The sequence below is a fragment of the Lepeophtheirus salmonis genome, chromosome 4 (assembly GCF_016086655.4).
Source record: "Lepeophtheirus salmonis chromosome 4, UVic_Lsal_1.4, whole genome shotgun sequence".
Taxonomy (NCBI): domain Eukaryota; kingdom Metazoa; phylum Arthropoda; class Copepoda; order Siphonostomatoida; family Caligidae; genus Lepeophtheirus; species Lepeophtheirus salmonis.
The window spans coordinates 7,296,456-7,408,719 of NC_052134.2; the positions used below are offsets into that span (position 1 = coordinate 7,296,456).

Below are 112,264 nucleotides of genomic sequence, written 5' to 3' on the forward strand. Positions count from 1 at the left end.
ACGACTCCGACTCCTAGCATAGCCAGGCAACTCCAAAGACTCCTGCTACTCAACCCTCGTTGCAACTGTTTGCTTTATACTGAGCGTTAAAGTATCTAAAATTTATCTTCACTGAAGGAGTTTTGAATGTTAACAGAATGAAGTCAACTGATTTAAAATATCGAAATATGAATTGATTTCAATCCCTCAACCTTCATTAATTATTGAATTAGTGCGTGTTCAGATTACCTGGTGGAAGGGGCTGTTAAAATTTATCTAAGAATGGGCCATTTTATAGTTGTAGCTATTTTTATACTTGAGTACAACTGCCACCAGCCTTCCCTACCAAATAAATAACTATCAACATGGGCTGATCCGGAAGACCAAAATCTTTTAAAATAAGAGGGAAGGTGATACTACGCAAGTTCAAACTCAAACGACAACCATTCCTCTACAAAATCACAGAATAATTTCCACATGATATGTAGAACTTATGTCAAGGATATCCCTGTGAAAACGCCCTTGAAAAAGCATTACATGTTATATATGTAATTATTATCATCATCAAAATATGTTAGTATTACAGCATATTTGATCCTCATTTCCATGAATGTAAGGGACTATGTACTGTACATACCCATTACCTATGTGTGTAGTTGTATCCCTGTGTCACAACAATAAAGTCTTTTAACCTTTGACAAACTATATTTTAATATATTTTTTTAAATATAATTTAAGAACAAATGACTTAAATTGTACTCATACAGTTCAAGATCGTGTTGAGTTCTAATAATATATGAAAGTTGTCAGTTCACTATACAAATAAATTATTGGGATGACGTATCTCTTTGATGGTAAATTTCCTTACATTTTATGCATATCCATTCGTATTAAAATCCATTTGGTACACCTATCTATACAAACATGTTGACAACGTGAAATGTATGAAGAAGCCATCAATTCAATTTCATTATTCTACCATATGGCTTTAGTTTGTTTGACTTGGATGTTTGATTTTATTTCCCAAGACATAATTTTGACACGCTATGTCCCCCCACTAAAAAATGCTTTGATAAAATGAATCAAAGCCTCATGTAAGTTATTTAAAAATATGTATGTAGGTTGAGGTTGGTTTAATTATACTTTTAAAATATTATTTCCAATAGTCATAATACCTATGCTAATATCAAATGGTTGTTCAAAGGACATGGAATTAGAATGTATATCCAATAATCCAATAAAAATTTCATTGACCAAGGCTAGCGTATAGCAAGCTAAAATATTCTGAGATTTTGAGAAGTAGCTGATTGATATCTAGTAGCTAGTGTTAAAACTCTGAGCAAAAGCATCTAAACTGTATGCAATTACATATTCCAATTCTGAACAAAAGTATTTGAATGTAGAAAAATCTGGCACAGGGTTACTTCAATAGCATAAAGCATGCTGTTACCTTTATTACGTCTGTAAGGATGTTGATGTATGTTTCTGCTTCTGTTTACTTTTGAATTTTTTTGTTAGTCACAGGGATAACAGCAAAAGTTACACATAGATTTGAATCAAACTTGCTAGAAAGATAATATATAGGGTCGCCCACAGGGAGTAAGCTGTAGCCCCTCCCCAAAATGTGCAAATTTCCAAAATATTATATTCTGTAAAAAAAATTAATTTTCTTTGAATAATTATGGATTTGCGAATTTTTTTTACGAAAATTTTAATGTTTAAAAATTAAATTTCTGAATTTTTTTCCAATAAGTTAATTTTTCTGTAAACAACTCTGAGTTTTTGAAATTATTTGTGAATAGTGATTTTTGAATAATTTTTTTGCTAAAAAATATAATTTTTGAAAAAATTTTATGCTAAAAAATATAATTTTTGAAAAAATTTTATGCCAAAAAATTTAGTTTAGGAACTTTTTTTTCACAAAAATTTAATTTTTTGTAAGGAACTGTGGAATTTTGTTTTTTTATTTTTTTAAATTTTTTTTTGGAATTTTTTTGTGAATAGCTATGGATTTTCACAAAAAAATTTCAAAAATGTTTACTTTTCAAAAAAAAAAACCCAAAAACTTCCTCCAAAATATAATCCTGCAGACGTACTTGTTTATAAATTATTACGTATTGTTATAAAATAATATCACCACTCTCTGTGGCTTCGTTTACAAACTAATTGAACTATAATCATGCCCATTGCAAATGTAGATCATTTCTGAATAAATAAACATGTCAAATCCCACCAACTCCCTTTGTTAATGAAGTAAATAATTTATAATACAATGTTTATCAGGTCGCGTTACCTCAAAAACAAAAATTTACACTATCTTTTGTTGAGATAAATCGATCTTTCTGTTTCTTTTACAACTATCAGTGTTCTGAACGTTGATTGGTTCAATTAGACTTCGCTCTTGTGAAGAATTGTTAATAATTATCCAATTGATTTAGGTCTCTTTTCTATTTCTTGAGGAAGAAAGGTTGCGAAATTCAATAAAAATAATGTCGTGCCTGATAGCGTTTTTTAAAGTAAAAGAAAGGACCCGATGCATATTTTTAAATAAATAACTCTATGTAAACATGCTAAAAATGACCAACTTAAATCTGCTCTCTATTTGAATATACATACTAGAAGGTCAGACTTGTACATAGCTTACTATATGCTAACTAAATGTTTGCTTGGCTGGTTAAAATCCTTTCAATATTTGCAAATGGTTGTTGAAAAATTATGCAACTATGTCAGACAGAAAGGGATTTCAACCCAGGTAATTCAATATAGACTCTTGCATATATATATATATTGACATCAGCTTTACCTTTCTAATGAAGCACTCTTTACACGGAAATTATAACAACTCTCTGTTACTTGCATAGGGTCATTCAAAAGCCCAATTTAAATGTTCTGTTTTTCCTTTCTTGTTTCACTCCTTCAACTTAAACTCTTCACGGCCCTACATATATCTAGTGTATTTTTAAAATATTCAAGGAATTATTCATAATTATTCAATGTTTTTACTCTTTCTAAAATAGGTTTGTGTGAATGGTGGGGAATTTACCTTGGATTTTGAAGTATCAAAAGAATGTTTACAATAGAAGTAATACGCATAATATACAGGACAAAGGATGAAGGTAATGACCACAAAACCTCTTCATAAATCAATGGTTTATTTATTAATACAGGTGTTCAATCTTTCTTATCTTTTCTAAAAAAAAATAAAGCTATACAGTGTTTTGATATGACATTAGCATTGATTCTGTCGAACGTTATAGGGCCCATAACAACTAAGTTTCATACAAATGAAGACCCTTTTGTCATTAATATTAAGGGAAATATATAACTATTTGAGGTCAAAGTGGGATTTTGAGAATTTCATCATTGAATTGCATTATTTTATTATATATTTGACTTTATTATGTGATTACATGGTTACATAATCGAATTTCTGTATTGTAGATACAAATTAACTATTTCATTGAAAGGAATAAGACATTTTTCTCGAATTATCCTACATTTTCGTTCCTAATTGATCAAAAAAGTGTAAACAAAATTCAATTTTTAATTAATATCAAGTAGTATTCAATGGAGTTATTATGTCTTTTTTATCATTAAGGCATTTGATGCCTTCATTGTCTTTGTTATACATCTAGGACGAACTAACAAATTTTGATTTGGGACTAAACCTAAATGTTTATTAATGTTATTGAAGTTATGAGATACCTCTGACCGAGGGGATGGTCCTAGATTGTTTTATGGTCCCAAGTAAAGATACAACTTTTGGTCAAATACGATTGTTAGAGAGAGATGTGGTTTTAACTTTACCAATTAAAAGAATACTACAACTGATGGTTTCACCAAAAGACGTGCTGCATGCTTGAGCTATGCCTAGACTTGGGGTGAAATGGATGTAGTTTCTGGATGAAATAATACTTTGTCTATATATCATATAAAGTAGTAAAAGTATCAACTAGGAGCCCTCATAATGGCGTTGCCTTCAATTATGATGGAACGTCAGTGAAAAATACAATATAGGCTTTAACTCAAATAATAACAATTTCATTCAAGGACATTTTAGAAATTATGCCCATATTTTTTTACTATTTTGTTTAAAAGTGTAAGAGATACAATGTTGAAAAATGATCAAATTGTTGATATAATTATTTGTTCAGATGACAAAAAAAAATAACAGAAAAAAATAATTAGATGGGAGGTTTAAATTGAAGGTTCATATCGTTTTAGTACCTAATTCCCTTTATGTATTGTAAAGGTATACTTCCTACAAAATAGAAATCAACTCCTCACCTTTCAAATTTATGTAAATAAACAAATGGAGAGAAAAGTGTGTTGCCTTATCTGTGCTGGGTTGGCATGTTAGATAATTATCAGTAGATCACGTTCTCTCTTCCTTTCTATTCTGAAGGTCATATATCAAATACTAATATATAAATTGATTATGCCAAAAAAATAATAATAAGTAACGGTGTTGGTCCTACGTGACCAATAAATGACCAACATATAAAATCATACTTATAGTAAGGCTCGTACATCATTTTTCAAATATGACTTAGATATTTGAATCGTGAGGACTGCAAATTAAAGTGACCTTTCTGATCAATTATAGAAGGGGTATCCATAGGATTATACTTTTTTGGAAAAGGGCCTTGATTTTTTTTTATATCAAAAATTTAAAAAAATTACATTTAAAAAAAAAAAACTATAAAAATTATATTTTTAGAATAAAAAATAAAAAATTAAATTTTAAATATTAATTTTTTTTCGATTCCGTTTTGATGAATTTGAAAATCAATAATTGTTCGAGTTTACATCACACTAGTTGTTATATGTATATATATAACTGTTTCTGCTAAAATGACCTTTAGTTTATAAGAGAATCTAATGTATTATTTTGAAGACTAGAATTAACATGATTGATGTATTGATTGATTCAATCAGTTGTCTCGTGAATAAGTCATTATAATTAGACAAAAACAAATGTGTTCGAATATCTATTTTGAATTTACCTACTTTTATTTTGAGAGTAATTAATGATGAAATGATATTTCTATTGAGAAAGGAGTTTAATCACGTCCTTCGACCGAATATTAACTATAATTAGAGTTGAGTAGTTTGTGATGAAAAAACGACCTTTAAAAACAAGAAAAAGAAAAACGGTTGTTACGTATGCTCATCTTCTTTTATTTAATTGGTCGTCCTGGTGTTTATTTCTTATTCTGAAGTAGGCATTATTGCATATTTTTGCTATAAATTTTTAAAAAAATGAAAAATTATCACTGCTATTTTAAATTTATAAGGTTCTCTTAATAGAAGAAATTCTTTCCCCCCCCCCAATCATATTCCAAGCAGCTGGTATTAATACGGGTCTTAAACTCCAGTGTACCATATGTGTCGATCTCACCTAGTATTTAAAAATAAAATAAACCGAAAATGAACGTGGTAACCTTGACAATTTAAAGAATTATTGGAAGGTGCACCACATGACGTTGTTTTATTAGATCAAAGGCGAGGAATAAACACAAATCCCACTCCAAATATAGCCAGGACAAATTGGCTGGAATAACGACTATGTTGATCCTCAATTTTACTCTACAAATCCGAGTCCAAGAAGGAATTACAATTGTAGCTCCTGAGTAAATCCTCATTGTTACACGTCGTATTTCATGAGCAAACGCACTAGTTATTACTTTAAACTTAGATGATCCTCTTCAATAATTAAATAATAATGAGAACAGCTTCGGAAAATAAAAACCCTGATCAGATTGCCAACTAAAATAAACTTGCTATATATCTCATTGCTGCAAAAAAGGGATCATTGCTTGAAGAAAAATACGTTGGAAAATTAGAAAAGGAAAAACAGTTTTGCAAGTGATTTTTATTCTTCTTTTTCCATTATTGAATAGATTGTCGTCATGCTATGCTTGTGAGATTTGTTGAGGAACTAGTGACAACTCCGGAATTGATATTTAGCTGCTTCAGGGGGACAATAATAAGCAATACTTAGTAACTGATAGAACAGACTTACGCATCTTTAGTTAACTTCTCCCTCTGAAGTAAGAATTATCGTCTATCTTTGGTGTAACTTGTATTAAAAATGCATACTAGAATAAAAATATCATGTAATAACTGTTTTGAAGTAATTAAATCTTTTTTTTTTTTCTTAAATTAACATAATGGATCAACAAAAAAAAACATTTTTATTTCATTAAGGCATTCATTGTATAAGCTTAATTCCTTCCTTCATTTTTATGAATTAACTATGTAGGTATTCTACTCTAAAAAAATTGCTCGGAGTTGGTCAAAATAAGGAAGAAAAATAAAGATTGTTTGTTCCATGTATCATTTTAAATTCGTACATTCATTGGTTCCTTCTAATTGAGGTGGTTCATACATGCAGAGTTAAACTACTAATAGGATAATATATAGGTGTTCCTTGTAGGTGGATGATCAATATCTGGAAAGTCAATCCCTTTTTCTTGTTAATAACATCCTTGTTCAAAGGCTTGCTTAGAACCATTAAAATATATCATGTTTTTTAAAAGTATGTTTTTATAAAACAAGTCGATTGTGCAATATAATTATTTCATTCGAAGTAGTGTTGTCACGATCCCAATATTATTTTACCGTTTCAGTTCCAAAAGCTCTATATTTTTTGGTAATTATTCGACTCAAGTTATAAAACAACTAAAATTGAGACTAAATAGAGCGCAAAACATCCTTCTAAAAACAAATTGAGGGATGTACATATCTCAATTTGTTCCTAAATTATGGTCGATTGTATATTTTTTTGTTTTGTGCTAACTAAACCTTGACTTCTCAAAATTTAAAGGCATCTTACTGAGACTATATATAAACTTTTTTTCAAGTTTGATCAAAACTGATCAGCAACTTTTGCCATAATTTTTGTTACTAATAAATAAACAAAACAAAAAAAAGCGGGAAAAAACTTCGTTGCGGAAGTGAAATGTAGGACTATGAGCAGACATTTGGCGAACAACATTTTTGCCGATGGACAATTTTCCAAATGCACATTTTTCTGAAGGATAATTTGCCAAACAGACATTTTGACGTAGGTCTAGCTGTGACATTTTGATGAGAAAATGATACTTAATTTATTCATGTATAGGATTGTATATCTTAATTCAATTTAAAACAATAGTATGATGAATATATATTGTATTGTATGTACTGTATATATATCAAATAGGTAAGTTAATTAGTGTTCGCAGAAAAATATTTTTATATTAATTATATTTCATAATGATCATTATGTCAGCATTGCAAAGTAGTATGTGGTTCGATTGTAGTTCGAATCTTTACCGTTGTAATATTTAAAGTAAATTAATTAATTAACAAACAGGACACCCATTCGGAAGGAAGAAGTGTAAATCACTTCTCTGTTACTAATTAATTATCATTCAACATGATGGAATATTCATATTGGAAAATATTCATGGATTGACGAACAAGGATAACATCTTGCAAGAGCAGAGGCATTCTCATAATGTTGGCCTCAACCATATTTACCGAGAATTAGCCAAATTAGATGATTACATGAAGTGTCGAATAATTTTTTTGGAAGCTGTTTATTTATTCATTAAATAGGTATATACATTTATTCAATAAATTAATTAATTGATGGATTAAACCCTGACGAAGGAATTTACATGATGATTAGTTTTACCAAATTAATGAACTTGAAGCTGGATTCTCATTCTAAATATATTAAGTTAGATTTAATGGATATAAAGAGTTGTAATATTTATAGTCTTTGATAAATACCACTTAGGACAATTATTCTAAGCAAAGTTACATATTCAAATGTCATTATATCATATTAGAAAAATAAACTTAACAATTCGTTGAAGAAGCTTATAAGTCACTTGTATGAATTCACAATCCTAGATATATAACTCCGAAGATTCAAATCCTTTAAGTGATTCCTCGAATTCTACTTAGCTTGACAGTTTTCCTCGCTTACGTCTCCCATTACTTTGTGCTCTCCTACGATTCGTTCTTTGAATGTCTTCCCGAATCTTCTCAGACGTTTGCCACAATACAAAAAACCGCCTCTGACACATTATGAATCCTAACAAAGTAGAAATAACTCATCTTGACTGTAATTGTACTTGTTTGTCAATCCATGCGTATTTTCCATAATTCATCATGTCGAATGATAATTAATTGATAATAAAAAAGTGATTAACACTTCTTGTAATAGAATCGCTGTCGTGTTTGTATATTATTTAATTTATTTAAAGTAATATAAAAGTAAAGATTCGAACCGCATAATACTACTGAGTTGTGTTTAAATAATGATCATTTATGAATATAATCAATATATTAAAAAAATATGCAAAATCACTTTAATTAATTTACCTACATATATGAAAAATTTAGTATAAGTACAATAAATACATATTTATCATACTATCAATTTAAATTGATTTGAAATATACAATCGTATATATCAATAAATTAAATATTATTTTTAGGCGGCAAAATGTCACAAATGGTCCTACGAGATTTTTTTGTTTTTTGGTTCAAATGTCCTAGAACCGTTAAGGGCAATGCACATTGACTTAAGGGGGGGGGATTCACAGGTAATTTGTTTAGGGTAGCTCATAAATTTAAAGTAGTGACGATTGTCAATACAGCTTTGTGTTGTAAAGTATAATTTTTCAGCTCAGAAATGTTAGAGGGTTACGTCAATACTCTACAATTTGTTCAGGATGTAATTGTGTTGCAAGAAACGGTTCCTTGACTTAGGAACTTTCTTTGGAGGGGGGGGGGGCTGTTGTAAGAGTTGAAAAAACTTTTACAATTACGTCATTTGGTTATTAAAGCAATTTTTCTAAAAAGTAAAATTTAACAACATTGAATGTTTTTAATTTCAAAAGGTGACATCATACATTCATTTTTTGACGAAAAAAATGTGTTTTTTTTTCGGCAAATTTGACGGCAAAATTTTAGTCATAGGGGGTGTGGCATATTTGGAGTTGTATAAATTATGTACTCGAATGCATGAGCAACTTTTTCTAGCAATTTGAACTTGATTTTTTATTTTCCAAAGCTGTTATCATTAGTATTAAACTCTCGAAGATAGAACATCTAAGCAAAAAGTAATAACTAGCTTTTGCGCTAATGAAAGATAGAGAGTACCACTGTGTGTTTGTTGGGGGAGTTATAAGTGAAAGTCCTTGTTGGACTCCTCGGAAGGGAAGTAAGAATTAAAATTGAAGTAATTTCTCCTTGTTACTAGATACAGGGTGGGATTTGTGTTTATTTCCTTCTTTCACTTCTTCTTCCAGCTGGTCTAATAAATGTCATGGCAGATGAGCTCCTCTCATCCCAAACATTTTTCAAACTGTCAGGATGACCACGTGAATTATCAGTTTTTTAATTATGAATACCGTCAATATTATTATTTTATTCTTGAAGAGAGAGAACAATATGTATAAAGTAATCACTTGTGCGTGAAAAACGAAGAGGAACTTTATAGTTAGGATTTAGCTATAAGCATTTGCTGTGGATTTATAAGTGATAGTCCTTGTTGGGCATGGAGTAGAATTAGGATACCCATCGAAATACTTACAGCCTATATGTCCTTGCAGTAGGAACGCCATGACAGCTGCTCTCCTTCCAAACATTTTATCCGTCAGGATCACCATGTTCATTTTCAATTTATTTTATTTTAACACACTGGCGTTTCATATTCTTTGAATCTCTGCCAAAAATTATCATTTTTTGAAGCCTTTTTGACTTAATAACACACCCTTGCCTTATATTACAAATGTGAACATACAAATAAGATGTTTTCCAAGAATCATTACATAACTTGAATGTTGTATATCATCAAAAAGTTTCCTCTTTTGATTTATTTATACTCTTATATGTATTATGTGCTAGCATTCATGGATGAATGCACAAGTTATGTGCATTTTCATCCCGTTGAAGCTGATGCTTTATGATCTACTCGAGAGGAATATTTATTTGTGCATAATGTGTATGAAATGAGCAATAACCTTTCATCCATCAAAAGAAGCAAAGGCGTCAGGATAATTACTTGATTTGCTTATAACTATTATTCATAAACTTATTTCATCTCATTATCTTCTTCTATATAAATACAGCAAAATTTGTCTGTCTGCGTGTTGTTTGTTTATTTGCGTGTCTGGCCTTTTATATTTTATCTGGGCAAAAAGATAGTATAGATATATTAAATGCGAAGGTCTGTGCGTATGTGTGTCCAGGAATCAGGGTCAAACCAATCAATATATTAGGCTGTAATCAAGAAATGGTTCTGGTAAAAAAAAAGACCTTCAATGTCATGTTGGGTTTAAAATTGCATTTTCTAAAAAAAAATAATATTTTGGCTGACAAACGACTACTTCATATAAGAAAAAAAAATATCTTGATATTTTAAGAATGTTTTTTGCTGCTGTATATTAGCACACTTTAAAAAAAAAAAAGGAGATTATAAGTTTTAGAGAGAATAAGACAAAGGATTTTCGCGAATAATATGAAAGTTGAGCAAACGACAGTTGAACTTGAATATTTTTTTTCTGTCTAAATCTTATAATCTCCTTTAAATATGCAGTAAAATAATTCTGAAAGTTTTACAATCTTTATTTTTTATTTTATATGAAGCAAAAGGGGTCAGAATTAATTTTTTAATGCCCCGGACAAACCTACTCTAGAAAATATGAACTATAAAGATTATCTTTTGAAAAAGTCTGGATATAACAATTACCCCTAAATGTTTCAATTTTAAGGGCTGTTAATGACGTTTTTATTTCCATTATTCACTCTCTATGGTCAGTTTTCCAGCGGTATTACCCGACATTGAGCGGGGTTATTATGTGTAACGAACAGAAAAGCCTTGCTTGAATAATAAATTTATCTAATGAATCTAGAAGATAAAACTCCAACAAATCCTTAGTGTTACTTTCCAGTTTTCATGAGCACACCCATGTGTGATTACTTAATACTTTGATCTTCTTTCCTCAAGAATGAACTAATAATTATAAAAGCTTGAGGTTGGTCACAACAAAAAACTTACACACCAAAAAAATACTTAGGATTTACAACTAAATTCATATGTACTCTCTTTTTATTTTTTGATATTAAGTAGTGTTGGATCGGTCTTAAAAAACTAAAAAGTCCTATCAGTTCGGTCTTAATAAAATTTTTCGTTCCCCATACGGTTGCTTATCAGTCTTAAATTGGTAAATGCAACAGCTGAAATGACGTAGTTACTAACAACATCATTTTTGTTGGGGACGTTTCATCATAACCTCTTATGATACAAGATATATTCAGTTTAAAGTAGACCGTAGATCTGAAGGACTGAGGTATCGGTCCTTCAGATAGTTGAATGGGAAAAATGATCGAACCGTTAAAAAAAGGACTGAAAGGGGGGGGGGAGAAAAAGACTGACCAGGTAATCAGTCCTAGGACCGATCCAACACTAATATTAAGTAACCAGCGTACACACGTTCCTTACTAAACCTCATTTAAAGTCATATTCATTATGATTATATAAAAATACTTCCTTTTTCATTAATTTTTTTATATAAGCTTCAGCTACGCACGCTCGTTCCTCAAAATGAATCCTCAACTAATATTCCAGAGAGTATAGAATTTTATCAAATATGAGTTGACCAAAACCCCTACAAAATTTCATTTATTTTTATACAACTCTATACATTTATACTCCCTTTTCTTTTTTAATATAACGCGCACGCTCGATACTATTCTTAGATAAAGTATCTACGTAGTTCTAAGTTTTTTTAATACAATCAAACCGAAGGAGAGACATACAAAGATATAGACAAGCCGACAAACTTTCCTAGTTAATAAAATCATCATCAAGTCTTCTCTCATTAATTCTCAGCAGAATCCATTTCTTACTTAACATAATGAATAACGACAAGAGGGGTACGCGGCCCATGCTACCGTAATTTAAGTAGAGTCCAGCCATGTATTACTTTATGTTTGAGCAAGAAAAAAGTTATTTGTTAACGAAGGATTTTTTTTTCCAGGGTGATGACGATATTAGAACGGACAAAACGAAATGAGACGGCATTTAAATTGATCTGATATTATGCATATATATTTAAAAGTATTTGGTCCAATTATAGTCCTTGCTCCTATCTCAGCTCTTGTCATTGTAGGATGATGGATTAATGATATCTTGACATTTATATTTAGTGGGGGGCTTCATCAATTAAATATTTGCAATTATCGATTCTGTAAAATGTCTAATGTGTTTTGATGGATTGTCCCTTTCATATTAATGCTAATAATGAATAAAAAGAACAGTTACGCATCTTTGTAAAATATATTTTAGTATCTGTTTGAATTGCTTCATTACACAGGCTTGGACGAGTGCGTAGTTTTTCCTATCAAATACCGTTTTTGAGATATCAAATCGTTAATTGATCAAATTTTTCCCACCCAAGTCCCCCCCCCCAAAAAAAAGGGGGCTAGTGACGCCACTTGAATCAAGAAAAGACAACATTAAATATTATATTTAGCTCTATTTTTTATTCAATATGTTCTCTTTCACTAGAAATAAAAGCCTCGACACGCCAAGAAAATACTTTTTTATAATCCAAAATAGGCATACAAAAAGTCGTGACCGGAAGTGACGCCCTGTCCAGTTTCCCCTGGGAAGTTCTGCCTTGGGAAGTTTCGCCCTGCGGAAGTTTCCACATATAGTTTAAGGTCTTCCTTTACTTCGACTTGAAGTCTTTTGTAATTAATTATGGCATTTGAGTAATTAATATGAAATAATTGTTCGTTTTTATTATAATGAATTCGAACCGTTTGATATGTTTTATTTTAAAATATATTAAAATTGAATGCAATGCACTCATTTTAAACTACTGAATGCAAAAATGCATTACAAATGACTTTCCATTGGGGGAGACTAACTTTAAATCTTAAATTATATGTGAAAGATACCTTTATGCTATAATAGATGTATGAACTTCCGCAGGGCCAAACCTCCCAGGGAGAAACTGCCTGGGGCGTAACATCCTAGAATCAAAAAAAATATGTAAATTCCTCATTACTTAAGTTTTGCTGCCACAATTTAAAATATATTCTTATTTTTTTGAAAATCTCATCTTGCAACCCCTCTTTGGGAACCACTTTTCTGATATCAAGTATCAAGTAGTCTCGTAGTTCTAATATACAGGGTGCCTAAATTCGTTATTCAAATATATCATCAGATTACCCTAAGTAAAAGATTTTTATATATAAAATGCGGGAAATTGACTAAAATACCCATGATAACTGCTATTTCTAACAAAAAAGAAAATAATCACAATTATGTATGTAAGAGTTTGCAAATAATTGGCAGTATAAATAATATGTAGGAATGTACCAACCTATATATAAGGATTCTATTTTCTGATTTATAGGTTAATTTAATATCTACACATATAGTATTTCTTTTTTCTTATTAGATGAAGGAATTGAAGGGCAAGTGAGTAAAAGATTTACGAAACGAGGCCCAATATATTACATCTAGACACATAAAGAGATAGATAATGTAAGATATTTTTTACAATCAATTTATTCATTTGATTAAAATGAGTTTTATAATGAGATTTAATTTAAATCAATGGAATAAGATATACCTTTGTAATATGTATGAACCAATCTATTTTTAGATGTATAATCAGGAATACCTCGGATTGTGAGACGATTTGTTAGTATGTTCAATAGAGTTTTAGACAGTGTTGTGACGGTCCATATTTGTTCGGTCCAGTACAGTAGTAGGAACCCATCCTGTCTGTTCTGAGGACTGTTTTTGTCTCTGAGACTGGTCTTTAACTGTTGGTCCTTGGATCCAACAGTTTGAACCATTTTTTATAAATAATCACTGAATATTAAACTTTAAAAAAATGACAATGAATAAGTACCACCCCGTAGATACTGTGAATAATGTAAATTTAAAAGTGAAGAAAGTTATTTAAAATAAAGATTCACTGTTTGAATAATAATTATAATGAGGAACGATTTACCTTCTTCACAATGAGATTTTTTGAATCGATGGGTCTCATTGGAAGGGATTATGTAATTAGAGATTTAAATAATAAAAGAGGGAGAAATGAAGAACTAAATAAACTCTACAAAATATTGTAAAAGGAGGGATAACATGTAATTGGAAAGGAAGAAGAAGGGGAAAGGAGAAGACAAATCAACTCACCCAACTTCTCTCAACAGATCAATAAAAATAAATTGGGAAAAATTGTTTTTTTTAAATTTAATTTAAACCATAAAATAGCAGGTAAATTATGGTAAACTGTACATTAGAGCGGTTTAATTTTCAACTTTTTTTTCGAATTTCAATAACGGCCCAGTGCGGAAAAATTGTCATATAGTATGATTATTACATATGCAAAATGGCATCATCCCAAGAAATCACCTTTAGGTGACTCATCTTGATAAAATCATGACAAAAGGCAAAAATTATCTACTAAGAAGACATTTTTACTTATTTTCTATAAAATAGTTTTGCTAGACATTTTTTCAACCTGTAAAAAGTGTATAATTTTTTTTCTTTTTCTAAAATTGGAACAAAAAACAGAAAAAAAGTTAAATGATCTGCATAAAGCGTGTATGCATTGATTTACATTTTCGAAAAGACTGGATAGATAACTTTTGTCTCCTTTCAAACTTTGTATAAGATATGCTACCTAAAGATGACGCTTTGTGTAGTTCATTTTCTTGGCACATGACAAAATTTCCGAACTCGCCGTTTTCAAAATTAAAAAAACCCATCCTAATGTATAAAAGCATTGCACATATCTTGCAATAAATATTACTGTTTTTTTTATTAAAATGCAATCTAATATGAACATTTAGTTATATAACTATAATTTTTTTTAAAGAGGGGAACCTTTATGACATCAAGACGGATTTTTTTTAATTGGCCTAGGCTGGACGGCCCTGGGTCTAATGCACAAAACATCAAGACGGATTGATTTTAACTTATACAAAAATAAACAATCTATTTTGGGGTCAGCTCGGCCTGAATGGGCTGGACTTGACCACAGCCCTGGGTCTTAAATAATTGACTAACCATCAACTGATTTTGGCCTTTTTTTTTTTTTTCGTGTGAAAAGTTCTCTGATACAATAAATTAAAATACTTGTTAGGATTTCAATATTATAAAATATGCTTCACTGTATAATGATTAGTTGCAGACAAAATTGTTGGAGAATTATCTTTGCGTGGTAAAGTCGTGGTGTACAATAGCATTATGAGACAAAATTGTTGTAGGGGATATCTTGAAGCAATTTTATAGAAAGTGATTAGAGTTTGAGAAATTTTATTGCAAGACAATAGCATCGTTCGCAATTTCATTCATTACAGCCAATCTAACTATTTAATGATATATAAAAAATCAACCACAGCCGCTTCCCTGAGCATCATCTTCTAATATTCAAAAGTATAACCAAACCCTCAGATTGCGTAGGTCCCAAGGCAGTCTAAGCTCCATCACCGCAGCGTTTCAAAGCATCAATGATCATTTCATATATGCTATAATACACCCAACCCAGGGGTTGAGCATGCAAACTGCTGGTCCTAAGGAAGGTTAAATTTATCCACCACCCTCGAAATCTGGGTGAAGAAATATAAAACTGGAGCTGGGGGCCACATATCCTGGTTCCAATAGCGGGGAGGTTTTGGAATACCACTATTGGGTCTTTTTAAAGATGTGGGCTGGGGCACAGTCTCGTTGAATCCCGTGATCTCTTGCATGTGATCACGTTCACGTATTATTTTCCAGACTCGTATGCAAGGTAGATAGCGCAGGTATGTTTTGTAACTCATCGTTTTATGCTTTAATAAATCGAAATTTGAATTAATTATAATCACTCAGCCTTCATCAATTATTGAATTAATAAGTGATTAGATTTCAATGGACCATCCGGTATGTATAAATAATGATTGAGCAAACTATTGAGTTCATAGTTTTTGTGATGTCAACCTTTGTCTTAAAAAAATAAAGCCATATATTCATGGAAATACAATCATACAAATTTTCAATTTTATCATGATTCAAAAAGTAGAAAGGGACAAAAGCTTCTTGTCCCGGATATATCCACCTCAGAGTATTAAAATAACCGGTTCTAACCGAGTTAAAATTCAGTTGATCATGTCTACTCTTTTCCAAAAATAAAATATATCCGAAATCCATCCCTAGTTCCTCCATATTAAAACTGTAATTCATCTTAAGCACCACTTCAAGGAGACTCTCAGTGAACTTGATTCTATCCTTTTTTATTTATTATTTGACTACACATGTAAGTTTAGATATGAAAAAGAAAAGAAATATTGAGTTTTTTCAAAAAATAGAAATAGCTTCAAGCCACACGATTCTTGATCTGAAATATTGTAAGAAGTGAATAAATAATAAAATAATAGATTATTGCTTCAAAAAAAAAAAAAAAAATTTTTTATCTATGATTGATCATGGTGTATATGGGTTCCAAGTGACTTTACTTCCATTTTTATCGTAGTATATTTAAATATACATCATATTGTGTAGGCCCAAGTTAGTTATAGTAGTAAATAATATTATTTATGTAGGTACTGCCTTTGTAAAAGCTCAAAACAATTTTATAAATAGTGAGGTTAAATATAACCTCTAATCGCTTTGAAAAGAGCCAAATTAAAGAAATGGCTTACATAACATTTTCAAAGTGATTGGACGCTATATATCTGAATCGGGATTTATTTCTGAAATCAGCATGAGAAAAATAATGTGTAATTTCCGGTTCTTCTATTCGGATTCTTATGATGAGCATGTGACCGTTGTTTAACAACGAAATTTAAGTGCTTGTTTGCTGTTTTGGTGGCTAGTCAGAAGTGTAACGAAGTATTTATTCCACAATCGTGGAAAGTGTCCCTGTTCCGATCTGCACGAGACGAGACAATGTTGAGATTGGAAAATTCTTCAACCTTAGCCTTCTTAAGCCCGGAATGAGGAAGTTGGAGCTGAGAGGTCATTCGTCTGGCAAAAAGAAAATCCATGCAACATTGCAAAGGGAACGTTGACCTGGTTGTCATATTTTCTTTACTTTGTTGGACCTAGGGTTTTGGCTTCTAAGCTCACTGCAACTCAGCAAATGGACTTATTTGTGTGGGCACAGTTGAGGGACACACCAACAGATCATCGTGCAGTACAAAATCTGCCAAAGGAGACTATCATCAAATCTACTCCTGTTTCTAAGGTCGAGTCGAGGCCGTTATAGACACCAAATACGACTAATACGAATAATGATATATTTTTTTATGCAGCTTTTATTTGGAATTGGTTTTTATTAGATTGGATGATTAATTGAGGAAGAAATCATTTATTATAAAAAAAACGAGTTGGTGGTTAAATAAAGATCGCACACTGTATTATTATTTATTAATTGTACGTAAATGCAAGTAATCGGTGCAGTATCAATGTTCTTTTTGTACATGTTGTCTCCTATTTGTGGGTGTACCGAATATTTCTGAAGGTGTATGATTATTTTACCGTACCGGCTTACCCGTTAGACTCACTAGTTGTGTTGTAACATCAGTAAGGGTGATAATTTCGGTAAGAATAGAAAAGCGTGCGAGGAAAAAAGAATAAATACGCATGGCATCATTGATTAAATAATATGATAACGTTCTTGTATCAAGAACGTTATCATATAATATTAAATGATAGTCGATAGAGAACTGAATAAAATGCCTAAAATAACGTCGCCTTCTGTCTGGATTGATGAAAATGGAGGCCCAGGAATTTGGAAAATAATTACCGGATGAGAAACAGATGGCTTGTCGGATTTGTGGATATAAATGTGCCTTTAGTCCCCTGTCTAGAATTCCACACCACTCATTATCCTCATCTCATATCAAGAGCATGGATATTCATCTAAAAAATCAAGTTAATGATGAATGCATCAAGTCAGACTTTAACTCTGATCTCACAAAGATGCTTATTACATGTAATATACCCTTATCCATTGCTAATCATCCTACGTTCAAAAAATTTATGGAGAAATACACGGGTAAACACGTCCATTCCCGAGGAACCATCATTAAATTAATGGAGGATGTTGGTAATGATGAAATTTATAGAAATACCCCCATTGTAAATTGTGAAGTTGAGATAATTTTAGCATGTCTTGAGTCATCTACACCAAATTACGATCAAGTTATGAGTAAAAAGTATAAAATATTTACTAATTTCGAAATGGAACTCTGAATTTTGTACTATCTAACAGTAAGTATTCAATTTTTTTAAATCTAACCATAAAATATGATTCTATTTTAGCTAAACATATCAAAAATTATGATACACAACTCATTAAATGGTAAAAACAACTGCTTAAATGGTCACAACAACGGGGGTAGTAGCTTTGGATGGTTCGCAACTAGTTTGTCTGAGACTAGTTTCTTCACTTAAAGACTTGGGTATGATCATTAGGTTTTCCAATATTACATAGTCAATAAATATTACTTTTTTATCACTTAAGGATTAGCTATGGTTCATAAGCTCCAAGAAATGGTGTTCAGAAAACTCATAAAAGGCAAAAACAACTGCTTAAATGGTCACAACAACGGGGGTAGTCACATTGGGTGTAGTATTATAATTAGCAATTGTGTATATCCTTCATTATAATAGTATGTTGTTATAAAAGCATAAATAACCGGAGGGAAATCTTTTTTTTATGCTCTTAATAAGGAGTAATATCGCCGGACATTACTACATAATTAGCTTTTACTCTAAATCTTTACGATGTCATATTAAAAAACTACATTAAGTCAAGAATGGTTGCCTGAATTGTCTTATCAGTTATAAAGGAGTCTTATTTTTATATCCAAGATAAGTAATTAAGGTTTAAAATTTGACTGTATGGATTCACTTTTCTTTTTTTAGATAAACATGAAATAAATGAAAGTAGGATTCTAAAAGCTGTTCGTACTAAAATTGGAAGAAAAGATGGATTTAATTCGAACATTATTTTATTATTTTGACGTTTACTTTATTAATAATAATTATTAAGATCTCATCGGTAGAGATATATCTATCCTGTGCACAATTGTATATGCAACTTGCACATGAGGAAAAAAGGGTGATTATATTTTTGATTAAACTTCACGTCTGGCTTGTGTTTTGCAACCTAAAGTTATGACATATTGAACTGAATTCCGATGTTAAAACAAGAAAATATTATTTGGATCAATCTATTATTTCAATATTATGTATTTATTGTTATTATTAGTTATATGATTCTAATTGTTTAATTTTGTATATTTAACTTAAATGTATGATGGTTTATTTTTTAGTATGTAGATTATATTTAATTTAAGCCTTCTATTTTAAACTTGGAACTTCAAATATATTTCGAAATACTCTTACTTTGTCGTTTTATTAGTTATTATTCTAAGAATATGGTTGATAATGAATTACAATTTCATGGAGTGTGACGTTTTCAAATCTACTGTAACGGATAGAAACCGTCTAAGTCAATTATACGTAGTATATCTTTATTAAACATTTTGCTATTAATTCGTTATACCCTCAAAAATCATAATAAAGCAGAGAACTGATAAATACTGATGTGATTATCAGTGAGAATCACATCAGTATTTTAAACAATGATACCATATGTCTTTCTCCCCCACCCCCCTTCTCCTCGCACGCGTTTTTCTCTACAATATTATCAACTATAAACATCAGTCTACATACAATTATGTATCTGCACTTATTACTAATCAATGATTGTTATGGGTAACCATTAGGGTTGGGTTTCGGTCTGAAAATCCTAGACCGGTCTGACACCGTTATATTTTTTGTTGGACCGAATTAGTTCGGTCCAATAAAAAAGCTCGGTCTGGACAAATTTATAGATAAATTGTTTATAACAGTACACCATATGTTTTTTCAAGTAGAATGACGTTATACAATGTTTAAACAGAGATAGATCTAGAAAAAACATGGTTTCTCATAATATATGAGACTCGGAAAAAATGGTCCATAAATTGAGACCGAAAAAATGGGTCCACCGTCAGAGACCGCGGTCTGGGCACAAAAATCGGTCCAAATCGTTCTAGAAAACCAAAAACCAAACAGGAAAGAACAAATCGGTACTAGACCGAGTCTCATCACGTGTAACAATAAAAATTTAACAAGATCTATAATAGTCCAAAGACCATTCGAAGTATTATAAATAATGTACGAAGGGGATCTAGAATCGGAATTGGATTAGAAATTTTTTTATTGGAATAGGCAAAAATATTTTTTTTAAATCGTCCAATCAATATACAAAACCACTTTGACTTTTGAGTAAGGTGGTGGGACAACTGGACCTGGATTATATTTGTGTCCTTCATTTAATTATCTTACATTTTTATTCAATACTTATTTAGATAAAGGTGCAATGACTTAAACAAAAAGGTCATAAAAATTAGAAAAGGCCATATCGGAACTCAAAAAAGTATTACATATCAAAGTAATTGAGTAGGTTTGACCAACGTTGTCCATCACATCAATAAATTAAAATTAATTAAGAATTATTCTGCTTAATATATAACAAAAATTGAAAACAGTAAAATTATCTCTGCATCTTGATGTTGGTATGTATCTTTGCACCCTTTTTTATAAGGAGAGAGAGAATAGTTTACCTGGCATTGCCCAGGACATTAGGAAATTAAAATTAATTTTGAACTCTTCTGTTTTTAAGGCTTAGAGAAGAAAAAATATTCAAGTTTAACTATCGTTGGCGCATTCTTTATACTATTATGAGAAATACTTAAGCCTTATTCTTTCTTCATTTTTTTTTCATCTCTAAATCTTATAATCTCCTGTAAAAAAATTGTCCAAAAATAAATACCAAAATGCAGCAAGAATCAATCTTAAAATTTTACGTCCTTTATTTTTTGTTTTATATGGACTAGTCGGTTGTTTGTTAAAAAAATTGTTTTTTCAAATGCTATTTAAAGGCCGCCATGGCCTTTAAGATACACAAAAAAAGTTAACAGAAATGTTCTGGAGCTTTAAGAAGATATATGAGAAATTTTTACCAAAATCCATTCATTGTTTTGGGGGTGATTCCCGAACAAACATAGACATTGGATTATAATATATAGAATAGGCCAATACTTCTAGATAGTGATGAGACGATTAATCGGAATCGTGTGTTTTTTCTGGAATCGGAATTGGGATTAACCTCGGAAAAATAATGTTTAATTACCGATCCGATTATTATGTACTAATATTGATTCCTTGGGATTCTCTGTTTTTCTTTTTCGAGCCCATTATAACATGTAAATCTTTCAAGATGGACTTCTTTTCTCTGTGAAATTTAGAATTGATGTTTTCCCATAGGCAACACTATCTAGGTAGAAACTTATTGACTTTTGTGCAATGTGATGTGTACTCTTAATCCCAGTTTGTTTGAAAAGTAATCTTTTTTTGATTTTTTTTTCTTTTATACTAGCGGGAGTAATCGTCATGGCATGGAATTACAGACACACTCAAAAGTCCTTCTCAGACCAATAGACAAGACAAACTTATATGCATTAATATCAATTAATGATAATTAATAAATAAATATTAGTAAATGCATGAGGGAGGGGCTGCTATTAAACATAAATATGAATGCTCAAATTTAATTTTACATCTACTAGCTACAAATTTATTTGGTATATATCCCAAAGACATCTTTTACTTCGGGACTTGAATGACTCACGCAACCTTTTGAAAGTGCACGTTGTTATCATTAGTTGCATTCAAATTTCAATGGCTAGAAGTGAAGTGAATAAAATATTAGTCGGTCATCAAATCATCATAATAATAACTCGCTATTCAGAATTGGAACCTGGGACATGAGTTGTACCTAATTCTTATTTCGTCGGGACTTCATACTCCACGAGGACTCGGTCTGGACCAGAAAAAAGAATTTTCAAATTTGATTAGGGCTCAATGTGAAAGACTCGTAGATCGACTAAAATTATCTCACCATCATTTCAAATTTATATATAAAGTACTCTTTAAAGTATATTTATCATTTGAATAACTCAATTCAAGTCCAATTCTTGTACATTTCTTTTGATATCTATATTAATAAATCCAAATGTACCTTCATAATAATTATGAATGTCTGAATGTATGAAAAACAGTCGCAGAGGGCACTGTATATAGTGCTCCCTTATTTATATCCAAGATAGTGATGAAAATCAGGTGCATTTTTTAGATGGCCCCTTTTTTTGAAAGATCATCTGAAGAATGATTTTTTTTTTCCTCAACTGCTATCATTTTTATTTAACTCTTGAGGAGTGAACTACTGTTTGTACTAAAAACAAGCTATTACTGATAAATAGAGTCCTGATTGGACTCGGAGTAGAATTGAGGATCAACATCAGAGTAATTCTTCCCTATATTCTTGTGCATAAACTTATCTCCCTCCTCCCTCGTCACAGCTGACTGTAGCTGATCCAACGATACAGCATGACGGTTAAGATACTCTCATCCAAAACATTCTTCAAATTGTGGTATTTATGGGTTTTTAACATGCCCAAAATACACATGACTTTCATAACTAATATCATATTTTGATTCAAGAAGGCGCAATGAAGTCATATTAATGAAACTATTGTAGGTATGTGCATATATCATCAAGCGTGTATACTGAGTGCATTTTATATGTATAGTGTTCCCTGGTGTATACCATATGCTTTATGCTTCGCTCCCGCCTTCTCCTCCTTTTTCTTTTTTTCAATACAAAAAGGTAAACTCTACAAATGAGTTATGATTAGCCTCCTCCTCTCAAAAGTCAATTCAAACTAAAATACTCCCCCTTCCCCAATAATCATTTTCAAAAATTATTACAATATAAAAGCCCCCATTCCCAAATATGAAATTGGATTACCTCACACGCTTATGATTTATTATAACTAATTTATACTTAACGCAAGAAAAGCCTTAATACTACAGTTACAATATAATAATTTATAGACTTGAAATAAGGTCAAATGAAATCTGAGAACTTATGTGCAAAAACTTTATACCAGAGCTTTCCGTAAGGACTTTTCCTTACTTCTGATTGGAACAAATACTTGCATCGCACTGTCTTCATAAATATTATTTACAATCAGGTACAAAACCTGAGTATCTAATGGAGTGAAAATAATTCCTTCGGGTAGTCTTGATTCATTCACCTTCAGTGTTTGAAAATCAATATTTCAATGTTTTATAAGGGGGAAAACATAATTATTACTGAGATACCTGGTATACAAAAAGTAATGAGACCTTCTAAAAATACAGTTTTGAATAGGTATAGGTTGATTAAGTCTTAAAGTTCCGATTGAATAGCTTAGATTCTAAGCCTTTGATTGATAAACATGTTGTAAACAAAAATTATATATATATGTCGTGATGGAAGCAAGAAAATAGTTATTTTAATCTGCACCGGGAAGACCACCTCGGACATCATGAAGGCATAAACATCTGCAAGGTCACAGTCTGTAGGGTCATAAATCGTTTGACTGAATTGGACAACCCTAAGGACAAACCCAAGAGGGGAAGACCCACCAAAGTGAAGCCTGAAGACATCATGGGGGCCTTTCAGGTCAACCCAATGTTGAAGATGTCAGAGTACGTCAAGAAGAAGAAGGTACATCGGTCTACTGTGGGAAAGGTCATTCAAAAGGCTGGAGTAAGGTCCCTTAGAAGAATTGAGAGGCCACTCCTGTTCCAACGTCTAAAAGAACTCCGCTTTCAACTCTTGAATAATCTGAAGTACAACGGCAAATGGGTAATTTTTTTCTCTGATGAAAAGACCTTTACCGTTGATCCCGTCTACAAAAGTAAAATGATCGAGTGGTATACTTTGGCAAGGCTGACAACAGCATCAAGACAGTCACCAGGACCTAACATCCTACCTCTGTGATGATGTTGGGGGTTGTGGCATCAACAGGAGAAAAAATGCCTCAAATTTGGTTCCCTGTTGGATAACGGTTACCCACGAATGATAATTGATGGTGTTGAAGGAAAATGTGGTCCCATAGACACACAAGACCATGGATAAGTCCAACAAGGCCACGGACGTATTTCAGCAAGACAGGGTTCCGGCCCATACTACCAATAGAAGGTGGTTAGCAACATGAACTTCTGGTCCAAGAGCCTTTGGCCCCCTCAGAGCCCAGATGTGAATCCAATGGATTACTCCATTTTGTAGCAAATTGAGAAGAAGGCCTGCAAAATCTACCACCCGAATATTGATACCCTGAAGACCTCCATTAACCAGCAGTGGAGGATCATGAAAAAGGACTACGTTACCAATGTGTGCAAGGGGTTCCAGAAGTGATTGGAAGCTGTCATAGAGACTGATGGTAGCCAGATTCATAATTAATGTGGATTGTTATAGAAAAAATATTATAAAATGAAATTTTGAATGTACAACATCATCTTGATCAATTATGAGTATTTTAATGACTACTTAGAGGCAGGTATCAGCACTTTTTCTACACCCGGTAGTAATTAAATTATGATCAAATAATTTAATTTAACTATAATCTATATTTTGCCAAGATACTAAGGTATTTCTAAAGTTCATTGGTAAGAGTGTGGGAAAATACTACATTGAGTTAATACAATGAAAGAAATTATTAAATATAATTCTTGAGCTACATTAATCAACAATAGGAATGTTGGGGTAACAAAATTTTGACGTCCAGTCCGGGTCCACCATAAATCCTAATAACTCTTGGGAGTTGGGTATAAAAGGCGTCTCACACAACAATATTTGATTGGAGTTACATCTACATAAAAAGTAGCATCTCACGCTTTATACTATCATGCAAACTTTCCTCCAAAAAGAAATACTTAAAAGATGCAAAATCAGCTCTTCCCAACTATGGAATTTTTATTGTATAGTTGCAAAGAATTGTGAACAGCCTAAATGGAGATAGTTCTAATTCGACCTATTAATGCCCAGAACATTGATAAGGGGGGAAAAGCAGACAATTCAATAGCTGTAAACAAAATACACTGTATAATTTTGTGTTAGCGGGAATTACAGTGCCCGCGGTTATTCCACAGAGCGTTACTTCGCTAAGGCAAAAAATTACAATGTATTTGGTTGTCAACTGTGTATCTTTCTTCTTCTTTTCCTCTAATCAGTGTTCTTAATATTGGTTGGTTCAATTCGAATTCTTAAATACTATATGAATAATAATTTTATAGTTGGAAGAATTCGCCAACTTCCAACCGAATTGTGGGTCTTTTTTTTCTCTTTCTTTTAGGAGGAGAGGTTGCGAGATACAGTATAGGTAACGACAGGTCCAATGTTATTATAAGAATTATTCTAATGCTATAATCCAGGTCCTATTTTATTACTTCCGAACTTTTCGTAAAATGTAGATAAAATTCGAGACAAGTATCCGTCTAATTTTGGTTTTGGATCTGGATCTGAAAATTTGGGTACACAAAGTTGACTCGAATAAAATCCAAACTGAGAAAATGTAAATCAGTCCTACCTCCAATCATAGATATCTGCTTGTGAATGCATAATTATCAATCAATCTGACTATTGAAGGATCTAAATTTTATAAAAATCATAAATACTTCAATTATGCCTAATTAAAGAATCATGACAAATTTTCCTCCTGCATGAAAGATATATAAAGGTATGCTAAACTACGTTTTGGCCTGTTGAACTTTTTTGGGTGGACGCATTAATTTTTTAATACATTCTTATATTATCATTGTTTAAAAAAACAACGGCCACAAAATCAGTTTTTGACAAAATTCAGTTGGCTACAAAAAACTTTTTCCCTCCAGAAATTTCCATTTTGATATAACAAAATGTCCTTAATTAATCATTTTTCCTCCTAACTTATGCAATTTTCTCGGCTCTTTGCATAACTTATAAAAATTTCATGGAGGTTGCGTAATTAGTTATAGAGTAATTCATAAACGTCCTTAGCAGTAACAAAAACTGATTTAGTTGCGAATTTATTGGATTTAAATTGATCGTGTAGTAACTGTTTCACCGCTTGGTTTTTTGTTATTATTTGGTTATAGAGGAAATATATTTTGATAAAGGCAACGGCTAAATGAGACCCATTACATGGGAACAAAATTAGTTGTTCTACTCCCCAAAAAAAAGTCAAGGGACTCCGAAGGGATAAAAAGGTTAGAATAACGGGGAGGGGGGTCTGCAAAATTATTTATATTTTTTTTTTTTTTGGGGGGCGTGGATTTTAAATTTTTTGTGAAAAAATTTCACCTATATTTTCTCCGGAAAAATTATTCTTCTGTATTTATAATTTTCATAATTCCTTGACTTGGGGGAATGGAATAAAGGCCTTCTAGCCCCACGTCATAATTGTCACGTTGATAATGTTGGATCGGCCTAAACATGCTTAAAAGTGTTCCTATAAATTTATTATGATTTTCTACCTTTTTATTTTCTTCAATCCTAGCTAGGAATCAAGAAAATAAAAAGATAGTCATGACGTAGGATTGGAAGATCGATGCGTCGGTTCTTAGGACCGTTGAATGGTAAAACATATGAGACCGATAAAAAAAGAATGAAAAGGTGGTGAGGGGGAGGGGAAGCCGATTAGGAAGAAAGTGCAAGGCCAAGGACCGATCCAACATAATTAAAGGATATCTTATAGTTTAAAAAAATCCATCCTCTTTTGAGATTTGAGGTTGAGAGTAGATAAAAAAGATAGCCGTGACAATCACACTTTATACAGTATTTTCACTGACGTCATATTTGAAGGAGACACCATCTTGGGGGCTCAAACTTGATATTTTTTCTACATAAAATAATCAATTTTAATAAAACTTCATGAATTGGCTTTATGAATAAAAAAGTTGGAGGTGCGTGGCTATAAGATATTTTTAAACGTTCAAGCTCGTTTTCATTTTCTTTAATCCTAGCTAGGAGTGAAGAAAATAAAAAGATATCTATGACCGTTAATTGCCAAAAAAGATCTGGATAAAAAAAAGGCTGAACAGAGGAGGGGGGGGAGACTGATTAGTAAATCAGTAATACGACCGATCCAACACTAAAGTTGGATAGTTATTAGAAGTGGAAGCATATTGAAATATTATGTAGGTTCAATTGGACTTTGATATTTGTGTTACAAGACAAATAAACCAGACCTTTAACCAAAGTTTCCCAAAGTGGGCGATATCGACCACTGTATGCTTCTCGCTTCAGTTTGTTTTTGTCAAAGAGGAAAAGTAAGCTCAAGAAATGATATTTGTAAGAAATCTTATAATAAATATTAAAGGAGAGTCGGTATTTGATATCATTTAAAAAAAAATTCAAGACAAGAACAAACCAATTGCTAACATTCTTGCGGTGGAAAATATGGTACACCATCCATGATAGGTTGTCATCGTTGCTTCATAAATTTCTTGAAACACTGTACCTGGTGTACTTGCAGTGCTTTGTGCAATCCAGAGGCAGTATCTTGTAGCATAAAAATCTTAGTGGTCGACTTCACAAATCAATTAATACTCTTATCATTGCAGTAAATAAGATTCATTCACATTCTCTCAATTCCAGAGTGTTTCCACAGCTTGGCATTGATAACGATGAAGAGTTTTAACATTTATTCCTACACACAAAAGTTACATGGCTACCTACCACATGGAAACTTTCTGATACTTTTTACTATTTTTTCGAGTCTAAAACTGGGCTTTGCGATGATCTAAGAAACATCAAGGTGACGTTGGTGATTGTCAGATATATTCACAAAATTCAATTATAATTATATCCAATGAAATTAGACCAATCCTTTCAAAGTTATTGATGTTATCTCCACCTTTCTATCGAAGTGTAAGTTATTCAAACGAAATGTAGCCCGCTATAAACTTTATCAGTTTCCATGCTGCTGTTAATTTTAAAATTTCAAGATTTTATTGTGTAATTGCCTTATTTTTTTCAATCAAATTGGCAGGCTTAGAATTACCAAAGGTGGGGATCTACGTTTTCTTTTTAGTAAGTTTAAACCTGATATGGAGGAACTAATATTAATATCCGACACCATCCAATTAGTTTCCTTTTGGAAGAAAAACTTAAATATGTTTATGGCGGGGGAGTGCTATAAGTTTATTTTGAAGCCAAGGGGCAACCACCCTGAAAAAGTTTGGGAAGCCCTGCCTTAAACAATGGGGATTGAAGTTGATGACCTTCTTTACATATAATGCCTTACCAAATCAAAAACAAAATGCCCATACTCCATATTATATACAACAATACCTATACAAGTTATTTTTTTATATAAAAATCTTCATCCATCATTTCAATTTCCTTTGTAAGTTCCAATAATTAAAATCTCTAAATGCACTTATGAAGGGTACACCATTCTAAATGTGTAGCATATATTTGAAAATAATAAAATGCATAGTGCATACCACACGGCGTTACATCACCACCAACACAAAAAGTTACACTGGTTTTGGTTCACAGCTCTCGATATCTATGATTATTTTCTCCTAATCAGTGTTCTGATTGGTTGAGTTTGAATTAGTTCTTGGTTAAAAAGTAGTTAACAATTCCAAACAATTGTTGAATAATAATTAAATAGCCGGGAAGAATTGGCTGACTACCAAATGATTTTGGGCCTCTTCCTGGTTTCTTTTCAGATGAGATGTTGCAAGATACATTAAATGTAACGACGGAATCCCAATATCTAATTTGAATAAAGGAAAAATAACAAATACTACTCCTAAATTGTTGTAGACTACATTACTTAACTAACTCAAAACGTTACACCGTACTTTGATGTTATTTGTCTATGTCTCTGCTTCTTTTCAAATAATAAGTGTTATGAACATGGATTGATTAAATTTGAATGAGCTCTTAGTTAAACTCTGAACAATTCTAACACTTATTGAAAGATAATTCCATATAATTCCGTAATTGATGATAATTAATTAACTACCAGGACTGTTTTTAGCTTGAGTTGGTCAGGGGCAAATATAAATGTGTGTAACCTTTTTTTTATTAATATCTTTAATATGAGCGTTCTATCTTATTTTCATAATGTCCTTTTTAAAAAAGAACCAAGCTTTCTTGATATTTTTTAATTAAATAATATTTATTTATATGTTTAACAATCTTCTTTTGCCATAATTTTGATGTTTCTTTTTGAAGGAAAGGTTCCAGTTAGTGGCTGGTACATTGAGATCGGAGCATTTACTAATTCAATAACTAATGAAGGTTAAGTGATTGAAGTTAATTCAAATTTTGATATATTAAATTACTTACAAACCAAAACAAACCTCAGCTACAAGTTGAGAAAATCACACTTGAACGTAATCGACAAATTTCCATTATCATACTCCAAGCAGTTGGGCGTCTCCAAAACCACCGTCAACACCGTCAGCAAGTCCAAAAGAAGGGCTCTGTCAAAAAGGCCAAATTGAATCCGTAGGATTAAAAGAATTATCCCTTGAAGTCCAGGAAGGCCCATACAAGAGATCTTGGGGTTTCACACCAAACTGTCCAAAGCTATCATAAAGTGGGTGCAAAGAGCCTTTGGAGGGTAAAGAGACGCCACTTTTGACGGCACCAATAAAGGAAATCCATCTCCTCCGTTGTAAGACTCTTTTGAATGATTCTTTTGAAGGCTTCTTTGACACTTATGGCCCCTCCAGCTCTGATGTCAACAGCCTCAACTACACCTTTCGGGTGTATGTCGAGGGGAAGGACTGCAGTACCTCCATCTGAGCACTGATCCCCTCAAAACCCCAGTGTGCCTGCACTGGAACGCTAACACAAAGGACTACATCTGTTGTGGGTACTAGGACTTCCAAAGCCGCCTGGAAGCCATAATTGTCATTAAGGGCAGTTACATTAATGATTAAGAGAGCTCAGAAATACATTTATTCATAGTATTAATTTTATAGAAATAATATTGTTAATTCATAAATTATATCTAGTTGAAGTTTAAAATTGAAAGTGTTCAGATTTTATTGTGCCACACCGATTTACATAAATGGTGATAACCATCATAGCTACACCCACTAAATCAATTAGAGATTACTTTTCAAAATCAGAAAATTAATAAAATGAGATTAATAATTAAAAAGGTCTATTATGATTTGTAACAAATAAAAATATATAAATAACAGAAAAAACATGGAAAATAGACAAGATTCCATTAAATGATATTAGATATACTTATGTATTTTTAATATAGAAAAAAAAATATATTTAATGTATCATTCAATTTTGAAATATTTGATAAATAGTACAAAGTTTTTCCGCTTATTACTTACCTAAACAGGATTCCTCTTTTCTCTAACAAAATACAGAGAACATTTTCCTGCAATGATGTTTACTTTGTTACAAGAACAATGACAAAATCCGTCTTTTTCTTTGATATTATATTGATTAAGTCTTCTACCTCCATTTTCTGAGTAGTGGCAGCCAAAAATAAATATTAATTGTTGTACAAATTTATTATTAATTTTCTGACTTCTAAATTAATTTGTGGAAATTTCTTATAAAATAAGTATTATATGGTACATTTATGATGGTTCAGTATGGGCGTCCGCAGAATTATATATATATATTTTTTTTTTTTTGGCGGGAGCTAGGTTTTTGGAATTTTTTTGGAAAAAATCGTAACATTAAATTTTATGAAAGACCTTTTTACAAAAAAAAAAATCAAAAATTAAATCTCAAATATGAAATTTTTTGATAAAAAGCTTCAAAAATCCACAGTTGTTCACAAAAAAAATTAAATTTTTTTCAAATATTAAAGTTATATGATAAAAATTCAAAGTTATTAACAAAAAATTATTTATTTTTTGGAAAAATTTTCAAATATTTAATCTTTTGCTTTGCTGCATAATTTCTCCAAATGATTTTTTTTTAAAGAAAAGAAATCTTTATAAAAAAAATTACACCTATTTTCTAGTAAACTTTTTTCATCCACAACAAAATAAATTCTACTAAAAAGCAAAAATTCTTTAAATACCGGGGGGGGAACTACAGCCCCTCCAGCCCACCACCCTGTGGACCCTTCTGGTCACAGCCTGTACCATCTTACCTCTATTTCAAATTTAGGGAATTCAGCATTAAAAGTTTCTAGCTTTATCAGTCCTAACTTTCTCAGTGACCTTCAAATCCACAGTAAGAAGAAACAAATCCGTAGTTATATTCAAATTCTCTCTTACAATGTTATCCTCTTATCTTCCATATAAAAATATATACTATGTATTAAAAACCATTCTTAATGAAAGGAGATGAAGAAGAAAACGAAGGAATTATTTTGTTCCTTGGGTATTTGCAGTTACGAAAATGCTTGAGGCATAGGACCAGGAATATTTTACATTCAAATAGGCACATAATTCCATTCCTATACAAAATTGGATTTTTTTTTTTTTTTTTTTTGCCCTATATCTTTTGATAAATTATTGTAAGAGATTTTACTTAAACATTTCGAGAAGGTAGTATGGACAATGAAGCATTTTATTTTTACGTAAGGAGCCCACCAATTTAGCGGTTTTTAGACTCCATGAGAATATTTGTACACTTTAATAAATGAGTTATTTACAAATAGCTCTAAATCCGACATTAATAAATAGTTTTCTATTCATAAACAAATGTATAAAGGATTTTTTGTTAGACCGAGAAAAAGTGTTGTGTCGGACTTTATTTATGACTGAAGACAACAGTCCCGTCGGGTATATGTCAATCCGGTCCAGTTTGGCTCTTCCCTAAGACTACGTGATTTACTAAAGTCATTAGAATCTGGGCAGTTGTACAAGGAGTTTCGGAAAGGCATGCCCTTTTTCTCCCTTGAAAATTAAATGAATCCTATTTGATTTTTATCCTTTTTATCTTTCTCACTTAGTAACTTTTGAAGGAGAAGTTTTATAGTCTTCATATACTTGCATGAAAAGTAAAAGAATTTAATATTACTTAATAATTATTTAATTTATTATTATTAAAAATTTGTGAAAATAAAATGATTAAAATCACAGACATTGGGTTTTAAAAATGAGGTGTTTTTCCCCGAATTTTATGAACATATCCTCGCATAAGACACCATTTTTGAATCTACCAATTACACCCAAATGATATGGTATCGAGATGAGCTTTTTAGTCTGATTGGACCTTGAGTTATTAAGCTCTAAATATATTTTGAAAAGGGCTCTACATCCTACAGCTTCAATAATCATGTCTTCTTTACTGCATCACAATTTAAATTTGACAGGCAAATGATATATCTAATGACAAAAAACCTAATTCAGAAATCCGATTCCCAAAATTATATCCCGTTTGACACCTTATGATGAGTAAGTTGATGGTGGCATTATTGATTATTTGTAACTGTTACAATAATTACATATGTATATTAATGATGATATTCATTACCATCCTCTAGAAATGACAAAGATTTATCAAGACATGGTAAGCGGATTTTTCATTTTTAAATTACAGTACAATGGATCTCGAGGACTTTTATTACCTCTTGGACCACACAAACTATCCAAAAAATTATCTCCTAGTAAAATTGTGGAAAATTTGTATAGAAATGCCTGGAGATCAAAATATGAACGAACCCTCATCATCATCAAAACGTCTCTTTTCCTCTTTATATAATTTTTTCAATGAAACAGTGAAATGTAATTTATGCTCAATGAATATTATGTCAAAAGGGGAATAGGTCCACACTATAGTTGCATGCCAAGTATGATCAGAAGAACGATCTGGAGAGATATAAGAAAAATCAAGTCAACCTACTCGGAGAATACCTTTTATACAGTAGATTCTCATATTTCTGACCGAAAGCCCGCTCGCTGGCCCAAAACCCGACACCTCGTAGCCTGATCCACCAATGGAAGTTTTTAAGCATCCTTTTGAGTGATACAAGCACTTTCATTTATAATTACTCGAATGTTTCGAGTTTTGAATATACTTCGAGTTTAATTAAGGTCGAATTTTTCTTCAAATCCCCTCGATTTTTCTTTCTGGCTCCACATCGAGAGGAGGGCCTTTAGCATCTGTCACCCGAATATTAATGCCATGAAGGCCTCTGTCAACGAGAAGTAGACTGTCATGGACCTGAAGGTCATTTGTAATACTTTTAACTCATTTCACCACGAATTAAATAAACCAATTTGACATTGGTTATGTATCAAAAAAAGATTAATACAGATTTTTTTTAAATGTATAATTATAGAATTGCAGGCTCTTTTTCTTCATATAAGTTCATGGAGTCTCTTAAAAATGGGGTGTTTACATTTACAAATACATGGGGACGATGAACTTATTTCGACCACCAAAAGTTATAATGAAGATATTCCTAGATTGGATCGAAATGAGGTTTATAATTTATTTTAATTAATAAGGATATTCTTAAATAAAAATTAAGAAGTTAAATAATCGTTTTATAATTCTTGGTGGTATGATTGACTAGGATATACTCCTTGTAGTGATTTTCCAACAGTAGGTGGTGTAGAAGAAGGTTGTTGAAGTGACAAATTAACACAACGTCCATTGAAATCAGTTTTCCATGTTAACTTTCTCATCTTTTAGTACAAGGCAGGACTACAGTTCTCAGTCCTGAATTAAGGTCAACACAGCCCCAATACAAATGCTCCATTTACATAAATATAATGAATATATGTTCAAATTACCAGGAATAGTAAGAAACACAATGAGAAAGGTATTATTCATGAATATTATCAGCTAATGATTGTATATTATCCCGAAATAAGGACATTTATTTTGCCCCATTGTAATAATATCGAATTACTCTTTAAGGCAATTTCGTATAATAATTAAATTTTTTTTTAAAACCATTGATAGATCTTTTGACCAGTTAGAACAATAGACCAATTATAAGTAATTAATCGGTCAATCCTTAATAAATATTTTAAAAAAATGCCCCTTTTAGAGTTTTATTTGTGTATGAATAACATTTCTATTTTCATTTGTTAACGAGCAAATGTGGCTATTTTTTAAGCAGAGATTAATGGTTCCTTTCTTTATCGAATATTTTTTTATGTACAACAAGACCAAGAGAACTCAAATGAAGTACAAGATGCATTTTTAAAAAAAGGGGATAGACAGTCACACAAATAAGCCGCAATTGAGAGAGGAGGGAATGCGGCTCACCATAAATAGGAGACGTGACTCTCGTGCGGCGCACACAACCATCCTATCTTGGTATGGATGACAGGCAGACATTATGAGAGCTGGTGTACAAAGGCTCACATGAAGTATGCATAGGGTTAATTTCATAATTAATCCTGTCCAGTTCTTGTAGGCTTTGCTTGTTAGAAAACCTTCCACGAAAAAAACGTATTTTCCCGGTTAAATGATAAAACAATATGCTGGACATTGTAGCCAAGCTAAGCCTTTACGATTGACATGACAAATTGTTGACAATGGACATTAGATTTGTTTACAAGTATTCATTTGTAAACAAAGAAACAGAGAATGGGGACATCTTGTGGCAACATAATACAACTCTCTGAATGATAATATTATGTAATAAAAAATAACATGTACGTTTGTTTCTCACCTAGAGGGTGCTGATAAAAAAATTTCTGGCCATATTTTTATATACCTACCATAGACGACAATACATAGGTATGTTACAGAGTCTGAAAAAAGTCAAAATATGAATTTGAAAATGGGCTCTGACGTTGTGTCTTCCCATAAATACCTCAATTATTAAAATCCATTGTCTATTCGCTGAGAAATCCGGAGATTCGTGGATGAAAATTTAAGTCGTCTTCTCCTTGAATTGCACGTACTAAGAACTGGTTTCTTAAGACTGGCGTATTAAATATGACACAAGGAGTTTGTTATTATTATCTCACTCAAATTATGTCCTTTTACGTTTAGGACTGTCGTAGTTTGAATCACGAAGCCTACGCTTTCTTAGATATAAATTGTACGAGGTTCAGTGACTGGAAAAGAATGAGCATAATACAAACCTATCGCTCCTCTCATAATTTATAAGCGCCTACAAATTTCAAATTCTCATTTTTTTATATTTTTTTCACTAATTAATAGAAATATGTTCATACTTTCTGACATAAAAAAAAAATTATATTAATTAGATGTGTCATTTTTGGCCCAGAACGTCGAAGCCAATTTAAAGATAAAGAAATTGTATTTTTATTTATTAGCGATAATAAACTTCTTAATCTCATAAAAATGGATTCCGTCAATCAATTTATATATTTTTTTCACAACGGAAATGTTAAATATTCAATCTTTGTTAAGTGTTTTTAAAAATTTTCTCGGTCAACTGCAAGGGGTGATTTTTTCACCCAAATTGCCATGCAAGTTCATTACATCCTCTATTCATTAGCGACTACAAACTATTTCATCACATAAAAACTGATACTCTCAATCAATTTTTACATTTTTTTCACTAATGAATAGAAAAATGTTCAAGCTTCATTACATTTAAAAAAAAGTATATATTAATTAGAAGGGTCATTATTGCTCCATAACGTCAAAGCCAATTCGAAGGTCATTTTAAGTTATTATATGAGGCTGTATGTTGAGACTTTTTCTTGAATTTTTGCAATGCCAATATAGTTTAAACCCTCCAAGTCTAAAACATTATTAGGGTAATTTTTTTGTAATGCCTTGAAGAAAAAATCATCAAATTTATGATTCAAAGGATGTGCATATTTATGGCGTTTTATGCGTCACAAAATTTCTTATCGATCACTTGTTCGAGCTACTTAATACGCAGGGGAGAAAAAAGATTAGAGCACTCTTCTCTATTTTGTACCATACCAACTATATTTGTAGTTCACTTAAACAAGTTAAAAGGAAAACTATTGAAAGGTTTAGTTAAATGTACAATAAATGTTCCGTGTGTTTGTCTAAAGTTCTCTTATTTATCAAAGAAGACCTAAAACTCCTTTAAAAAAAACGGAAAATTGATATAACGATTCTACCAAAGAAAATAGGTTTTACATTGAAATTTTATATAAATGAATTTATTTTGTGTCAAAAAACAGTGATAAGGATTTCTAAGAAATATGTTAAAAAATATTTGATTTCCTGGGTTCACTCAACATAAAAAAAGTTATTGGTCCTTGTCGAAATTAAATATAATCATAATTATGATTGAATCTTTTTCATAATGTTCTTTGAGTAGTACTCTCAATCAAAAACTTGTCAATCGACGAATATTTTGGCACAATGCTATAATAATTTACTTTATTTTTGAGTGAAAAACATGTTATAGCCCGTTTGTTGCTTTATCAGATAATATTATTCCTACTTTGCTCATTCAAAAGAGCGAATTTCACATCAATTAAACATGCATTTACTTAGGTCTTAACGAATTATTAATCTATGAATACTTCATAAAAGTTCTTATATATATGTACGCAACGTTTTATCCGATTCAGATTCAACAATTGCGGTCTTCATTCAGCAATCACCTCAAACGAGAGGTTTGGAGTCAGTGCTACCCCATACCCTTTCATTTACTTCCATATGTCAATAATCAATATAAAACGCTTCTTTAAGTGTTTCAAGTAGTTACGTCTCAGTTTTATGTCGAGAAGATTCAATTCCTTTAATATATTTGACAAAATGTTTGAAAAATTTATCGGTAAAATTCAATTAATTTATTCCTTACTATAATGTTTAGTTCCATCATAGTAATTCAAATGGATATCCACTTAGTTTCAAGTTTTTGTAACTGGTTCTTTATTTGAATCGATAAATCGATTTCGTTTTTGATAAAATTAGTTTTAGTTATTAAAATGATATTCAAGTGTCCAACACAAAATGAAACTTGCACACTAAAAAATATTAAGGATTTACTATCACATAACTTTAAAATTTAAACATCTGAATCCCTTTACAAATAGAGAAAATGCTTTAAAATAGTGATTTTGAAATAGTTATACAGGGTGTCCACGATAAATTGGAACTACTCTAAACTTCTTCCAGATCCATAATGTGGATATTCGGGGTTAAATCATACTAATATAAAAGGTTGCGTGAACAATATTCATCATGGAACAAGCAAGGAGAGACGCCATCCTCGAATTGGCTCGCGCGGGACACAAGCCCTCTGCTATCTACAAGCTTTTTAACTACCCCAAGACCACGGTGTACCGGATCTTCAATGCCTGGGAGGTTGAGGGGAAGGTCTGCCGCAAGACCTGCAACATGAGAAGTGACCAAATCCGCACTCCCCGCTTCCTTGAAGGCCTCCAGAAGTCCATCAAGGCTTCGCCGGGGACTTCCTTGTCCAGGTTGGCCAAGAACCGTGGAGTAAGCAAGCAGGTGGTCTCCAAAGCTGTGAATGAGGACCTCGGGTACAGGGCATACCGAATTGCCAAACAACATATCCTCACGGCATCCATGAAGGCCACCAGGCTCACCAACGGTAAGCGTCTCCTCAATGACCTGAAGAGCCATGGAGGAAGAATCATCTTCTTCTCCGACGAGAAGAACTGGACTGTCGACAGAAGCTACAACGTCCAGAATGACAGGTGGCTTGCCAAGGAGAGAGAAGAGGTCCCTGCGGTCTTCACCACAAAGTTCCCGGCCTCCGTGATGACCCTGGGTGTCATCTGCAGCACGGGTGAGGTGATGGCTCCTTTCTTCTTCAATCCCAAGGAAAGGGTTAACACGATAAGGCACTGCGAAGTCATAGAGGAGTTCGTCATCCCCTGGATGAAGGATACGGCCGCTGGGAGGGAGTTCCTATTCCAACAAGACTCAGCGCCCGCACACATCGCCATGAGGACCACTAACCTATTCAACTCCCATGACATCACTTTCTGAGATCGCAACACCTGGCCCTCCAACTCACCCGACCTCAATCAGTGTGATTACTACTGGTAGGGGAAGTTGGAGAGGGAGGTGTACAAGATCAGCCACAAGAGCATCGTGGCCCTGAAGGGATCCATTACGAGGGAGTGGAATGCTGTCGATTCCGCGGAAGTCATCAGGGCATGCAGGCAGGATGGAGAAGATGGTGGCTGCTGAGGGAGGACATGTTGAATAAATTTATTGTTTAATATCACGTCTAACTTTTTCATATTAACAAATACACTCCAAATTCCATTTTTATCAAGCAGGTTGAATTTGAAGATAATTCCAATTTATTTTGTATATAGGTAAAAAACGTCTTTTGAAGACAGAAACTTTAGAAACACAATTTTTTATTAAAATACAACAGAAGATCGAATTAACAGGTCATCCTTGCACACACGCTAAAATATAAATTAAGAAGAAGTAGACGTCTTTTGTGACCTTTGACCTTTTATATGACTTAAAACTGTACTTTATAAGCTTAAAACGTTATATAACTATTACTTTAAGTATAAAAAGATTTTAATGATCACGATATTCGCGAGTTCTTATTTTTACTTTAAAATAGATTAAAAAATACGCATTTAGGGGTGAAAAAGTAATTTTCGGGGTAGTAGCCAGATTTTTTTTTTTTTTTTTTTTTTGAGACTGAATAAAAGATCATTTTGCATACGAATAGTTGGGCTGAAATTGAATTTGATTTTAACACCTTCCCTTCTATTATAGGTATAATGTAAGCACGTGTAATACATATCTGATTCTTTTGTTTCAAGGATTTGGAAAAAATAGTTTCATTTTTTGACAAAATATGTTATGAATGTTAAAAAAAATGAACAATTTGTTTTCTGTTGCTGACTTTATTTACCAGTGATAATTTCTAATAGTTAGATGATTTGCATCAATTTTCAATGCAAGGATGGATATTTATGAGAGCGTGAGAAGAAGACGGAGATATATACATACGGTATTACGGAATAAAGACCCATCTTAAAATCCGATTCCTTTTATATGATTTTGGTGGGAGATAATGGAGAAAACATTTTATAGAGAGGATAAGCATCAACATTTATGGTAGTGCAAAATATTGTAAAGTTAAATTTAAACATTATTATTTTATTATGCATTTAAAAAAAAAAAACCCGAATGTAGGCCGAAATTCATCCTTCAGAGCAAGATGTTAACACCAGGACAATCTATAAAAGGATACAAAAAAAAAAAAAAGATATCACCAACCGTTTTTCCTTCTCTAATCTCAAAACTCTTATTTTTTCTATGTTTTACCTGGCCCTAGTTAACATAACTTATAAGCAGTGATGCATAAAATGTATTGTAAGTGTTGCCTTTATGTATTAATAGAAGAAACCGTAAATGAATATGGTAATTTAAACAATTTGAAGAAAGTTTGGCTGAGAGTAGCATTGCTTTAATGGTGTTTTATCCGATCAGCTCCAATAAGCCGTAAGAAGAAGGAATTTATCACAATCCTACTCTGACTTGGTGAAATTTATCCAATATAGATCCTCAATTATACTATGAGTCCAACGAGGACTTGTACTTACAACTCCTGAGCAAACCCTCATTGTTACTCTCCATCATTCATGAGCAAACCCACGAGTAATTATTTATTATAAATTGTTCTGTCCTCAAGAATTAAAGTATAAAGATAACAGCATTGGAAAATAAAATAAAAACTTTTCAGATTGCCAACTAGAAAAAGCTTTTTAGGATATATTTTATACAACTTATACAGGGGCGTCTGCAAGACTATATTTGGAGGGCGGGGCGCTTGGTTATTGGATATTTTTTTTAAACAAAATCCAAAAATTATTATTTTTTTCAAAAAATTCACAGTATTCACAAATTTTCAATAGCTATTTACAGAAAACTAAATTTTTTGGAAAATGATTTTGATAATTACATTTTTTGAAAAAAAATTTCAAAATTAAATTTTAAATATTAAACTTTTTTTTGAAAAAAAAATTAAAAATCCAGAGCTACTCAAGAAGAATTAATTTTTTATAAAAAAATTCAAAAATTAAATTTTTCGGAAAAAAATTATAAAATCTATAGCAGTTTACACAAAATTATTTTTTTACAAAAAACATTGGAAAATTAAATTTTCAAATATTAAAATTTTTCAAAAAAATTTAAAAATTCACAACTATTCACAAAAAATTAAATTTTTCGGGGAAAAAATCAAAAATGCACAATTGTTCCCAAAAAATCATACGGACCAAAAAATATATTATAATAAAAACCAATAATTCCTTCATTTGGGGGAGGGGGCTACAGCCCCTCCATCCCACCCCTGCAAATCCCCTTGTCATATATGATGTATGTATACCTTTAAATAATTTGACCTGCCGGTATACTTAAATAAGGACTTATATTTATTCCCTTCACCTCACTGCTCCTAGCAGCTAATTTGATGTAACGTCATTACATACTAGCTGCTCTATCTCAAACATTATTCAAATTGTCAGGATACCATTTTAATTTTTGTTTTTTTTTTTCTACAGACTCAAAATGCTTACGATTTACAACCTTACTTCATAATAACTATAAAACCTTTTAATCCTTAATTATAATCCTCACCATTTTTTAAAATGAAATAACTTAAGTAGAAACCTTAATCTAGTTTAACAATTGGATTTAATTGTCCATAGGCCTTGAAGTCTATATGGTTGATGATGGTATTGTCATTGAGAAAGAATGAAGATTGGGAAATATATATGAGAGTAAATACTGAATGGCATAAATATATGAATCATGAAAGGGTACATAGGAAAAAAAAGGTATTAAATAATATGACGTATGTTTGTAATTTTTTGAGACTTCAATTCTATTATTTAATGTCGTAAATTAATTCTCAAATAAATGAAATAGCCTTGATATTACTTCAAAAACAACATACATAGTTTAAAAATTTATTTAAATGCGTATTTTAAGTGTTAGAGCATTGATTATTATATACACGACTCTGTGTATGTACTTGTATAAATATATTATTCCAACAATATTTAGATTAATATATATATCTTAAAATAGATAAAAAATTCATCTCTTTCAATTATTTGCATATTTTAATTATGAAAAAACTCGATTTATTTGGATCATATTCTTAACAAATGCAACATTTGTATTGAGTTAATTTGTTTATGGGAATGTAATCGTTTTATCTAATTATTCTAAGAATTAGAATCATTCTGAAATATGATATGATATATTATTATGTATAAATTCCTGTAATTTTTAAGTAGAAACAAGGATGAACAAGATTGAATAAGGGAGTACTTTATAAAGTACTCTCTTATTTTAGGATTGTATGATGATTGTGTACTTACATGCAAAAGGATAATGCAATTTAAACATGTAAAACTATGCTACCAATGCATTTATAGTCCTAGTCCGGCCAAAGGTTATTTATCTATTACATATTTAAAACCGCATTCCAATATAAACGAAACATTTTTGTTGACCAATATCACGAAACCTACCATATAATGCGTGTTGGCAATAATGATGAATACACTGCAATACAGTCCCCCCCTTATTTGCCTAAAGAACAGCCGGGAGGCAACGGCAACGTTGTATGCAACTGGGAAGACGACGACGACAAAAATAAAAAGAAGAGGAGGGAGGAAAAAAAGAAGAAGAGGCGCAGCTTGGGATCTCTATGAAATAACTTAAATAGAGACACACACAGATAGACGAAAAGTGCGCAGCAGCAGTTGTCGTAGTAGTAGTAGTAGCAGTCGTCATCTACATCTACTGTTGTTATTATTATTATTATTACTTCTATCAAAAAAGAGAAAATTGACGAATTATTCAATGAGTTATCAGGAGTGACGTTACTCAAAGTTCGAGAATATTTTAGATATTTCCAATCGCAAGTTTGGAGTAGGAGAAGAGAACCTACAACGCATGTTCTCTGTCGAATGGACGGGTAAGAACACAACTTTAATCATAAGAGTGTTTTTATTTAATTATTATCTTCATTTCTATGTTTACAGGTGTCCAGGAGTCGATATCCGTGGATAATGGCGGTGAATGAGGTAAGAAATATTATTCCAAATCCCTTCTACTAACGTTTAAAACAAATATCAGAAGGGGCCCTCATTTGTTATGTAACAAGTCAACACTAAACATGTTTATAGAAGGACCATTAGGAAATATTATTAATATATCCCTTTCAACTGACCAACCCCTAGAATCGATCACACCATTAATCAAGCTGAAATGCCGAGGTTTCACTGAAAATATAGAATTCCAAGTGCAGCATTTATTTGTCGCATTATGCTTCTGATTGAAGTCTTTATGAAGCACTTATTGACGTATGTAGAGGCATTATGATGAATGAATGACGTCAACATCCTATATCAAATATAATATGCAAAGGAAATAAGGTTCTTTACATTGATTCAATGTCATTCTTGTCTAAGCAATTCCTGAATTAATTCTGTAAAGTATGATCTTTCAAGTATTGCGTTAAATATATAAATCTGAATGGCTTTCAATCAATTTATATTTTATCCTGAAATAATTAGTTTCTAATTATATTCCATTGGATTTAGTCGTTGTTGTCATATTTATAGTAGGTTTGATAGTTTGATTCTTCTGTTCGATTCACAATATTGTAGAGACTGTTATGGAAAGAGTAATACTACATGTATTTATTAAGGATAAACACTTATGAATCCTACAAAAAAGATTTTTTGTTAGGCTTCATTCATTTATAAATCTGTACCTTGAAATCGAAAAAGTTATGTTATTTCTTCCTTTCTCACTATTTGCGCAAATACTTATGATATGTATATATCATGTTATAAGTTGAAGAATGATAGAAAGACGCACACACTTGTAATCAATAATTATATTTATCATAGCACGGGGCCCTTAGAGTTGGATGAATTCAAGCTGAGCGTTTGATAGGAAGAGCACCTTAACACAACAGGCCTTATCTTTTATGTTTAATTTCTATATGTTTATAATATAGTGTACACAACGGAAGATAATTTTTGTTCATGATGAATATGTAGCTTTTCAGGTCTTTGTTTGTTTTAGATTGGAACATCCAAAAGAACGACAACTCCTTTGTTTACCAATCTCCAATCCGACACTATGCTTTATTTTAAACTTTTTAAAAAGATGACTAGATCCTAGTTTTAAATTAATGAAGGCCATTAATTCCTTTCCGCACTAATATAAATAACCTAAAATGGTTAATTTTGTATACGAAATAATGATAGAGAACATATTATGATTTCTATTGTGAATGGTGGAGGGTAATTACATTTTGTTGGCAGCAGCCCTTTATATGACCCAATATAAAAGTACCTACGTCTCACTGGTGAATTGTCCTATAATAATATATATTTTCTGTCTATTCCAATTTGTATATTACATATGTATATTTAGACATTCATTGACTTTCTCGAATTATGTGTAGTATATATATTCCTTATTTGAGCTACGTAGTTGTTTTACTAATAAGTTGTTATTAATTAATTAATGAAAAACTTTGTTCTCATTGGATGTGAGAATGATATATAGTATACTTACTCTATATAGTATCTAATAATATTAGAGAGATAGAGTGAAAAAGGATGGAAATACGACTAACAAGGATAGGTATTTAAGGCAATGGATGTATAAATAATATATACATTGTTCATGCATATATATTAACCTCTAAATAGGTCATGATTTTTATTTTCCTGATTATTTTTTAGCATACAAAAATAGGCATAGATAAATTATTTGTATCTAATAATGATTTATTTGTGTGTGTACTAGGTTCTTACTCATTTAAGAATAATTTTGTTCATGCCTTAGTTATGACTTATGATGTCCAACTCTCTGTTGTTGTTACTGCTCCTGGTGTGATGCGTTCTTGTTCATTTATCTCCCAACATTTTATACATTAAAGAATGAGGTCATTATATCATCAGACAATTTACATAGATATACATTATTAGAATGCTCCGTTATTGGGTTAATATTATTTTTTCCTCAATATACAATGAACGCCGAGGAAGATCAAAAAACTCTATTTGGTAAAGTGTGACGTGGTATAGGGAGTGTTGTATTGTTCTAAAAAGACTGCAGTTCGATCAGTATAAACTAGCCTAATAGAATGTGTCAGTCCTAGGATCGGTCCTTATAGGTCTGTTATGGTAAATACAACAGTTGAAATGACGTACTTACCAACTAATTAATTTCAACTCTTGAAGTTTTATCATAACCTCTTTCAAGGAGACAAGATACCTGAAGTTTCAAGTAGGAAGTATTTGGCTAGAACGTATATATTCTTCAATCCTAGTTAGGAATGAAGAATATGATATCGAAGAAAGCAAAAAGATAGCTAGGACAGTAGAAACGACTAATTTGTCTTTAGAACTGTTGAATCTTAAAAAAGATCGGACTGATGAAGGAAGGGAACTATTAAATGTTAATGTGGGATCAACAAATAGAAGGACTTAAACCTAACTGTCCATAAAATTTGTATTGCCTTGTTTAATTATGCATTTATGACCCGAAAGTGTATTCAAAATAAGTTATTTCATCGTTATACAATGCTATTTCCGTGTTGTAGGTAAAAATGTCCTATTATATCGGAATGAATAAGATATTTTTCTCTTATCATTCTACTTTTCTCGTACCTAACCGATAAAAAAAAAGTCTGAAAATCTAACCATGTTTAGGGATTTTCAGTACAAATTACTTTCATTAAATAAAAGTACTAAGTCTTTTTTTATTCATTAAGCCAATTTCATGGAGTTTTATCATAATTTATTGGAAATTTTGTGTGGTAAACATATCAACTTACACCCCCCCAAATTAGCGTCTCCTTTAATAATGATTCAATTTATGACGCCCATGAAAATTCTCAATAAGAGTCATGTTTATTTCCCTTCGTGTAAGAGACTTGATACACTGATGGTTTTCCCAAATGTGATGCTATAAGTCCGGGGTAACCAAACTTTTTTAACTCCGGGCCGTCAAACTGAAAAATAATGTGTGCAGGCGCATAATCATTATGTTCCATACTTAATAGCCAAAACGAAAGCTCTTGGAGAAAGGACGAAAAACTAAGTTTAGCATTCCATATTAACCATGGATGACATGTTTATTTACTAAAAAAGTTATCAAAGAAGTGACTTTATTTAAAAGATAGTCACAACAGACATAGTGTGCACAGATCCAAATCTTACAAACTAAGGAGCAGAAAAGGTTAGTGAGATTTGTGAAACTGACGTTTGCCTTTCAATTAAATTCAAGTACCGTCGGCGGGGCGGATGAACTGACGTCGTGGGCCGTAGTTTGTTGACCTCTGCTATAATTCAAGAGGGGTCATTTTTAGTTGAATCCAAAAACGTTAGAGTCTAATATGTACAATATACTCACTACTTATAAGTAAAGAATTTAACTTTTTGAATCATCAATGCACTCAAAACGAATTTGTTATATGATTCTGATAATAAATTTCCCCACCATATACTTTGTGATGATGTGTTTTTCTGCAATATGCTATGTGTAATATGTACTAATTCAATCTTATTCAAGCTCAAGTAATATACGAATTTCATTCAATGCCTACGTGCGCCTTATGTAACTTTTCCTTATTTTTAAGGCTTATTATATAATTCATTTTATTATGTTCATACACTAATATATTATCATGTTTTTTTTATTTACGTCTTGTTATGATATTATATGATTGAGTTTGAGGACACATTTTGACGATTTATGTTACTTATTATATATAACAGAGGAAGATGTTCTGAGTTACTAATGAATGAAGCATTTTTTTTTCTTTATTTATGGTCGTTGTTAGTGTTGTGCCTGTCCTTGTTTAGGACTTAAGACTCCAGTCTCTTCTAGTTCAGTGTCGGTCCAGTCCTGCATATCAATTCTAAAACTCATTTATGACGTAATTCAAGTGTATTTCTTATCTGTTTAATCAGTTCTAGTTTATACAGTTCGAAGGACTACTGATGTAAGTTGAGTGCATTGCTTAGTTGCTCCGTTTTTTGTTTGTTTATGGAATTGGTGATCTGAAGGACTAATTTTATAATTTTTAAGTTGCTGTCATTATCATTTAATTTCTCAGTATTGAACTTCCCTTTCTTCTACATTTAATTATATTCGAAATTTGATGCTGATGTCCTTGTTGGACTCAGTGCAGAATTGAGGATCGACATCGTAGTATTTTTTTCCATGAACTTGTTTATTTCCTTCTCCCCCTCCTCCCTTGTCACAGGTGATTCCAGCTCCTCTCCCCCAAAACATTCTTCAAATTGTCAGGGTTACCGTGTTGATTTTCGGGTTATTTGTTTAACATGCCCAAAATACACACGATTTTCATGAATATTAAGAGGACCCGAAGTCTTAAGGACTGCTCCTAAGACTGCTCTGAATTGGACCGAATAAATACGGACGGATACAACACTAATCATTCTTTCTTTTATATGTTTATGTAATACAGCAAACTAACGATGGTACCTAATAATATAAAAGATAACTTCCCAGCAAATTACTCTCTGTTTTTTCATGAGTACCCTTACACGTATCTACTCAATACTTATATATTATTTTCTCAATAATGAACGAATATTAATAACTAGTGACGGGCCGGTCCATCTTTAGAACAATGTAAAGTATAAATACCAAGTATATATCGTACTTTGCTTAATAAACACTCGATATTTTTAAGAAAAATTCCAAGGACTGATCCTAAGACTGGACTGGACCAAATAAATAAGGACTCACACAACTTGATATTAATTGTTTAATATGACGTGATGAGCCAGGGAGTACTTCAGCAAGGACTTGCATAGCCAGTGGACTAAAAAAAATGCACTTCAAAGTATGGCTGATGGAGTAGTCTACAATGTCAATACATATTTGATATTGCTGTCATAGAATCAATTTCTTCTTTTTGCCCATATACAATGTGCATGAAGTTATAGACATTAGAAATCAGGCATAGAGTTCATAAGTACTTCACTTTAGTCTCTAGAGCACTTATTAGTTGTAGCTTTATTTATATAGTTTACAAAGTACGTTTAACCATTTATTCTCTATTGTTAATCTTTCCTTCACAAACACTAAATCTTAATTAGTAAGAAAAAGAATATCACAACTATTTACGTGAAAAAAATATTCACCAAATATTTTTTAAGGATTCTTTTAAGTCTTCAAATGATTTATGAATGTTCATATATACATATTTTCTCTCTTCTTCCTCTTCTCCCTGATAAGAAGACCAATAAAGAGGGGGAAGTACAATATATTAATATATATATATTATGTTCAATGCACCGTGGGGACCTTTTGGTCGATCCTCAATCGTTCTATTTCTATATATTTAAGCTTAATAAAAAAAATATTTATTTATATTCAATGCAAAAAAATGTGTCTTATTGTAGCAATGTGCATTAATTTGTTCATGTCTAGACCTAAAATGTCCTAGTCTTCAAGTCGTCAACTTAGATTATTGTGTATTTATAAATGATTTCACTCTTGGATAATTAATAGGGCATGAGTATTGTTTACTTTTATTAGTTTGTAATCAAGACTCAAGAGAGTGGTGCCGTGTTACTGGGAAATACTACTATGTATAACTCCAAGAAGGATAGTAGCCAATAAGGCATGAGATTTGTTTACTTAATTGTAGCCTGACAACCATCTCTTGAATATTCATCAATCACGGGTCCTCTCCTATTCAAGTTTCTTTTGGTATCCAGCCTTTTGCAAATGGTTACAAACGGTTTTATGATCAATATTCAGCTCCTGAGCGAAGCTACAACTAGTAACATGACAATCTATCTCGATATATTCCATGTTTTTATCAACATTTTCGACGACAAGACTTCTAGTGTGTGGAGCATCATTCACCTCATCTACACCAGAACGAAATCACTCGTACCACTGTTGTGCAACATGGACCGAAAGATTATCAACCCTCAATACATAACAAACTTTCTTGGTCTCTTTTGACGCGTTTTCCCTTCAAGGTAGTAAAAATGTAAAATACGTTGAATTTCTTACTCTGAGGCCTCTATACATGACGCACGATAATTCACGACTGAAGCTGTGAAGCGTAATACTGTCCAACCCCGTTTGTAGTATACACTCACACTTATTCCTCGCCTTATCATATGATTTGATTTAAACAATAATGAACAAGATATATTTATTTAAAAAAGTATAGATATTACGAAATTTCATTTCTCCTAGACCTATTATAAATATGATAAAAAAGTTAGAAACTTTAAGTTTGTGACACCCCTTTCTTAGAATTATACTTTGGTCCAACTTCGGTCTGGATCAGTTTACTATTGAAATCCCTTATAAAAATCGCTCTTGAGTCTGTTCCTCACTAATGAAAGACGTTAGTTCAGTCCACAGTTTCAATTTTGTTCCACGATTTCAATTCGCGGTCTGGAATGAAAAGACCGAACAGTGATGAAATCGGTCTCAAAACTAGTAATGATTTTGTTTGGTTATTTTACGTGGGTATTTGTTTGAATGAAACTATTCTTGTGAGTAACCAAAAATAGATTCAATGTCCCATATTTATGTATCACAGGTTAATAATGCTTAATACCTCAATATACTATAAAAGAAGTAATAAACTTCTTTTATAATCTTAAAATGCTAGTCTTATCAGTGTTCCTTATACTCTGTGCTCCAGTGCAATTTTTTTGTTTTTATTAGTGTTGGATTTTAGTGTTGACATCCTAGACCGGTCTGAGACTATTATATTTTTTGTTGTACCAAATGTATTTGCTTAGTTTGGTCCGGATCGATCACACAAAAAAGTATAATCTAAAAATAACTAGCGGTAGTACCCAGCATTGCCGGAGTTATTGGGCGTAGACGAACAGTCAAACTTTGTTTTGTGCCTGAACAGGGGTATTCTCCAATTATTTATAAAAAAACAACAATGAAAAGTTGTGTGATTATGGGATCATCAATAAGTGACGTCATTATTGTAAAAAAACTATCTCCCCCCACGCACACACTCACTTATGAATGGATTCTACGCTCCTGATCGATAAATCAATCCCCCCCCAAATGTGAGATATTACTTTACTGTAGATGAGGGGGGAGATTAATAATATTTTGCTGAATAGTTAATGTTTTATAGTTCCAAAACTTTTATTTTGAAGTATAAATGTAATTATAACTTATGAATAATTAATAACAAAAAATATTGCTTAGTAATATGGAAGTGCTTAATATTTATTTTCTACGTGAGTAGTTTTAGAAATGTCATATCTCTCTAACGATTTATATGAAATTTTTATTCTTTTACTACAAAAATTCTAAATATACAAGTATCGGGACTATTAAACGTCCGGTGCCGATTTTATTTGCAGATACACGGCGTCCTAGATATCGGCAAAGCTCAATAGGATTATTGATTAAAAACATTATGAAATGTAAAAAATCACAGCTCAAAGAAAAACTTATATCACAGGCAAATGAGGGTAGGGAGTCATTTGAATTTTTCGACATAAATATGGTTTCCTCTGAGTGTTTAAAAATTGAGATTATGTCAGGTTTTCGCTGGATAGAGGGCGCCCTAGTGGCTATTATTGTAAATCAAAACAGTCTCTATTACGGTATATTAGATTGAAGATTAACATTAGTTTCGCTCAAAAGTAAATGTCTTATGGTCCAAAAACAGTTTTTAATACAATCGTCGATGCTTAACAACAAATTGTTACAGGAATTGAAGGGCGCCTACTATTCCTTAGTCGTATACATAAGAAGAATACATCTTTGCCTTTGAAATAATAATAATAAAATTAGAAAAAATTCATATAATCTCTGCATATTATGTTGAACCTCGGCTTGAAACCGTGTTTTGTCAGATTATCCTGGATGTTTAGCTTATCTTTCAGCAAAAGCGGTTTTTAGTAGGGGCACTGTATTTTTCTTGTTGCCAACTGTTCATTTTTATTTAGAGAAAGGTTATTAGTTACTATGAGAGAAAGAAATTAACAAGTACATTCGCAAGAATTACTTCGATATCAATCCTCAATCATACTTTGAGTAGAATAAGGACTTACAACTAATGTCTCTGCTACAAATTTCCTCAATTTACTGTCCGTCTTTTACGAGCACGAATGTTCACTCAGGTTTGGAATATAATTGAACGTTGTAGATAAGGAATTTCACTACTTATGAGTTAAATAATAATGACGACAGCTTAGGAAATGAAAATCCATTCTTCCGATTACCAATTAAAAAAAAGGGACAAATTACTTACATCCCTCTAAAAATATCACTTTATTTAATTTTTTGAGTCGGAACACTTATATGAAGTAGTGTCCATGGAATGTAGTCGAGGTTTTTTGGAGATTCAAAGCATTTACCTAGATACATTCTTTAAATAGTTAAAGGGAGGAAGATTGTTGTGCGCATAGTTCTTAAATGGAAGTTCCATAGCTTACTTACTTAGTTACTTGGATACTCGCTGAGAAGAAACAAGTATGGAGAAAGAGAGATAATTCATGATAAGTAGGATTGTTATATGGAGGCGTTTTGTGTGGGTGTTTGAGGCTTTATATGTGGTATACATAGGTATATAAAAATACAAACTACTCAAAAATGTGTGGAATCATAGATTTGGTTTATTTTTTATAGTTAATTTTAAGAGGGAAGCTTCTTTTGTTGATGATGAGTCTATAGAAAACAGTTGTTTGTAAACCCTTCTATGAAATGGAACAGTTGTTTTACTCATTAAGCATAACTCAGAGGCTGAAAAGTCTCGAGCTTCACACATAGTTGGCTCTATTTTTTTTTTTTTTTAAATTCACTTTATTTTTAGTTAATAACAACCTTCAAAAGAGAGCTCTTAAAATGGCATGACAATCTGTTCTTTAGTTTGTGAGTTATTGTACACTAAGTGTGACCATGATACTTTAGTCATTTCTTGATCAATGCATCAAAAAACATTGTTTTTTTTTAAATTTTACAGTGATTATTGATGGGAAAAAATATCGTTCAAACTAAGCAATGACTTGAAAACCCCTTATGGAGACTCTACCCTATATACAAATTATGGTTTAAAAAAAAGGCAATTTTGAACAGGGAGAAAAAAACCATGTTAATTATATTAAGGCCGGGGCCTTACAGTGCATATCTCCGAAAACGAAGATGAGCGGATGTAATGCTTTTTTTTCTGTTTATCTGTTGGTCCCCAGGATTATGGTGAAGGTTGCATATTGATTTTGATCTAACTTTTACAGAGATTATATATTGTCACAGTACGTGGTAAAGGTTTGTCCATTTGCATAAAAAATACTGTAACGACTGTTATATTACAACTTTGCATCCGAAATGGCTGAAACTTTGGTGAGTAACTTTCAACAGATGCTAGATAGATGTGACTATATTTATTTACGAGTTCTACCATCGGAAACTTTTCAGACCATCCTTGCACATAAATATATAACATGTATTAAAGTATGAAGGTCAATAGATATTAAATTTAATAAAATTCATTATTGCACATTTTTGGCTTTAACATTGAGAAGAAATTATGTTTCATTTCCATGGGCCTTTGGCGGAGTTTTGTGTTCTTCCGAGTGCCAATTGTAGTTATTATTGCAAAACTAATTTTACAAAAAAATATAGTGGATTATTCCACGTAGCCACCCATGTTGGCCAACATAGTCTTGATCCTCCGGTGTACCGATTTGCTAATTGCACGCATCTCTTCTTCGTTAATCCCATGCTGTTTGAGCCTGGGGGTCCGGACTATCCTTGGGCTTGTTCCCTTTGTTGTTGTCCTTAAGTATACATGTCTCCCTATAACGCTTAAAGCCCCTCGTAACCGTTTATTTCTGCTCCCTGAGCCTCCTCCCGATCTTGCAAATTGAGACATTTAACGGATGTAACGTCTTCACTTTTGTTCGAATTTTGTCGTGACATTTCGCAATTAATTGTCTTAGAGACTCGAAATTTTCGCTCTACCTATATGAATGTGTATAAAATCAGCTGATATAAACAAAAAACCAGCTTTCCTATTTTAAAGGAATCACAATGTATATATACAAATGGTAGAGAGTATGATCATTAATATAATTGTAGTACCATGCTACGGGTGGTGTTGAAAAAGGTATTTTTAAAAGTTCAAAATTATTATTATTAATGTGGTGATTATAATCGTTAGTTTGTTGGCTTTTTTTTAAACTTTCACTCGATGTAATGATTTAAGTTAATATTATAGCTTTAAAGGTACACGTTATGAAGGGGAGGGGGGAGGGAACAATAGCTTAAAAAAATTGAGAAATACCTCTTTAAGTAACTAACTCCCCCCTCCCATGTGTGTGAACAGGGCATTGATTTTAATGAGCCTTATATGTACCTCTCTCGTGGTCTCGTTTCCCCGGCATTTCTTGGGATTTTACAGATACAGGAAATTCCTGTGAAATCCTGCATTCAATTATTTCGTAACTATCGTTGACCGTAGTATTTGTAGTAAAGGGTGATTCAAAACGAGTGGTTTTTGGATTGTAGAAATAAAACACATAAAATATTATATTATGGTCAAAACTTTATTATGAACCGAAAAACAATCCTTTACAATTATTTCTAGAAAATAATCCCCTACATATGATGGCCGCAACTGGCCTTTAAATGGTCCATTCTTTCGCACCAATTGTCGATGACGCGTTCGAGCATTGTGACCGGAATCTCAGGAATAACTCGCTCAATATTTGCTTCCAATACTTTAATCGTATCTGGTTTATCCACATAGACTTTTGCTTTTACGTAGCCCCAAAGAAAAAAGTCCAAAGGTGTGATATCACACGATCTTGGTGGCCAATTCACCGAGCCAAAACGTGAAATTAATTACTCACCAAAATGGTGTCCCAATAAGTCCATTGTTAAGCGCACTGTGTGGCAAGTGGCACCTTGCTGGAACCAAATATCGTGGAGACCATGTGCTTCAATTTGAGGTACCAAAAAGTCTGTTAAAGGTGGCGAATCGATTCTTCACGATCTTCGGCTACGGCCGCAATATTTTCTACGCTGCGAGTTGTAGATTGTGGATTCTGAAGGTCGATTATGTGGACCATAAGTTGGGCGTAATTTGCGAAAAACTTCTTTCACAGAACGCTGATTTTCATAGTATAATTGAACAATTTGTACACGTTGTTATGGAGTATATCTTTCCATGAAGAATTGTAAAACAATACTGAGTAAAAATGACGTATGAATTTGACAAAACTCGCGTGCGCCTGTCAAAAAATCCCTACTGGAATAAGCCGCTTGTTTTGAATCACCCTTTACCTTCAAATAACAGACAAATTTTTGATTTAAAAATTTTAAGATCACTCCTCAAGAAATCATCAGTGCTACTCTTCATTAGGCATAAGCAGACTCACACGTAGCTACTCAATACTAAGATGTTCTCGCCAAGAATGAGAGAATAATTATAAGAGATTGGCACATTTTTTTAAATATGATGTAATGAGCCAGTGTGTACTTTAGTCTCTAGAACACTACCTAATTGGGATTTACCTTTAACATTAAATACTAGACTTCTAGGAATATACATATAAGTAATAACAATAATAATAGTGATTTTTGAGTTACGACAATTTGGCTCTCAATCCTCGATATGTACTTCCCTCTAATTTTCTGTTTTAATGAGCAAAAATGACTATAAAGATGACATACAGAGATACATCATTTTTTACTCGCTGGATGACTCCATTTGACTCAATGTTTATTATTAAAGACTTTTACAGCAAAAATAGAAATATTTTTTTTTTTTTAAAGAACAGATGTTGGACTCAATTCAGTCAAATTGACTCAACTTACTGTATATCATGGTCACATAATGAAATGCCCTAGTTTCCTTAATGGAACATCCTTTTAGATTAAAGGAAGTTGATGTTATTATAAATACCCAAGGGTGTACGTTCATACAGATACACTTTGGTTTATTAATATCGATACAAGCTTCATTTAATTATTATAGTTATATATGTGAATACGGACTTGACTTATTCTCCATTTTGGCTTGTGTATTTGCAAACTCTCCGCTCCTCCAAAAAGGATCTTTTTCATTACTTACAAATAGGTGGTGTTAAGATAGAATCGGCCCTTGCGTGTATCTTCGATTTTCTTATGATGCAGTTTTCTGATGGTGTTTCTTTTTATGCCGGCAAGAACGTTGTTATTTCGACAAACTTTAGTGAAGTTTTGGCCATCATAGCGACAGCTGCTCTACATATAAAAAGATTGAATGTACAGAAAGAGGAACGGTGTTGCACCGTGACTATGAAATTTGTCCCAATTGTGACTGGTGTCCCAATCCTTGGGTCTGAAAACAAGACTCAGCACCTTGTCAAGTCTCAAAGAGGTCTCATAAGTAACTTAGTGAGCACTGCCATGTCTTTATTGCCTCCCCCTCCCAGCACTCTGCATCTTAATCCGAAGGATTATTTTGTATGGCGCTACGTTGAATCTGAAACAAATCAAACATCTTATGCCAAGGAGCTACCTCGTCAATCCTTGCTCATCCTTCCGGTCCCAGATAGCGGCACTGATTGATGCTGGTTGTAGACACATCAAATTAGCTATTTTTCAACATTTATATGTACAATTCAAACAAATTTTCGAGATAATCCGGTGAAAAATGGGGCCTCAGTGATTATTTAAAGATTTTTGAAAAATGCGCGGATTTGATCTTAACACCCTGTGTATAAGTTTTGTGGGTTATGGAATTCGAGAAAGTGGGGGCTGCGGGCTCTATTCATAAAGAAACAACACATGCACATGAGCATAATTGTTCTTCTTATCGTGTAAAGATATACTAATTTTAAAAAAAATGTTTCCCGGGAAATGATAACCCTTTAGATAAATGATAAATATGTATATATTGTACGTGTATTTTCTTTTTTAAATTATTTTGAAAGGTGATATGATTACTATCCTTCTATTTTCACCAATGTGCCAGAAGAAAAGAACTCTGATTTTATTATATATACACATACAATACTTCTTCTCAATAGAAATGAGTGTGTGCACCGTATATATTTGTCCTCTTTAATGATAATATATATTAGTGTTGTCATACTTGAACTTTAAAAAAACTCGACTTTACTCAAGTCGACAATTTTCTTTAAAAAAAAAAAAACCTTGCTTAAACATACAATCAATGGTGTCATTTTTTAATCTTTCATGAAAATTACTCATTGATAAGAATTATGTGGCATATATAGGCAAGAATTACTTCTATGTCAATCCTCAAATCTGCTCCGTGACCAATCAGGACTTGTACTTGAGCCAATCCCCAATGTTACTCTCCGTCTTTATGAGCAAACGTACTTGTTATTACGTTATACTTTGATCTGATGTCTTCAATAATTAAATAATATTTTAAAAAAAAAGAATAACAGTGTTGCAATATTTTAAAAAATCCTGTTCAGATTGCAAATTTGAAAAATCCACTCCCGCTTTCTAGGACATATTTTATGCACCTCTACTCACCAAATCGATTTTTTTTTAACTCATGAAAAATGCATCTGAGGATTTCTTGGCGGGTTACCTTTAGTGATGTAAATCCAGTGTATTTACTAGCTGGGACCTTTTTTTTTTTTTAAATTGGTAATCAGAAAAATGAATTTTCTTTTCCTTAACTGTTGTCTTTATAATTTAATTCTTGAGTGAGTGTTCATAAAAGACATGAGGATTTGTTGGGGAGTTACAATTGATAGTCCTTGTTGGACTCAGAGTTGAATTTAGGATCGAAATCGGAATAATTATTGCCAATGTACTTTTTTATTTCCTTATTTAGCTGTAGAATAACATTTATATTAAATAGCATTCCTTAAAATGTGAAAACGATTTTTTAAATAATGGAAGGCGATTTTCCCAGGCAAATAATCCCCCCGACGAAAACATTCCAAATTAATGCGAGCTTTCCTAGATCCATTTTCCTAACAGAAAACTGACAAGTGTTGTGTCAGTCCATCTTTAGGATTTATCCCAGTCCAGTACAGTTCCCATCCGGTCCAGGTACACTAGTCGGTCCTTAAAGAAGGTTAAATCGATCCTTTGTGACGTCTATTAGGATGTATTTTCTTTTTTTTTTTAATTATTCCGTTATACGAATAGAATAGAATAAATTATATACCTAAGTAATAATATAATCAGTTTTTATTATATTGGATTATAACAAACAAAAAAATTGCAAATGATGTGCAATAATCTTAATACATACTTCATATATCTGATTTGGCTTAATAAACCATCGATATTTTTATGAAAAATTCCAAGGACCGACAGCAGTTAAGGACCTGCCCCTTTGATCGACAGTCCTAAGGAATCATAGGAACGGTCCCAAGACTGGAGTGGACGGACCCGACCTGACGCAGAACTAAAATAAACTCGAACTCGAAAATTATGACTCAAAGCCAACACTAATAAAAATATTTGTCTTCTTACTTATGAAGGCGAAGAAGTGAGTTTGAATATTTTCAACTATTCCTTCTTTGTCTTTGATGTTGATTGCCGATTGGTTGGTTCTACATATTATGATATAGTCCTGTTTTCGTTTGTTATTGCCTTTTATTTGTGTATTATTTATCTTTTTTTTTTTTGTATTCCTACCTTCTTTTGAGTGTGAGAAAACACAGTGAAAAGGGAATGGGGTAGGAGAAATGATTTATAAAGAAAATAAATTAAAAAGCAAACAACATCTCCTCTACCTATATATGGCGCGTCAACATAAAAACAATCTTGAGCAAAAATCAAGAGAAAGAGAAAAATCCTTATTAATGGTCGTACTTTATTTTAGTGATGAGACGACTCCAAAAAAATTCAAATATAAATTTTAATAATTAAATTATTTTTCATAAATTCATAACTATTTGCAAAATATTTGAAAACCCCAAAAATAAAATTGAATTTTTTATAGAAACCACAGTTGCTCACATTTTTTTTTTAAATCCACAGCTATTCACTAACAATGCATTTTTTATTTATTTACTATTTCAAAATTGCTCATAAAACTTGCTATTTTTAGTTTTTTTATTGTCCTCAGAGGAAAAGATCTTTGTACATAGAGCAAACAAATATTAATACGAAATTGGAGGCACAGTCCAATGGATACCCATAAAGAAACGAAATCTTATCAAAATTATTATTTAGGATTTCACAGTTAGATGGATGCATGCATAAATACTCAAATGGTCAATCCCTTATATAAAAAGTATACACTACATATATATTTAAAGTATGCAATGACTTTTATTTATTGGTTTATAACTACATATCATCTCTTACTTTGGAATGTAGACGTTAAATGTAAAATAGTTGTCCATTTGACAGGATCGCAAAGGGGTTCTTTGACCACATACATGCAAATATTATAATGTATTTGTAGAATTTAAATATATTAATGGTATAAATTATAGAATAGTTACAGAATAGTTGAATACAAAAAAAGTATTGGAGGGATTTAGCTTAATGGACAACGCGGCTTAAACTCAATGAGCCATACTCGAATACAATACTGTATGTTGTATATGGACTTCAAAGACAATTTCTAGGCCAGGTGGAGTAATCGTAATACTCTAGGGACTAATTGATGAACAAGAATAGCCACTAGGCGACCTCTATCATATCAAAAACTGACGTAATTTTAAATTTTAAACATTAAGAGAAAGTTAAATTTCTGTTTAAAAATTCAAATTACTCCAGTGTGTATCATTTTCTTGTAATATAAACTTCGCTTTGAGTTTGGATTTTTCACCTTTTATAATTTTTTTATAGTCATGGTTATCAATACAATCCTATTGAGTTTTGCCGTGATACTAGCGTCCTGCATCTGCAGAAAAGTAGTGCCAGACGTTTATCAGTTCCTTTAATTGGGGAGATATGATATTGTTGTAAGAGACTTTCAAGATTCACGCCAAAAAAAAGAAAAGAAAAAGAATCAAAAATATAGAGTGTTTAATGATTAGATAACTTCGCGTAGTACTCATCCAGTACGTTTATGGAGTGTCGTAATCACGGTTAGTTATTGATGGGTAGATTGGAGGATGGACTAAGGATAACTCACTATTAATAGAGCTGATGAATACTGCAATTTGTTGTTAGCTGTGTATTCAGCTACTTATTTTCCCCTTATCAGTGTTTTGAACGCTGATTGGGCAAATTCTGTTTTGTACTTGTTAAGATGTGAACAATTATTGACTGATGATTCCATAGTTGTGAAGACGTGGCCCAGAATTGGCCTTTTTTCTCTTTCTTTTCGGAGGAAAGATTACCACATACACTAAAGTTAACGACGCGTGGTATAGCAGAAATTTGAAACAAAAATGCTTTACTCATAAGATGCTCTGGCACTTGGGGCTATCTATGTTCTTTGAGAGGGATTATCTTAACTTCTTTTACTGGAGAGAAGAGGGTATTGGTCCTTGTATTGCCCACAAACCCTGCTGACACCTTTGTATTACTTAAAAATATTTGATGTTCAATTGATCCACATATGTATAATCCATGGAAAATTCTCTTTTCATGAGAGCATATCTCATTTTTTTTTCCACCTATGTATATGCCTAATACATAGGTACATATTTCAAGTGGCATCTGTCAAATGGAGTACAGATGTGTTTTGATCCCATTTGTTCTTCATTTTCGACTTTTGTGTAGGTACTACATACGTAGTAAGTAAAGGAAATTAGTTTAGTCTCTTTATGAGTAAGTCGTGCTTAAATGTCATTTTGTACAAGTTGCAAAATAAATATATGTAGAATGAAGAATTGACAGTCCATGTGAAAAGTATTTAGATTGCAAATATTGAAATTCCATTAAATGTTCGATGTGTAAGGGATGCATTTTTTGGGATTACTACTCAATTGTGGGAAGTACTATTTGTCACACTAAATAATTATACTCCAAGGGACCACGGTTCCATCATTCGTTTCGATACTGGTGTTGGGGTTCGGTATAAGACCGAATTAATTCGGTTCGAACTGGTCTCGTATTAAAATTCCGTTTAAAAGTGATGTATGACTTTTTTTAGAAAAGGGAATTTTGTTCACCGTTTCAAACTCCGGTCTGAATCAAAATATTGGTCCAATTCCTTTTTAAAATATATCTTAAGACCTAATCAAAAAATAATTTGGTCTCGTGTTGAGTCTCAACACTACCAGATAAATCATACATTTCAGAATGGTGAAGTAAAATTATTTATTCATGTAACCAGTCTAGTCCCCATTAAATTTTTGGGATACTGAAAACTCGGCAAGTGTACATATTTCGAGCTTTACACTAGTGTGGTTGGGGTTCGTCAATTTCCTCCCTTGGTTGAAGTAGTCCGGAAATATGAAATGATAGTATACGTATTATGCCCTTGTCTGCCAACAGAGTGTATCTTACTAAAATCACATTTAAAAAAATAGTATTTATTCTTATAATAGAAGGGTTTTGGAAGGTTGGCTCAGACCTGAAACTCAAGATACCTGGAGTAAAGACGACGTTTTTTCTTTTCCCAAATGAGTCATTTTTTTTATATTACAGAGTGACACATAAGTCTAAAGACAGAAAATTCAACTTAATATTTCTTCTAGACGGGTGTATATTTATTTAAGTTTGTTGGTTACATGTGATTCAATCAACCTCTATCGTTGCTTGTTGTTAAGCAAACTTTTTTCTAAAACGTGTTCTTGAGCCTCTAACGACGACATCATGAATCCGAAGCGCGCCTTCATTTGGAAGGAAGAGAAGTGGGGCCATTACTTTAGTCCCTGAAAGACCTCAATGTGTCCAAACCATCGGTCTACTGCACGATCAAGCGGTACAAGGAGACCGGGAGTGTTGATGACAGGCATGAGGACACCCAGGTTGATTGAGACGACGAGGTCGAAGATCAACCGCATGAAGCCGTGTCGGCTACAAAAGCGGGAACTTCTCAGCGAGGCCACAATGGCCAAGAAGCTAATGAAATTCCTCAATTCTTGTACGCACGTTTCAATCATTTGAACTTACGAGAAGATTTTCAGAATGGAGCTTACTTACAACAGCTATAACAATCGGTTGCTGGGTTGAAGTATCGGGGACAATCGCCAGCCTTGTTGATGTTCCGGTTTGGCGTCATCTCTGGTGGATGAAGACATCCTTGATCTTCATTTCCGAGGGTGTAATGGTCAATCTGGACATGTTACAGTCCAAATTATTTCCCTGGATCCAGGATCAGCACTGGGAAGGCTCTTACTTGTTCCAGCAGGACGGAAAGTGTGTGAAAAGGTGGTGCCAAACCACCTTTTGGATCATTTTGCAGAAATATTGTTTTCCCAGACATGTACTGTAAAACCTGCTCTAACGACCACTTGCTTTAAGCTTGTCACCGTACTAAGCAGTAACATGTAGTTTTTAAATATTAGAACTGTTAGTCATCTTCACTAAGGGGTCCCTTTTTATGTTTTCTTTATCTCGCCCCTTAATGCAGGTTTGACTGATATGACTGTTGTCATTATTAAATTAAGCTCTTTGAGACGTACAAATTGCATCGTTGACAGTGTGTATGTATCTCAATATGTCTATGTGGAAATTAAAGCGTATTATAATTGGGACTTATAAAATATCATGCATGCAGAGTAGTATTTAAATATAAATATGTATTTGATGTTTCATTCGATAACTTATAAATTGCATCATACTGAATCTCTTTTTATCATTTCTTAAATAAATCATTATAATCCCTCTTAGTAATTCCTAGAAGCTTGCTTTCTAAACATAAATTGACTATCAGTCGATGACAATTATTATTGTTATCTCAATATACTTTGTCAGTAGAAGCTCCTGAATTGTTCTTAGTTTAGTCGCGTGCTCCATAAAACTTTTTTAATAAAGAAAAATCCTACATAAGATAACTTGTGGTGGATGTTTGAGGTCATTATGTGTGGCGTTGCTAGAAAAATGTTGGGAATTAGTCATTTATTCAAAATATTTACAATCCAAGAAACATTATTATGCTAATATGTGTTTATGAGTTATCCCGAAAACAGTCTTGAACAAATATCAGGAAAATAAGAAATGTACAATTAAGTTTTTTACATCTTACAACACATTCTTTCGATACTTTAAGTACCATTAGTTAATAATTTATTTTTATAAATTGACAAAAGTTTGGACGAAGAATACAAAAATCATTCTAGCCTGATTTTGTTTTGACGTACCACAGAGTTGGGACGAAATCAAGGAAACCAATTTTTCATTTTTTTCACATGAGCTTATTTAGCTATATTTTGTATTGAACATGTCTTCCTTCACAATCAATATCACCCTCGACGCCGAGAAACAGATTTGCAGTACCACGCTGTTATGATGGCCGCTCGGAGCGAATCAAAATTAGAATGAAAGGTACGCCAGACTTTTTTCTCTGAGATGCCTCGAACTAAGAAGTATAGGGGCTGAGGTCAAGGCTGGAGGAGGGCACCGCGGTGGCAGGCCAGAAGTCACCCATATTGTTACTACAGAATTTCAGGTTCTTCTTATCTGTATGGAACTCTATTGAAGTGTTGTCTCAGTCCTTATTTAGGACTGTAGACTACAGTTCAGTCCTGCATACCATTCCTAGAGACTTTTAAAGTTCGGCCTTTCATGACGTCACTCAACTTTATTTCTCCTTTTAATCCATTATAAGACTGATGGTCTTAAGGACCGGTCATATGACTGGACTGGACCGAATAAACAAGGACTTACATAATACTACTGATGTTGTAGGCAGATGGAGATGTCTAGGGTCTCAGATATCTTTTTGGCACAAACACTGGCGCGGAGGAGATTAATCAAGCGTTGCGTTTTTTTTTTGTTTTTGTTTTTTCTTGTTGCTCTGACTTTTTACACTTTCAGAGACATGGGATACAAACAAAAATTGTTTATTTTGGTTTCAGCTGACGTGTAGTTGTGGAATTAATCTTAGATATTAAAATAAAATGGGTATAAAATCGTAATTCAATGTTACTGCAAGTTTTGAGTCCTCACATTGTATATGAATTTCCTCTTAGACTCCTTCTCAGTACAGCTTTGTAGGATTTGTGTCGGTCCTAATTTATTTGGTCTAGCTCAGTCCAGTCTTAGGAAAGGCCCTATCAGTCCTTCGGATAGTCAGTACTAAAACTGATTAAAAAAGATGGAATAAAGTTGAGTGAAGGGCCGAACTTAATCAGTTTTCGGACTGATATGCAGGACTGGACCGATACTACTGAACTGGAAAGACCCGCAGCAGTTCTCAGTCCTAAATAAGAAACCACACAACACTACTGTAGTGGGATTTATTCACCTATCCCATGGATAGCCTTCATGTCGCTGTTGTTTCCAATATACATACAATTGCCCATTGACCTATGATTAATTTGAAAGGAATGTGTAATGGAAGAGGGGAATGCAGGTGAATGACGTCAATTGTGACATATAAGGGGGAGGGGGGGTTATGAAGTTTTTCCTTTTATCATCCTGATTTTCCTTTGAATTTAATATACTTTATAAATGATATATGTACTAGAAGTAGTTCGTTTAGCATTCTCATATCTTTACAAACATAACATTGATTGACTGTTTATTGGTATGTCTTAATTAATTTATCTCCTAATTTGTGTTTTTTCTGGAGTGACATATAAGTATATTATTGTATTTATTAATGCACGATGTGTGTGGGATAATAACTATGGGTAACCGGTCTATTCATAATTATTATAGACTTATCTCATTTTGGGAAGAGATGTGTGATTTTAAATAATATGTAGGTAGTAGGATTTTTATCTCGGGATCCCGTTTTCCCCGGGGTTTATCGAGGTTTTACACCTACAAGAAATGCTGGGGAATTCCTGTATTTGAATATTTCATGATACGAGGAGGGGTACCAGAAATACTCGAGCAAACAAAGAAAAAAATGATTTTTTTAACGTAACCTCCTTTCAGCTCTATACATTTTTCCAGCTTTGTTCAAAAATTTCGATACCCGGTTTTATAATAAAAACCGTCTTACTCCTCAAAATAACCATTATCTGCCGGAATCCCTTCTTCAATGTTTAAGTTTAGGGAACAGAAAATAATTCGAGAGGGCTACATCTGGAGAATAGGGTTATGACTTAGCAATTCAAACTTGAGTTAATTAACTTTGGTCATTGTGACAACGAACTGGTCTTGATGAAACAGCAGATTATTTCTGGTCAAATGAGGTCGCTTTTTCTTGATTTCTTCACTCAAACGTGCAATATATTCCTATAATATTCGCCGTTGATAGTTTTTCCTTTTTCAAGATAGTCAATGTAAATTATCCCAGGTAGATACCAAAAAAACTGACGCCATGACCTTGCCTGCAGATGAAACGGTTTTCGACTTTTTAGTCCATTGTTTTGATTGTTTCATTGTCTCAGGTGTGAAGTGATAAATCCATGCTTCATCCATTGCTATGAAACGGTGCAAAAATTATGCTTATTATCATTATGACTTGAAGGTTTGAGAAAGTTTCATAAATTGTCGGCCTTTGTATAGTCGAGTTTTTATAAAGTTTGATTAATTAAATAATAAAAAGACTAACGCAATTAATGAATCCAAATATCGTGAAAATATTTGATTTGTAATAAAGGATGAATTTAATTGTTATGATGAAAAAACTTCACCTTGAGTAATGATTTTGTTGACCCCCTTATTTTTTTTAAATGTTGTAGGTCAATAATGTGTTATGATTATTTTGTAGTCATAACATCAGTTAATTTTTCTCTTTGTTTAATTCTTTCCCCCAAAGGTCAATTTTATGTTCTAGTTGTTTCTGTTTAACATAACAGAAAATCAGTCACTAACGCAGTACAGGACATTGCCCAGAATTATTAAGCGTCAACGTGCAGACAAAATTTGGTGTTTTAATATAGAAGATAAGTCCACATAAAATCATTAGTGTTACGCTACGTTTTGTATGAGCACACCCATCCTGGCCACACTTTATACATAGATGTTCTCTCCCCAATATCAAAATAATTATGACAATAATTGATAACAGATTTAGAAAATAAAAACACTCTTCAGGTTGTCAAGAACAGCAACGAAACTCGCACGCTAAAAATAGAAAGTTACTCCCCTTTTCTTTTGAATATGAGGCACTGGAAAAAACAACTCAGGGGCACAGTCAGTGGCGGTCCTATCTGTTATGACGCTCTGGGTGAAACTCACCTGCATTGACCTATAATAGGAAAACAGAACCAAAGGAAATGAATGAGAATAAAGAGTCCCTGGGCCCCTGAGACATCAGCACCACGAAACTTAAATAAATTGATGAGGTTTATTGAGAAAAATACATATAAAGTCGAGTTGATTTTTTTTTTTTTTTTTAATATTTGAAAATCCAGCCACCATTTGAATTGAGTAGACCCTATTCGAATCAATACTAATTTAATTAACATTCCTACTTGCAATTATATTACATGCTTGCTCCTTGCACAGTAAATAAGAAAACATTGATTGTGGTGCGTCAAAACCAAAGAACTCTTAATACAAATCAAGGATTCCCAAGTTATTGTTTTACTTCATAAATAATTATAAGCGGTATTTTATTTCAGTGAATTTAAAGACAAGACAGATCCACATTTTCGGTTTGGATCTTCAAACGCAAATATTAGAGAAAATTTCGGGTACCCGATATTTCAACTTTTCAAAATAATATGGATTTTCTAGAAATTTTATGAGTGTTTTTCTTTAAGTTTGGACATAATTCAAATATATTGCGAGGTTGCGGGGTTTAATTAAATCATGAATTGTTCCGATATTTTTTCATTGATTATTTTCAAAATTATAATAACCATTTTCTTGAATATAATGGATTGAAGCCGAGAGGAGGAAGAGAGGAATAATGATACAAAGGGATGAGTTAAATGAGATGGAATTTTGTGGCTATCACGCAGAGTATAATACTTATGTATGTATTGTAGATGAAAGAATCGTTTTCTTTCTCTTTCTATCTCTAGAACTTATAATTTTATGTGTGTTTTTTTTTTTGTAGCAGGTGTTACTTATTCATCATTATTTATTTTACAAAGGGGTTGAAGAACATACAACATGTATTGACTCCTTCTCATATTATTTTCATCTTTTTACCTGATGAGGATTTGCTGATGACCCCATCATCCATAAGGACTTCAAATAATAACTATATAGGGCTCATATTTACAAAAACAACATAAAATCCGTAATTTTATATGTCTTGAGGCTTACTCTATATAATTGCCCTCAGCCTCCATCACGGTATCTGAAGCGGAGCAGGTCTTGATGACAAAGTCTCTGGGAATGGATGCGAAGCGCTCCTTGATGGTAGCCACCAGAATTGCCTTAGTTCTGGGCGTCTATTAGTGTGTGCCTCAAAGTAGCCATAGACAAAATAATCCATCGGATTAATATGGGGGGGCCTGATCCTTGGTCATGAGCAAATCGAAGTTTTCTTCAATCTTTACTGTCTTGTCACTGCCTTCAAGTTGAGAGCACTGGTCAATGATGGTACGCACCTTCTCGATGAACTGCGAATCCCTGGTCTTCCTGTGACATCCATGACTTCGGAATAGTACTCTTTAAATCCTCCCATTTCTTCCTAGTTTCCTGGATGTAATGTGTTTTTTTTAACCCCAGTTGTGTTACAAGCCTCACAGTTGCTGATTCCTCCTCGTTTTTTCAATTAGATATGTTACATAACTACGACGCATCTCCGTTCTTTCTCTCTGAACTGAATCTCCAAGTATAGTTCTTTCATAGCGACGAAAATTAGTCTGAATGAATCTGTTTTGTATGTATATTATGCGGGATTTAAATGAAAATTGATATAACGACGACATTTGGTCCCAGGGCGACTCAAAGAGGGTGTGGATTTCATCTTCGAATCTTGTATATACATGAATTATCTATAATAAATACGTACATACATATAAAAGTTCCTCTTTATAACCCATCATAGTAATATCTATAAAAAAATATCGAGTAAAATATTTTTAGATATTATAAATATTGCCTTCGTCGTTTCAGTAGGGAAAATAAATTGAATGAGAGCCAAATAAATGTGACAGTTAAGAATTATCATCTTTTTTTTTAACGTTAAACATGATAATAATTTAAGTTAGAAAGTTCAGCAAAAAAATATATATTTCTATTCTATATGTATATAAATTTTTTTTTAATCAATTATACCTACTCCACATTCTATATTAATCCAAGTGTATTCATTTATATCTGATCGTAATCTATAGTAATTAAGGTATATATTTTTTTCTGTTTGACAGTCTAATGGACTTTTATTTACATCATGTTTTTGAGTAGGTATTTATAAATTTATAAATAGTGAAATGCAATTCGTAGCCCTCAGGTTCTATTAATGTACATATTTCTTTATTCGACTGTAGTTAGTAGTAAACCTTGAGACTTCAATGAATGTTTCTTTTATTGTTCAATCGAAAATCCTTGGTTCACATAAATAAACCTTTATATTTGTTCTGTATTATTATCATGCCTCGTTTTGTTGATGATGATGATTTAATTGACTCTCAAGTAGTGTGTGAGATACAATTTCATCCGATCGATGGATCAATCAATTCTTAAGGAGTAGTTATTAATAGACAATCCTTTGTCTTTGTATGAAAAACATCAGTGTTATCTTAAAGGGATGTACCCAGGGAGTGGACTGGAGGGACCATAGCTTCCTCCCCAATTAAGGAATTTTTGCATAATTTTCTAGAAAAAAAAAATCGGCAAATTATGCTACAGAGCAAAAAAAAATATATTTTTTTGTGAATAGCTGTGGATTTTGAATTTTTTTTTTTTTTGTAAAAATTGAATTTTCCATGAATATCTATGGATTTTTGAAGAAGAAAAAATTCTAAAAAATTGAATTTTTCAAATTTTTGATCAAAATAATTTATTTTTTCTAATTAATTTTTGAAAAAAAGATTCTAAAAAATTTAATATTTCAAATTTTAATTTTTTTCTTAAAAAAATCAAAAATGAAATCCTGCGGGACCCCTTGTCATAGAGAAAGTATTACTGCCCCTAAATCCAAATTGAGACAAAGCTTGTTTCTTTCACAGACAATTAGAAAACATTGATTTTAAGTCGTCAATACAAAAGCAATCTTCCATACAAATCTAGGATGCTCAAGTTATGATTTTACTTCATAAATAAATATAAATGGTATTTTATTTAATTGAATATAAAGATGTAAATATTCGAGTAAATTTTGAGTACCCAAACTTTTGGATCCAAAGCCAAAGTTGGACAATACTTGTCCCGAAATTATGACTGTTTTACCCGATGTATGGACATCAATAAAATAGGATCCGAATTAAGATCCTTAAAAGTTTGTGTAGTCAAAGTCGGTTTGGGTGTCAGATCTTTTTGGATAAGGATCCATGGATACATATACGACGTCTGGAAAAAATACAATTTTTGTTTACATGCAAATGTTTTGTTCAAGTTGCAACTTGTATTAGTAGATTGTACAAGTTGAAAACAAACAAAAAGTGATGGATACTTTAAAATGAAGAAATACAAAAACCTACTCGCGGTGAGGATATTGCAATGGATGAATATTTCATGGATGGTCAATTTCTAAAAGATGTAGACATTGACTATTTTTTTCTAGAAATTACTAATTGATTTAAAAACATATTATGACGTCCAAATTCACACAGTTATATTATCATATGATAGCCAAGTAATTTGAATAGAGCAAAACGAAATGTAAGCATCAATAAGTAGTTGCAAATTAAAATGACTGATGTTTGCAATTTAATAAGACGTACAAATTTTAACATACTATAAGATATTTTTATATACAAGTTGTACCGTGTACTCAAAATTATATAATTGTATCCGCTTAAGCCGGATCTTAAAGGACCGACAAAATATGTCCACCATAAAAGAAATCCGCCTTATCAAATTAATTATATACTATTAAAGTATATAATTAATTTAGAACTTTCATAAATGTCCACCATATAAAGCGTTGATGCTTTAATCGTTCTTATATTAATCTCTACATAAATATATATGACTTTATGTGGGGGGTTAAGTCATAACAATTAATAACTCACAACAATATTTGAATTTCATTATTTATATCCCTAAGATAACAAAAATTGCCCTCCTGTTACGAATTTTATTAGACGTGTTTCTATTATAAAATTGATCAGATTATTTGTGAGGGAATTATTTTTGAAAAGAGTGACTAACCATTAGTATTGTATTTTGGTCTGGACCGGTCTCGTAGGAAAGCTTGGGGTCTGAACGCGCCCCACTAAAGCAATAGTGGGTCTTTTATATATGAAATGTTGCCTTCATGTAATAAAAAAAACTACCTGTTCCATGATTTAAATATTATTTTTCAAACTAGAAAAAATCAGTCGTACTCAGGGCATGTGTTGATTTTTTTTTTTTTTTTGAGTGGGGGTGTTAATTCCCTGCTGACATCAGATTTTTTGTGACTCTGATGCTCGGTGCATTTTGTAGCTCGGATAAAAAGATTGGCCATTTTCAAGTTTCCAATAGATTCTCCTGCAATAAAAAATCCAAGCTAAAGACCTGGATGCTGGAGGAATTCCAGAATCTGCCAAAGGGGACTGCCATCAAGACATCATACCGTTTCCGAGGTGGAGTTGAGGGCATTATTTACGCCAAAGGCGATTATATTGAATTATAATCATAATAATAAAAATATTAAGCTTTCATTTGCCATTGATTTGTACCGAAATCGGATGGTTCATTTAGTAAAAATCCAAATGGAAAATGGTTATTTGCACTTTGAGTAAACAATGGAAGGAATAAATCCATCTGTTTTGCCTCTCCAGAGCTCTTTGGTTGGTTCTGAAAACAAAGAGTGGAACACACATGTAAAGTATTTCTACATGTACAGCTGATATGTAGGACTGTATTGTCCTCGTGTGTTTGTTTTTATTTTATGTTTGCAAAATAGGGGATATGGTTGACATTACATATTCTCATTTTACTCTTATGTACATACATACATACATTCATATATATTTATAATGCCTTATTTAATTAACTCACAGCATGGTAAATAAGCTGGATGTTACTACATAGTAGGGTTTCTCATTTCCCGGGATGATGTCTTTTTGGAGGAAGGGTCCTTGGGAGTACATTTTTAAATGACTGGTTCCCGTTTGTACTTACCTGTATATATAATAAATACTATTCGGAATCGCAAATTAAAAATTATTATCCGGATGCCGATTCCGATTGATCGTCTCATCACTAATGAATAAATTTTAAGCTATCTCTGAAACACACAATTATTCTTCATTTTATCAATATCACTGGTGTTCTGTCCTTATATATGACTGAGGACTAAAGCCCGTTCCGTCGGTCCTTGATTACGTCACTCAAATTTATGTCTTCTCTTTCAATCAGTTCTAGTTAGTGTTGGATCGGTCCTAGGACTGATTTCCTAATCAGTTTTTTTTTTTTAATCATTCAACGATATTAAGGTCCGATTGGTCGATCCTTCAGTCCATGCTATCTTTCTATTTCCTCACTCCTGGCTAGGAGATGAAGAATATAAGAACTACAAAAAGTATATGAATGATAGCTTCAATGTATAATACTTGAGTATACGTCATTATGCTAGCCACACACTTTCTACTTTAAACTTCAGGTGTTTTGCCTTATTGAAAGAGACTATACTACAACAGCTAAAATGACGTAGTTACTTACTACGTCATTTCAACTGTTGTAGTTAGCATAAATGCCCGAGAAGGATCGGTTCTAGGACTGACACATTTTATTTGGATTTGACTGATGATAGCATTGGAGTCTTTTTTGGTTTTTTAGACCGACTCAACACTGGTTATAGTACTGATAGAAATCATGCCAAGAAAACAGGTTTTCCCGGGCAGGATCCCGAGAGAGAAGCCCCTAATATGTATGTATGTGGATTATTTTTTGTACATAATAGTATTTGTTTACCATCCTAACCTAGCATGGATCATACTGTCTGTTATTTTCGACTTGTAATAGAATTAAATTGACATTGCACATTCTTTCATAATGAGAAAAGGTGAAGAGAAAAAAACATTTTAAAAAAAACAGGGAAAAGGAGAATTTTGAGAATGTTTTGAATCTTTGATCTTTTTACACTCTTTTTACTTTTTTTAATGAAAATTCCTAAATCTTTCAAACTAATAATAACATCACAGCCATTATTTATTAATTGAGCGGGTACTTACTGGAGCATTAAATCCTTAGATTTCTTCTCCTTCTACAATAATTATTATTCCTTTGTTCGCAAAAGGATTCTTTCAAATAATGATGATTATGGTTGATGAAGATGATTAAAAAACCATTTCATTTTTTATTTTTAAATAAACTCAACTTCAAATCCATTAAAAGGTTTCCCTTTTTATTTATTTTTAAAGGAAAGTGATTCTTTTACAAACTCATATTCCTTAATAATCCCCTTATAGTTATAAATACATTTTCATTGTTTGTTTTTGATAATATCATGAACGTCGTTTAATCCAAAATGGTGGATTTGTTGTTGTTCATATTCCTTACTTTTATTCCTCATATATTTACTCAACTAACAAAACATTGAATGCATTTTATTATCAGTCTGTTTTTATTTCCCTGTTCTGAACGTTGATTGGTTAAATACGAACTACATATCTCATGTTAAAGAACAGTAAATATTTTCAACACTTATTCAAGAATATTTAAAGTGTTGGGAATAATTGTCCAACTATCAACTGTTTTTGGAGCTTATTTTCCGTTTTTATTTGAGCGATAAGTATGTGATATGTTCAATGACATTTACGGTTTTTAGAAATGGGTATGACTGCACTATAGAGGAGTGTTTTCCATAGTGAGGGTCGCGGGACACAACGGAGGGGCGCGAAATAATGTCCAAAAAATAAGAATATAATTTAAATTGGGGAATTAAAACTTAAATAATAATGATGAATGTAAATATATTTCAAGTCTCTCCTGTATCATTTTAAACAGTATTTCCCTGTAGATAGTGCTCCAAGAAAAGAGGTCATTCAACTCAAATTATGCAGCAGAGGAAAGTTTAAATTTTTGAAACTTAACCAAGTAATCCAATAGCATAAAATTAACTCCAAATTGTATATCCATTTTTCAGTTAGAGTTGTCGGGGCCGCACATTGTCTAGCCACATATTTTAAGGTTTGATGTTTGGAAACCACTGCCATAGAGAATAAAAAGGGCGAAAAAAGTATTTAATGAGGAAGTTGTTATTGACTCAGGGGGTTTCAGCTGTTGTCGGGATGTTTATGCTCTGTGGGCAAAGTCTTCAAGGGTTCCTTTACACTCACTCCTAGTGTGGAGTAAATAAGTTTTAAAACTGGACAATTTACAGAAGATGGCAAGTTGTCAAAGAATATATAAGTATACCATAGGCATGAGTCTTGCTAACTTCATCATTTGAAAGGGATTATCCCCTAAAATTATCAACACCTATTTATATAATTACTTATATAAATAGGTTTATTATATATAGGGTGGGTGGGGGTCTAGCGTTGCAGGGTTGAATGCAGGGGAATAGAAACAAAAAATGAAGGTAAAAGAAAAGAGAGAGAGAGAGAGACAGAAAGATACAGAGGGGGGAAGAGATAGAGAAAAGGAACATGCTTGGTTATTTGATACGTCTGCTAAATTTCATACTGATATATTCGGCCATTTTGGATTCCATGTGTGATATCCACAAAACTAGACTTACAAATATATAAAAATGTGGGGGGTAGAAACCTTTAGGGGGGCTCAAATAACACTGAGTGTGTATTATACAGTAGGGGCATACAACAGTTGAACTGATCTTACGGGACACTAGCGCCCTCAAACTATCTTGGAATAAACTGACACATTTTATGTTGAAAGTAATTGAGTAAACATATTGGGCTATTAAATAAAACTTTTCCGTTTATTGCTAGGTACTAAACATTTATAAATATAAAAAAATACCATTTTCGAGTGGTTAAAGTGGATTATTATAAACGACCTGTCAACTTTTTTTTTAGTTCCAATATTTTATGAACCTTAAATTATAATAAAAACAATATTCTTCAACGGACATTTTCTTTTAAAATCTAAGATTTCAGAGATGAGTCGAAAAATCCATTGTAAGTACTTATTATGGTAATTATAATTGACGTCATTTAGTCTGAAAGGGTATAAATTTTATATCCCTATGTACATTGTAAATTCAATTAGGAGTATTCTATATTTAGAGGTGGTTTTTTATTGCGACAACACATTTTCTCTCAGACTATTTTTTGAGAAGAGGTAAAAGTAATTTCAAAATGAAAAAAGAACATTTTGTGTTTAAAAATAAGGATTTGTCCCTTGTTTTAAATTTAAGACTTTGAGTCAAATTCTACTGTAATAGTCAAAAAGTTCATTGAATCCGGCTAATGTACAATTAAAAAATTATGTGTGAGCACATTACATTTGAAATGCGTTTTTATAAATGATTCATAGCTCTATTTAAATTGCTATTAAGTAAATACCATTTGAGGTGGCAATCTGATGCATTTTTTAGCCCATCCGTTCTGAAGAATAACTTTTCCTAAGCTGCTGATATTATTATTATATTGTACATGAGGGTACAGCCTTTTCTACTAACTAAAAGTTATCATTGATATATACGAAACCGGATTGAATATTGTGTGTGTGCAAAAGCTATGTAACCTTGTGTATGTGTTGGGGAGTTATAATTGTAAGTCCATGTTGAACTTATAGTAGAATTAAGGATCGCGATCGGAGTAATTCTTCCATATTTCCTCGCTCATTTCATTTTCCCTCTCTTCACAGCTGCTTGTAGCTGATTTAATGAGACGCCATGACAGCTTAGATGTACCCATTCCAAACATTCTTTAAATTGTTGTTGATTCCTTATTTGTAACATGCCCAAAATGCTCCCGATTAGCTTCACTATAGATACTAGAAATGGGTGTTTGCTTGGACATGATTAACTGGTATGAGAACGGGATATTTTTTTTTATAAAAATCGATTTCCATCAGTCTCAGGCAAAATTTGGTCTGAAGATAAGATTTTTAAATTAGTTTCCAACTTTCAAAAAAAAAAAGTTTATATATATTTTTTTTTCGTATCGCCCCACGATTTGAAGAGGATTTTAATTTTCGCTCCTAGGGTTGATTCTGCGGTCAGAAACAAATATTAATCTTTAAAAAATATAGTCTGAGGGCGAGTCTCAACGCTACCTTAACAAAAATGGTTATTTAACGGATATGTTTTATTAAATCTTCCGTTGCTCCAAATACTCTAAAAACGTTGGTACTCTCATGACAAAAAGTCAAATGACTTCATATGTTCATACAGTGGACTTAAATGCCCTATCTACCGATCCATCATCCTTTGTCATGCTATCATTTTTATTAAAAATTCGTTGTACTACAGAGTAGATAACAATGAACATGGGAATGGGTTTGGTTATTACTATTAACTACTACACTCTATGTAGGGACAAGGGGTGTGGATATAATTCATTCATATATGTTTCCTTTGTCCACCACCTTCAAGGATTACCTCCTAATTAACGTCACTTCAAGAAACTGAGTTTAAAATACGTCTACTATAAAAATAATAATGTCACTTAGTAGTTTAATTCTTGATGGAATTATTTTTTTCCTTCTTCTTTTTTCCACCTTCAATTAGTTATTATTGGTAGTAGAGGGCATCTATCATACAATGTTCATCCCTCTTCAAATGATTCTTATTTCACTTGGTAGGAGCAGTAACTAACTAACTATAATACGAGCAATTACCCTCATTATAAACTCCTTCTTCATTTTCCCATCATAATACAATTATTATTGAACTACCATCTGTTGAGTGTGTTATAAATCAAACCAGGTCATATACCGGGCGAAATGAAAAATAAATACACTTGTAAAAATGAATTTTGCAAGGGCTACGTGATTTTTATATTGAAACTTCCTTCAAATTAAACTTGGAGATGATGCATTTAAGCAGATAATTTGTTTTTAAAATATATATTTGTTAGATAATAGACGTCAGAAAAGAATACGGAAACTAATACTTCACGTGATTGTGAGGAGGTTAGAAACAACCAGAGCGACCAGATACAATGTCAAAAGGAGATTTTGAAGCCTACGTAAGCATAGATAAACATTCAGAGTCAAAAGCCACCTCACTGAAAAGTAATCTGCCCCATGCAGGCCTGTAGAACGTCAAAAGGAGGATGTAATCCGAGAATAAACATACTGGCTCTGAGAGGAAGACTAAATTGGATCCCCAATTTTGTGAGAAAGGCTGTCAAGACCTCCTTACTGAAGATTCTTCAATTACCTTCAATTTTTATAAGATAAAATACCTAGAGCAATCAAAAGAAGAGGTGGAAATATCCTTCTTCAGTTTGGAGAGACCTCTTCTTTAGATATCAAAAAGTTTTTGGAGGGGAATGTGCCTTTTTGGAGAAAGTTGATGTCCCCTTCAGCATTGGCACCGAAGCCATAGCTGCATAGTAATGTTGTTTTTTTTATAAAAAAAGTCTTAATTTTCGAGAGAGAATTTTTTTTTTTTTAAATTTATTTATCTCTTCTAAAAAAACCTTTTCAGTCAAAAAAGCTCAACGGGTCACCTTTGATGACGTCATCCTTATTTAATTTGGTCCCCAGCTAGTAAATACATTCTGTTGCCGGTGTCCTATAGCCTAGATCTCAGCCCTCTGGAGTTTGCTCTTTGGTGGCAAATTGAGAACAAAGCCTCTAAACTTCGCCACCCTAACACTGACACTTGTCAAATGGTGAGAACTGCTAAGGAAAAAAATATTCATTCTACATATAATCTATTCTAAAAAAAAACTGGCCAATTAAAAAATTCAAACAATTTACATCACTAATTCTTGCTCTATTTTCGTGTACATATACATATATGTATTTAATGGAAAAGAAACAACTGCATGCCTCTCCTCCCTAGCACTCTTTGTATCATTATCATCAGCTTACTTAACTTTTCTTTCATACTCTTCTACCTATGTAACTACACGTTTACATGTTACATTCATATCTATCTATCTACGATGATTGTATAAATGTTCTAAAAACACACAACATGTGTTGTAAAACAAAAAATAAATTCATTCCTCTCGCTTTTTCTGTATACTTCTTCTCAAATATGTGGTTGATTTAATATAACTACATACTATGTTATATTTTCTCCTTAAAGCGTTCATTTTCTTTCTCCCTATCTTCTGGCTTGTAAACGGTACTTTCTGTTGGTTAGTTATATTGTCTACTACTACTTTGGTTTACGAAGAGGAGCAGTAGGTTTGTTGCCTACCTCTTAAATGAAATATATGCAGGGTACGAAGGCTATCCGTTCAGCGAAAAGGGTATTTTTCCTAACGCAATTTTCTCTTCAACCAGTTATCAAATTAAAAGTAGACTCGTAAAGCTTTCTGGATTCTAATTTATTTTATTCAATAAAATCACCTCCAGTCACAATTACAGTCACTATACTAGGCCTTAAGCGCGAGTAGGCCTTCACCACTTGGCCCTTTAGTAAATCCTGACATTCCTTCTTCATCTGACTCATAAGTTTGTCTTTTGTGTTGCAGGGGATTCTGTTGGTTTGTCGTTCGATCGTACTCCATACACAAAAATCCATCAGATTCAGATCCGACGATTTTGGAGGCCAAAAGTCCGGCGATATGAAGTCGTCAAAATTGTCATTTCGACCTTCGATCTCAGCCTAGATTGTTGTTGCCTCAAAATCACCTAAAGAGGCCTCAAATTCCCTCCTAACCTTGCAAATGAATCTCTCACTGAGTCCCAGAGTTCGAGAAATCAGGATCCAGCTCAATCCGGTCCAGTCCTAAAACTCATAATATTCGGTCCTTTATAACGTAACTTAACTGACAGTCCTAAGGACTGGTCCCAAGGACTGTATCGAATAAATAAGGACCGTCCCTTGAAAAAACACCACCCAGAATGCCCTCATTTTCACAAACATTATAATGTGTAGAGATTCTCAACCCCAATACAAATTTTTTTTTTAAACTTCAAGTACCACCTGGAGTGCCTATCAATATTTGAGAACCACGGATATAGATTAGCCCAGTTTACCCATAGAATTTTTTTAGTACAACTTGAAGTATCTTTCATTCTAAAATGTGGAACTTTTTTCTCCCGGAGAGCAGAGACGGTATGCGTTTGGCCAGAACGGGATCAAGTTTTAAACCCAAATGTAGAACCATTGCGACAACTCTAATGATTATGATTGTATTATTTCTTAAAATGTAGCCTAAAATCGGTCCCTTATAATAAAACGGCCTCAAATGGTAACATATTTACAAATATTAAATTGAATTACCTACGTCAGTTTACTGATAGCATGTGAATAATTTGTCATTATACTTAATTTAATCCTAATTGAATTACTTGTTATGTTTATAAACATTGGATGATGTAGATTGATCGAAGATGACGACTTTACTCAAAAATTGTTTTAGTTTAAGATTTAGGATTGACCGTCAAAATTTTGAGGTTCTTTCTAAATATAAATATACAAAGTAGAATATTGAAATCTCAATTGTTTTCATTACTTCTCATCTCCTGGAATGGAAATAAATGTAGTTCAATTTATTAACGAGATAAGGATCCCATCTTATTTTTGATCTAATGAGACGTTATCTTCTTTGTTTTTTGTGTCCCTTTAAAATTATTTATATCTGGGAGACAAATGACTACATATTGTGTGTGAGGAAGAAAGGGGGACCATGTTTCACTCAACTAAAGTTAAAATTCTTGGGTATTTGAACGTATACTTCAAAGTCCTCATTTTTACTCTCCGTCTTACTTGAGCACATGCATTAATTTCTAGTGTTGTGTCCGTCCTTATGTAGGACTGAAGACTACAGCAGTCCCTTTCACTTGAGTCTGGGTCTAGTTCAATACTAAAAACTTCCAAAATTTGGTCCTTGATAACGTCAATCAATTATTTGTTTAATCAGTTATAGTACTTATAGTCCCAAGGACTGGTCCCAAAGGCAGATGGAATCCGCCTTAAACTGGACCAAATAAATAAAGACAGACACAATACTCTAGGTATTGCTTTATACTTATTGTTCTCTCTTCAAGAATAAAAGAATAATGATAAAAGCTTTTGAAAATAAAAAGCCTACTCAGATTGCCAAATAGAAAAAGCCACTCCCGCCTTCGAGGACATATTTTATAGGCCTCTGAATATTTGGCTCTATATAGCTATATAATATGAAGACAAAACAATACATTTGGATTGTCTCTTTGTCCATATTTTTATACAAGACTGTTTTCATATTGATGCAGCACATATACATACTTTTGAATGGGTAACTCCTTGGTAAATGGATGTAATAGTTACTATTTATACATAGGTACGTACATAACTGCTCTGCTTCTAATGGGTCGTCGTCACTCACATTCACTTTCACTTGATGATGTACATATGTACAATAATATACTCATAAGTCATAGATGATAATCTTCCCCCATTTGGACTCCTTTTTCTGGGTGCAAGACCCGTTTCTTCTTTCATTTGAGAAAATATATTATTGAGAGAACTTCATCTACCGAACTACTCTTAATTTATTTTCTTTTTTTTTTTTTCTTGTTCATGATTGTTTAAAGGGCTGTGCTAATTAAATTATTATGAATGTTCTATTCACGTACATATAATATTAATAGGTGTACGTAGTATAATAGACTATACATATTGAGATGAGTTGAGGGGGGAGGGAGAAGGAAAAATCTTTTCGTATGTACAATTTTACTTTGTACACAATACACAACATGCTGCTACTAGAGAAGAAGAAGAAGAAGGAGGGATCCCTGGTTCGATATCAAATGATCCAGGAGCGCGTGCGCGTACGCCACCTTTTCCCCTTATTGTTATTTTTACTCTTATCATCGTTATCGTCAGCAGTTGCTCATCAGTCAATTCCAGAGTGTTGAATGTGCTGTTGTCTCTCTTAAATTACCTAGGTGGCTGTGTGTATCTGTTTAGCTCGCTGTGATTTGTTCTCTTCTCTTATTGTAACTCTGTTATTATGTGCTAAGAATGCTCATCACGGAAAAAAGTCCATCTCTGATCAACGGGGGAGGAGAGATTGAGTCCCCATTCCTGGAGCTCCGCGCTCCACCTCTCCCCAAAAAGACCCTTCATCGACATTCACAAGGGGTTCATAGGCAACCTAATGTTGATACAAAGGTAATATGCACAAGTCAGTATTTATTTTTAGGGTTCTATGTAGTTCCTTATTCCTTTACAAGTTCCGTTAAATGTCTTCTCCTTTAATTTTCTCGGCCCCCACAAATAGAAAAGAAAAAGTATAATAAGTGGGTCCCTTAAACCAGTTTTTGTTTTGTTTTTTTGCACATACCAAAAAATAAAAACTCATTTTCACATTTTTGTCTCATCCTTCTACTTTCCTATTTGGTAAAAATAGGCTATTATTACAACAAGCTTGTCTTACATATATTACCCATTGTGTAAAGTTATTCGCTAATATAAATCAAAGGAATTGTTGAATGATGAAGTCTCAATAGTAGTCATACTTTTTTCAGAGCTACATACGAGGGTAATCTGAAAAGTTTCTGACCTAACAAAGATATCAAACATTTTCTCCGTATGTTTGATTTATATTTTTCAACATAGTCTTCTCGCTACTCTATACAATTATCCCAGCAATGCTTCCATTATGCAAAATAATTGTGTGCAAAACACTTTTTGTTTTTGGCCAATTACTCCAAGTTGGATTAATTAAGACGCGTCAAATTTTAACATAATAAGCCTCTAAATGTCTACTATGGTTTGAATCTAAAATATTTAATGGCAGCTCGATAATCAATTTACTCAATTCTATTCTAATTCATATCTATTTCAAAATCCTACGCAATAATCCCTTTGTAGAAAAGAAGTTCAAGAAAGAAAATTAAAGTGAGTTGTTTTAGTAATGATGTAATAATCTTCGCTACTACGTGTATAATTTGTAGGGAATCCAAAAGGGATTTTAATATAACGTATGCATACGACATCATCATGAAAAAATAATGCAGTTGACTCTGTTGGAAATACTAATTCATTTATTTCTTACTTTTATGACTTCTTCTATGTACACTTGAATAGAGAGATTATCGTATGTAGTAGTATAACCATTTTTAGCTAACTATTAACATACATACGTGCACACTTCAGGGGCGTCCGCAGGATTATATTCTAAGGGGGACCTGGTTTAAAAACAAAAAATGGTGGAAAAATGTGAAAAACTAAATTTCAAATATTAAATCTACAGCTATTCACTTTTGGGAAAATATTAAATTTCAGTCCACAGCTATTAACAAAAAATTATATTATTTAGAAAAAATTACAAATATTAAAATTTTTGCAAAAAAGTTCAAAAATCCATAGATATTCACAAAAAAAATGGTTTTATATTGCAATTCTTGCTCTGCGGCATAATTTTCCGGAATGACGAACAAATTTTATAGTAAAAAAACAAAAAAATCCTTCATTTGGGGAAGGCTACAGCTTCACCCCCCTTGATGTAATGGGTAGGAAAGTTCTAGAGCGGTCTGAGACATTTATAATTTTTAGTGAACATAACTACATACATAGTTTGGTCTTTTAAAAAAGTCCGGTCAGGAGGCGAAATCTTTTCAAATTTTGTCGTGAGCTGTTGATATTGTTGATTTAGGTCCACATCCGTCTAGGACAAATCACATCAGACCAAACTGAATAGAAAATATTGGTACACAATTTGAAAAGGATTAAAGTTCTCTAAACGGTATGAGATCGCGGTTTGGCCCAAAATGCCAGTCCATTCTACAATTAATCAGATAAAACCAAACAGAAAGCAAGAAGTCAGTCGATGTAGTGAGACAGAAAGATCGGTCCACGGTTTGAAAAATATTTAATTTCTCTATACGGTCCGAGATCGGTCCAAATCCCTTATAGAAAAAATCACATAAAACAACCGGAAATGTAAAAATCGGTCCCGTATCGAGTCACAACACTACAAAATACATGCTTACTGCTTATTTAGAATGTGCAGTTACTTATTATAACTTAAGAATGGAAGAAGAGCATCATCAATCCCTTGCTGTAATTGTGTTGTAGGCCTATTAATAATAAGGAAATGTGTGCCTTGTTCTTGTGTTGTGTTTCCATATATATTATTATTTGTCTTCTTTAAAATGAAGGATTCCTTCCTAAGTTTGTTCATACATACGTACTTGCACATTTATTAAGTTTAATAATTAAACAGTAGGAATAAGAGTTAAATAAAACAACTACTCTGCTACATATATCTATGTTTATAATAATTGTGCAGTATCTTGCAAATGTATTTAAGTACATTTTATCTCCACTCTGGTTGTTGCAATTTTATGCTGTGTCACTAAAATTACTTTTTTTTAAAAGCCCATCCTATATATTTGTATCTATCTTGTTCATAAGAACTGGGGTATGGCTATGTAGGTAGGTATTACTACTTTTTAGGCACCTACTTATTAGATCCTCTTCTTTTTTGAGTACATTGTCAAGGAAATTCCAAGACTCTGACTCAGGAATGAGAGAGAAAACCCAAAAAAGAAGGTAAATTCCCTCTTATTTCCACTAAGAGCCATCAAGGTTCTTAAGTTTAAAATCCGTTCGCTATGAGATATTTACGTGAAATCAGCATTATGATGTCGTCAAAAGGGATCTCAAGTTCTGACAAATGAAGAATAATACAGGCGGTTGAAGCAAAAATGAAACATCACTCTGATGGTGTGTATCTTCCTAGTTTTTATACACATCTTTTTAATAGTATTAGCTTATTAAATAGTTCAAACTAGACACTTTTGATCCTTCAACAATTTATCTGTCCAACACCTCCTTTTAAGATGGAGTCTAATAGGGAGAGCGTGTAAGATCTTCTTGATGCATAACTCTCAACTGGAGATACTACGGATATTATTCCCTGATTCAAGAACCTTGTAGCTAGAGGGTGAATACTTTCTTATTGAGCCTGGGCACAACAAAATACGCACTGATCAGTTATTGACCTGTAAAAAAGCTAATTGATCAGACGTATTCTGTGGCACATTATAAATTTTAAATGCCCACGGTAATTTTATAATAAATGTGTAACTTCAATAAATTTAATGAAGTAATCTGTAAAATTTGGAGGGGCGTAGCTCAGTGGACAACGCACTCTGGAGGAGATTGGATTCATGGTCGCTCCTAGAGAAGAAACTATACTTAATGTATATTGAGTATTGACTCCTAGGACCATTCCTAGGTTAAATGGAGTAATTGTAATAATATGGCATTTACTTATGCTTGAGGATGTTATTTTTGTAATGAACAAGTTTAGAAAAGGAAACACGTTTATTGTGTGTGCTCCTTCTTCCTCTTTGTTCAGTCCTTAATAGTCTGTTCTGGTGGTAACTTTTCCGTCTGAAGTAAGAATTCTCGCCCATCTTGCGTGAAAGTTGTTTAAAAATGCATAATAAAACAAAATATATATGAACTTAAATATAATTATTATATTTCACCTGCACTAATGCTATTTTAATTGTAGAAGGTTCTCCTCTATATAGCAGTAATTTATATTCTCCCCCTCCTCCCATCATATAACAGGCAGCTGATACTATCAATGGTCTTAATTCAGTAATGCAATTAGTCTCGCTCCTGCCTTCTCCTCGCGCTCAATTTTTCTTTACAAAAATGACATCCTTACCTATACTTAATCGGTGCAACTCAAGAAGTATAATATTTAATATTAATATTTAAAAAGAGAGAAATTTGGACTTATTTATTGATAGATGTGATATCATTTAGGAAAACACCATTATTCATTATTAAAAATTGACTTTCCGAGCTTAATTCTGCTGTAGGTATCTAAATATTGGAGTCACGACAATTCAGCCCTAACTCCACGATATATACAGACAGATAAGATATATCATATCTGATGGAAATGATGACTGAGTAATGAAAAGGGTTTGATGTACTCTCTATTAGAAAGTACCATTATTAGGGCATATATATATTTTTTAATATCACATTGAGAATATAAATTATAGGGGTATATGAATATTATAGAGGGGAGGGGGTTATTTCATATTTAAATTTTATTGATCATATGATGAAATTGAGTCAGTAATGTGGAAGCACGATTTTTAATAATTGGAATTGATACAATTCCACGAATATAATCAAATCATATCCTAGCGTTTCCCTTCTCGTCGTCCAAGACGTAGACTCAAGGACCTTATTCTTCTTGTAGTCACACAAGTAGTGAGCCATGTACACCTACAATTTACATAGATTCTTTTTAAAATAATAAATCAGACTTAAAGAACTTCATTGACACCTTCTGTCTAATAATCAAATGGCTAAAAGGATTCCCTTGTGACCCATGATAAAAGCAAGAAGGCTACACCTCCTTTGAAAAATGGGACAAAGAATATCACCATCTCCTTTGAGAGAAAATTGACAAATTATTAGAATGTGTTAGTCATTGGTAGAGTAATAAATTGGAACGTCTTCAACTTTTTTCTTTTATCCTTAGTTTTACATTTAGGGGGTTGAAACCCAGAATGTACAGAGTCTGTATATTATTATTTAATGTTTTCTATATTTGTTATAAAAACATTATCTCCAATAGTGTTCCCTTATTCTCTATTCAACTCTCATCATTGGATGTTACTATAGTAGTAATCCTCTCAAGGAAAGAGCAGCCGGATTTACGGATTTAGTTCAATCCAGGCATGATCCAGAGTTACATTCATCGACTTCACACTGTCATGACGTTCACTACTGGCCTTCATCTTAGCATGTAGCCCAAAAGAATAATCAAGAGGATTCGCATCTGGGCTATAGGGTGACTAATTTGACTGCCCTTATAATTGATATTTTTAGGCAAGCATGGTTAGGTGATCTTTCCTCTCAATGTTCCATCTTTTTTAAAGTTATTAAGAGTCTTTTTAGCCACGCTAATTAGGCTTGAAATCTCAGTTTGATATTTACCCCCCACAAATTTAAGTTGTAATCTTTAGTCGTGAGTCCTATTCTTATTTCAATTAGCCTATAATAAATGTTTGGCTGACAAAGGATATTTCATAGATATATAGCACCTGAATTTTTAAAATAACTCACTTACAATCTCAGAAATTTGAATTGTGAGTGAGTAAATTATCATTTTTCACCCGTATACCCATGTCATCAAACCAATAGTTCGTCAATTTAGGGCATTGCTTTGGATAGTAGGCGCACAACACATAGTTGGTTTGAATAAGGACTAAAAATCAACAAATACTCCTACTTGAACATCATAAAGTAAGTGGTTAAGCCCTGGATGGACAAGAACTACAGAGAAGGCAATTACGTTTAGCAAAAAGATTATGTAGAAGCTCTTATAAGGTCCAAAATAAGAGCAAGAAATTGGCAGGATTCTTGAAATGGGAAATAACAGCCTTCTTCTTGACCTCTCGACTATGCTGTGTGGGGCCAAGTTGAGAGAATAGCTTGTCCGATACCCCACAAAAACGAGGCATATATCAAAGCTACAGGAGTAGGCCAATATGTCGGAAGATTTCTTGGTTTCCTCGTACAAGGCGTTTAGGGCCATGTAGGAGCAATGTTGGCTACAGGGTAGGAGGGGGCCATTTTGAAAAATACACTATGTATCTAGAATTAATCTCTTGCAAAAATAATTATTGACCTAACTTTGGGTATTTATAAGAATCAGGGTGTCAAAGTTCATAAGGATAAATGTTTCCAATTTGCTTCCCCACACTGTACATAGGTGCTTAATTTGATATACAACTATTACCCCTTAATTCATTATGAGAAAAACCTCAGTTGTTTTTTTCTATGCATTTTGATTAATTCTTATTTTCATTCTCCTGTATGAATTTCTTGAATTTATTTCATATCGCCACTTATAACAATATCAGAATGCATAGTCCGGATATGATTGAGTGATCAGGAATAATATGGGAAAGCAAAGTGATTAATCATTTTTCTTTCTATTATTATTTTTTTATTTAGTTGTAATAGCTCATAGCTAGTCTAATAATAACTCTGCCTGGTTGCTTGGTCTCCTACAAAAAACAAAAAAAAACACACACACTAAGTAATTTTGTTTTGAATACAACTAAGGTTGGAACAACAATTGCTTTTAATGAACTTTCTCTAGGAAATTACTAAAAGTAAGTTGTTGTTAGAATGAATTCATTTACTTCCACTTACTACTGTGGTTGGTTGTATGAGATCATCATTATCCCCCATTTTCTCTCTGTTTTGTTTCATAGAGTTAAGACTTTCATGATTAGTTTTTCACCTTTCTGCTTTGAAAAGATATTGAGTTGGTACAGGGTGCAGCAACTTAACTTCCTTTTGTACAGTATGGAAAACATTTCAGAAACATCACTTGTATCTTAATACTTATTATTTACAACTATCTTTTTTATGGTATCAGTGTGTGAAGTAGTTCAAACTGAATACTTTTGATCCTTGAACAATTTGTCTATATAACACCTCAGTTCAAAATGGAGTCCAAGAGGCAACGCGTGTCAGATTTTTTCGATGTATGACTCTCAACTGGAGATATTACCCTGCTACTGGAAGCTGGTGACTACTGTCAAGAAGCTGAAGGAGGGTGGAGAAGAAAAGAAGCCTATCTATCATGGACATCAGTACTGGGAATTTGTTGTGTAGTTATAATTTTAAGTCCTCGTTGGACTCTGAGTCGAATTGGAGTTCCACATCGGAGACATTCTAGCTAATATCCTTGTTTATGCATTTTTCTCCTTCCTCTCTTGTCACAGCTGATTGTAGCTGATCTCATGAAACGTCATGAGTATTATTCTTTCTCTGCTCCGCAACATATTTCAAATTGTCAGGGATACCATGTTGATATTTGGTCTCTTTTTATTTAACATGGTCATTTTACACTGAATTGGACATCAAAATGTATTCAGTACAGATGTATTTTATTAGCCATTTGATGAAGTTTCTACAATAATTGTTTTGGAAATTTTTTATAAAGATATCAACAATGAACCCTCTAATTATAATGCAATTTGGGTCATCTTTAAAAACATTTTGTAATAAATATCTAGTGTAGATCTTATATAGACTAGATATTAGATACATAGTCGCTTTTTACAGCCATTCAGAGCAAGACAATAGGATCAAAATGTATGTGGGGGGATATCATCAATTTGAGCTGAACATTCCTTTACTTCTCAATTATTTATTGATATTCAAGAAGTATGTCGATGATAATAACTACTATCTCATATACTGTTTATATACCTATATAGAATAGTCAATCATTTGTCCTTTATGACGTCAATAAAGACAGGCGTTGTTCTCCGATCTTTTACACAATATCCATTATATATAATACATCATTATTATTTACGTTAGTGAATGATTATTCCTATTATTGTACTTTGATCACTCTTCATGCTCTTAAGTGGGGTTGAGTGATCTCGTTGATTGACAGAGATGTATTATAAAATATGTCCTAGCTCGAGAGTTTAAATATTAGTATTTGTTGGACTTTGATTGGAGTTGAGGATACACATTGGAGTAATTCCAGTCTATATGTTCTTGCCAAGGTTGTACCCTATTCAGATTCAGTGGTTCTATCGGCCCCAGTTTCAGTTCTTTCATTACAACGGTTTCGGACTTGGGCCTCGGTTCTTTTTTATACAGGCTCAGTTTGGAATGTGCATTTAAAAGAAGGGCTAGGAAATTTGGGCCCAGGAAATGATATTAGATATAAATAGGGTCGCAGATACCCTATACACAGAGTGCGTTGTGCCCCAAGCTCCAGCAGGGCCTAGAAAACTAAAGTTGCTTAAGGTCTTCAAAGTGAGGGCCGTGGCGGGAGGCTAGTCGGGGCGGAGGAAGATGGAGAGTTGAGGATTGTTTTCAGTCTATATATACCTAGTATTACATATGTTTCGTATAAAGGGGGCCTCAGCTTAAAATGTATTATTATAGGGGGGACAATGCATAGTAAAGTTTGTCAAACCTTGCATAGAAAGTAGTATAGTTATCATATTATAGGGCCTGGACAAGCTGAGTAGGGAACTTGGGCCAATAATCTACCCCACCCCTTCCCTTTTTTATTTACACCGTCTTGTACCAACAACCACTTTTCCATATCCATGAGAAGCCCTTAGCTAATAGGAACTCAGATACAACTGTACCACCCTGGCGACCTACAAAAATCATTGGAAAACAAAGCAATTCACAAAAAAAAAACCTCAGAAAATTGACTTATTAATTAAAGCTAATTTATATTTTATAATAGGTATATATTGTATTTTCTTTATATATTCTATATATAGCTAGGAACAAAAGCTCAAGAATCGAGACTGATAAGCAATATATTGCGGTCTTGGTTCGACTTTGTCCAGCGGTTTAAGAACTGGAACCGTTTGACCGATAAGGGGACAACCTTGGTTCTTGCTTGACATGGAGTGGGACTTGTGTTTATGTCCTTCCTCTTATAGCTGCTTGCAGCTGATCTAATAAAATGTCTCAACAGCTGAGCAGTTATCCTCCCAAACATTCCTCAAATGGACGGGTGTCCACGTTGTTTTTTGGTTTCTATTTTTTTTTTCCATAGCGACAGGACATGTGTTTTATGCACTGTGATGCTATTCGGGAGCATTTTGGATAAGTTTAAAAAGAAATCGATTATCAACACGGTAACCCTCACTATTTGAAGATTGTTTTGGAGGAGAGACGCTTATATTCCATGGAGTCCTGTTAGATCAGCTACAATCAGCTATTACGAAGGAGGAGAAGGAAATAAGGACATTCTGATGTCGATCCTAAATTCTACTGAGTTCAACATGGACTTACAATTATAATTCCGCAGCAAATCCTTGAATGTTACTCTTCGTTTTTTTTTTATGGGCACACATAAATGTTTGATCTGGTTTTGAACATAACTTAATGTAGTGGGAAAGGAAGTTCACTCCTCAAGAGTAATAATGACAACAGTACACTGAAGTCCTCAGTCAGAAATAAGTATCAATACAACACTAAGTATGTCGTTGAGTCTAAATGTGTTAGATTTCAAAGCCCTATAATGATGTATCTATAAGCAAGCTTAAAATAGAGTTAAGTTGTTATTTATTCTCAGCTTAACTCTATTGAGATTTTATATATTATGTAACTTACTTGTCTTTAATTCAACCTCATGTTGGTACATACATATTATGGGCACTACTACATTGTTGGAATATGAATTAGGCATGATGATAATGTTAAAAGAAAATGAGATATAAAGAAAGTTCTATGAAGGAGGACGATAAGATAAAGGCGGAATACAAAGTATGTTCTATGATGTACGTCCTACCCTTCTTATCTCACCATCCTCATCATGTCGAATAATCCTTTTTTTTTCCCCCTTCTTTGAGGTCCTTTTTTGGATACCAACACAAAACATTTTGTTGAGAGTATGTATAAATTATAAACTAATATGCATTCATCAACATTCCAATGAATGCATATTAGTGAGTCGATAACCTGTTGGTGGTATACACAATATATATACTTGCGGCCCGTCAATACAAAAGCAAGGTTAATGTCGCACTTTCAATTATAAATATGCTATAAATATACATATTTGAAAGGGGTCATATAATGGCGGCAAAATATAGGCCCGCATAAATACAGTGAGGGCATTTTTTAGTAACCAAAGTGTGTATATGAAATATCAAGTGGTATGAGTTCTTCTGTCGGCCCTTATTTAGCGCCACGGTCATTTTCCGATCACATCCAGTCCAGTCCTACTTGTTGAACTTTAAAGAGGGTAAAATTAATCCCTGGTGACGTCATTGAGTCCAGTTGACTGGTGACCGATTTTATGATTTTTTAAGATCTAAGTGGAAGAATAAGGAATATGTCGAGAGTCCACTACATTGAGAACTGATTACTCGGAGGCCCTACTACAAAATTTAGACCGTCCAATCTAGGGGGGATCTCAAGTTTGTGACAAACACAGACAGGGAGGGAGGATCAAAAATGGTACTTTATTAACGACGTCATAAGTATATGACCCCTAATACAAGTTTACCTATGTCTTAGCTGGGTATTTCGAATCCGGATCCGTGACCCCTCCTATCTCTATTAGTGCGTATATTTTCATATAAATTTTAAAAAAAGTGGACAACATTACTACTCCTTATTTCGATTTTTCGTTCAAGATTGTTATTATGCTAAATCATCGCAATATAATATGTATTGTCTTCATATTATCTACAAACAACGTGTATTCTACACTTTATATAATAGAGTATGTATCTTATCATTTTACAACTTGAAGAAGTGACTGAGCGGATTACGAGAAACCTAATACGTGCTATGTACATACAGATATTTATAAGTACCTATGTATTTCCACGCTTCGTCTTTGTATTTGCCCTTGTAAATAAGTAGGTGTACATTGTTGAAGCTACATAAACCAGGGACTTCCGCATGGGGCTGGCTGGAGGGGCTGTAGCTCTCCCCAAATTAAAGAATTATTTTTTTACTAGGAAATTTAGTATTGGATGTTTTTTTTCAAAAAAATTATATTTGAAATTTAAAAAAAAAAAAAAAAATTGTGTAAAAAGCTGTAGATTTTTGAATTTTTTTTCTTCTCAAAATCCTTATTGCCTCCACTATTAAGTAAGCTAAATGTGTATTTTGGTTACTGAACAGTTTAAAAAAAGCTCGGGAGAAACTATTTTCTTGAACATAATGTGCGTTGCTTCAAAAAAAAATAAAGTTTTGAATTTTTTGTGAATAGCTGTAGATTTTTGAATTTTTTTTTCCCAAAAATTTAATATTTGAAATTTGTTTTCTACAAATATCTTTTCTCTTTTTTATTTTTTTGTGAATGGCTGTGGATGTTTGATTTTTTCCCCAAAAAATTTCATATTTAAAATTTTTTTAAATTTTTGGATGTTTTTTCCAACAAAACAAAATCCAAATACCAAAATACATATATATATATATACATATAATCAGCGGACACTCTGTAAACAGACTTATCATTTACTGATTTACTTGCAATCAATAAAGACACACACAAAATAACGTACGGAATTATTATTATTTTTTAAATGGATTGCGCTGCTGTTCATGCATTCAATTTCATGACATTGGTTTGGTATGTATGAAGAGAAAAGGATTTTGTCGTGCGAGAGACCTTACTTTCTAAAATAAAAAAATTGTCACGTCCAAAAATATTATATATATTATGTACAAAAGTACATGTCTTATAATGATAGTTACAAAGATAAATATTTATTTGAACTAAAGGTATGTAGAGCCATTTGACGGAATTATGTCCATGAGCCTATTGAAGTGTTTCCCCTTGTTTACGTGGAAAATTAATTGGGAAAAGATCCTCATTTTATACACAAATGGTGAAAAAATATATCATGGTTTTTCTGCTCAAAAATATCTATATGAATAAAACAAAGGTTTGTCTGTTTGTATGTATGTCATTTGTAGATATATTTATCATCTAAAAAATAACAATCTACCATAGTTGTGTTGTGTACATGTTGAAACAATAAAATGAGATGAATAGTTATAAAATGTAGGAGTTAAGAGTTCTTGGGGTGAGGATCATGGAATAATTAAATATTCTATGGATGATCCATATATTCATGGTGTCATTTTTGACTATTTTAATACAAATAACTAAAATATAAGTATTCTATACACATTAGAATGTTCAAAGGCCCACAAGTTACAATTCTCAATATTAAATAATCACCATGTAATTTTATAAATCAAGATGAAATGATGATATCAATGTATAGTTGCTGTTTAGAAGGACCCATGTTGATATTAAATAATGCAAACTTGCACAATTTGCTTTATAAAAGTACATACATCGCAGCTTGTTGACAACACACGGTCATATTATCAAATCTTGCAAACGTTTTCCATGTAGCAAAGAGGGTGCACGTTATATTACAAAAAAAGAAATGTATATATATATAGTTGTATAAAAACGCTACGTAAAAATGATTGAAATATCGCAGGCGATTAGGCCATTTATTTAATAGAGCTCAGTACTATAAAATATTAGTAAAAAAACTTATTTTTAACAACGAGTATGTGTAGCTAAAAATCATTAAAATAAAATAAGTGATTGTTACTTTAGATGAGGTTTAGCAACAAGGCTGTGTAGCTGAAGTTTAGCCAGGTAGCCCTCCATGGCTCATCATATCCATATTATTAATTTATTTTTGTTATTATTATTCTTTTATTCTTGAGGGGAGAACATATAAGTATTGAGTAACTACGTGGTAGTGTGCTCATAAAAAACGGAGAATAACATTGATGATTTCGTTTATATTGTTGAAACAAAGTTTGTCGTTTCGTCGGCCCCTTAACTCTGGGCAATCCCGATTGATACCATTAGTCACTCATTGAAACATCTACATTTATTCTTACGTCTAATTGTTTTTCTTTTATCGTTATTAGAATGTAGGCATGTAAACTTACTTTTGCATTGTAAAAAATAGATATTTAATGTCAATACTATCATTACGGACAAGTGTGGATCGATATTTCCCTATGGGAGGAGAATAAAAGCCATAATATTTATTTTTTCGTTGTGTTTGTTAACTATTTTAGTTATTTGGGTTATTTACCGTGTTGTAGTAAGGTTGTCATACTTGTAAGACAATTGGAAACTCCTTCATTCAGGTTCGATGAATTCGGGGTTTCTGCATATATTTGAGTAGTCTTTGAAACCTCAAACCCCTTCCATCATCAAATATTTAATCTTGCATAAATTAATACTGAAAGGGTAATAGTGGAATTTAAGGCTATGATATTGAGATATATATTCATTTGCAAAAAAAAAACAACAACTTAGAATTTACACATTTTGTGACTCTGTAGATGATTTTTAAGCTTTTGTGTTAAAATATAGAAAAACTGGTTCAGAACATTGTGTTCTACCCACGTCAGATTATCCAAAAAAAAAAGTGGTTCATAACGAAGGGAAATGTCTGATTTCATGTAAGAAACTTGAAATTTGATTTAAAGATGGAGATTTGATTAAGAACCATGCATTCAGCATTGATAAAGTCCGTATCTTTTTAACTCTAAAACTTGAGGACAGGTTCAGCCTGAGATATTGTACCATCCTATGGAAACGGATTGCGTGAGGCTTAAATCCAAATCAAAAAATTTGATTTTTTGAAAAAAATATTTTCACATATTTCTAAATAAAATGTGGAGCCTTTTTAACGGCCTTTTTAAATGAATTGTGTCCATATTTCATTTAATAGCCTTTTTTATTTTAGAAAATAGAAATACTTTTTTTTAAATGACCTTTTTAGAAAGACCTTTATTGGAAAATACATTTCTAATCTATTTTTTTCAATCAAGCGCGATGCTTATTAAAAGCGTGGGGCTGCAGTTGTTGAATTGGCCTAAGGTTAGTCATTCTTGGGGGGATGTGTAATTTTATGTACCGAGGCTACTCGACTGGCAGCCTGTGGTTCGAATTTCTTAGTGTTGCAATTAGACTGCAGGCCCTATAAGGTGAAAATGAAGTTTAATAACATGAACATACTGGTGGCAGTTATCCGAGACTATTCTTTCATTGGAACCTATTCACCTGGACCTTTGTTCATAATAGTTGAGTAGCCTTTCTATATTACATACCCCCACAGTACTATCGACGCCATTGGTTATATCATTAAAAAAGGACAAAGGAATAAGTTTCTATTTATAACTTGGGTTATTACTTAGAGTTGACTATCATTCATCTCCCTCATTCAACGGTGACAATTATGGTATAATTAGTGCTGTAAATGGTTTTTTCTAAGACGTAATCTCACTTTCCTAGCCTTCTAAAAAGGATCAATGCCATTACGTATTACCTTTTTAGAAATGAGAAGAAATAATATGGATGTTTAATGTCTTTGTCGATAGTCTGATTATTTTTAATTGTAGTATATGGAAAGTAACTCTTTGATATTATGGCAACCATCTCATAATCCTTTTTTGTTTTTCCATTACGTTCCTTTTTTAAAAGAAATGATAGAAGTGCTTGATCATTGAATTTCTATTTATATAAGAATATATAGTGAAGAGTTATGTAAGATTGATTAAATGAAAGAGTTTGAACGTATCAGTGTTGGTTCTTTTTTTTTTTTTTTCCCTACTCTTTTTATGTTTATATATATGAACAAAGTAAGAAGAAAGTTGAGTTTATCTTTTTCAAGCAAAAAAATGCGTGTTGAGTTTACAGAGCAAAATTATTCTATAAAAAATAATGATAAAGGCTCATAGCTTCTTTTTTTTTTTTTCAAAAAAGCGAAAGTTCTTTTAACAACTTACAAAAGAGGAATTCTGTTCGGAACAATGGTGTTTTATTTTCTAACGCAACCTCGTGCAGTCTACCCATACAAGTACGATCTCCATAATTTAATATCCTCCTCCTGAGGTCTAAGTGTACACACACATACTTATTGACAGCATAAACCACATTTGAATGATATCTCTTTGTAACTAGTAGCAACGTCAACCACACACTAAGCTACTGGTTCCTTCCTAATAGAAAGAGAGAGAAACACACACTTTTATCTATTTTCATTTTGGTATAAATGGTTGTTTTTAACCATTATATATGCAATTGTGGTTTGTCTCTTTTAACGTACTTATAATATATTCTTATATTAATATTTAATGACTGCATCCGAATCAACTAGGATAGTTCTATATGTAAAATAGCTTTAGAGGCGTCCGCAGGAATATGTTGGGGGGCTTGGTTTTTGGATCTTTTTGAAAAAGAAGTCAAAAATCCACAACTGTTTCCAAAAATTACATTTTTTGGAAATTTTCTGTCATACAATCTTACACTTATGTCTACCATGACTCGTGACGAAATGTGTTTGTTAAGGAATGATTTTGCAGGATGATGACGAGACAAACCATTATTATTTTTGAATATTTTGTTTGATTAAAACAAAATACTTTCTTTTCTGAACGAAATACTCACGATACTAAATGCCAGAGACACGGGAACGAGCAACTTGACTTGATCTCACAATCAAAGATTCCTTATTTATTCAGTCCATCGTTCATTTGAACTGTGAGTACTAGAATTGATTTAAATGGAAGAAAAAAACTTCAGTGACGTCATCAATTACCAAACTTTATCAGTTTTAGGACTGATATACAATAATGAACTAGATAGGACTCACGTCTTCAGTCCTAATTAAGGACCGTCACAAAACGTACTATTTGATAAAAACTCAAGAAAAGCTTAAGCACAGTGGCGTTCGCAGGATTATATTTTGGGGGTAAATAAAATGGATATGAGGACTTGATCAAAATATATTGAAGGACTCGGACTTACAATATAAGGGTTTTTTCCCACACCTGACAAATGTGTTGAAGAGAAAACGACATTTAATAAATGGGTATGTGACGAAACTAAACGAAATGAATACTGATATCATCCTCATCAATACCCATGAGGACAAGTGAGACTTTAGTGGTCAAATAACTATGTATTCAAATTCTTGTGGGGTTATATATACATATATATATAGGTACTTGAAAAGTGATTATGTATATTATATATATTTTGATTATTATGTATTAAATTTGATTAGGATGAAGTGTAACGTAGATAGAAAACACTTTTGATAATAGTGAATACACCTTGTAGGAGGTATTTATACATATTTACTTATTTGAGAGCAGGGATTTGTGTGTGTAGAGACCAAAATTAAAAAAAGTATGAGCTTAAGCTCAACTTCCGTACTGCTCTTTTTCCAAGGCTATTTATTTCTCCCTCTCATTATTTCCATGTTTATTAAAATTACATTGGATGTTGTATCTATGTATATGTTCATTAGGGAGGTTTGATTTTCAACTTTATTCGAATTTTGATTATGGCTAGTACGGAAAAGTTGTCATAGGGTATGAATATTAGCAATGCAAAATTGCATTGTCCTACGTGGTAGTTCAAAGTTGTTTGAAAAAAGGCTCAAACTCTTTACTTTGTGAATATACCTAGATACTAAAAATGCATTTTTAGTTATTTTGCATTCAATAGTTTTGATAGACATTGTTCTAACATATAAAAAGTATTCAAAAAATGTTTTTTTTTGTTGTTGTTGAATTGTCGTAGTGAGCAAACAAAGAGGAAAAAGTTAGGAAAATATGATGATCCGCGTATAGCGCGCATCATTTTTATTTTTTTAATATATTTTTAGAACGGAAAGATCTGATGGTATTCTCTCTTTTTGCTTATTTTGTATAGGTTAGACTAATGTCTATCATCATTAACTAAGGTAAAATAATGATGAATGCAGTATTTTAATCTATATTGGTGAAATAAATAACTTTTGTCTCCTTTCAAACTTTGAACAGGATGTGCTACATTAAGATGGCATCGTAGGAAAATAAAATCTTACATAGGTTATTTTCCCACCATATCACAACTTATCCAAACTAGCAGTAATAAAAATATGAAAAAAAGTTTTAAAAAAAAAGCCACTCTATATTACATACATAAACCTTTTGACTACATACAAAATACCCATATTATGCGTAATATATCCTCAATATCTTATGTGAATGACAATAAAAGGATTTGCAAGGACTCAAGTCTATTACTATATAGGTCCTTTGGCCCATTCAAACACCATCATTATCATCAGGGAAGGAGCAATCAGGGGTGTCCGCTGTAGCCCCCTCCAAATTAAGGAATTTTTGGTTTTTTACAATAATTTTTCTTGTCAGGATGGAAAATTTTTACACGGAAATAGGACAAAAAAGTAATATTTGAAATTTTTCCAAAAAAAAAAAAAAAAATGAGAACAGTTCTGGATTTTGAATTTAGTTTTTTGGAGATAACTATGGATTTTGGAAATTTTTCAAAAAAAAAATTATTATTTGAAATTTTTTTCCTACAATTTTAATTTTATAATTTTTTCCCCCAAAAAAATTAAGTTTTTGTGAATGGATATGGATTTTTGAAATTTTTTTCCAAAAAATTTCATATAAGAAAATTTAAAAAAAAAAAATAAATATATTCTAAATATATTTAATATTTAATTGGCAAAAAAAAACAATTTATGAAATTTCTTGGCATAGCAATGGAATTTCGGAATTTTTTTCAAAAAATTCCAAAAATTAAGCTCCCCCAAAAAAAAAAAAAAAAAAAAAAGACTTAAAAACTAAAACAAAAAAACTCATCATATATATATATTTATAATATTTAGGACGCCCCTAAAATTATATAATAAGAAAGTGTGGTCATATATACATCATGGAAGTACTATTTTTCCATTCTACTTTGATGTAGGGACTTATAATGTCGTCTCTGATTGATGTACGACGTCTTCTTACTCTGGGGAGAAGGCTTTCCCGGTTGGGATGTATCTAATTACTTACAAAAGAATGGTGTAACGGTGACTTATTTTCTCTCTCTTTTTGATTTGGATAGAATTCAAAATATGTAATAGTATATCCATAGTAATAAAGTCGTCTTTTTCCTGCCCTAGTGGAGGGGGCGAATTTCACTTTATTATCGTTTATTATTATTATTATTATTATTTCTATTTCAATTCCTTGTAGCGATGATGATGGTAGTACATATATTTATATACAGACGTAGTGCTGGTACTCTCTGTGTGTGTACCTTCTTCCCAAACAAGGTCTTACAAAGCAGTGCTGCGATCATTAAATATGTTTTTCTCTTCCACTTATTTTGCCCCCTCCCGCATAAACCCGGAACATCATTGACTGTACGCAATCAACCTTTCTATTTTTTGAGGCATTCCACCTCCTTCCCCCTATGTCTGGAGTGTAGTTCATATAATCTATGAATAAATGAATTTAAGGGGGTACTTTACTTTGGAAAAAAGAATCAATTTAACTCCCCCTTACATAGTCAAAAAAGTGCCATGATTTTCATATTCTGAATGGGAAGCCTATAACTTCATATCTATGTACCACCTATGTTAATGTATATACATAAGTCAAATACCTCTTACGCTTTCGGCAGCAAGCCCTACTATAAAACGCACCATCAACCACTTTGGCGGCCACTTACCTAACAGTCCCCTCTCTTCTTGCCTTAATTCATGTATACCAGTCTCTTGATTGAAACGCATACCTGTTCCTACGTTCCCTTTTCTTCTTCTTATTATTATTTGACGTATTCTTCACTGCAACCACCATAATCTCCTACAATACCACCAGCATAATCAAAGTCCTCTACTACGGAAGGAATCATCCTTATTATCTCTCATTCTTGCAGTTGTTTTGTTATATTTGTCATGTGTACGTACAATGAATGCAGTTTGTTGTCCCTGACCAAGTGACTTTTTTTTTATCAGTATGGGTTTAATCAGTGATCGCAAAAGTAAGAACAAGGACCCTGGAAAAAAATCCAAAAACTTTTTTGGGGGATCCCTACCTTATAGTTCCTCTCAGCATAATAAGGACAGCAATCCTGCAAGTATTCATAATCCTCTAGCGGTGGGAGCACGCAAATATCCTGCTGGTTACTACACTACTCCAGTACATGGGAGTAGTGGTTCTTCTTGGTCACATCCTGCACAGCCCAAAGCTAATCCCCATGTCAATCCTCGCTATCAAACATGGGTAGCTCCACGAAAACAGCCCTCTCTTGGCCAACTGGTACCACTTCTATTTTATTTTTTAAGCCCCATTAATCATTTTTTTTAACATCGTCAAAATTAATGTGTGCCTCAACTGTAGTATGTATACTTATATCCTTTTTTTTATATAATTACTTTTTAGAGAGTGGATCCAGAGCTGGTATTCACAAAGCAAGAACGAATCGGTAAAGGTTCCTTTGGAGAGGTCTATAAAGGAATCGATAATCGCACTCAGCAAATTGTAGCCATCAAGATAATTGATCTCGAAGAAGCTGAAGATGAAATCGAAGACATTCAGCAAGAAATCATGGTCCTTTCCCAATGTGACTCTCCCTTTGTTACCAAATACTTTGGGTCCTACCTCAAGGGAACTAAGTTATGGATCATCATGGAATATCTTGGTGGGGGCTCCGCCCTGGATCTCATGAAGGCTGGTAGTTTCGAGGAATCCCACATACAAATCATACTTCGTGAAATTCTTAAAGGCTTGGACTATTTACATAGCGAAAAGAAATTACATCGTGACATTAAAGGTATATATAAATTTAACAATATGTAACTGGAACAAATCCTCTTGAATTTATCATGAATCCATTTATCCGTTTCTCCTTCCCCTTTCTGATTACTCTTACTAGTAAAGTTAAATAAATTTCCCTTGGTAAATAACAACTTATCATCCTCCCACGTCGTCTTTTGAAAAGTTACAAAAATCCTCTTAGAAAGTTATCATCATAATATTTATATATCATTGGATTTGTAGAATTTTTACAATCTATACATTAGGAACAATTAATTTCATCTTACTTGAGTTATTTTTTTTTTTTTAAATAAAAAATGTATCCGTTGTTTTTTTCTGAAAAAAATGAAGACATTAGTTTGTTTACTTTTGGAAAAATATGTAAGACAAATACGAGTGTTTTCTTTCTTTAAATATATTACACAAAAATAAAAAACACACACGACTCTAGGCCTCATACAGAGCCATTAAATTGATTACCACTACCCTTCATTATAATCGCTTAAATGCATGTTTGTATTGTATGATCACATGGGTATAACTTAATCTCAAAGCCGTTATTACAATCCGTGATTCTTATGTTTTGACTGTTATCTTTTCTTGTCTTTCAAATAGCTGCAAATGTATTACTGAGTAATACTGGAGATGTCAAATTAGCAGATTTTGGTGTCGCAGGACAGCTTACTAATACTACAAGTAAACGCAATACATTCGTTGGAACTCCCTTCTGGATGGCCCCTGAGGTCATAAAACAATCAGCTTATGACGCAAAAGCTGATATTTGGTCTCTTGGAATTACAGCCATTGAACTTGCCAAAGGCGAGCCACCCAATTCCGAAATGCATCCCATGAGAGTTCTCTTCCTTATTCCTAAAAATAATCCTCCGCAACTGACGGGTAATTATTCAAAGGCATTCAAAGAGTTTATAGAGGCGTGTCTTAACAAGGATCCTGAAAATGTAAGCCACATTCAATCAAAATATGTATATAATTAGATTTGTAAATCATACACACTTTTTGTATGTAAACAAAACAAAAAAATGACTTAATTAGAGTTTGAAGAATGTTTTGTAGTAGAGCAGCTTTGCTATCATGACATTTCAATAGATTAGCTACAAGGAGCTATAAGAGGACATATGCAGAAGTTATTCCGATGTCGATGATGCTCAATTATGCTCTGTCAGGGACTGACTCCCCTGCTAATCATCTGTTTTACTCTCTGTCATTTATGAGAACACAGATTTTATACTTCAATGTTCCCTTCTCAAGTATTAAAGAATTTGGTAAATTAAAAAACACTCACTCGCTAGAAAAGGTGTATAAATTACAAATCTATGTATAATTATTTAAGTAGGTTCGTAACATTTCTTATAATATTATTTCAGAGGCCCACAGCAAAAGAGTTACTCCGTCATCCCTTTGTTAAAAAAGCGAAACGAAATAATCATCTCATGGATTTAATTGATCGCTATAAGAAATGGCGAGCAACTCGAAGCTCCACGGGTGAGTCTGACGATTCTGACACGGATAATTCTGATAATGAAAGGAATTCCAACAACGATGATTCGGATTGGATCATGACGGTCAAAGGAGCTCCACCTCCGTCCTATGAAGAAGCCATTAACAAAATTTCACCCTCTTCAAACAAAAGTACTGCTCCTCTTATAGAGCAGTTTAATAAGCAAGTGGTGGATGTTGCCAAGGATCATCACCATCAACTGCATCATCCCATCTCACCAGTCAAGGAAAGATCTCTTCATCATGCACCGCCTCCTTCCAACAACAACAACACCACCAACAATAATAATAATAATAATAACAATACTAATAACTCCAACGCCAATAACATTAACAACAATAACCATCGCCACTCCTCCCATCATCAGCAACAGCCTACTCCAAGCCAGCAACAACAACAACCACAACAGAACAACAATAAAATCATAACTAAAAGTGATTTAAATCTGGTAAGTTCCACCCTACATAGAGCTATATATAATTCCTGTGTAAAAGTGTCAATTTCTTCGTATTACAATGTCTTATTTAATTACAATCAATCATGGTCATTCTAATCACCAACAATGATACGATCATTTCATTTTGATACATTAAAAATACGTGGTTATTTGTACTGGTACAAAGTGTTACTAGAGAGCGCTCTTATCATATGGCTTCATATCAACTGTTGCTGGGGAATTTATGACATATATATATATTACTTTGCTAAAATTCCAAGATTTTCAAGTATGTATGTACTAGCTGAAGTACCCAAACTTGTTTGGAATTTTTAATTAAATTTTGTGACCCATTTTGAGGATATAGAAGATCCCAAGACAAATATTGACATAAATAAAAGTTGCTTAAAATCGTCGCAGCCTTATTTTTAATGTAAACAATTGAAAACTTCTTCAGTATTATATTATTTGTGCTTTAAGGAGAACTGTCATGTCGGTACATTTATTGTATATGCGACCTTTTCGCCAAAAATATAAAGGCAAAAATCCATTGGTTGGAATTATTCAATACTTGTTGAGAGTTGCACATCAACAGTAATGATTCGAATTCAACCAATCATCACATTTAAAACACTGATACGGGAAATAGAAGCAGAAAAATGGTTAATCTAGTAATTTTTTGAGTTAGTGAGGTAACGCTGTGATGTATATGTCAAAAAGTTCCCCCAGCAACAGCTGGTTGCCTCCTCGATCAATCTATATTTATCTATGATTTTTACAATTACAAATACATGGCCTTTTTCACATAAATTCTAACTCCTTCATTTGCTACCTTAAGTGCGGGTATAGAAATTGATGATAATTATTCATTGTAGAAAATTAAAAAAATATTTCTAGCTTGTGTTTGTGTTGACGGACATAAATTTAATTACTAATAATTATCTTCCAGCATCGTTCTTCCACAACAGCGGAAAAATCCATCAAATCATCTTCCAGATCCATGGAAAATCTAGATCAACAGCAGCAGCAATCCAACATTGTCAGTGGACAGAGACGAAATAATACGCCTTTGTCTTCATCACCTAATAATCCGTCTTATAATCCCCTGGTTAAAGAGAAAAGGCAGTCAAGGGAGCACGGAAGTAGTGGCAGTAGTAATGCTAGGCATAAAGATGCATCATCGTCCTCCACGAAAAATTCAACTTTACAAAATACCATTCATCCTCTTCTATCTGAGGTAAAATTAAATAAATCAAGGGGCGTACACAACAATATATATATATATAGATATAGATATTTTTTTTTTTTGGGGGCTTAACCCTCTCCAGCCCACCCTTTACGGAAGCCCTTGAAATCCCTTTCTTTTATATATAATTAAACTAATTATTTTTCAATTATTTTCCAGATTCAAAGGCGGTATGCGGGTAGTCGCGTGGCTTCTTCTTCTTCATCACGATCTGGAGGAGGATCCGCTGAAACTTCTATTGAGGAACTACGGAATGCCTTTGAATTAGCAGAACGATCTAGTCCTGGAATAACTGAACTTTTAGTGTCTGAAATACTACGTAAATTAAATCCCAATTTGTCGGACTCGCGTCTAAAGTCCTCTACTTCTAAATTAAGTCATCGTTAATTAATATTATTATTATCAGAATATGTTTTTAAACACGCATTGTTTAAACATTCATTCAAGTTACATACCTACATACATAATATGTGCTGTGCCTGGAGTACGTAAAGAAAAACAATGGACTTCTTGTGCATGAGTTGCACCGCCGCCCTAAATTGATTTTACTTCCCATGGGTTTGTTTCATATATTCATTCATTTGTGGTAATGATGATTATAATATATATTTATTCGTCATTTCTTTCGGTTTTTCTCCTCCCAATCCCCAATAATCATCCACAAAATCTACATTCCAAAAAAAAATCAAAGATGATAAAGAAATTGTAGTATATTCATTAAATATTATTATTATTCAAAAGAGAACCAAATAATAAATATTAGGCTTTCTGTTTCTTCTCTTCTCTTGTTTTTTTGGGGGGGTTTTAATAGGTAATTATCTAAGTACTAATTGAAATGATATTTATTTTTTTGTGACCGACAAATAATTAATTTATTGTCGAACTCTCTTCTTTTTTTTTTTTCTCTCTCTCGTTATTATTATAATCCATGAAAATAAGTCCGTCCTTGATCAGATTGGCAATGACGTATCACATTGTATCCTTCCTACATGTGTGGAATAGAGTGAATAACTTCTTTGTTGGGCATAGAAGAAGTATTTATTTATATATTTTCTTCCAACCCCCAGCCCCAAACTCCTTCCGTCTTAATACCTTGAATTTATTGTTGCTTAAGTTGTGTTTATTTTTTTTTTCTTTTATTCCTCTACAAACAAAATTCCCTCCTTTCAGACCCTTATTTATACATCTACTTCTTCCCAATTATAATTATTACATACATATATTAGTTAATTACTAAAATATTATAAATTTTTTTCGTAAAATTGTATATATATATTATGGAAAAAACCGACTACATCAGAATATATACACCTATATATTAATTTATTTAACAATATTATTTTTCTTTTAAGGTATCTACATTATTTTTTTCTGTATGTATACTTCTTTTTTAAAGAAATGGTTTCTTGATTATTATAAGCATAAACGTGATGATGACATCACGAACTCTTTATACTTTCTATGGTTATATACTTTCTTTCTTTATTAGTATATAATATATATATATATACGGAGGATAATGATGGGTGTGTAAGTTGTGAACTTGAGCAGAAGAAGAAAAGAAAACTAAGGACGACGAATAATTACTGCTTATTAGAATTCTTTAATGGTTGTACTCTCATACATTAAATTACGAGCTCACATCACGAACACAAAAGTGTACACAGTGTTTTGTTATCAGCTGTCGATGTGCCTGGTTCTTGCCTCTTAGTCAGTGTTCTGAATGTTGATTGGTTGAATTCGTTTAGTTGTACACAATTATAACTTCATTTCTTAGAAGGATTCTAGAACACTTGGCCGAAAAAAATAATAATATATATTTGATGGATTTACATCGTTATATAATTAAAACTCGCATTTATGTTAGTGCAATGATAAAATGTTTATTATTAATGGACGCATTTCATTATGAAGATGCTTCAATGTATTGCTCAAACCAACATTAGTACCACTGTACCAAAAATCAAGACAATCTCCCAATAAATAATGACTTTTGTTTGCTAACACAAACATATACAGCCTATTTTTTCTAGCTGTCGATGTTTGAATTTCTGAGGTGACTATTCGTTTTCTTTTTTAAGGAACTTGTCATCCTTCTGCAGTACAAGTTTATCGTTCAATGACAGGCACATCTTTAGAGTTATACAGTCTATAGGGACTATAATTAATTAATGAACACTTAATAATTTCAATAATTACATGGTATTGCTGCATGGACCACCATCAAATATATTTATTATTTTTCTGCAAAAAGGCATTTGGCAAATTCTCCGCGCATGATTGAATGGTTCTCTGAATATTTCTAAAGAGAGCTGGCCTGTTTACCGTTTTGGATGAGTGACTAAATAAGGGTGACCAACCACTCAAAATATATTTATTATGAACCCCAGATAGTCATGCATGTAACAGGCAATCGAATCAACCCCCTTTTACAAGTGCAGCTCTATCCAAAGTGTCGTTTCAGAAATACTTCTCTCATATCATTCCATAAAACTCTGACTCAACCCTTAACTGGAACCTATGTATTAAAATGTTATTAATAGACTAAGGATTTTTGAGCCATTTTTTAGCCAAAACGAGCACTAAATTTTTCATGAAAAATAAGCATCCAAAATATCAAAATTGAGTAATTTGTATTTAAAGAAAAAGACAGTTTTGTAACGATAATTTAAAGTAATTAGTGTTGTTTATATTTTTCATAAATTTTTATATATTATATGGACAAATCAAGATTTTAGAAAGATTTTCTTCCGTTAATTTTTGGGTTCGATCAGTATTAGTAATTTTAAACATACTAAAAGACCTTTAACGTCCATAATAGTGGTTGGAGCAAATTTTAAAGTTGGCGCGATCTTCCCGAGACTTTTTAAATAGAGGCATCTCACTGCCACTGATACGTCCAACATTTTGCATAAATGTATGCAAAAGTATTTCTCCTTTATTGCATGATTCCGGGAGATTATACAACAGTCAATTTTGCGTCAAATTTTCCCTTTCCTTTAATTGACTGTTGTCGGAATATGGCTCCTTCACATATCGGATCATGTAATTGCATCATATTTTTACTTCCAAAAAGAGAGCGTAATTAAGGAGTGTTTTTGGAGGTGGATTTTTCTCGCAAAAATATCATCAAAAGCTCTTGTATAATCCAACTAGAACCTACATTTTCTTTATTAATTTCATACCAGACTAGAAAAATGAGCAATTGTCACTCAAAAAGGACAAAATGAGTTGTTTTTGAGTGTAAAAATTAACTAATATAATGGCTGACACGAAAATATTTCGCCAAATTTCAATGGCTAGAACATCATTGTTAATCTTTTATTGTCTTCATTACAATTTATAATAATACATTCGTAACAAAAAGTCAAGCATTGAAATGCTCCTTGTAAAAAGAAATAAATATTAGCTTTCAAATAATGTTTTATTTGACTTCTTATTTGATAAGATATATTTTGTAGGAATTAATAAGTAAGGAAAAGTGTATCTTTCAAAAGCTACAATATTTTTATCAGTTGGTATTAACGTTTATTTTAATTTGTATGATTCTTTCACGTTGAAGTATGACTCTTAATCGTAATTATACCATAAAAACTTAATGCCCAAGCAATGTGTATTAAAGGTCTAAATGGTTATTTTCGTGTTCTACGATTTAAATATTAATAACACTAATAATTGTGGGGTATTCAACCAGAGAACACTGAAATAAATATGATACGATATATTTTAGTTTTCTCATATTAACAGAGTAAGTGGAAACTTCAACAGGTCATATCTTAAGTACTCGTATTTCAAGTATTCAACAATTATCATTGCAGTAGCATAGTTACAATACCGGGTTGGTACACACTTAATTATTATCAATTTTTCAAGAGTAAAATTTAATCGAGAGGGTTTGTGAAGATATTTATTAGCAAAATCATCTAAAAATAGTGTTTGGCACAATTTTATTTCAATATATGGGACCTCATCATGCATAATTGCCTTAATACAATGCCTAAATCCTTAGCAGATATTAACTATGTAGAAAGACTTGAGATTTGTCCAATATTTTTGATGGAAGACTTTAAAAACTAGAGACACTCCTTCTCCTCAAGACGCAACTATATATAGTAGTCCAAGAGGTTTGCGCCTGTGTTTCATTATTAAAACTAAAATAACCCATTGCTAGAGATTTTTAAGTTATTTTATCAATCTATCAAAATGATATTAACTATAGTGACTAATAATAAGACCAATATAGCTTTTGTATTAATCTATTAATTAAGAGTAAAAAAGTTTCTACGTGAAATCATAGTTCTAGCCTGAACATTAATGGTGTACCAATAATCCGATTTGGATTTACTGTGTCTGTACAAACATAATATGCGAAAAGGTTATATGATGAACAATCTATTTTCATTGATAGAAAACAGAAATATATTTGTAGATTCTTTGTTGATACTCTTGGAATGAGATTGATGAAGTGTGTATTTTTTTGCCAAGTCAGCTTTGTTTTGGTTCCATAGGTTAATTGGGAGTGTGCAGGATGATAAATTTTATACATAGTAATGATGATACTTACAAAAATATATATTATGAGATTTTGCAAACGTGTTGAATAATATAACAAAGGGGTTTTTATTTCCTTTTTTTCAATTAATCATTATCCTTCTATAAATGTTGAGATGCTTATTATTTTGTGATACTCAATTATCCTTTCCATCATTATTAATTAGCCGATTTGTTATCGGACAGTACTGAGTGGTCCATTAAAATCTAAACACTTTGGAACTTCAATAAGATATAATTTATTAATTAGCAATAGAATTTTAACAAAATTAATACTTTAAATCGATGTATATCTGAGCTTTCTTAATCAGTAATAAAGCCGTCCTTAGCGGCAACGATGACTTCGAGGGGGCGGCGGAAGGCCTGGCACCCGCTGCTGATGTAGTCCTCTATCATGGTTTCCTAGTGCCAGCCGAAAGTATCTTTGAGGGCCCGGTGTTTGAATGACGGACACTGTAGGCCTTTCCCTCGGCATGCACCATTTTTGACATTTTTTGCCCCCTAGAGCACTGATGCTAAAAGTTGGCATCAGTACTGTAGGGGGGGGGGGGCAAAAGTATCAAAAAATGGTTTAAAATACTTATTCAAAAGAGTCTTGCAATGGAGGGGAAGGGTTTCTTTCATTGTTGCTGTCAAAATTCGCCTCTCCAAGATTTCTTTCATGGGCCCTCATGGACTTGAGGGGATTGGCCTGGGCAGTTTTACTTAACTCATCGGGGTCCAGTTTGGCTTTTTTTGACTGAACCTTTTTTCCTTACCAACATTTTGGATCACCCTGTACATGTAATGCTTTTGACTTGGGCAACAAAATCTGTATAGACACAAAATATTTCTAATTTAATTATCTTAACATAATTCAATTAGAAATAGATTTTGTGTCTATACAGATTTTGTTACCCAAGTCAAAACAAGATGGAGACCAACACAATTTGGCACTCTTTTTGGAACAAATTTGTTTGTTCTTCCTCTTCAGCTGATATGAACCTCCTAGACTTTGAAATTGCCAAGAGGGAGGTAAAGCCTTTAATGACTCCCTGATGGGATTCAGTAAAAAAGTTCCAGATAAAATTCTTAGGTAATCATTGTAAGCAATATGGTTGCAAGTAATTTCATTATCGTGTGTAATTTTGTTGTGTCTGTACGAGGTTCAGGAGAGACAAACTATTAACATAAAGGAATCCAGGACGGCCGAGAGAAATGAGGAGAGAAAATACGAGGAGAAATAAGGCAAGGATTGTTTAATAGGAACACGTATATTCTTATTAATATATAAACATTACTCAGATATATATATATATATACAAGAAAGGAGACAAGAATACATTATACCACCACCCCAAGCACCAAATCCATGCCGATACTTAACCAGGTTATGCTTCATAAATAGAAGCCTGTTGATCCGATCCATCCATAAACAGGCGCGGAAAAACCATTTATTATTATTATATACAATACTTTTTACCTCCATAGACTTTCAGCTTTCAGCACACGTACCGGAGAAAGGAGAAAACTACTCTTCATAGAGATCTTAGGAACACGAGCACCCTGTCCGTTCCTGGGAAAAATAACTATCATCCTCGCAGAGGTTTTAGGAACACAAGCAAATTTCATTGTAATTATGTTATATTCAGGCAATCAATCTATTGAATTATAAATAAAAATGAATACACCACAGATGAACTGCTAGACCAAAGAGCAGGCTAAATTCTTCCACACTGTCCAGCATTTCACATGCATAACCTGTAAGGATGTGTATATTTTGAGATATTATAAGTGATACTTGATGCTCTAGAAAGCAGTACGGAGGACTTAAACCTGCTTATTGGCCCATCAGCTCAACTTCACAATCAGTAGACAAGGGTGTATTAAAGGATATTGGAAGGGGTCCTTGATACTCACAGAAGCTGCAACGGGGAAATTTGATTTACCTTGCGACCCATTAGTTCACCTGTAGAACTTATGGGTCAGAGTGTATTATGAGTGCTTTTTAATTATTCAATATTCTTATGGTCCGAATAGAATAAAATTTATAACGCAATTGCAAAGGATAATATTGTCTTGCAATGAAATCAATCAAAATGAGGGTCCTTCACAATGATATGATCCCTAACAATTTTATCCCAAAATGATAATGCACAGAAGGATTTTACCACGCAACTTTATTAACCAAACGATTTTGTCTGCAACCTTTTTACTACAATAATTTTACGGTGTACCCTCCCAGATGACTAGTGATGAATTTCGGGTGCTTTTTTGGCTCGACTTTTTTTGTTTTTTGAGTTATGAAACTGAAGAGTGTCTTTTCTTTTCCTAAGCTGTTGTCCTTATTATTTAATTCCTTTGTGGTGAACTACCTTTTCAATTTCATAGAATTTATACAAAACCGGATTGAACATTGTGTGTGCTCTTAAAAGACGAGAGTAACCTTTGGGATTTGTTGCAGAGTTGCAAGTCCTTGTTGGATTCAGAGTAGAATTGAGGATCGACATTAGGGTAATTCTAGCAAATATTCTTATTTATTTCCTTCTCCCCCCCCCCTCATCCCTTATCATAGCTGATTGTAGCTGGCCTAATGAGACGTTAGGACAGCTAAGCTGTTCTCTTCTAAAACATTCTTCAGATTATTATCAGTATTTTGGATGACGCTGCGCGTCATAAGTGCAAGCCAGTTGTGGTCAAGTTGTACAGAACAGTTAGTTGTAGAACAATATCAAACTCTAAAAAAGTTTGAATACATATTCTAATAGAAGTCAAACCCTGCGAGTAATTTAGTTTTTTTTTTTTTTTTTGATGGAGCTGTAACTCTGAATCATTCTGTATTGTCATACATATGAGATAGGGATCATATTTCATGGATTGGCCACCTATTTTTTTTTCTATTTTCCCTTCACTTTAAATATGACCTTGTAACGAGCCTGCATATCTTTATCTATTTTTTTATCTCTCTAAATCATGAACAAGCCTTTTTGATCCTCCTTAAAATATGATTGCAAAATAATTTATTGCCATTCCATTGATTTCATGTTTGAATATGTGTAGTCATTCGAGTCGATTAGACAACTAAGTTGAAAGCTTTATCAAAACTGAATTTTCTATATTACTAAATGATAAAATTTATTTTTTTGATGTTGTTCCTTTTTTGAAAATTGAGCCACTCTGCAAATGATTTGTCATTTTTCTGGAAACTGTCCTTTAGCAAGATCCTGGAACACCGTTTTATTAATTTGGGATCCCAGTAAATTAGTAAGTAATAAATATTAGAAAATGAAATATACTTATAACATTCAAAAATCCTTTCCTTCTCAAGAATGAATGAATAATTATGGCAGCCTTGGAAAATAAAAAACCCTTTTCAAATTGCCAACTAGGACATATTTTATACACCTCCATCAATATACAAAATACATTACCAAAAACAAGTTAGCTAAACTTCTGTTATTGTCTTTAATCTGTATGTACATTGTACACATCTTTAATAGCCGTCTATTGATATTTAATTTGTTGTAAGAGGCGGACCTGAATTTCGTATGCACCATTAAATGAATGAAGGTGGAGTATTTTATTTTATAAGCTATTTATAGTAGATCCATGATGTGAGGTGTTCTACTCTTGAAGGGATTTCAAATGGGGATATTTGGCAAATAATTTGTTTGTAGGTATATATTACTTATTTTATTAATGTGTTTTGCAGTCCTTTTTTACAGTTATCACAAATTCATTCTAAGGTTCTTCATGTCCTATGGTAGGGATCATTGATTAAAATCCCTATTAATTTAATAAAGTCAAGATGACAGTTTGTAAGATCTACATATTATGTTATTACTACAAACTAGTTTTGGGTAGTAACGTTGGATTCCTCTAGTTTAGAAGTGGGTGGAATAACAGGTCACACAAAAACAAAATATTTTAAAGGAAATTGTGGGTTTTGTTTATAGAAAAGGGAATTTTTGATTTTTTTAATCACAAAATCTTTTTTTTTTCTTGAGTAACATTTAAAAAAAATGAAATATCCATTTGTTTTCCGAATATGGTACTCTTCTAACTTTTTTTGAACCCTATGAAGTATTCATTGCTATCCACCACTGGTCAATGATACGCAAGCACGCTCTAAGTCTAGGCCAGAAGATTTCAAACACCATTTTGAAATTACATTTTTGGAATGATATCCACTCTCCTTACAAAAAACCACTTACAATATTTTTTTTTAAATCATTAGTAACATCAATAGAAAACTGTAGCAATTTATTATTTTTGGGGGTCTTATTTTTTAATTGCTTGGTTATATCCTCTGCTGAAGTCCTTATAACAGTAAACATTGTATAGACTTTGCTTCAGACTTTAGAGACACTTAAATAATAACAAATGTATAGGAACCAATAATAATCTTTGGCATTATTTAAAATTTTTTAGACCTTATTTATTAAGCCATACTTGGCCCCAACGCCCTGCCTTGGTGATATATAATCTGAAACTCTCTAATCTAAAGCATTCATAATTGAAAGACATTTTCAGTATTATGTCAAAATTTCAGTATAATATAAACGCTGGTATGTAAAAATGATTTAATTCTAGCATTTATTTCTTCATCATACATGTCAAAATCATTTTCTAAACAAATTTCATATTAAAGGAATAGAAAATCAATTCGATAGAATATTATTTAATATTTGGTATTGTTTAAAATATATGAGATAATTATTTACGATAAAAACTTTTTATTCATAAGTTTTATTATTGATGTCTTCAACATTTATTCTATATTTATTGAGTAACAAAAATTATCCCATCAGCATAAACTATAAAGCTTCATGTTAATAAATCAAATTAATTTGGTAGTTATTACTATCGGACTTCTCTTGACCTCATCACTTGTCAAAAAAATTAATCTAAACCATATTATTATTTCATTAGGGATCTGGAAAACCTTCAATCTAATTCGTGCTACACACTATATATATTGTTTCAAAAATCCTTTTTTCTTCCTATATTAACTCCATGTTGTTTTTTTTTTACTTAATAGAATTAAGTGAAATTATTTTAAGCCAAAAAAAGTCATTTAATGATTTATTATGTTTTAATCTATAGAGGCTATATAAGTGGAGTAACAGGGAGAGTGTAGGCTATCCCGAGAACTACCCAAACATTTATGTAAATTAATAGATTAGTTAACATCTGGGTAGAGACAAGCCACGCAACTTCGGTATTAGAACCTTTAAAATAAAGAATTTTTCTATTAAATAACAATTATAGAAGAGAAGAATTAATTCTTGTTTAAAATTGATGAATCATGAACGCAGAGACATTAACTTATTCTATCGTCCATTAAAACCCCTCATTTGTGATTTAAGTAGTCAATCATGGAATGGTGGATTGTTTGGTGAAAGATTTTGTCGGAAATTTTGCTTTTTGGAGGTGAAACTTGAAAGAGTCCTCCAAAAGCAATTATCAAGTATGATTCAATTTTGTCAAAGAAAGAGTTAATTTTTTATAGGACATTTCCTTTTTACTCCGTTCAGAGTTAACTTTTAATTGCAGATTGCCCTTATTAGTGAGTATGGAGGAAGGACTTCTTATCAAACCACATCGAAGGAAGACATTTTTGGATGGAATATCCATTACATAGTTATAAAATAGTCAGTTACTTCGTAGTTAATCATATTTCTCTTATATTGGAGAAGAACTTCTTTTGATGAATCTTTTTTCATCTATAAATAATTTCACATGAAGTAATTCATATATCACCTCTTATATTTGGATTTGATCTAACTTTTCTAATTGATTAAAAGTGTTGAAAATAGTGTATATGTTTTTGGTTAATTTTTGAAGAATTTATTATCAAGGATCCCTCATCCTCCCCTGTAAATATATATATAGAGAGAGGGAAAGGTGGTATCTGCTTGTATATGTACCTTTAACGTCAGGAATTTTAAACTTATATTATTGTTTAAGAACCTATGTGTGGATTATTCAACATGTTAAGCATGAATTAGTCCATATTTTACCTTCTTTAATGCAACAAATAGTTATTACTGTCGCAGCTCAAAATGAAGAGACGGCACCTAATGAAGTTAGGTTGATATTTTTTTCATTTCAAATTGATTCTGATAATTTACTGTGACAGCAAGTTCAACTTTTACTTCTGGATATTTATTTATGCCATTATATTTAGATATGAATCTTTAATTGGAATAACTCATGATTACATTGATCACTCGATGTAGAGTAATTAATTCACCTATAAAGTATTAAATAAACTTATTTCTTGTTCAGTTCTATAATTATCATTTGAAAATCTTATTATGAATTAGGGAAATAAATGATATTTCTCATTTGAAAAGAATTGAGCTTGATTGGAAAAGGTGTGACTGAAGCTGTTTGTTCTAATAATTGCATCTTGTTTGGTAATGTCCTCATACTTAGTCGTCAAAAAAGCAAGTAAATTTAAAACTTTGCTGCATGTATTTATTCGTTCTGCAACCACTAAATGAATAATTTCATTGCTTAAAATTTTATTGGTAGTATTCCATATTGGAAACTTCAAGTCTTTGTCTTTGAATTATTACTCTAAATCCAATAATTGGACCACCTAAAACGAATTAACACTAGTTATCAATCAATAATTAATTAAATAAAAATATAGTTATTAAATCAAAATAATAATTAATTATCTTTACAAAAAGAAAGTTATCATTTCGTTAATTTTGTGTGCTGTGGAAAATACCTTAATTTGATTTTGTTATGTACAGAAATCCTATTCCTCTTCCCTCTAATCTACTCTTATTTTTGTAGGTACATAATTGATATCTAATTTTTGATTGAGTTCCGAAAAATTTGAAATATCATCTTCTCCCCAAAAACTTTTGTGCTCATAATTCTATTTCATCACATTTCCGTTAAGGCCTCACCTCAGCCATTGACATTTTGCTAGTCCTATGTTTAATTGTCAGCTCTGTCTTAAATCCTAAAGAGGGTGTAACACTTTTTCTTAAGATTCGTCTTTTTAGTTCTCTAGTAAACACATTTTTTTAGAGTTATCAACGGATTGATCATCTATATATACAATAATAATTGTGTTTAAAGAATCATCCGATATCACTAAAATAAATATGTAGTATTTTTTACCAGTTATCTAATTTATTGGTATAGCTGATATCCATTTATTAAGAATTTCCATGTTTGATGTTGGAAATTTATGAAAATAAGTCCTTATTTTATTATCATTGAGGTTTTGATCAGATGTTTTCACCAGTGTGGCAACAAGGAACCAAACAATTTGAAAGCATATTTCACGTCTACGAAGAATAATTACTTCATTTGCGTCATTTTAAAAGGGAATAATTTATCCAGGTGTTAAGTAATCCATAGTAAGGCTCACATTTTTATCTCATTCTTTTATAAATAAACAGTTAAGAGGTGGTAA

General features: G+C 32.4%; 1 protein-coding gene across 3 annotated transcripts; it reads left to right on the forward strand.

The window, feature by feature from the left end:
- The first annotated feature begins 41,446 nt into the window (after positions 1-41,446).
- Positions 41,447-101,615, forward strand: GckIII (Germinal centre kinase III). 3 transcript variants are annotated; one of them, XM_040710760.2, is made up of 7 exons: positions 41,447-41,778; positions 41,846-41,887; positions 96,718-97,108; positions 97,708-98,051; positions 98,478-99,059; positions 99,997-100,284; positions 100,453-101,615. In XM_040710760.2, the coding sequence occupies exons 2-7, from the start codon at positions 41,873-41,875 to the stop codon at positions 100,678-100,680; spliced, it is 1,848 nt and encodes a 615-aa protein (XP_040566694.1). In that variant the 5' UTR covers positions 41,447-41,778; positions 41,846-41,872; the 3' UTR covers positions 100,681-101,615. The 3 variants fall into 3 exon arrangements, with proteins under 3 accessions (XP_040566694.1, XP_040566693.1, XP_040566692.1); XM_040710759.2 differs by lacking the exons at positions 41,447-41,778; positions 41,846-41,887 and adding an exon at positions 65,238-78,111; XM_040710758.2 differs by lacking the exons at positions 41,447-41,778; positions 41,846-41,887 and adding an exon at positions 95,287-96,594.
- The last annotated feature ends 10,649 nt before the right edge of the window (positions 101,616-112,264 follow it).

Excerpts from the sequence above, each read along its gene's own strand:
- GckIII (XM_040710758.2), top strand. The coding sequence starts at position 96,292 with ATGGGTTTAATCAGTGATCGCAAAAGTAAGAACAAGGACCCTGGAAAA. Across the intron at positions 99,060-99,996 it reads CTAAAAGTGATTTAAATCTG|CATCGTTCTTCCACAACAGC; the intron begins GTAAGTTCCACC and ends ATTATCTTCCAG. Across the intron at positions 100,285-100,452 it reads TTCATCCTCTTCTATCTGAG|ATTCAAAGGCGGTATGCGGG; the intron begins GTAAAATTAAAT and ends ATTATTTTCCAG.